This window comes from Elephas maximus, chromosome 24 (genome assembly GCF_024166365.1).
Source record: "Elephas maximus indicus isolate mEleMax1 chromosome 24, mEleMax1 primary haplotype, whole genome shotgun sequence".
Taxonomy (NCBI): Eukaryota; Metazoa; Chordata; class Mammalia; order Proboscidea; family Elephantidae; genus Elephas; species Elephas maximus.
In genome coordinates, this window is record NC_064842.1 from 19,718,860 (window position 1) to 19,863,038 (window position 144,179).

General features: G+C 40.9%; 2 protein-coding genes and 1 long non-coding RNA gene across 3 annotated transcripts; 1 reads left to right on the forward strand and 2 right to left on the reverse strand.

Moving 5' to 3' along the window:
* The first annotated feature begins 2,250 nt into the window (after positions 1 to 2,250).
* On the forward strand, positions 2,251 to 39,990 carry ADSS2 (adenylosuccinate synthase 2). Its single transcript, XM_049868587.1, has 13 exons — positions 2,251 to 2,533; positions 13,361 to 13,463; positions 14,681 to 14,749; positions 16,319 to 16,369; positions 22,510 to 22,576; positions 22,841 to 22,948; positions 23,949 to 24,030; positions 26,384 to 26,510; positions 27,739 to 27,893; positions 29,052 to 29,176; positions 30,393 to 30,490; positions 37,508 to 37,657; positions 39,031 to 39,990. The coding sequence occupies exons 1-13, from the start codon at positions 2,351 to 2,353 to the stop codon at positions 39,081 to 39,083; spliced, it is 1,371 nt and encodes a 456-aa protein (XP_049724544.1). The 5' UTR covers positions 2,251 to 2,350; the 3' UTR covers positions 39,084 to 39,990.
* A 10,525-nt stretch (positions 39,991 to 50,515) lies between these two features.
* Positions 50,516 to 78,054, reverse strand: C24H1orf100 (chromosome 24 C1orf100 homolog). The gene is given in 5 exon segments (XM_049867931.1): positions 50,516 to 50,560; positions 50,562 to 50,638; positions 51,608 to 51,684; positions 54,476 to 54,571; positions 77,999 to 78,054. Coding segments are annotated over 5 exon segments (351 nt in total).
* A 47,812-nt stretch (positions 78,055 to 125,866) lies between these two features.
* LOC126066989 (uncharacterized) lies at positions 125,867 to 135,146 on the reverse strand. The gene is made up of 3 exons (XR_007515302.1): positions 134,657 to 135,146; positions 134,105 to 134,248; positions 125,867 to 128,588 (listed from the first exon to the last, which is right to left on the reverse strand). It is a non-coding gene; the product is annotated as an uncharacterized LOC126066989 (long non-coding RNA).
* Between the last annotated feature and the right edge of the window lie 9,033 nt (positions 135,147 to 144,179).

Consider the following 144,179-nt stretch of genomic DNA (forward strand, 5'->3'; position numbering starts at 1 on the left):
ACTTTGTCTTCTTGGGCTGCCCTTTGAAATCTTCTGTGCAACTCTTTTACTTCATCCTTTCTTCCTTTTGCTTTAGCTATGTTCAAGAGCAAGTTTCAGGGTCTCTTCTGATATCCTTTTTAGTCTTTTCTTTCTTTCCTATCTTTTTAATGACCTCTTGCTTTCTTCATGTGTGATGTCCTTGATGACATTCCACAGAGTGTCTGGTCTTCGGTCATTATTGTTCAATGCATCAAATCTATTCTTGAGATAGTCTCTAAATTCGGATGGGATATACTCAAGGTTGTATTTTGGCTCTTGTGGACTTGCTCTAATTTTTTTTCAGCTTCCACTTCCACAGTCAGTCCCCGGCCTTGTTCTGACTAACGATATTGAGCTTCTCCGTTGTTTCTTTCCACAGATGTAGTTGATTTGATTCCTGTGTATTCCATGTGGCAAGGTCTACATGTATAGTCATTGTTTATGTTATTGAGAAAAGGTATTTGCAATGAAGAAGTCATTTGTCTAGCAAAATTCTATCATGCAGTCTCCGCCATCATTTCTCTCACCAAGGCGGTATTTTCCAACTGCTGATTCTTGTTTCCAGCTTTTGAATTCCAATCACCAGTACTTATCAATGCATCTTTATTGCATGTTTGATCAATTTCAGACTGCAGAAGTTAGTAAAAATCTTCAATTTCTTCATCTTTGCCCTTAGTGGTTGGTGCTTAAATTTGAATAATAGTCCATATTAACCATCTTCCTTTTAGGTGTAAATTAAGGTCAATTCTACTTTGAGGAGGCAGCTCTTCTGCAGTCATAATTTGAGTGCCTTCGAACCTGCGGGGCTCATTTTCTTGCATTATGTCACACAATGTCCCTCTACTATTCATAAGTTTTTCACTAGCCAATTTTTTCAGAGGTAGACCCCCAGGTCCTTCTTCCTAGTGTGTCTTAGTCTGGAAGCTCAGCTGAAACCTATCCACCAAGGGTGATGGTGCTGGAGTTTGAAATACCAGTGGCAAAGCTTGCAGTATCACAGCAACACGCAAGCCACCACAGTACCCACCACACTACGACAAACTGACAAACGAGTGGTAGAAAATGTGCTGTGGGGACTGTTAGTGAACAAACCTGACAGTATATACATGATTTGGGAGACATTACATATAATACGATTATATTCCCTTTTTCTTTTTTCCCTTAAGCAACTTTTATCAGAATTCAATGTCGTAGTTAATTTGTATTGTAGCTGAAAAAGCATCGGATCAAAGTTAAGTATACTCTGGAATCTAGCTGCAACTGAAACACTAAGGGGAGTGGGATGTATACAGCAAGGACATGGGCTCTGGACTGACTGTCTAGGTACCAATTCAGGCCTCATTAGAGCAAGTTACCTCACTTTTTAGACCCCCAGAACCCTGTAAAATAAGGAAAAGATTGTACCATCTACCTCATTCGGTTGTGGGGATTAAAAAAGCTAAGTTCTTTACAGCATCTGGCATATACTATAAGACATCCGTAATTCACTCCTCCTCTCTTGAGTCTCTGCTACTGTGTAAAATGAGAGGACTTAAGACTCTAGTTGATTCCTAGATTTTCAGGTCTAATGTCCTTTACCCTATTGTCCTACTCGAGTTTGCTCTTTTGAATCCCTGTCTCCATCTGCGCTCTCACTTCTAGAACTTAACTTTCCAATCCCAAATCTATACTTTCCAATTTTGCTTTTCCAAATACACTTTGCTATTTGTATTTTGAAATTCCCCCTTTGTGTTTTGTACACGCTATCTCCTTCCTTAACAAAAACAAACTTCTTTTTTTTTCATTAAAAACGCACGCTTTCAGAGACGGAAGCCGCAGATGGCAAACACTATGGCACCAGAAGGCATCCTTCAGCCCAGAGCGTTGCATGCCGGAAGTTGTAGTCCGACATTCCAGTTCGCCCCGCCGCGCCTCTCAGGTTTGAAACGCCGAAGGGCGGGTAGGCGGGGCGTTAGGGAGCGAGAAGCGCGCTCGAGGCCCCGCCCCTGCTCCCTCTAGCTCGCAGGGTTCTGACTAGACTGGCGCGCCAGACCGCGGAAGGGGCGCGGCCTCCGGTGCCGGGTGGCGGCAGTTGCCGCCACCAGGGCCTCTTCCTCCGGGCGGTGCTGCCAGCGCCGGCCTGCGCGGGGCAGTGATGGTCCCCCACTGAGCCGGCTGTGGCGAGGAGCGGGGCGGGGCCTGGCGGGCGGGTGGCGGCCCGGCCGGGGGCGGGGGCGGGGCCGGCCGCTGGCTCCTTCCTCCTCCGCATGTGGCTTGCGGCCGCACAGCGGCTCAGGTCGCGCAGTCTTCCCCGGCGGCTCCTGCGGGCTCTGCTCTGGTGGCTGGAACCATGGCGTTCGCCGAGACCAAGCCGGCGGCATCCTCCCTGCCCAACGGCGACTGCGGCGGCCCCAGGGCGCGGCCCGGGGGGAACCGGGTGACGGTGGTGCTCGGCGCGCAGTGGGGCGACGAAGGCAAAGGGAAGGTGGTGGATCTACTATCGCAGGACGCCGACATCGTTTGCCGCTGCCAGGTGAGGCGACGGGGCTGGGGCGGCAAACCGGGCCCGGAGCTCGGCTGCCTGGCCTCCGGTGCCCGGGAACTCGGGCCCAGAGCCCGAATCTACCGGCCAAAAGGAGGTGTCACCTTGAGGTTGTCTCTTGCTGCAAGCCGCGGCGACTTGAAGAAATGGCGGGAGGTCAGGGACCCCCTGACCTGGGGTCTTGGGCTGAGGGGAGAGGGTGGCTCTGGAGGACAACGCGGGTTGATGGAGAGGCTTTGGGAGGCGCGCGATGCCCGGGAGGTGTTCAGCCCTAGGGACGGGGACGGGGTGGGGCGGTGTGGGGTCCGGGTTTGAGGAGCTACTGCCCGAGGCCTGCCCCTGACTCCGGGCGGAGACCTGGCGCAGCAGCGGCACCCACCCCGGGGCCCAAGTAGGATCGGATGGTTCCGAAACGCCCCGAAATCCGGACTCGCCACTCCCTTACCTGCAGGCCCCGGGCATGCAGAGCTGTGCTTCCTCCGGTCCAGTTTGTTGACATCAGAGCCCTCCTCTGGGCTTTGCGCCTCGTTTTTTTTTTTTTTTTTTTCTTGTTTTCACTCGTTATCCCATGAATTAATATTGAGAGATTACTTTTATTTGTTGGTCCCAGAGGAAGAAATCCTTGCCCTGTTAAAAGAGTGAGGAAAGTAAACACATGGAGGTTACATCTAGTATTTAGAAATATCTACATCGTTAGGGGCACGTAGAAAGTGAACTTGGGGAAATGGAGTGGTAATGTACTTCCTACCGGGAGACACGTGGTTTTCTGTGTACCCTTTCTTCTTATTTGTCCTTTGCTTTGAAAGCAGCCTAAAGGCTAGGCCTTTGTGAAGGTTCTCAGATAATTATCCCCAGTTTCAGCGTTTGAAATATTTGAGCAATACCACTTTCAAAGCAAAAGGTAATATCTGAGAATGTCTGTTGTCTGTTTAGGTTGCAAGAATATTTCTTGTTCTTGAATGTACATGCCATAATGTGATGATGTTTGTGTGTGTTCTAACAAGTTAGTAGACTCACTTGATTGGAAGCCTTGTACTTACAATTGAATACCATGTGAGTGTGCAGAAACAAGGAAATTACAGTTACATGAAAAGCTTGATGGACGTATTCCCTGACTTACCCTGTTTTCTGCATTCAGAAATCCACCTCCCCCTCACACCCATTCCTTGGCCAGGATAGCTGTTGCATCAGTTGCCCATTACCAGTGCTAGGACCTCTCCTTCCCTTACACAACCTCCTATTCCTCCACCCCTTCCCAACAACAACAACAAAAAACACCCAAGCACACCTTAATAAACCTGCAGGCTTCGAGTTCATTCCGGCTGATAGTCTATAGGACAGGCTAGAACTGCCTCATGGGCTTTCTAAGGAGAGTCTGGTGGATTTGAACTGCCGATCTTCTGGTTAGCAGCCATAGCTCTTAACCACTGCACCACCAGAGTTTCCTAAAAAGCACTCCCAAAAGTGTTACCATTGAATTCCTGCCCCACACTACTTTCCTTGCAGTTCCAGAAGCCCAGCCTCCACCTTTGCCCTAAGGTCTGGCCATGCTATGAGGGAGAAGGATGGGACTACCTACTTCTTGCTAGGTAGAAGGGGAGAGAGGCTGAGGCCTGCTTGGCTCCTGTACTCCATGTCACGCCTGGCATCCCCTTTACCACGAAAAAGTAATGCTCAGGCTGAGTCACATTATGGGTTGTAAGTAGGTTCTCGGAATATAACTATTACAGCATTTATTCTAAACAATCCTTAATTTTAATATCCCTTTGAAGTATATTAGAGTTGGTTTGCAGATTGGAGAAGGTATTATTATATCACCATGGAACTTATCCTGAGGTCATGGATCAGTCTGATCTGATGCCCTTGGAAAGCCTAGAGAAGTAATTGAGAAGGAGCCAAGTTTGGCTTTAAAATGTTAGCTGAAGATAAAAAAAAAAAACCAAACCCAGTGCCATCCATAGCTGAAGATAGTGGAGAGATAATTGAGCAGACTTGTTAGGCCCAGTTTCCTCACCTGTAAACTTTTTGACTTATTGCCTTCCCTATTATAAATTCTAAAAACCTTTACATTTTTCTAGTGCTTTTTAAAAGCCGATCATTAGAAGGATTCTAATTAGTCTTGTTAGTGAAAAGTAGATAAGTAATGAATAGATTTAAGCATACCACTTTTATGATTCACCTTTGGTCAGTAGTATGAGTAAGTCGACATCTACTTAATGAAGTTCTCCTGGCATATAAAAACGAAGACAGTGGAGCGTGTTGAAATTCTTAATGTGTACGTATAGAGAGCTGAGAAAAGCCAGTATTAGGAAAGACATTTTAAGCTTGATTGCCTTGTCTGATATTTCAAGTTTTGTGTGTTTTTGGGAATACATACTTTGTTAGAGTTTAATGTTGTTGATTTTTGCCATATTCATACCATGGACTCAAATTTTATCCAGCATTATTTCTCCAAAAGTAGTGTAAACATAATGTATCCATGTTTAACAATGGAAGTGTCAAATGAGTTTCTCACAGTATATAGCTTAAAATATGGTTTTTTTTTTTAAACTAACATTACATTTAACTATATATTTTAATATATAAAATGCCTTTTTGGAAAGAATAGATGCAAAATTAATGACATTTTCATCAATATAGCACTTAAGGCTTATATCTTTCAGATTCTGGATTTATGGGGAGTTATAACTTTCTGGGTACCCTAAATCCATAAATAAGTGTGTAGGACTCACATCAAAGGACAATCACTGCTGATTCCTTAATTTTAAATCAGCACAGTTTTTTAAGAAAAAGAGGAGACTTACCATTCATCAACAGGGGAGCACGTAGCCCTGGAGTTGAAGAGGTAGGGGTTGCGCTACAGGGAGCTCACAGTCTAGTATAGAACTGCTGTGCTAACAGGTAATTACCAGGATGGCTATATATATATGTACATATATGCATATATATGTGTATGTGTGTATGTATGTATGTATGTATGTGTGTGTGTATATATATATATATATATATATATATATATATATACATGGGGGCCCGGTCAGGAGAAAGCAGTTAGTTCTCCCTGAAATATTAGAGAAGGGTACTTGTTAGCTGCTGTGGAGTCAGCCCCAAACTCATAGCAACCCCATGCACAATGGGATCCGACTCTTGTGATCCATAAGGTTTTCACTGGCTAATTTTTTGGAAGTAGATCACCAGGCCTTTCTTCCTAGGCTGTCTTAGTCTGGAAGTGCCACTGAAACCTGTTGAGCATCATAGCAACACGCGCTGACAGATGGGTGGCGGCTACGCTTGGTACTAGTACAAGTTTTTCAAGTGGTTAAAGTATGGGAACTGGAAGACCACTTTCTGGCAGCTCAAAGTCGATTTGAAAGGAAGCCTAAATATCACTGTTTTCCCTCCAGATCCTCTCAAAGTAAAATACTATACTTTGTTTCCTTTATTTTGTTGAGTAGAAACTTGTAGAGACTTTGTTTACACCAGGCCTTAAGCAAAGGCTTTTTTGTTCTTGAAGAAAGAAAACTTGGTGGTCTTGTTACAGTGAGGCATAAGGTTGCCTGTAATCAGGAATGGTTAGAGCAGTGTTCCCTTTGTGGTTTTTGCAGGGTTTTAAAGTTAATGTAAAGAGAAAATATTAACTAAAATTAATTATAAAGGGAAAGTATGCCATCTAATTTGCTATAGATAAAAGCTTACTGTAAAAATAAACACAGTGCAAAAATGTTACTAATTCTTGTCTAGATGCTAGTATCCATGGAAGACTCCAAAACCAGCTTTGTCTAAAAGGGATATTAATAAGTGATAGTGAAGTAAAAGACATACTAGACAACAGACTGCCTCCTTGAAATATAAAGGTTGAAAAACACTTTAAAAGAAATAGCTGCGGTGTTGTTTAATGCCTTGATCTTGTATGCTTAAAATTGTCTCCCAACCCACTTCCCATAATTTTAAAGATGGTAGAGAATTAGCATTTTATTAATGGGAAACCATTCTTCCAGGTTTATAGATAATTGCTATTCCTGTGTTTTCTATCAAGGCTGTGTTTTATATAGTTTATAGTATTTTCCAAGTATGTAAGTGTATACCAATATCTGGTATACTTGGTTAAATCTTGCTGTCTTTGATTACTGTGCTTTCCCAACTAGAATGTAAGTTTTCTCAAAAAGTGGACTCCTTTCTTGTTTTGTTTTCTTTCAGAGTACCTAGTACAATGTAGTGCAGAGAGGAAATAATCAAGAGATGTTTATGGGGTGGCTAGATTACTCCAAGAAATATCTCGGAAATCAGTTAACCTTTCCTGTGAATTATTTTAACATCTCCCTGGACAATTTGACTGTTGATGTGAATTTAAGGTGGAATCTCCAGCATTCCTTGGATTAATAATTGTTATTTAGTATTTTAACTATTATTTTTTATATTGCACCATTATGTTGGAAAGCTTTGTTTCTGTTAAAGTCATATCTCTTGTATCTGTGCAAAAATAGATAGCCGATATTTTTATTGTTTTCATATATCTCCTTAGTATATTTCACTTGAATGTCATGTAATTCTAGAAAATAGTCTTTTTCTGCTGTGGTTGGTAGATCTCAAAAAGTTTGGCCAGTGAAGTTGTCCTGGGTTGTTCACTATTTAAATCTATCATGTTAGTATATATGATATACCATCACCTCTACTTTTGACACATGAATTTTTAAGTTATATGGGATCATCTCGGTGGTGCTTCAGGTGTCTAGGAAAAACTATTGCCTAGAACAAATCTAGAGTGAGCAGTAAATTGGTATGTATTTAATAGCTTTGTACTAAAACTGGATACAAGTCTAGTTATATTATTTTTGGGGACTATGTGAGATAGGATCGCTATGAGTTGGAATCGACTTGATGGCACTGGGTTTTGTTTGTTTTTTTATGTGAGATTTTGACCTCAAATATTATTGTGAATAACCTACATATTGATGAGTGAAGATGGGTGACTATTACAATACTTTTATCAATAGAAAAAGGGAAATTGAGGTATTCAGCATTGCTTGGTTGAAGCAATGAAAATAAGTAGAGGGAGTTCTGGTGGCTACTCTGCTCCAGGACTGTATGAACCAACTTTTAATTATGTTTAATTCATTATAATAAAATTCTACTTAAAAAATAGCAGGTCCATGAAATTTTTAAGGCTAGAACTTTTGTCAGTATCAAGTTGTTTATAATTCTTTTTAAAGTAAGGATTTTATTAATGGTAGAAAGCTTTCTTTTGAAATGAAACTTGCAGTTCAATTTCAGCATGTTTTTAAGAAAATACCTTCATGAATTTAATAACTCGGCGAATTAGTGGTTTATGTGTGTGGGTTTTTTTTGGTTGTATGTCTGATCTTCACGTTTATGACTCTAGTGAGTGTGTATGTTAGAGTTTGGTACCTGGAATCTGAAGCTTCTTAATAAGGGATCTAAGATCCTCCAAGGCAGCGCCCCTTTCCAAGTTGTTCATGACAATTTAAGGTGTAAAATAAGGGTACCTGAGATTTCCATCATTTTTGTGGCATTTATATGTGTTTGAAATTGGAAATTAATCATAGTAATGTAAAGTGGGTGTTAAGCCTTTAAAAGGTAACTGAGCAGGGCACTTGGATGTGTTTACTGAAAAGAAATTCAAATACCCTGTATATGTTTTCTGTTCCTATCATGTATCAGGTTACTGCTGAATAGTTGAATTTGATCAACTTACTGGTAGTAACTTAACCTGCTGTACTTTGGAATCGTGCTAGTTGCAGTTACATGAATATTTTTATAGAAACAGTCATCCTTGTTTATGATTCCATTATTGCTGTGGACTGGTAAGTGCTCTAGTTTTGGTGAATAGTGAAATATTTCATCTGGAAAGGGAGACACAGGTGTTAACAGCCTTTATCAAGAAAACAGCGTAGGTAATGAACATTGACTCAAAAGATTGTTGGATACCTAGGAAGTCTGAAGGCTCTGGGACAAGAAATAGCAGCCTGTTTTAGTTGCTGGGGTAGTTCAGGGGCATGGGGTCTGAAACGTGGCTGCTCTCTGCTGTAATCCATAGTGGCGACTCTGACTTCTCGATTGGTGTGTACTTCAAGCTCTATGATCACAGTACGGTGTTCATATTTTCTGATTAGAAAGGGCAAAGGGAAGACACACAGACTCATAGAGGAGTCCTAACTAGTGGCTGAGAAATGCCTCTGGGGTATGAGCATGAAATTGTCAGCCCTTGATGCTTGGGCCTCTGGTTCTGCTGGGGAAGAGATGCCGTTGTTTCAAGTGTATACCACTATCCCAAACACACTGGGGGCGGAGAGGAGGGCAGTGATTTGGGAAGGGGAAGACCCAATAGCACACTAAGTTAAGCATCAGGAATAATTGTTACAGACCAATGAATGCCATTTCTTGCCTTCCAAATTAGTTGTTCTTTTGTTGTTGTGTGTGTGTGTGTGTGGTTTTTTTTTCATGAGCTTTACCTGGACCGTTGGAGCTTCTTAATCAGAAACACACACCAACATTTCCTGATCCAAACTTTATTCTAGAGTTGGGCTTCGCAGGCTCTGGTTCTGAGGAGCCGTGGAATGAAAATTCAAAACACTTGTCTTCTAACCACCTTGAAATTAAAATTAAAATCCAATTCACTCGTTGCTGTTGATGCATAGCGACCCTATGGGACAAAGTGGAACTGCTCCACAGGGTTTCCAAGGAGTGCCTGGTGTATTCAAACTGCCGACCTTTTGCCTAGCAGCCAAACTTAACCACTATGCCACCAGGGTTTCCAAAAGGCAAATTAGGAAGAACAAATGTAGCAGTTAATCATTTTTATGTTCATTTACCACTGGTACATGATGTGAACTCAGAGAGCAAGATATATCCATATTACATTGCAGTGAGTTTGTTTTGTGAATCATTTGGATTCTTTGCAAGCAATAGAGAAAGACCCTATCTTAGGCAGAGTGGAAACATGTTTGAAGGAAGAGCAGGACTGCCAGGCCTCAGGGTGGCCTGAAATCAAGGCAGCTTCTGGGATCTCTGAGCAGCTGGAACTGGCAGCTTTTCTCTTTGGAATGCTCCATAAGATAGCAGCACCTCTCACTCCTGTCTTTCTCTCTACTCAAAATCAAATTCCCGAGAGAAGGAATCTGATTGGCTCAGGCCAGATCAAGTGTCCTTCTCTGGATCAGTCAGGATGGCCAAAGGAATGCTTACTGTGATTTGCAAAGTAAGGGAGAAGAGGGACCAAACATGCAAAACCTGTCGCTGTCCTGGAATTCATTTCATATAGGAAAATGAAGAATGGAGAAACATTAGTTCTGGGTTGTGCTTATTTGTAAATTGTTTTCCAGCAGTCTAATACATTGTAGACTTCTGATGCTTTTCGGGAAACCCTGGTGGGTAGTAGTTAAGAGCTACAGCTGCTAACCAAAAGGTCGGCAGTGGAATCCACCAGCCGCTCCTTGGAAACCATATGGGGCAGTTCTACTCTGTCTACTCAGTTCTACTCATAGCATATGGGTCGCTGTGAGTCAGAATCAACTTGACAGCAATGGGTTTGGGTTTTTTTTTAATGCTTTTCTGGAAGAAAATACTAGGATTTAAATAGGAGTTTTTGTTTGGCTCATCTTTTGCTGTATTTCAAATTAAAAATGGTTTAAAAAAAAAAGCAATGAATAAGATACCTGAGAATCATTAAAAAATATTTTCCATGTTGGCATAATAGGTTGGAAAGACAACATTGTTCTTCCATAGCTTTTTTATTCCATAACAATTACTAATTAAGCACATTCTGTTTATGTAGTAATATAGAACATACAACTATGATAATTAGAAGTGTGCATTAAAGACTACATGAGTGACTAGGATCGTACTTGTTATGGGGATTTAGCAAAGCAGCAAGAGGTTGTTATACACAGCTATTAATAATGCATATATGATACTGTTTGTTTTTTTCTAGTTTTTAAACATGTTTGGTTTGGGGAAAATTTGGATTGAGAAGGGAATTGTATGCCTCTGTTAAAAGTAGAACAAAATATATATGGATATCTCCCATCATTTATATAACACATTTGACCTCCGCCCTGTTAGCAAGAAGAACCATTAAACATGATTAAACAAATATATCCTTGCTGCTGCTCATCCTGGGACACGCTACATAGAGTTGCCCTTGTAAGAAGCAGTTCTTTCATCAATGTGGAAACCTGCACTTTACACATTAGAAGAGTATCTTCCTCTGTAACTCGCTGGGGACTGTGAGAGTTCAGGTGGTGGCCTGCAATGATGCTCTTCGTATTTGAAACCCCTTTGTTTTGCTATCTGTTTATATATGTGGCCTCTGCGTGTACCAGGATAAGCTGTGTTTAAGGACAATTGCCCAAGCTCCTAAGGTGAATTTTGCACAGTCTACATAATTATAAATATTTTAGGTCACAATCCAAATAGACACTTCAGAACTGAAGCTTCAACTGTCACATTTGATGAAATAGGACAGTATACCAAACCTTATTTCATGTACAGATTATTTCATCATGAAATCCTTTATGCATGGCAGCTCGTTTTACCTCAGGACTCTTCCAAGCAGCATGTTTCGAGATTAGAAGGTACCGTACTTCAAACTCCCTCTAGGGCATGAGTGACTAGATGTACCGGTAAGCACGTACATTTTCCTCCCCTATGTTGTTAATGGTGGCGTAGTGGTTAAGTGCTACGGCTACTAACCAAGAGGTCGGCAGTTCGAATCTGCTGGGTGCTCTTTGGAGACTATCGGGCAGTTCTACTCAGTCCTGTAGGGGTGCTACAAGTCGGAATCGACTCGATGGCAGTGGGTATGTTGTTAATGGAAACCCTGGTGGCATTGCGGTTAAGTGCTACGGCTGCTAACCAAAGGGTCGGCAGTTCGAATCCGCCAGGTGCTCCTATAGGGTCACTATGAGTCGGGATAGACTCGACAGCACTGGGTTTGGTTTTTTTTTTATGTTGTTAATAGGATAGTCCAGGCCATTATGGTTATCTTTTAACAACATTTCCATGCTCAGTCAAACAATTTAAGTAAAACCATTAACGACTCTTAATAAGACATTCGTTATTAAAAAATGTTGGTTAGTGTTTAAGTGAGCAAGCTTTGCACTAAGGAGTGATTTCAAGACTTTTGCAGCTGAACTTTTCCACCTAGAAACTTGGAAAAACTCACTAAGGAATTAAACCACTTAATTCTTGAAGTCACCAATCACAACCACCTGCCTTAAAAAAGAAATCAATCATCATCTCTTTGTCATGGTTCTTGCTGTCATTAATTCCTGAATGTCTGGAGGTAGTTTCCCTAATCACAGAAGTTTGGGATAAAAAAGTTAATATTGTCATGAGAGTTAAAGAAGTAAGGCTTACAATGAAGGAGACAAAAACTATAAAAAGCAAGTAGGAATTGTCTTTAGTAGTATCTGTGAGTTATTTTAAAGAAGACTAATAAGTTAAAGTTAGTTATGTTCTTTTGGTATATAATGTTCTAGGATTCTATCAGAGTTGGCGGTAAATTTGTACAAGTGTAAGATAATAAAGTATGTACAAGAAAGATTATTGGAATGTTGTTTGTAATCGTAAAAAATTGGACACAACCTAAATGCTTCTCATTATGAGGCCAGTTTAATAAATGCTTGAACACCCATACGCAAAGGAATACAATGCAGCTGTTAAAAGAATGAAGATTATAGAATAAGTGATAAGATTTGTTAATTGAAAAAAGCATGCCACCAAAGTATTTATAGTCTGCTACCGTTTATATATATGGAATAAAATAACATAATAAATATGTTTGTATATGCATAAATTACCTCTTAATCCTCAGTATCCTTGTACCTTTTATGATTTCACTTCTCATATTGAGCTCTTTTTTTGACTGTTCAGGTGCTAACTTTTATAAAGTGAAGTTTCATCATGAGTTTATAGTATAACTCTGAGCTTTAGAGGGTCCTTGTCCTCGGAATCAACTCAAGGGCACTGGGTTTGTCCTAAGTGTATTACCTTAGCCAGAGATGGGCAGGCTCCAGGGACCTGACAATAACCAAACTCACAAGATTGATTTATAAACTGATAAATGAGAGATGCGAGATAACCAATATTGGGGTGGAAGAGTACTTGGATTTCTTGGGTGAGCCCATGTAAGAGTACAAACTTTAGGTCACGGAGTTGCTTGACGCTCTTAGGACAATGGGAAGTATATGAATGTGTACATTGGGTTAGGGTAATTGTATATACTGCTGTTCTCGATCTTAGAGATATTTTTGTATAGATAACTGTTATAAATAATTAACTAGGTTGCTACTAAGCCAAAAAAAACTCATTGCCGTCGAATCGATTCTGACTCATAGCGACCCTATAGGACAGAGTAGAACTGTCCCATAGAGTTTCCAGGGAGCGCCTGGTGGATTTGAACTGCTGACCTTTTTGGTTAGCAGCTGTAGCTCTTAACCACTATGCCGCTGGGGTTTCTACCTGCCCTACATAATACTAGAAAACAGAGTAACAAACTGGCTTTTTTTCCTCCCTCTTTTGTCTCTGAAGAAGGGATACGTTTTCGTATCTTCCTGAAACCTGAATTCTCCAATTTCCAGAGTACTTCCTGGATTATCACTCCAGCATGCTATATTGACGTTGGAGGGAGGACAGCCAAGCTATGCTGAAGCCTCTAAAGAAGCAGCGTACGTGACAAATACTTGGGTTTCTTAAGTGATATGACATTTCAGCAGAAAATAAATTATTAATGCACTTTGGAAGGAGATGTACTCTCTGTCATTTATGTCATGCTCAATTTTCCCGTTTCTTATGTTTCAGGGAGGAAATAATGCTGGCCATACAGTTGTCGTAGATTCTGTGGAATATGATTTTCATCTTTTACCAAGTGGAATAATTAACCCCAATGTTACTGCGTTCATTGGTAAGTACCTAGTGTTACCTGGACTGTCTGAGGGTTTTGTTTCCCCTCAGTTGATAATGATGTTCATGTTTCATTATCAAAACTGATTTCGTTTCTTGCCAAATGGTTTATTGATCCTCTATAAAGTATGGCCACGGTGCCTTCTGAAATATACCTAACTTTGGCTCTTTAACTCTTTTGGACCTTTTAGTGGTAATGCTTTTGGAGTAATTACTTTGTATTTGTCTGTACTCGTTGGCAACCTTAATTCTATTAAGAAGTATTAGGTCATCAAATCAGGTTTTCAACCACCTTTGACTGTGACTCACAGTAAAAAATAGGGTAGGTCTGTGTTTCACAGATTGATTCTGAACCCTTACTACAGGTGAAACAATCTGACATTTTCTCGTCTTTTAATTTTTAAAACATGCTAATTGATTTTATGGCCACTAATTTTTTTTTAATAGGATATGATTCTCCAGTTTGAAAGACACTGACCTAGAGCCTCCTGTGATCTGGCTTGATTTGCTGAAAGCCACATAACTGGTTTCTTTGAAAAAATTACTTGTTTCAAAGATATTTGAAATTGTGTTAAGTATAATTTTAGTTTTATAGTCCATGTATAATTACATATTCATAGTATACCACTACTTAAAACTTATAATCATTTCCGTGTTGTCTCCCTAATAAATCAGAATGTCCCATTATTCCAAGTATCTCCTCTACTATTATAGATAAAGGGCTATTATTAATATTTATATCATAAGGAGCACTGGTGGTGTAATGGAAACCCTGGTGGCATAGTGGTTAAGTGCTATTGGCTGCCGACCAAAAGGTTGGCCGTTTAAATCCGCCAGGCGCTCCTTGGAAACCCTGGCGTTCCTTGGAAACCCTGTGGGGCAGTTCTACTCTATTCTGTAGGTTTGCTATGAGTCAGGATTGACTCGACGGCAATGGGTAATGGGTGGTATAATGGTGAAGTGCTAGACTGCTAACTGAAAAGTTGGTAGTTAGAACCTACCTAGCTGCTCTGCAGGAGAAAGACCTAGTGATCTGCTGGTGTAAAGATTACAGCTTAGAAAACCCTGTGGGGCAGTTCTACGCTATCACACGGGGTTGCTGTGAGTCAAAATTGATTCGATGGCACCCATCAACAAATAGATGTCTGTATTATAATATCATTATGTATGTTTATATTTGTAAATGTCTATGATTTAGATTTATTTGTTTTTCTTTAGGAAATGGTGTGGTAATTCATTTGCCTGGATTGTTTGAGGAGGCAGAAAAAAACGTTCAAAAAGGAAAAGGTATGAAAGGATAAGTCTGTTTTCTTGTAACCAGTAATTTTTTGTAGAGTTTTATCAGGAGCTCACGCCAGGCAAATTTACCGTTTTTGTCTTAGTAATACTTTAAAGTTGCCTATTGTTGTAGGACAAACATTTTAAATGTTGGTTATTAAATTTTATTCATTTTAATCAGTGTATTAAACAGAAGACAAATATGAGTCCTAATTTTTAACATGATAACCTGCAAACTTTTGTTTGATTTGCCGTACCCAGGATTGCTGCAAGCATCATCATAAGGTAGCTCTAAGTTGGTGGCAAAACTCTTAAGAAATTAGTAAATTCATTTTGTCACCTGTGCTCAAGTTAGTATCCTTCTCCTTCCCAAATGGAGGACTGGCTTAGGGCAGCCAAGGGAGACCATTGGAGCCCATTTTGCGTGCTGTCAGCCCTGTTGTCAGAGGATCTGGAGCTCTCACTTGGTTTTACAACTCAGGTGAGAGGAGGGTCGTTCAGGCTCTTGCCTCCAAATAAAGGACATGCTCCTCGTATGCAGTATCTCCTTTTAGAAAATGGCCTTGGATTCCTACCTTGCCTAATCTCTTTTGGAGTTCTGGAACCATCTTTATATTCAACTTAGCAACTCCACTAGACTGTGAGGGGGGTTTAGAATATAAATAATATACAGTTGAAGAAAAATGTTAGTACACTTTCCGTTCAGCTTCACTCTAATATTACTATTGTTAAAATTTATCATTCAGGTTTAGTATTAGCAATCTATCCCCTCAAGTGTTCCTAAAAACGAATTCCAAATTTACAAAACCCTGTCTTGCTTCCATCTCCCTTGTCCTCCCTAGGCTGTGTGTCCTAGGCCCTCTTCACATTTGTCAGCTTGGGGCTCCCATACTAAACGCTGCTCTCTGTCATCACTTTTAAGAATTTTGCCCTATCCACTTGTCCTTCTGTCCTTTCTTTGAATTCATGTATCTATTCATTCAGCAATCATTTTTTTTGAACACTTCACTGGGTGATAGGCCCCATGCTATGAAAACTCATCCGTTCTGCCCTAAGGCATTGACAGTTATAGGGAGAGGCAAATTAATAAATAATTACAGTTTGGTGTGATACATGGAATAATAGACTACTTTGGAGGAATTAGTGAGGAAGTTTTCCTTCTTTTGTTTGCTCACACTTTTTATAATTGCCTTTTAAGAAAGGATGCCATTCTCAAAATTAACTCCTTTCTATCGAACTTCTGCCTCTCCTTCTCTCCCGCCCCCAGCAATAGGAAGCATTTTTCTACCGTTTACTTTTTACATTTCTAGAAGTATTTTATGTGGGTGTTGCTGGTTTGCAGCTTGGAGCTTTTTAGAGCAAAACATTTTTAAAAAGATAAGAGTTTTTATGAGACTGTGAATGATGGTTGAGAAAATTCTTAATAAATATAATGTTTCCTCTGCTGAAGAAAAAACCCTAAAGGGGTTTCTTCAGTGAAAAACACTTTTAGACATTGTGTTGGTAAAGAAATTTAGGTTATGAAATTATTGTACAAAACGTTCAGTTAAATGTATCTTTTCTCCCTCTTCCTTCTAGGTCTGGAAGGCTGGGAAAAAAGGCTTATCATATCCGACAGAGCTCATATTGGTAAGGGGCTGGGGCATGTTGCATTTATTTACAGCCATCTTTTTTTTGTCAGAAGTTTATCTCATGAAAGTATTTAATAACTAATTTTGTCTTTTAATTTTAGTTAATACCGAGTAGGATGGATTTTTTTTTTTTTAGGATGGATTATAGCAATTAGGATCCAAATACATGTATATAATACCCTATTGATTTTTTCATTGTTTCTGTTGTTTTGACAAGGGCTAGGAGTGGTTAAGTGCTCAGCTGCATACCCAAGGTTGGCGGTTCAAACGTACCAGCAGCTCTGCAGGAGAAAAGACCTGACAGTCTGCTTATGGGAAGATTTCAGCCTAGGAAACTCTATGGGTAGTTCTGCTCTGTCCTGTAGGATTGCTTGAGTCAAAATTGATTCAACCAGCACACAACAGGCTCTTGCCTATTTCTGAAGAAAGGGTTAGCTAAGCAAATTAATAATATAAGCAGTATTTTATGAGACATAAGCTTATTTAAAAATAAGCCATATGAAAATACAAACAGCATTTATTTCATATAATAATATGCATGTAAAAGTAGGTATGCTATCTGAGGAATCTCAAGAATGTAATAAGATTGCTTTTTAAATGATTTAGACTTTATTCAGACTGGCTTCTCCAATGGAGCAAACTAGATTCTAGAAGAAATTCCAACCACCACCAGTAAATTTGAGGTTTTCTTCCTGAGCTGATAGAACTGAGTAGCAGTGACATGATGAAGAGAATACAATTATGAAAGAAATCAGAACTATAAGCCATGTTGGAAACTTCTATGTGGTTGATCCAGACCCTTAAATTATATTGAAATATGTTTGTCTCCTGAGGCAACAGCTGCTCTGGTTCTGGCGCTGACCTCCATTTAAAAGGCGGCTTCATCAGGGTTCTTATAGTATTACCCAGCCAAGGGCAGAAATCAAGTAACAATCACAAACTTGAACCCTGTGCATAATAGAAACCGAGTAAAATAGTCTTCAAAAACAACTCTTATTTAATCTAAACTGTACTGGATTAAGATCATAAGTTTTGTGTGAAAATGGCTCCATCCTCACTGGATTGCTTGCCAAGTGCTGTTTCATCTATAAAATCTGAAAAGGGCAGTTTCTGATTATCACTGCAGAACATTATTATATTAATAGATATTATCCTGTGTGTTGTCTGTAAGTAGATTAGTTAGCCTTTGTACTGAAGACTTACAGCTGTTTGTTAGAGTAACTAGATAAAACATGTGGGATACTTGCATATTTTACATGAAACTTAAGTAAGCTTATGGGTAGTTTGTATCTCACCTGATTGTATTTAAACTATAAAAAGGTAAATCATTGGTAATAATTGTAATTATGCTGAAGGGTTTCTGTGGAGACCTTATGGTACTTGGTATGTTGTTGTTAAGTGCCATTGCAACTGTTCCAACTCACAGCAACCCTATAGGACAGAGTAGAACTGCCCGGTAGGGTTTCCAAGGAGCGACGGGTAGATTTGAACTGCCGATCTTTTGACTAGCAGCCGAGCTCTTAACCATTATGCCACCAGAGCTTTGGTACTTGGTATAGTTCTTTTTTTTTTTTTTAGCAAAATTACCATCTATTTTCAGAGTAATTAATAGCAGAAAAGAAACAAAGAAGCTTTATAATCCCAAATAATAACATGCAATTTATTAAGGATAAAAGGGTTTTGTTTTATTTCTTCTGGCGAAGGAGGTTGTAAATCTCTGTTGCTTTTGTTTCCCATTTTAAGCATCTGATTTTTAAAAAGCCATTCTCTCAGCCTGACACCTAAATAGCTTAAAATATTTTTTTGGTTACTAGCTTATCCTAGAACTTTGGTATATTGGTACTACAGTGCTGTAATATAGGAAGCAATATAGTGTTATTAATGTTTAATTATTCTTACTGATAGTCCCTAGATAGATCATGAAAAATAGTATAAGTACTTTTCGTAGTATTTTTGTCCACCACTATGCAGTACTCATTAATCTTGTACATATTTTACTCTGTTACCGTGAGCCTTCTTTAACTTCTTTCCCTCTCATGGTTTTTAGGTATCGTCTTGTGGTATTCTTTGTCCCTATCTTGTGGAAAAAGTAAGGCTCTGAATTGTTAGATGAGGAAAGCTACCACTTATCTGCAGAACTTTCTAATGGTCTTCTGCCTGCTATGTGAAATTTGATATTTCAATCAGAGTTTCACAATTTAGGATTGCAAAATAAGGATAATACCTAGTTCCTACCCTTTGAGTAACATGATCTCACTGTAAAATATCAGGTGGTTAGTTTGACTATGTGTTGACATAAACATACGCTGATGATATCAGTCTTTTGGAGAAAGTATAGTGACCTATGACATAATGATATAACTGGGTTCCAGGCTAGGTTCCCTACCCTTCTTCATTATAAACACTTTGAGTCTGTCACTTGACAGCTTGCATCTTTGGGTATAACACAGTGGTGAAGCAAGTTACTTAACAATTTTAGACTACCGACAACAAAGAAGTCATGCAAAGGGGTCATAGGACCAGCTGAATAACAGGAAAGTAATACTGTCTAAACCATAACAATTGTGAACTAATTTTATTATATTGTTAAAGAGTTTTCCTTTTCTATAAATGCATGTCCTTAAAGAAAAGTAATACTTCTGATAGAAGAGAACTTAGTCCAGAGAGGATAAGCTCAGACTAAAATTTAGATGTAAGTAGTGATATGTGTAGTAATATGTATTCTTTAAAATGTTTTATTACTGAAAAGTCACTGCATTATATTTAATACAGTCAATTCTAGGCGTTAGTTCGCTCCGCGAGTAAAAGGAGCAGGAGGGGACTCACACAAGGTTGTGTCCATAAGGGAAAGAAGTTTATCTGTGTTGTTCATATATACACTCAGCACCTAAGTGCCCTACACCACTTGGTCAAGATGTAGTGCTCTTTTTATCCTAAGGGATATTGGTCTGCTGTTTTCTTTAGTTGTAGTACCTTGTCTTGAAGTGTTTTTCTATTTTATGAAAGGCTTGGTACTATTTCTTCCTTAAATGTTTGATAGAATCTTTATAAGAATGTTTTTTAGTTATGAATTCCATTTCTTTAATAGGTATAGGTGTATTTAGGTTTTCCCTTTTTTTTAATAGTTTTTCTTTTTCCAAGTCTGTTTTTATCTTGTGTACTTTGAAGTTCTCTTAGATGTGTGCTTATTTAAAATTATTATGTTTTGGTGAATTAGTCCTTTTATCACTATGAAATGTCCCTCTTTATATTCATGGTAATATTCCTTATCCTGATGTCTACTTTGTTATTAATATAGCTACTAGAGCTTTTCTTAGTATTTGCATGGTGTATCATTTTCCATCCTCTAATCAGCTCTAACCTGTGGTTTTATATAGTGCATTTTCCTGTAGACAGAATAGTTGGGTCTTGCTTTTTTATCTGGTCTGACAATTTGCCATTTAATTGAAGTGTTTAGACTATTTAGTGTGGTTATTATCATTATGGTTGGGTTTATATCTGCTCTTTGTTTTCTGTTTTTTTCCATCTAATCTTTTTTTCCCCCTTCTTTTTTCCAGCTTTCTTTTAGATTAAGTAATTTTTATGTCATCTTATTGGCTTATTAGCTATACCTCTTGCTTTATTTATGTTAGTAGTTGCTCTAGGGTTTATGATATGTATCTTTAACTTATCATGGCCTACCTTCAAATAATGTAACATTTTGTCTGTATATAACACAGGGTTCTTACAACAAAATGCTTCCATTTCCCTTGTCCTGTCCTTTGTGCTATTGCTGTACATTCCACTGCTACATTATGTTATAAACCCCACCATGCATTGTTAGTATTTTTGCTTCAAACAGTTAATTGTCTTTGCAAGAAATTTAAAAATAAGAAAGTAGCTAACCAATTCTTTACATTATAATGCTTAAGCAACTATGGAAAGACCTATGTATAACATTATCCTTGGTTCCTGTCACACAGGATCTCTAACTAAATTTTTAATACAAGAGTTGCTTATTGAGGGAAAGAGGCCTGAGAAATGGTTGAGAAGATTTAAAATATTTTAAACCTTTGAAATCTAGGTTTGGAGTAGTAGCCACTGCTTTTACTTCTGTTGCCATAGATTAGGTTTCTCTGTTTTGAACTTTATATTAAATCATACATTATATACTCTTCTGTACCTGGCTTCCACCCAACATTATATCTATGAGCTGTTACATGAAGCTGTGAAAATTATTATTTTTCATTGTTGTATACTAGTTCATCGTGCGAATATATCATTATTCATTTATCTGTTATACCGTTGATAGAAATTTGAGTTATTTCCAGTATTGAACTATTACGAATAATATTGCTGTGAACATTCTGGTAGATGTTTTTTGGTGCATAATATGCCAGTGCTGTTTTAAGGATGTTACTGCTACCTAGTTCTGTGACACTGAGACAGATAATTGATTCATGGAATCGTGTTAAGTCACCCAAGAAAAATTTAGCTTCTGTAATGTAACCAACTAATGCAAGATGTGTAAAATTCCAGTATTAAAATCACTAGGGAAGCTTGTTGATCAGACAAAGCTATGGTTATTAAACTTGCCTTGACAAAAAATTTTAGTAGTATCTCAAAAGGGGGGAATTAGAGAAGAGTACATTTAAGGTTTTAGGGACTTGAGTTAATCAGGGGGTGGTTTTAGGCTGAGTTTTATTGAACCTTTCTAATTTCACCATCTATAATTATGAGTCAGAATCGACTCGACGGCACTGGGTTGGGTATAATTAAAGTATTAGTCTTCTAACACTTAAAAATAGATCTTGCTAAGATTTTTACAGATGTTACCACTAATTGCAAGAACTTTGTATCCGTCATCTTGTTTATCATTTACACATTTCAACTTATTTGGAAACAATAACATCGTTAACGAAAAGAAGGCATGGTTAAATATACAAAAAACTATTGAGTCGTACACTTCAAATGACTAAATTTTGGTATATAAATTATATCCCAATGAAGCTGTTAAAAAAAAAAAAAAAGCCATGGTTGGACACCAAATTTTCTAGATATACCTGTTCCATAACCAACCAGTTGCCATTGAGTTGATTTCGACTCATGGCGACCACTTGTGTTGCAGAGTATAGACTATTTATTCAGTAGTAAATATCTGAGAACTTGTAATTGCTGTAGGAAATAAGCTAGTGAATTAAATTGACATGGTCCTAGTACTCCTGGAGTCTTGGTAGGAGTGAATAAATGAATGAGAGTGTGTGTGTGTACTAAGGAAGAGGCATATTCCAGGCAGAAGGAACAGCGCCTGCCTTGTAGCCAAGGAATCAAAAGAAAGCCACTATGACTAGAGGAAGAGAGCATGGGGAGTATGATGTAAGATGAAAGGGCAGACTATCCAAGGAGGCCATATTAAGATAGCTTTTTCCTTTCCTTTTGAGCAATGGACAGTCATTTAATTTTAAGGGCAGGGTAGTGGTGACATCATATTTGTGATTTGGAAAAATGGCTTTGGCTACACTAAAGAGTTTGGATTAAAGGGGCCTATGCGTGTAAAGGGAAACCCTAGTGGTGTAGTGGTTAAGTGCTACCACTGCTAACCAACAGGTCGGCAGTTCAAATCTACCAGGTGCTCCTTGGAAACTCTATGGGGGCAGTTCTGCTCTGTCCTATAGGGTCGCTATGAGTTGGAATTGACTCGATGGCAGTGCGTTTCTTTTTTTTTTGATGAGTGTGAAGAGGCTACAGTTTCAGTGAGAGATAACGATAGCTTTGGACTAGTGAAGAAGTATCAAAATGAATAGCAGATTTTCGGAATCCAGAATTTGAAGAAAAGTGGATATCTTTGTAAACCGAGCTTTGTAGAGTTTTAGAGCTAAAAAAAAAAAAAAAAAGGTGTTCTTAATGACTCTTCTTTAAAATAGTATAGGCATATTTTCATATTAGTATATATTACTCGTTAAAATCTTCACCTTGTCTGAATAACTACTCCTCACTTCCCTGAATGTCATTTTTAAAAATTTATCCATTTCATCTATCATAATGAAATGAGACTGAAAGGTTTTATAACTTCAGTTCAGTAATTGAAAAGACAGTATGTTTTGCTTTCCTGTGTTACTTTGTTTCAACAACAAACTTTGATTTTTTTTCTCTCCCCAGTATTTGATTTTCATCAAGCAGCTGATGGTATCCAGGAACAACAAAGACAAGAACAAGCAGGAAAAAAGTAAGTTTGTGTTTTTTTGTATGTTTAAGCATACCCAGACCCTCATGTTAAAATTCTAGGCCATACATTTAGAGAAAGAAATACTAGAATTTCCTTTTTAGGCTTCAGAGAAAATAGGATTATAAAGAGAAAAAAAAAAACAAACAAACAGGAAGTAGCATGAACAGAAACTAGTCATATGTAACTTAATTCTTTGTGATGATCTAACTGTGAGAACTGCTTCTTTCTTGTCTGACTTAAAGCTTGTTTTGATTTGTTTTCAAGTTTGGGTACCACAAAAAAGGGCATTGGCCCAGTGTATTCTTCCAAAGCTGCTCGGAGTGGACTTAGGATGTGTGATCTTGTCTCTGACTTCGATGGCTTCTCTGAGAGGTAACTAACTTGTGTTTCAAAACGGAAAAACGGAATGGATTTTCAGAATTTCAAACAAACCAGTGTGTAGTTGGGAAAATCAGCATTCTAGTTAAATAATGGTGGTTGACTTTTTTCTTTAATTTGGGTTATTAAAGTTATTAATATTACATCTAATTGGTCCTTAATTTCAGATTCATTTCATGAAAAATCACATGATAGTGATATAATAGCAGCTAGCAGCACCCCAAGAAGACAAAGCTGGAATTATATTTAAGGATTAGAGTTTGGATGGTTTGCTGAGAAACAGGGATGTTGTCGGGGGGTGTAGCACAGTAGTTTGGTGGGGTCACCATGTCCTAGGATCTTGACTGTTAGATTTTTGAGTCCAGAGACTCCGTTACATCCTCCCACCCAGAAATAATTAGCTTCCGGTGCTGGTGAATTATCCTGTGCTAAGCTCACCTTGGAAAATAGGAATGCCACATTAACATTGATTCTCTGTGGAAAAATCTCCATGGGAAGCCTGATAATCATCAGAAAGCCATACAGTGATTCCACGATGGGAAGTCAGTTGGTTGCCTTTAATAACAAGTGGTGTCAAAGCTCGAACGATGACCTCATGTGTCCATCTTCAGCCACCTGTTTGCCTGCATTGGCAGGACACCACCACGGAAAAATACTAGAGACGAGGTGATAATGTCAGCCCCTACCTCTTTTACAGATTTCAGTCACTACCCCCCACATGCATATACTCACATATCGCCTTAAATATAGTTACATATTGTTGGTATTTCCAAACTTAAGTGAAAACATTTGGGGTGTATTGTTTATTCAGGTGGCGCGTCTCATTCACTAAGTTTGGATTCTTTCTGATTGCATTTCTCAGAAAGTGACTTCAATTCGAGGATTAACTTGCTATTAAGACCATTGATCATCTACAGAAGTCGTTTGAATCCAATGATATTTTTCAGTCACAATTTTAAGCCAAATTAATGCCTTGATTTTCTGTCTTTCTCAGGTTTAAAGTTCTGGCTAATCAGTACAAATCTATATACCCAACTTTAGAAATAGACATTGAAGGTGAATTACAAAAACTCAAGGTAATGCTTTCTGACATTTTTCAAGTCCTTTTTATCACTTGTTTTCCAAGTCGGCATCTAGAGCTCTCATTCCTTCAGGCTTTGTGTTAGGAACTGAAAGTACAAGAGTGAAAAACACATGGTACCTGCCTTTATGGAAATTACATTGTGGCTGAGGAGATGCACATTAAATAGTTACAATAGTATGATAAAGTGTTGCAACATGTTAAGTACTGTAGGTAAGAACTGGTAAAGGGGATTATTTTCCCTTTTTAAAATCTAAAAGCAGGTAGGCCTGAAAGGATATGTCCTATTTGAGTAACTTCACAAAATGTGGCTTAAACAAAGTACTGGGTGGGGAGCAGGACTAGTTCCTAAAGATAAAAATTAGAGAAGTAGAGACCAGATCATAGGCCTCATATGTAATGCCTGGGAGTTTAGCTTTTATGCTGGAGATAATGAAAAGCCATTGGATAATTCTGAGCAGAAAGAAGACTAGATTTGTATAAAAATGTGGAGGATATGTCAGCAAAGGGACAAGTAAGAGAGAACTTTAACCAGTCTGTTTAGGAATGGTGCCCCATAGGGTCAATCTCTTTCTCACTGTTTTCTTCAGAGACAAATATTAATGGGCCAAAAATTAGGTACACAGTTGGCAACTACTAAGTGTCAGTAGCACCTGAATTAGTTAGTAGTCAAGTCAAGTAGTCAAGCCATTCTCCCCACCCTTTCGTTTCCTTACAATCTTTGGTGAATTTCAAGCTGTTTCCTGCTTATCTAATTATTACTCCTTCTCTTCTGTAAATATCAACAGCCAATTCCAGAACTGAATAGGAGTGTACAAACCTCATATGCAGGGGTTGGATTACCCAATAAGTAAGGTAAGCACGGGCTTACTTGTGCTTACTTACTAATCTATAGTGACAAATTTCACATGGGTTTCGCAATTAGTAAGTAAGCAGAAGTAAGCCCTTGCTTACTTTGCTTACTGGGTAATCCATTCCTGTCAGAGATTGTAAATTTGAAAAGAGGCTTTGATTCTGTAGGAAGGTGCTGTGGTATGGGGAGAGAGACAGTTACTAGCCACACCTAGAAGCAAAATCTTTGATGTGAAAAAATGTGAAATTGTTCACTATAGATGCTCTGGTAAGCAAGGTAAACAGTATGCTTACCTTGAATAATCCATCCCTGCTTATATGCCATTCCAGAATGGTTCCAGACCTCAGGTCTATCCACTCACCAAATTCCTAATAAATGACCTCCAAAGGACATTCTAAATGTTCGGTATTTGGACTTCGGTGTGTTAATTATTGCTTAAAATAAACTCCCCCTCCCTCTGATTCTGTCATGCAGCAATTACTTTAAATTATTACCAGCAACTTGGTAATATTTCTGTGCTAAAGAATGGGTATGACTTTTCATTTCTGTTCCATAAATATTCCATGTGAATGTGAAGTAGATGAATAATGAACAGATGGGTAAGAAGATTCTTACAGGGGATAATACGTTGAGCCACTACTTAAGGAACAGGGACCATGATGCATGGTAGTCATTTCAGGCATAAAAAAGGGAATAAGTAAGAGATTGGAGTCAACAGGGAACCATACATTCATCGATGGGTATAACATACTTAGGTTCATGAGTTAATCCTGGGATTTCCCTATTTACACAAGTTGAAACTAGATTTTTGTTGGAGTTATACTGTAGGCATTGGGAGAAGCTCTTGTTTATATTACATCTTTAAATTATAAAATCAGATGGTATTACTAATGCTTTAAATATTTTTGAGAAATTTTTTAATGCAAATGTTTAAAACAGTATTTGATATCTACTAATAATACCACTGAGATATTTTACTATAATGGAATACAGTGGGAAAAGATTATTAGCAATCAACTATTGAGTATTTGCACGCTCGACAGTGTAGCTTGTGGCTCTCACTACATTTTGAGAATCATTTTGATGCAAGTTTCAAAGTTCATAGCCATGTGGATTATAAATGCAACTTTTAAAATACCCCACAAAATTTTAAGTGGAATATAATATAAATAATCACTTTTTATTTGCCTGAAATCTGGTTTCTGAAGTTTAAGTACTTGGTTACCAAGCATCTGCAATGAGGTTAATATAGAACCTTTGGATTTCATTGTGTCTCTTTTTCTTAACCTAATGTCTATTTCCTGGTCCTGGAGAATCAGCCCTAGAGACCAAAGCTAATCTAACTGTTACAGTAGGGCTAGCACCATCACCAACCCCATTCTGCTTTGCATTTCTCAGTGTTCACTGTCATAAATCAGGTTAATTTATACTTGTATTGGTTATATTGTAAATTTATTGGTACACATTGAAATTGGGTTTTTATCTTTGTGTATAGGGTTATATGGAAAGAATTAGACCAATGGTGAGAGATGGCGTTTATTTCCTATATGAGGCCCTACATGGACCACCAAAGAAAATCTTGGTAGAAGGCGCAAATGCAGCACTGCTTGATATTGATTTTGGTAAGGGCGATGATTTCTGGGGAGCTTGTCTGGAACCTAAAGTACTAGAGATATAAACAACTAGTGTTAGCTTTTAGCTTGTATATTCAGGAATAATGGAAGTTTGTTATCTTATGTCAGTCTGTTTTTAAAGGAATATTGAGGAAAACATACATGTATTAAGTTTTGTAGTTCGTTAGAATAATTTTAAAGTATTATTTAGGTTTAGTGGGTTTGGGGTTCTGCAAATTGTGATTTTCATCGTTTAGTTCCTGGTTCAGTTCTAGACTTTACCCCCCGGGAACTGTAAGATGAATCCTGTGGAAGGATGACACTTTAATTCAACCTTTTTATTTTGATCTCAGGAACTAATATACATTGATATTAAACATTCATGTTCTAAGATCTGTGAAAGTCTGTTTACCTTAATTAACTCCCTGGGTATGAGAGCCTTTCTGGATAGATTCAGAGCGTTTCTTTATCTTTGGAGGGTTAGTGCTTCTTCAAACTGCTACCCCGTTCATTTCTTGACCATTCTGTGTAAATTAAACATGAGCTGTCAAGACAAGTGTGATTGACATTTCATTGGCTTTTGACCCCAGGAAACCAATTAAAATAAGTATATTTAGTAGATATATATTTTTGATAACAATAATGGAAAATAATCGAAGTGTCTAATTAGTAGAGTGAATAGTTAAGTGTGAAGGGGATCTTTCAGGGGAGAGTACGCCATTCTTAACTTACTCATGTAATTTCTGTGATTATTCCCTGGATAGGAATCAAAGGCTGGAGAAGTGTTAAAATATCACAAGGTCCTCAGGATACTGCCCTCACTCCAGGGGACTGCTGCACCTTAAATATTCAAATCAGAAATTAAATGAATTTGTTATAAATTAAAATCTATAGATTATAATTCTCTGTAAAGGAATAACACCAGGGTGTCAACATTAAATTATTTTTTAGTCCATTGGTTGAGAACCTGCCATTCAGAGTGAAATCAGCAATTGTGCAAATACTCTAGGAGCTGCTTCAGTATAAGCACTTCAGTTGTAGCTATAGCATCTGGCTTTTTATCTTATTACAGAAAAAAATGAATTAAACACGGAGGCTTTGAGAAGGTGGTTACAGTTATGCTCAAGTCTGTCAAATACCTAGAATATGCTGAAATGCAGAATTTTAATAGTAATTCTATTTAAAAATAATGTATGTTCTTGTGTATTTATATTTTAATGTTTGTTTCTATTTTTAGGGACTTATCCTTTTGTAACCTCTTCAAATTGTACCGTTGGAGGTGTTTGTACTGGTTTGGGTATGCCCCCTCAGAATGTGGGAGAAGTATATGGAGTTGTGAAAGCTTATACAACTAGAGTTGGTATTGGTGCCTTTCCTACAGAGCAAAAGAATGTAAGCTTATTTCTTATTAACTGTAGTTCAAAACGTAGTAAAATCAATATTCCTTTTTTTTTTTTAATGAATTCTTTTGTACCTTGTAATCTTCATTTGTAAGTTTGATCAGATCAACTTTTTTTTTTTTTTAATAATATAATGATACCAGATTATAAGAGGCAATAAGAATAACAATAAGAAAGGTGCAAGTTAGGAGATAGGTTAAATCATAGATAGGAAAATTACATTATAGGGAGTGACTGTAGCTTATTGGATCTTTGAAAATTATTTTCAACCTTAATTCTGTTCAGAAGGGTATTGTGATATTGAAAAACCAAAACCAAACCTGTTGCTGTTGAGTTATTTCCAGCTCCTGGTGACCCCACGTGTTACAGAATAGAACTGAGCTCCGAAAGGTTTTCTTGGCTGCAATCTCTATTGAAGCAGGTCCCGAGGCCTTCCTTCCATGGTGCCAATGGGTAGATTCAGACTGCCAACCTTTCAGTTAGTAGGCGAGTGCAAACAGTTTGTACCACCCATTAACAACTAGCTATTAGATGTGAATTTGCCTAATGGTTTTCAGTCAGGAAAAACCAGGGTTGTTGTTGGAACAATTTGTTTAATTTGTCTATTTTAATAAATACTTCGTAACTACTTTTTAATATGTAACATTTGGTTGGTCTTTAATATGTCAATCCAAATCCTAGGAAATTACATACATAACATGGTATAATTTTTTGGTAAAAAATAAAGCCCAAAATGGATCTATTCCAATAATGCCTTCCTCACATTAAACCTATTGTCTCTGTGGAATTCTGTCTTCAACTTGCATTTCAGGCATTTGGTTATTTTCTGATCTTTATCTCAAAGAAGCTTTGTTGTTGTACGCGGTCAAGTCGATTCTGGCTTGTAGTGGCCCTATAGGACAGAATAGAACTGCCCCATAGGGTTTCCTAGGCTGTAATCTTTATGGGAGCAGAGTGCCAGGCCTTTTTTCCCTGCAGAGCAGCTAGTGGATTCAAACTGCTGTCCTTTTGGTTAGCAGCTTAGTGCCCAACCATTGGACCACCAGGGCACCTTAAAGAGGCCTTAGACTTTTTTTCTCATCTTTAGTATAATTCTACTAGCTGTATAGCACTGGTATTTTAATCCTAAGTTCTCTTGTCTGTTCCCTAGGAAACTGGAGAACTATTACAAACAAGGGGTAGAGAGTTTGGTGTGACAACTGGAAGGAAAAGACGATGTGGCTGGTTGGACCTTGTTTCACTCAAATATGTTCACATGATTAATGGATTTACTGCGTGAGTATTCTGCAGAAACATTTATTTCAGGAAATAATAGGACAGTTCATGACCACAGTTTTAATTTTGTGGGGTGAAAACTTGAGACAGTACCTACCTGAAAAATATCACTCTTTGGCTTTTGAGCTGAAATTGTAGTTTGAGGTAGAAGTGGACCAGGATATAGAGGGGAGGGTACATAAGGAGAGGGACCCAAATTATTCTCTTAGACATCCAAGGTTGGGAAGAGAATCAGGGCAGACAGCGTACGTAGTGATTTTGAGCACAGGCTTGGTGTCTAACTCCCTGAATTCAAAGCTCAGGTCCGTGCATTATGGCTGTGTTAACTTGGAGCAAGTTAATCTTTCTCTTCTCAGTTCTGTCGTCTTTAAAATCAAGCTAACAGCATTATCCACTACATAGAGGTTTTGATAATTAAGCAAGAAATGTAGTGGAAGCATGTAACACTACCTGGCACATTGAAAGTGCTCAGTAAAAGTTAGCTGTTATTAACATAAAGACATAAATATATCCCTATCTGTACTAATTAGGCTTACTAACTTTTTGCAAGTAATGAAACTAAAGGATAAAAAAGTCGTGGACAAGAATCTCAAACCTAGTATTTTATCTAATTTCTACAGATTTTCCCTTAAAACCCTGTTTTCCAGTCAGTTAATTGGGAGATTTTGAAGTATCATGAAGAGGTCCTTGATGTGGTTTCCTCACTCCCCTTTGACAATTTCTGCCCAGAGGGTGGAAATGTTGGTAATCAGAGTGAAGAAAGGAGGGGTGATTGGCATGTTTGTAAATGTACATAGATCTAGTGAACTCTGGTGATGATCCATGTTGAACAGTGAGTGTTGCTGTGTTTCATGGCCATAGAATGACTGCATCCTTAACTCCAGGTAGCCCTCCTGCAAGTATGTGTTGTTGATCAGTCATAAGAAAGCTAAGCAAGAGTGTGTGGATTAATCAGTGTAACTCTGTTACAGTTACTAGAAAAGTAACTCAATGGTGGGTCAGTTGAGTCTTTTTTAATATTATGAAGAACACACATCAGTGTATTGTCCACTAGTGTTTTATGTGTGGCATGCTTTAAAATATAATCCTAATCTGTTTTTAGAATTGCTTTGGAACTTTTAGCTTTATGTGGATTTTCCTCTAATCCCTCATTGTATTAGATGTTAAGGCCTTAATGAGTTTTCTGTTTTAATGCTGCTCTTTCTTCCAAAATTAGGTTGGCACTTACCAAATTGGATATTTTGGATGTGTTTACAGAAATCAAAGTTGGAGTTGCTTACAAGTTAGATGGTGAAATCATACCTCATTTCCCAGGTATTCTTTCTTTGGCTGTGTATGTAGAATACTATAAAGTGAATATATTAGAGCAATTTCATAATACTCTTCTTTGTAATTTATGGCATATAGCCAAAGACTCTATAAACCCTTGTGAATAGTGCAAGTATGTTGACTTATTCTAAGCATTTGTTTCATAGCTGCTGTGCATTGGTGCTGGGTCACAGCAAGCCTGTGCTCAAAATTCAAAATAGGAAAGAAAAAACATGGCACTTCTGAGCCTTGCTGTGCCGCCTTTATATTCACCCTGAATCTCATCTTCTTTATATTGGCACTTGTGTGTAGGCATTCTTTCCTTCCTTTGGAGAAGTGGGGTAGGAGAAAAGAGCCCTGCTGGTAGTGGTAAGCAGGCTTTCAATACGTTAACCAACCCTCCTTTCCTTCAAGGCACACGCATTATTTTCTCTGACATTTGTCTTGTGTCTAAAGCGGATGGATATAGGGTGACTTCCTACTTGAGGCAGTGTGTGTTTTCAGACCTGGGTATGGATGTATGATTTCTTCAGCTACTCAAATTTCCATAAATATTGCGAGCTTCCAGAATGAGGACTGTTCATTTCTCTTATCACCCTATACTAAAACCAAACCACACCCATTGCCTTTGAGTCAATTCTGACTCATAGCAACCCTATAGGACAGAGTAGAACTACCCCAATAGGGTTTCCAAGGAGTGGCCAGTGGATTTGATCTGCTGACCTTTTGGTTAGCAGCCAGGCTTTTAACCACTATGCTGTACTGGGAATATCACACATGAAGGGAAATTGACTAGTTTAATAAAACTTGGTAGGCTGGTAGGTTTTGTGACTGGCTATGAGGACTAGTCCTTGGGAAATTGAAAAAGGATAGCTACAAATTCAAAAGTATACATATATTATTTTTCCTTTTCAAAAAAAAAAAAAAGGTATCTATTGACATGGTAGAGTACTATTCACTTGAAAAGCTTGTTTCAATATTTTGTTTCCTGATAGTTAATCCTACTTCCAAATCTATTTCAAGAGTTAGTAAACCCAAGGACCAATAAGAATCATCTAATCAAATATAACTGTTAACATACAGCAAGATTTACCGTAGAGAACATTACAGTGGGTTACCTTAATTAAAACACTACAAAGCAGAAATTTTTTGTTTCTTTTTAAATCTGAGTTAGCTATTTTAGGTCAGGTTCCCCTTGAAAAGACTCTTAAGAGGGAAATTTGCATCCAGGAAGTTTATTGGGGAATATTCTCAGCAACATCACTTGAAAGGTAGGAGGAGTAGTTGTAATGAAGTATAGCTGATCCCTTGGGGAGCTGCAGACCTACGATGACCCTATAAAATTACCCTAAATTAAGGCGAGTGGCCAGGACTTTGTATCTCTCATCAGCCTGTCATTGAATGAAGGCTATTCCTGGATGAAGTAGCTCCCTTTGGCCAAGGGCAGTTTCTGGGGAGGGACTGAGCTATGAGTCAACAGCGTGCAGTACTCCCTGCATGTATGCAGCTGGGAAGTGAGTGCCTCTGCTTAAAGGGGGCAATCTGGGCACTGCACCACAGTGTTTTGTACAGTTCCCTCCCGTACTGTTTGGACTTACTTAAATACTGTAAAATAAGTTGCCCCCGATCTGAAGAGTTCCTGCAGAATTCCAGTTAGTCTCTTTCCTAGGGGAAAATTATAAGAGGATGGTTAGTGGTATAAATTACAGCCCCTGCTACAGTTATTAAAGTGGGAATATAGAAACAAGAGTACCATTAAACTTTAAGCTAAGACTCCACCTTGTTGTGTTGGGTTTTATGTGCCACAACCAGCAGGAAAAGAAAGAGCTCACCACCCTGGCCAGGGTAATTAAGGCTGATCGACATGAAGAGGTAGGGCTGTTGTTGACTAGTGTGGGTGGGAAAGAGTAAGACTGGCAACTGGATAGTACACTGAGTACTTTCTGGGGACCTGATATCTTAGACACTGATTTCCGTGTATAAAAACTGGTTCACATCCAGAAATCAGGCAAGTGGTCACTACTGTTAATTGGGTCAACTGTCCTCAGCCCCCTAATAACCCATCCTTGATTTATTTTGCTTTATAGATTAATATCCTTGTTGGCTGCCTTTCGTGGGAGGAAGATGTGGCAGTGGGCTTTTGTAAAGATTTACAGCCTTGGAAACCCTATGGGGCAGTTCTGCTCTGTCCTTTAGGGTTACTCTGAGTCGGAATGGACTCAACAGCAGTGAGTTTGTTTTGGTTTTTGGATTTGGCTGCCCACGGAGTCCTTGCAGCTCAGTGGTTAAGCATTCGGCTGCTAACCAAAAGGTGAGCGGTTCAAACCCACCAGCTGCTCCGTGGGAGAAAGATGTGGCAGTCTACTCCTGTAAAGATTATATCCTTGGAAACCCTATGGGGCAGTTCTGTACTGTCTTATAAGGGTTGCAATGAGTCAGAATAGACTTGATGGCAATGGGTTGTTTTTTTGTTTTGTTTTTTTTGGGGGGGGTGACTGTCATGCTACAAACCATCTCCTTATCTCTCTGGTAATCGAATCGGGTCCTCTTGGCTACTACTCTGACTTTGCCACTCATAATGATAATTCACCTTGCTTCTGAAAGTTAAGGTTGCCACCTGGCATTTATTATTTGGTAATCCTATTGTACCCATTGCTATCAGGTATCTCAGTCCTATAACAACATTTCCTTTCATCAGCCCTGGAGTTTAGAGGATAACATCACTGAGCTTTTCAGCAATATCAATGCCCTTCTCACAGTATAGTTCTTGTCATTTTGGTAAAGAGTTCCTTCTGGATGCCCCCATATTAATTTGTCAGCTAGCAAGTTTTCTGGCCATAAGTAGTTTCTTCTTCTTCTTTTGGAAGTATTAGACTTTCTTATATTGTCCCACAAGTCCTTGAAATTCTGTTCATTTTATTTCATTGTTTCTCTTTGTTCTTCAAACTGATTTTCTTCTCCCCATCTTGAATATATACCTAAACCCATCTGGCGAGTTTTTCATTTCAGTATTGTGCTTTTCAGTTTTAGAATTTCCAATTAGTTTTTTCTTCTATTTCTCTACAGAGATCCCCTGTATGTTCACTCATGACAAAATTTTCTTTTAATTCTTTCAGGATATTTATATTAGCTGCTTTAAAGTCATTATTTGTTAAGTTCAACATCTGGACCATCGCCAGTCTGGTTTCTGTTGACTATGCTATTCCTTAACCGTGGATCACATTTCCTGTTTCTGTGTCTAATGACTTTATATTAAATATTGGACATTGTAAATAATATGTTCTAGAGACATGGATTCTGCTGTTTTCCTCTGAAGAATGTTAGTTTTTATTTTAGGGGACAGTTGAATTGCTGGCTAATCATCTTGAACAATAGAGCTTGGTTTTATGTTTTGTTGATATTAACGTAGTTCTGTGGAAAGCCTGCTCAAGGTGTTTCCCATACCCTTCTCCTTTCTAACCTAGTGTAAGTCAGTCTCTAAATTCGGTCTCCCCTGTGGATCTTGTTAGACCTTAGTTTTAGACTTTGTTATGAAGACGTGTGTGTACGGTAGGGGGAGTGTGTGGAGTAAGTCCTACTCTAGGGTGTGATTTTTACTCCTTAGGAACAGGCGTTCTGTTGTCTTGGCTGGGTGCCAGGGGAGTTAACAAGGTGTTAAGGAGGTCTCTCTAATCTAGCAGCACTGGAGCTCCAGTGTACCCTGTCCCTTCCCTTCCACCAGCACTACTTGACCTCTAGAATCTTTGTTCCATTCTCAACCGTGTGGCAGTTGCTGTCTGGTAACCTGCAGTGGTCCCGCTCTTTCCATGTACAATTTAACCTTTACCCATAGACTCCCTGTGACCCCTGATGCTGCTGATTCTGGCTGCTTCAGCTTCCCTAAACTCTGATAACTGCCACCTCAGGTCAGTGGGACTGCTGCTTTCTGCTCAGATTTCAGCGTCCTGAACTGTGGTTGGGAAATTATCCCCACACCAAGAGAGAGTTGAGTCATTTCAGTACTTCTCATGCGTTTCCTTTTTCTCAAAAACTGCAGTTTTGTGCTTCCTCTTGTCTCCTGTCTGAAGAGAGATGTCATATACTTTGTTCAGTTTTGCAATTGTTTATACCATGAGAGCTAGTCTGGAGCCATGTACTGCATGATGGCTAGAAGTGGAAGCCCCATTGAGTCTCTCGATTCCTTCTTCTCCTGTCTACCACAGCAATTCTGGCATTTCTCATGGTTTTCTCAAAGCTTTCAAGGACATTCCTACAACATGTTTTCATTATCTCTCAGGGTCCTTGCCAGATGTTAAATCCTGTATTATGAATCATGGGAGAGAGCCCCCATATCAGTATGCCCTCTTATTCAACTTTATGTTCCACCACTGCTTCCCCTCCTTGACCAGCACCCTCAGGATCCGATTCCTTACATGTGCTCTTCCTCATTGTGTGTGCTGGCTTGGTCCTGCAGATCATTCAGAGTATAGACCCTTTCCTCCCTTAGCCAAGTGCTTTCTTGGCCAACTTATGTTATGACTTGACCCTTGATATGTTTGCTGGCCAGCAGGGAAGGTGGTATAGATCCTGAGAGGACAACACAACACCTTGTAAGGCAGAGGCCTCTGCATGATCTTTAAGCAAGGAAAGCCTTAGCCTTTGACAAAATAGTGGGCCATTCTGCAAATCTAGTGATTGAGGGTTTTCAAGTGTGTCAACCCAGTCGTACCCCATCCAAAGTCTCAGGGTCCTACTCTTTTCCGAACAGGGCTCTGGCCTCATCACAGCAGGTATGCTAGGCTTGAGAACTCAGTTTACTCTGGGTTCTGCTTTTGTACAATTGAGTCCTCAGATTTTCTTCTGCCCTTTGCTGTAGAAGATGAGATTCAGCCCTCTAACCTTCACACTTTGCCTTAAACTTTTGATTAATCACCCTCAGCCTTTCATTGTCTTTCTCTAATCATAATTGGAATTCATCAAGAGCCATCCAGTTCCATTGTTCACTTGCCGTTGTTTCTCAGTGCCTAAGATACTGCCAGAGTACCTGGGTGGTGCAGACTGTTCTATGCTCAGCTGATAACTGAAAGGTTGGAAGTTTACATCCACCGAGAGGCATATCAGAACAAAGTCCTGGCAGTCTACTTCCAAAAATTCAGCCATTGAGAACCCCACGTGGCACAGTTCTGCTCTGACACACGTAGAGTCCGCCATATATCAGAATCAACCCAGCAGCAACTGATGGTTGAAATACTGCCAGTGCTTTACCTTCTACCAGTATGGCATCCCAGTTCACCACTCGTGACGGTTTAACAGTTGGATAGCGTGCCAAGGCCTGCCTGTCCTCCACCTACTGCCAGCTAGGGCTGGCCAGCGATCCAGCTCCAGAGTCCCCTTTTAAAGAACCTTCTTCCTCAGACTGCTCCTAGCCCAACTGTCTTCGGTTGCATTCCCTGGGAAACTGACTCTGATAGGGAGATTTGCAGACAGGAAGTTTGTTTCTTAGTGCGCTAAGCAACAGCATCTGTTAGGGAGTGAAAGAAGCAGAATTATGAAGAGGAAGAAAGTGAACTATAATATAGTTACAAAAAAAGCCCTCAGCTGATCCCGTGGGGAGCTCTGGAAGCCAAATGGCCTTCAGAGTTGTCCTGAATTTGGGTAGATGTCCAGGTGCTTTGTATCCCCACACCCACATGGGGCGTGGGCTACCCCAGGAGGCAGCTGTCTTCAGTGGCGGGCAGTTCTGGGGTAGGTTCTGAACTGTGAGTGGTCAGCAGGTATACACGCTCCCAGCAACTGAGGGAATGAGTGTCTGAGTCCTGAAGAGGAAAATCTGGGACAGTATACCATAGCACCCACTATGCTGTCTCTAGTCAAAGGAACTGATATTAAGTATTTATAGTTTTTTTTTTATTATTATTTCTGTTTGGGGATGCAGAGGAAATGGTTAGATAGAATAATGAAGAAAATTTCCAGCTATGCTTTTGTATACAGCTACAAAAACAATAGATTTCTTAGATGAAAGCAGGTATATATGCAAGCCTTTCTGTGAGGCTGGTACCATCATAGAGTTCCCTGATCCCTAATCCATAGTATAGAATCTCTTATGGATTGAATTATGTCCCCCCAAAATATGTGTTGTAAATCCTAACCTCTGTGCCCAGGGTTATAATCCCATTTGGGAATGCGTTGTCTTTGTTATATTAATGAGGCAGGATTAGAGTAGGATGTATCTTGAGTCAGTCTCTTTTGAAATATAAAAAGAGATTAAACAGGCAAGCAGAGAGATGGGGTAAGATAGATGCCAAGACATGTGGAGATCTCCAAGAAACCAGGAAGCAGAAGCTTAAGAAACAAGGGCCTTCCTCCAGAGCCAACAGAGAGAAAGCTTTCCCCTAGAGGTGGTGCCCCGAATTTGGACTTCTAGCCTCCTAAACTGTGAGAAAATAAATTGCTGTTTATTAAAGCCATCTACTAGTGGTATTTCTGTTACAGCAGCACTAGATAACTATGACAGAATTTTAGAAACTCCAGATATTGAAATTTTAAGTTTGGCACCAGAACTCATTTGACAGCAAAACCTATCTTGAACTGCTATTAAAAACCAGAGCAAAACCAAACCCACTGCTGTCAAGTCAGTGCCGACTCATGGTGACCCTGTGGGGTTTCCAAGGCTGTAAATCTCTGTGGAAGCAGACTGCCACGCCTTTCTCCCGAGGAGCTGCTGGTAGTTTGGAACTGCTGACCTTTCTGGTTAGCAGTCAATTGCTTTAACCACTGTGCCACCGGGGCTGTTAGAGCTATATAATCTAATTAGTGAATAATCATCGTGTTGCTGCAGAAAATCTGAATGATTTTAGGACACTACTTCAGATGGCATATGTACTGTTTTACCTTTCTAAAATTTGAAAAATTTCTCAATTTTTAACAGTTTGGCTCCAAGAATTCTGATTAGAGATTGTGATCTGTGGAATTTAAAAAAAAAAAAAAAACTTGTTTGACAATAGGTATTGTGCACCATGAACAAGTATACTCTTTAACTTTTAGCAAACCATGAAGTCTTAAATAAAGTCGAAGTTCAATATAAGACTCTCCCAGGATGGAACACCGACATATCAAATGCAAGGGCATTTAAAGAACTACCTGTTAACGCACAAAATTATGTTCGATTTGTTGAAGATGAACTTCAAGTTCCAGGTAAATAGAAACATTTTATGAACATTATTTATTCTTTACTTTTTCTGTGTTTTACTGACTTATCTGCCTTTGCAGTGAAATAAAACACATCGTTACTACATTTGCAGAGTGCTCATGATTTGCATTAATGCCCAGGAAGTTAAAAAAAATAATTTCGTTCCTTAGAATAAATATATTATTCATCTGTAAATAATCTTTCATATGCCTGAAGATGATACCAGGATTACGTCTCACTGGGTGTGAGCCTGTCTTTAATTCTATTGGTCTGTTTCTAGCTCTATGACGCTCACTTTCTTTCCTTTTTCCTCTTAAGAACAAACCCTTTTATGTCTTCACCATCAACAAAATGTTTGTTTTTTCATTTGGGGTTAAGCCACCCTTGAGGATAGGTAGAATTTCTTGATAAGCCATTAGGAAATAATAAAAATAAGAGCTCTCATTTGAAAAGATGTAAGAAAAGAATAAAAAAATTGATAAAACTAATTTGGAAAAAAAAAACATGTTAAGATGGTCAGGCATAACCAAGTTATGGCTATAACTGCATAGTTATATGAAGTCTTTTAACAGATTCCTTTCCTTTTATTTCCACGATGGAGTTTTGAAAGACAAGAAAAATTGGCATTAGTGGGAGCTATCTGCCGTATACAGCCTATTATGTGCTTATTCTAATTTCATACTGTGGTTCATTTCAAACATGTATCTTGTTTTCCAAATTGCTAACTGCCTCTCCCAGCTTGCTGTCAAATTTGGTAAGCATACTTGCTCACTGCTCTTACTCAGCATTTTTTGAAATGTAAACAGCAGTGAGTCTAACAGTGACCTCTGTAAAATTCCACGTAGGTTTATCTTAACAGTACTGTGTGGAATCCAGTAATTCTGCAAATAATCTAAAACCATATGTTGCAGGTGGTTAGAGATTCCCATAGACTGGTATAGTAGCAGTTACTGATGCTAAACAAGGTAAAATATTACTCTCTTCTAGGTATTTCTACTTTTGAGATACGAAAGTTACAGTGACACTTCAATATTCTCTTATTTTTTAAGTTATCTGGAACTTGATCAAAGTTCCTTAAAGCCTCTGTTGATTTCAGCCAATATTTTACTATCCTAGTCATTAGGAATTAAGAAATTGTAAATATCATGCAGTTAAAACCAGTAACTGTAAGGCAGACTCGTAACTACCCTGTACTGCATCTTGACTGTACATTCTATTTAGAAATAAGCAGAGGCTGCTAACAGAAAAGAGGAAAAACGTGTGGAGAGAAAAGCTGAATGGTGACCCTGAGAAAAAAGTGGGCCACTTCCTGTCTTTTAATCTCAGAGATTCATATTATAGATGAATTTACAGTAGTATTTTTTTTCTTTTCTCCCAGTTAAATGGATTGGCGTAGGTAAATCCAGAGAGTCTATGATTCAACTCTTTTAAGGATTTCCAGTGACACAAGAAACACTCCTTGAGAGGGGGAAAAAAGACTTCCGTAAACATTTCATTTATGATCTGCAAATTCAAGAATAAAGACATTGAAGTGAGTTGTAAGCCCTACAGTTGTTTCCAGTCTTTTAAGATGGATGGCTGCCGTGGAAATAAACTTTGGCATATTGTGGTGTCAGCTTCCCTTAGCTGGCATATTGCCAAATCATCTGTTGCTCCTGCTGCTCATGGTGCCACATTTTCTTTTAATGTTTAGTAATGGTATATCTGTGTTGTTTGAAATCTAAAGTAGAATTACCTTCAGTGTAGTTTTTCATTACTGGCATTGTGTGTTCTTAGGTTTTACCCCTATTAGATAGATGGTAAGAACAATTAATGCAGTTTTGCACAAGTATTTTTACATTCTGATCATTCAATTTTGTCAGTATAATCTTTGCTGTTAGAAAAAATGATTAAAGGACAGGGGTTCTGTAAACTTTTGTAATGCTATAAATTCTCTTCCAATTGTGAACTGTTTATTTTCTGCTGAGACCATTGCAAAATTGAGTTTTGAGGGGGAGGGGTAACTACAAGTCCTTTAATTTGTACAGAATACAGAACTTATTTCTCTCTGTAAATTATTTAATACATTGAACAATGAATTAAATGTTCAAAGAGAAAGATGTTCCCCAAAACAAGAATCTTAATGTTAAGAAGTCATTAAAAGATCTGTTGTGGTATTTGGTGGATATTTTTCTTTAATGTCAGACCTTAACTCTGATGAAATGTGTATCTTTCCCTTTTTTTTTTTTTTTTACCATTATTCCTAAATCTAGTGGATTGATTTTTCAACATTGTGCCTGCCAGTATGCCTACAATATTATCTGTAAGTGTCCAAATGAACCCAAATTGTTGGTCATCATTTTGATCATGCCTTTATTTCTCCTTTCTTGGAAAAAAAAAAAAAAAAAAGGCATTATTTTGACAGTTAGACTTAACATATTATGTTGTAGATTATCCTTCAATGAACTATTTTAAATGTTTAAATTAGGTGCCACTTAAATTTATTTTATTATACCATCAATAGCTGATTAAAAAGAACCAAATATTTCTAGTACACTTTGTGTATTGTGTTTTTGTTTTGGTAAGAGAAGTAATATTCCCATGTAGGAAGGAGCTTTATCCTTGCAGTATTGGGGAATAAGATGGAGAGAGATCAAAAACAGAATCTTTGCAAGAGTCTAAATGTCTTTTACTTTTCATTGAATATAGCTTTATTAATACTTGGTTCAAGAAAATTCTAAATTAGCAGCAGTGTTGTTGAACTCAGTAAGTAAAAATTACAGCTCAGATGATCCTACAAACCAACTACTGATCAGTAGTGACGTATAAGCCAAAAAAAAAAAAACAAACCCGCTGCCATTTAGTCGATTTCGACTCATAGTGACCCTACAGGACAGAGTGGAACTGCCCCATAGAGTTTCCAAGGAGCACCTGGGGGATTCGAACTGCCAACCTCTTGGTTAGCAGCCATAGCACTTAACCGTTACACTACCAGGGTTTCCGTGATGACTTACAGGTAAAAATTAAATTTATTCTGGTAGAAATTAAATGGGCTCTTATTTTTACTTACTCTTTCTTCTCCCTACTTGAACTTCAAGTTAGGTTAGCTACCCAAAGATAAAAGCTGTACTAGAAGTAAACATTTTTTAAAGTTCACATCATTCTTATTTTGGCTATAAGCATTGAATTATTGATGCATGTTTTTTAGTAATGGCCATAAAAAATCCATTCTCCAAGTCAGGAAGTTTTGTTTTGTTTTTAACTAAAAAAGCCTGACTGTCCTATTGAATTAATAGACATTTACTCATTTTAAATCAGTTTGAGTGATTCTGTCCTGATTTTTAAAAGAGCTTTTTGCTAATTAGATTGGTTAAGAGGGTCAGTTCTTCAGATACAGCTCAATTTTTCAGCTCCCTTTAAATAATAAATCTTTATTGAACAAGTACATATGCCAGATTCTGCTAGGCACTGGGTACAAAACAAGCTGGCAGTCTTCCTGAAACATATTGTAGTAGGGACAGCATTTTAAAGAGACATATTTATAAATGATGCTGTGTATACAATGGAAAAGTACAAGGTGCTATGAAAGAGAACCTAATAGAAGTTCGAAGAGGGTCAGAGAAAGCCTTTAGAATAACATTTAAACTGAGACCAAACAGATGAGTAGCCAGACAGAGGGACATAATGTACAAAGGCCCAGACGCTGGAAGGAAGGTTGGAATTTGGACAGTTAGAGCAACTTAACAAAATCAACAAGGGGCCTGTGAGGCTGATGAAGTTGGCAGTAACTTGGAGAAATACTAGCTAAACAACCAAAATGTTTTATAAGAAGGAAGAGGATTCTAAGTAAAAATATGTTTATATATACATATGTTGATTTATACATAGAAGACAAAATTTGCTGAAATTAAATAATGCGTACTCCACACTTTGAAATTCACTTGGAGGAAACCAGATGACAGAACAAAATATTTTAACGGGGAGGGGGCCTACTCAGTATTTATTTTTTAATATAGGCCAAATGGGAATGGAATGCCAGGCCTACACAAATTAGTATATGAATTTAATGCTGTTCCAATCAGAATCACCACAGGGTTCTTTGTTACTGGACAGAACTATATTGAAATGTATGTAGAAAAACTAATATGACTGAGTGTAGCAGACGCCTCTGATCTCCTCTAACTTCACAAGGGGGAAGGAGAGCCAAGATCAACAGACCAAGGCTGATTTCCATGAGCCGGAGGTCAGGTATACCTCCTCTCTCCAGGCCTTTTTACCAATTCTGACTTCATTTGTACCTCCCAGGGCACACTCTACTTGTCTGCTGAGTTTGATAATTTGTTGCGATGACCACGCAGAACTAACAGACAATACTCACAAATAAGGGGTCTATTAGGGAAGTAACAGGTTACAATTCTGGCTCAGGAATGCTCAGGATACAGTTCTTCCATCAGGACAGCTTCTTCTCAGCCATGCTTGCAGGCAGGTCTCTCTCTCACCCTTGTCCCCTGCTCAGGTTAAGTGTTACAAAGCTCTTTTAGTTCTGCGGACAAGTGCCCAGTGGCACCTTACTCCACCAGTAAGCCTCAGCTTGAAGGTGCTTAGCTCTAGCTCCCTGGGTCAACAAATCTGGCTCCACCAAGTGCCTGGAGGCACTCTGCTCGCCAGCAAGCCTTCGAATGGAAGGTGCTCAGCTTTCTCGCTCTGTGGGTTGGGAAGCTCACCACACTGACCCCTGCTAGTCTCCTGGTTCTCCTGCCACCGTTTCGCTGCCCCTGCTTCTCACCATCTTTGGTGTTACAGCTCTCCCTCCCTGTCTTCTGTGTTACAGCTCCTACTCTTTCTCAGGATCTCCCTTTAAGCCTAGCGGGATGGCAGAACTGACCAATCCCCTCTTTAGGACTCCATACACCTTGTTTACATAGTCCCATTCAATCATTGTGTGAGTCACAAAGACTGTGGTAAAACAGCCATATTAAGTAACTCATTGCACTGCAGACATTTTTGAAAAAGTGTTGAGAGGTTTTTTTCCCACCTGATACTAAAATGATAATCAAAATATGTGGTTTTGGCATGTGAAAAAACAAGTACATAAAGGAATGGAATAGACATTCCAGAAATAGGTGTTAGCATATATGGAAACTTAATATATGCTAAAAATGGCATTTCATTTCAGTGGGAAAAGGATGCCTTAAAAATATAAACAAACAAATGATGGCACAACTAATTATGGGAGAAAACAATCATAACAAAATATGAATTTCAGATAGAATAAAAATCTAAATTATAAAAATTTTAACTAATGAAATGTGAGAAAATGTTAGGGAAAGCATTTTTGAAAACAACAAAAACAGGAAACTCAAGAAAAATGTACAAATTTGACCAGATTAAAAAATTTTTAATATCACAAAAGTTAAAAAAAAAAACCTGAGAAAACAAAAAACTTGAGGAAAAATGTTTTTAATACATATCCGTAATACACAAAGAGCTGCCACAAATAAGATAACAACCAGTAGAAAAAAATGGGTAAAAAAATCAATATATGTTATAGGCAATTCACAGAAAAACTAAGTGACCAAAAATATGAAAAGATGTCCAACTTATAGATTGGAAAATTGAAATTTAACAGTGAGATATTGCTTTTCATCCAATTTGTAAATAAAGATCAGTGTTACCAAGGATGTGGAGAAGTAGTCACCTCTGTTGGGAGTGTCAATTACTACAATTTCGGGGGAAGTTATCTGGCAAGACTGGTTACAATTTATATTTGCAAATCATTTTACTTACCAGCAATCCCACTAAAAAAAAAAAAAGCCCTATTTTGCATATAGTTGGAAACTGAATGTCCATTAATAGCATACCACGGTCTTCTATGAAACCTTAAAAAAAATTTACGTCTATATATATTGATTATAAAGATAACCGTGACACACTGGCATATGATAACAGCATTTTTTTTTTTTTTTACAGCAATACACAGTTTGGAATAGGGGGATGGAAGAAGAAAATTTAAAACTATCTGTGTGTATATATATATACACACACAGACATATATTTGTTACTGTAAACCTACTACAAAAAAAGTAAGGATATAACAGTTAACTGAGTTCTTCTTTTAGCCATCTTTTGTTTACATTTTTACAAGCATATAATTTCAATTATTTTTAAGAAATGAGTTATAGCAGTTACTCAGTAATCACTCAGGTAAACAGTATACCCGAGAGCTGAGTACATTCAGTGATTAATAATTTCAGGCATCCATGTTATAAACTATGGTCAGTGTAACTGGATAGGTGTGATTGGGGTGTGGGTTTAGACGAGGGTCTTTGAGGGTCTTATCACAGGCATTTGGCATTTTACAGCCTGAATCTTAAGCAACTAATAACCTTAGAGCTATGTGAACATCCACAGTGGCACAAATACAGAGATTGTGAATGAAAGAAAAAGTATGCTTTCACTAGATATGACAGTCACACAGTATATAAGCTAAGAGACCACCTGTGTTCTGTAAATGGGTCCAGAATTTGAAATTGGGTCCAAAGAGATTATTGGCTCTTACTTCCCACAGTCCCCCCGCCCCCAAGGTTAAAGAATAGTTTTGCTTGGAAGCACCAACATATACCATTAGTCTAGATTTTCCTGTAGAACGGCATTTATCTTTATAGAATCTGCTTGAGAAGAAAATTAGATATCACCTTTTATATGTGACAGCAATCCATCTTCCTCACCTTCCTTAGAGACCTCTTGTTCTGATTTTGTGGTTTGATTTTTATTAAAGTGATACACACATATGGTTTTTATTTAAACAACTTTAGAGGTGCAGTTTATATACCATAAAATTCACCCGTTTTTAAGAGTACAGTTCAGTAATTTAGTAAATTTACGCAGTTGTACAACTGTCACCACAATCTAAATTTAGACTGATTTCATCACCCCATAAAGATCCCTTATGTCTACTTGCAGTCACTTCCCTTTCCCACCCCCAACCTCACTCATCTATTTTCTGTCTCAATAGAATGGCCCTTCCTAGTCGTTTTACATAAAGGAGGTTATGTAATATGTGGTCTTTTACAGCTGATTGTTTTTATCTAATGTAATATTTTGAGACTGTACCATGTACTTAGGAGCCCTGGTGGTGCAGTGGTGAAGAGCCTGGCTGCTAACCAAAAGGTCGGCAGTTTGAATCCACCAGGCGCTCCTTAGGAACTAGGGGCCAGTTCTGTTCTGTCCTACACGGCTGCTACGAGTTGGAGTTTACTCAGTGGCAGTGGGTCTGCGTTTTGGTTTAGTGTGGACGTACCACATTTTGTTCATCCATTCATCAGTTATAGACACTTGGGTGGTTTTAGTTTTTGGCTGTTAGGAATTATGCTAATTATGCTGCTATGAACATTTGCGTGTAAAACTTCGTGTGGACATGTTCTCATTAATCTTGGGTAGATTGCTAGGAGTGAAACTGCTGGATCATAAAGTACATTTCTGTTTTAACTTAAGAAACTTCCAAAGTGCATAACTTCTCACTTACAGTAGATAAGGATTCTCATTTCTCCACAGCCTTGTCAACACTTGTTTTTGTCTGACTTTTGATTATAGCCATTCTTGTGGCTGTGGTGTTGTTTAATTGCCATTTTCCTAATGTGACTAATGATGTTTCAGGATCTTTTCATGGCCATTTATATATCTTTGGTGAAATGCCTGTTAAAATATTTGCCCATTTTTGTTCCCTTATTTTTAATTGTGGTAAAAAATATATATAACAAAACATTTGCCGTTTTAACATTTTTTTTACATGTACAGTTCAGTGACATTAATTACATTCACCGTGTTGTGCAACCATCCCCACTAGCCATTTCCAAAGGGAGATTTCATATATGTGGGATCATGTATTTGTTCCATTGGTGCCTGATTTATTCCACTCAGTGTAATGGTTTTTCAGGTTCATTGAAGTTGTGGTGTGTATAAGGACTTCATTTCTCTTTATGACTGAATGATATTCCATTGCATGGAAATACCATTTTATTTATCCATTCATCTGTTGATGGACATTTGGGCTGTTTCCACCTTTTGACTATTGTGAATAGTGCAGCAATGGAATATTGGTATGCATCTATCTGTTTGCATCACTAGTTTCATGTCTTTTGGGTACATACCTAGGAGTGGAATTACTGGACTATATGGTAATTCTGGAAACCCTGGTGGCATAGTGGTTAAGTGCTATCGCTGCTAACCAAAGGGTCGGCAGTTCAAATCTGCCAGGCGCTCCTTCAAAACTCTACGGGGCAGTTCTACTCTGTCCTGTAGGTCGCTATGAGTCGGAATCAACTTGACAGCACTGGGTTTGGTTTGGTTTAGTTTATGGTAATTGTATGCTTAACTTTTTGAGGAGCCATTAAACTGTTTTCACACTAACAATGAACGAAAAATACAGTTTCTCCACATCCTTGCCAATACTTGTTTTCCATTTTTCTGATAAAAGCCATCCTAGTGGGGGTGAAATGGTATCTCACTGTGGCTTTGACTTGCATTTCCCTAATGACTAATGGCCTTTGAGCATCTTTTCATGTGCTTGTGACCCATTTTTAATTGGGTTATTTGTTTTTGAATTACAAGAAGCCATAATATATTCTGGATACAGGCCATCAGATATTAAAAATAAAGTTGCCATCAAGTCATTTCTGATTCATGGTGACTGTGGCACAATGAATTGCTTTTATGTGGCCTTTCTAGCCATGTTCTTGTAACTCCCACAAAATCATTGCCTGGGACTATGCAAACTGAGTGACTTCTGGTCTACTGAAGGCGTTGGTCAGTTCATGGTCCTGGTGGGAAGCCCATACCTTGAAATTGACAAGGAGTAGGCTAATATAAGGACCAATCCCACAGAGGTTCAGGGGGACCTCACAACCATCAAGAAGAATAGAGCAGAGCATGTTCTTTGAACCTGGGATCCCTGCTCTGAGAACTTCCTAGACACAGGAGAGAGATCTATAACACTGAAGACAGTGCAAGACGGCGAGAGACAGTGGTGGTGGGTTTGCAAGCCCACAGCATGAGAGCCGAGTGCCTTCGGGCAGGAGACTTGCTGGAGGGAGCTAAAAGAGGTGTAACACTTGCTGTGCAAGGCAGAGGCCTCCGTGTGCCCCATGTAGGGGTTGCCTCAGAGGATCCTGAGAAGGGATCTTCTTACAGCAGGGAGCAGCTGGATGCCTCTGTACAGGAGGCTTGCCAGCAGAGTTGACAGAGCTGTACATTTCCTTGTGCAGGGCAAGAGAAACCTGAGTGTGCCCCATGCAGGGGTTGCAAACCTCCCCCCAGGCAGCATGGGTGTGGTAGTGTAGTGGCAAGAGAGTCCTGCAGGCCCAGGTAGTATGGTGGTAGCTGGCAGCAGAGGCTTGGGAAATCCTGTGCCGGGGTCTTCCTGCTGATGAGGCGAGGCCCAGTTGCAGAATGGAAGCCCCGGCAGTGTGGCGAGAACCAGAGGCAGCGGTGACGTGAACACAGCATCTTACCTGAACTACGGCACGCTTGCCCAGCGACGTAAGAATGGACATGGGTAATCTAGAGAAGGGTAAGTGTTTCTCCTTTGGGAATCTGTTGTTACTGTTTGCCGTTTGGTTTCTATAAATAATAATGACTTACACTTGACGGACACTGTGTAAATGTCTCCTGTGTGTGAGTCTACCACAGATGAATGTAGCACCCATGGGATGGCTGATGCTAGTGGGTGTACGTGCCTCATTCCTAGCAGTCTTACGGCTGCCTGGAAGTTTGTGGCACAGGCTGTCTGCATGTACAACGCAGATACAGCACATACAGCGACCCTATGTGTTTCAGAGTAGAACTGCACTCACAGGTTTTTAATGGCTGTGATCTTTTGAGGCGCCTCTGGGTGGATTCGAACCACCAACCTTTCAGATAGTAACTGAGTGCTTACTCTTTGGACTGCCTAGGGACTCCTTATCAAATATATAAATTGCAAATATTTTCTCCCAGTCTGTGGCTTGTCATTTCATTTTTTTAGTGGTGACTTTCGAAGTGCAAAACCTTTAAATCTTGATCAAGTCAAATTTATCTTTTTTTTCTTTTATAGATTGTGTTTTTGGTGCTGCATCTGAGAAATTTTTGCCTAACTCAAGATCATGAAGATTTTCTCCTATGTCTTATTCTAAAATTTTTATAGGTTAGCTCTCACATTTAGGCCTGTGATCCATTTTGAGTTGGTTTTTGTGTATGGTGTGAGGTAAGGGTCTAAATGTATCTTTTTGCATGTGGATATTTAATTATCCCAGCACCAACTGTTGAGGAGACTGTCCTTTCCCCACTGAATTGCCTGGCACCTTTGATCTATATATGCATCCTTGGTTAAGCACTCAACTGCTAGCCTAAAGGTTAGCAGTTCGAATCCACCCAAAGGCATCTCAGAAGAAAGGACTGGCAATCTGCTTCTGAAGGTCACAGAGCCTTAAAAAATCCTATAGAGTGTAGTTCTACTCTGCACATATGGGGTTGCCATGAGTCAGAGCCAACTCAATGGCAGCTAACTGCAATGATAACAATGCTAGTAGCACACTTTTTTGAATACTGTAGCTTTACAGTGTATTTTGAAATTGGGGAGTATAAGTCCTCTAACTCTGTTCTTCTTTTTCCAGATTGTTTTGGTTATTTTGAGTCTTTTACAATCCATATCAATTTTAGGAGCAGCTTGTCAATTTCGGGGGGTGGAAAAAAGCCTGCTGAATTTTGATAGGGACCGTGTTGAATCTAGAGATCAATTTGGGAAGAATTGCCGTTTTAATAATTGTGATAGGCAGAATAATAGCCTCCTAAAGTCTCCATGAGTCAGAATCAACTTGACAATAATGGGTTTGTTGTTGTTGTCGTTTTTAAAGATGTTCTTACCCTAAGATGTGACTATGTTACCTTACATGGCACCCTGTGGGAATTGGCCCTAAGTGTTACTCTGGCTGTTGTTATTGCTGTGAGTAATAAAGGTTTAATCTGATTCAATGCAGTGGCATTTCTGTGCAATTAGGGGGACATCTCAAATCCTTTAGTTTCTGACTTAACAATTAGTTGATTTTTAGATGTTAAATCAACCTTATGATTCTTTAATAAATCCTACTTGGTCTTGGTTTATATGTTGTTAGATTCGGTTTGCAAATATTTTTTTTTTAGAATCTTTGCATCTATATTCACAAGGGTTGTTGGCCAGTAGTTTGTCTTTTTTTTTTCTTAAGACCTTTTAGTCTTGCTTTGATATCAGGGTAATACTGGTTTCATAGAATGAGTTAGGAAGTGTACTCTTCTTTATTTTATAAGAATTTGTAAAGGATTGTTATTTCTTCTTTAAATATTTGGCCAAATTCATCAGTGAAGCTATCTGAGCTTAGGCTTTTCTTTGTGGGAGGACTTTTTAAATTGCTAATTCAATTTCTTTGCTTGTTATAGGTCTATTCACATGTCCTATTTCTTCATGATTCAGCTTTGATAATTTGTGTCTTTCTAGGAATTTGTTCATTTTGTCTAAGTTATATAATTTGTTGGCAAATAGTTAATAGTATTCCTTTCCTTTTTTTTTTTCTCTGAACAACCAGTAAATTTTGGTAAAGGTCTTCTCACCTTTTTTCTTGGTCAGTATAGCTAAAGCTGTGTCAATTTTGTTGATTTTAAGAATCAACTTTTCATTTTATTGATTTTTCTCTATTGTTTTTCTGAGTTTTAACTTATTGCTATTACTCTTTCCTCTGCTTCCTTTGAGTTCAGTTTGCTCTTTTTCTAGTTTCTTAAGGTTATTGATTTTGAGATTTTTCTTCTTTTCTAACATAGGCAATTTAAAGCTATGAATTTCCCTTAAGCATTGCTTTAACTGCATTCCATAAATTTTGATACCCTTTTTTTTAATTTAATTCAAAATATTTTATAATTTTCCTGGTGATTTCTTCTTTATTTAGAAGTATGTTGTTTAATTTTCAGGTATTTGTGGATTTCCCTCATTCTCTCCTATTGTTGATTTCTAATTTAATTCCATATGGTCAGAGAACATACTTTGTATGATTTCACTCCTTTCAAATTTATTAAGACATATTTTATAGCCTGTTCTGAAGAATGTCCGCCATGTGCTTGAGAAGGATAAGTACTCTGCTGTTGGGTGGAGTGTACTATGGAGGTCATTTAGATTAGTTTGGCTGCTTGTGTTGTTCAGCTTTTCTATATACTTGCTCATATTCTGTCTAGTTCTATTCATTATTAAATGTGGATATGACATCTCCAATTATTATTTTTGAATTGTCTCTTTCTCCTTCATTTCTGTCAGTTTCCACTTCATGTATTTTGGTGCTCTGTTGTTAGTTGTGTATATGTTTCTAATTTTTTTATCTTCCTGAGGAATTGACCCTTTTATCATAAAGTGTTCCCATTTATTTCTAGTGACATTTTTTGTTTTTTTAGTCTATTCTGCCTAACATTAGTATAGTTACTCCAGTTTCTGTGTCCAGAGCCTCTTCAAGGCCTTTAGGGCCAGTCTTCCTCCTTAGCTATGTCTCTAGCTTTTTTTTTTTTTTTCTAACAGGGATGATAGTTTGAGCAGATACAATTATATTTTTGCCTGGTCCCACATATAACTTATCAACTAACTGAAAGACAATTTTCCAGCACAGGCAGTGAGGCTGGTAGTGGGGCTAAGAACAGACGACAAGTCCTTTTAAAGCTGGATCTTGATTCTCTTAGGTAGGCTGACCAGCTTGATCTGAAAAGAATTTGCAACATGTAAATATTTTAGGATTGTAGCCACCTGGATATACACTTAAAAGCAGCCCTGCTACCATTATCTTAGTCTAAAAGAGTCACCTAAGAATGCAAAATGTTATTTTGTTTGAATGCCACAGTTACTTTAGTTTAAAAGTATCTCTTTCAAAGCCGCCTTTCTCTTCCTTCCCAGCAGTAGAGCTCTGGCAGTGAATTAAGGGGTCTAGGATTTGACGATACCGTGCCTAATTTCTGGTTCCAATCTGAAATTTAAAACAAAGTATGAGTCATTTTAAAAATACTGGCTCCTAAATTTTAATACATTGTCCTTTTAACAACAGTTATGCACAGTAACAAAATAATTTGTGGAATTTAATACAAAGAAATCTATTTAAAAGATGTGAAAAAAAGGTCTTAGTCAAAAGGTTATTTCTTTGATTCAGTCTCCAATTAAGAGGCATATTCTTAAATTATACCAAAATGTAAATAAAATGAAATAAATCACATGAATTTGCATTTTGATCCTGTATTATCCCAACCCTTTGAATCCTGCTGTATTGATGGGTCACTTTGTATCATCTTAGTATCGAATCAAAGTTGTTACCATGTTACCCATTGGAATTCACTAATGTCTTGGCCACAGTCACTGTCAATTCTGCTTACCTTAATGTAAGGCTCAAGGAAGGCGTACATCGAATATAGCAACTGTTGCATTGATGCTCAGTGAACCAAAGACTAGAGTGTTTCAATGATAGCACCACAACAAAAACTTTATTATGTACGGTGCCATACACTGTAGGTGTTTTACTTACATTAACTCTAATATTTTAGTAACTCTCAGAGGTGTGCTAATACTATCACCATCTCAAAGAAATTAACTTGTCCAGTTTCACACAGCTTATAAGAGGTGGGACCCACATTTGACCCAGGATCTTTCTGGATTTTGTTGTTAGACGAGGGACTCAGTGAGGAGTGGTCAGACTTGAGTCTGCTTCCTATGTATAACATTTATGCATTTTCTTCCTTCTATCCTGTATGCGGGAAAGTAGGAAAGTGGAAGTAGGAGCCTGGGAGCAACCCTCTAAATATTTCATCCTGCCTTCAGGCACAAACCCCCTACCCCAATTTGGCTGGTCCCAAGTGGCCCCTTGGAACGGCAAGTACACAGGAGATGTTAACCTGGGAACCAGACAAAGTTTCTCTCAGATTTAGGAGCTGTTGACTTGACTTACCAATCTTGTAAAATGGCAGAGAATAGTCTCTTTGATAAGTAGTTTCTTTATACCATGGTTCAGCAGGCTTTGAATGTCTTCGAAAATGAATATACTGAATGAGAGTTTGTTGGTCCAGTTGAGGCTGATAGTGACTTTTTCCCTTGGATGGAATTGTCAGGTCTATGAGAGGTCTAAATGAAAGTAGAAATAGCTTGTTAAACACCCAGTAGAAGGAAAACCTTCCATTGTCTGATCAGCTGAAATCCATTCCCCGGTAGTGGCCTTGAGGCTAACAAGACAGTATTGGCGAAACTCCATAGTTCCCAGGGGAGCCCTGGCAAAGTTGACAGTAGATGGCTCAGGGCATCCAGTGCCATTTTCCCCTTTAGCATCTCTCCTCCTCCCCAATAGACAAATCACAGAGAGCCACCTGAATTAAACCTTCTGTTGGATTTGCCAAGATCTCTCTGGTTCCCTTTCCTATTGTAATTTTGGTGGTTTGTCTGGTTTTCCCAAGTGAGCAATGCTTTCTTTTAGCCAGACTAACCACTACCATGTGTCTCAGAGTTTGATGAACCTGAAGTCTGTTTTAAATTTCCTGTACCCTCACCCATATTAGTACCCCTGAAAATCAAAGTAAAGAAGAATCAAACTATAATGATGAAGTATCTTCATACACTTGTGGGAGCAGATGTTGGTATAACCTGTTTAAGAAGTCTGGTGAAATGTACTAAGACCTTTGAAAGGTGCATACATTTTGTCCCAGCAATTCCAGCAGTAAGAGAAGTCCATGAAGACATGTGTTCATCCAAGTGTTCTTATGATAATAAAGAGGGTGGACGCAACCCTCATGTAAAGGAAAAAAAAAAGGGAATTATTTAGACGATGACACGCAACATATGTAGGAAGAGCATGCTCTCTCATTAAAAGAATTATAATTTTGGAAATGGAGAATAGTTCACAGTGTGTTACTAAGTTAAAAAAAAAGGGTTCAATTGAATTGTACGTTTTAAATGGGTGAATTGTATGGTATGTGAATTATCTTAATAAAGTTGTTACCAAAAGTAGGTTTCAAAATACTGCCCCATCCTACTTTGATGTAGATCTAGAAGATTCTGCATAATTATCTCTGGGTGGTGAGATTAGGGGTGATTTTCAATTCTTTTTTAATTACCAATGTTTTCTAAATGTTGTAATAATTTTTTTTTTAACTTTAAGATGGATGGAATCAGCTGCTATCGATGTGAAAAATATTAAATCTTGACTGAGATTTAGGAACACCCAATCCCATCAAAGGAACTGGCATAGTTTTACATGATGGTATCACTGCGACCTAATCACACTTAAATGAGGTGACTGAAACTGCTGACTCATGATGAATTATATGTATTTGATTATCTGTAATGTGCCTTTTTAAAAGAAAGTATTAGCAAAAATGGAGTGGCTCTGCCTGAAGTTCAGAAAAAGCAAGGACAAGAATCTGGCAACGTGTGTGCTGGGCTGATGGGCGACAGCTGCTGAACGGGCAGAGGTGCTCTGTGTGGACAGGCATGGGAAGCATTGAAAACACCCACCCCCTCTATTTATTCTTATTTCATGCTCAACAAGTACTAGATTCTGTAGAATGGGTGCCTTAAAGGGTAGGTGGAGTACTCCTTTCACTACAAAAGTACGTCTCCTGCTGTCAATAACATAGTAGCTGCCTGGCGAGCAGTCAGTCTCTTGTGAGTTTGGGTTCTGTGCCACTGACAGCTTATGTGCCACTTAAGTGCCACTGAGAGCTCTGGCTTCTGAACCAGATCCTGGTGGCCACCCCTACCAATAAGCCTACTGAACTGCCAGCCAGCCTCTGCCTTTGCTTTGGGTATTTCTAGAGAACCAGGATGCTCTCTCTTTTCAAATAATGTATCAGTGTTCTTCTGAAGACAAGACTATCACTCAAAAGAGGAACCCTAATACTAAAAACATCAAGTTCGTGGAGCAATATATTGGGGGAAGGTAAACTATTAGAAACCTATCAAATTAAGCCATGACAACAATTCCTAAATTTAGGACCGGTCCCAAGAGCTGCATTATTTCCTGTGTTTTGTTTTGAACTAGAAGCTTAATAAACTTGTAGCCTGACATCTACATTTAGTTTTCCTCTTATGACTCATCTTGGGCAGGCACAAGCCTTGTCAGAGTCAGGTAGAGGTTCTCTGTAATCCAGCCGTCCCCTGGTGTGAGAACTGATACGCGGGGTCCGGGGGGAGGAGTGGGGTGGGGAGGAGGGCTGTCAGTTCACCTGGGCCATGAGCACCTCTGGCAGTGGGTTCTGTCATTTCGTTTCTTGCCTATCCTCTGGCAGAGAATATGACCCTAATAAGAGTTAATATGAGGATGTGTTTGAATTAGAACAAAGAGTCTTGAACTGGGAGTCAGAAAATAGGGTAGATTCAAGTCTCAGCTTGTACACCCACTGTGCGACCTCAGCCAAGGTGCTTCACTTCTCTGGGCTACATTTCATTCATCTAATTGAATCATAATGGCCTCTAAAACTACTTCCAGTTTAATCTATTAAGTTTAGACTGTGTTATGTGGTAAAATTTATATAACGTACATTTTTACATGTACAAGTCAGTGGCATAATTAATGTTCACCATGCTGTGCAACCATCACTGTTACCCGTTTCCAAATTTTTTTCATCACCTCAAACAGGAACTCAGTACCCCTTAAGCAATGCCTCCTCAAATCCCGCTTCTACCTGCCCCTGGTCACCACTAATAAACTTTGGTCTCTATGCATTTGCCTGTTCTCAATGTATTCCCCCCTCCCCCTGCCTTTTTTCTTTTATCATTCTAAATGTGGTAAAATTCGTGGAAATTAAGATTTAAGAATGTGTGTCACCTGGATGATCTCTTTGCACTATAATCAAAATGGAATCTTGCAATCTGTCCCGGGTAATAGCCTCGAAGGTCCTTTCCTTGATGAACAATATATATGCTAGCGGGGAAAGTAAGAAGGGAAGAAAGAAGCAATTATTACAATCAGTTCTTTAGAGAAGAATCCACCACCACCATTATTGGACTCCGACTCATGGCAATCCCGTGAGTGTCAGAGTAGAACTGTGGTCCGCAGAGTTTTCAATAGCTGACTTTTCGGAAGTAGAATACCAGCCACTAAGTTTAGGTGGAATGATGAATTAGAACTTAGTATTTCACAACCCTTAAGCCATTAGGATATTTGATGGGAAACTTTACAATGACAGGATTAATCTTGTGAACTAAACCCAGTGCCGTTGAGTCAAGTCCGACTCATAGCGACCCTATAGGACAGAGTAGAACTGCCCCATAGAGTTCCCAAGGAGCACCTGGCAGATTCGAACTGCTGGCCTCTTGGTTAGCAGCCGTAGCACTTAACCACTATGTCACCAGGGTTTCCAATCTTGTGAAAGAGCACTCTAAAACTGAGGCACTTGGCAGAACTAAAATGGCTGACACGTATCTGGATTGGATTCCATTTTGTTTTAAACCCTGGCTGCTACTTGTAAAGTATGAGCCCTACTTTTGGTTAAACAAGTCTCATTTTGCAAACAAATGTGGTTGTACTTGCTTGGCTATGAATTCAGGAAGTGTGTGCAGACTGTTGGGGGGAGGGGAGGGGAATGCTTGCCCTCAGGAAGAATGCATTTGAAAACAGATTAACCAGTGTGAAGAAAAGTCTGTTTGTAGTTGCAGCCTTCAATAGAATTATCATTTTCTCCATGCAGAGTTGGTGTTTTTCACACTTTTGACAATCTGCAACCACTAATCAGTTCATCTTAGGATAAAAAGTGAGATAACTAAATATTATGTGATAAAATATGAAACACATAGCTCCATCTAGGTAGTATTCTTGCCAAAAGAATTGAATCTAATTAAGGCTTTATTTAGATCTACCTCCCAGATTGTAAGACATCAGGGAACAGCAGATAGAGGAACAATTTAAATGATACCACAAGAAAGCAACAGATGTCCAGAATGTGGGTCATTCCACAACACAGCTGACCGCATTTCTTCAGAATCAAGTCAAGAGAGAAGAAAGGCTGGGATTGCAAGGGGAAGAAGACTGCTCTGGATTAGAAGATACTTAGTGTAAGTATCAGCCCTGGTGGTATAATGGTTAAGTGCTATGCTGCTAACCAAAAGGTCCGCCAGGCACTCCTTGGAAACTCCATGGGGCAGTTCTATTCTGTTCTATAGCGTCACTATGAGTCGGAATCAACTTGATGGGCAACAGGTTTGGTTTTTTTTTTTTTTTGGTTTGGTAGCATAGCTATCAATGGTAGCATGAGGACATTGTTTTGATCCTGATTAGAATAAACCATGAAAGACATTTATGATAGTTGGGGAAATTTTAATATAAACAGGATTTTAGATGAAATTAAGAAAGTTCTGTTAACTTTGTTAGGTGTGATAATGGCCTTATGATTATGTACCAAAGTGTTATTTTTGAGATTCATTGTGAGAAATGGCTTTAATACTCCTGGAATCCAGATTTCTGGCTTTGATGGAGGCTGGGGTCACCCACCTGGGCCATTATCCTTTTGAACCTTGAGACTTGAAGAAAATAAAGTCATTTTGAAGTCAAACAATAAATCCGTTGCTGTCGAGTCAATTCCATCTCATAGTGACCCTGTAGGACAGAGTAGAACTGCCCCAGTTTCCAAGGAGCGCCTGGTGAATTCGAACTGCTGACCTTTTGGTTAGCAGCTGTAGCTCTTAACCACTATGCCAACAATAGTTTAAATACAGTAAAAACCAGTTTGCCTTAGGCATTGGGCTCTTTGGAAGAATCATCTATGTAGTCAGTTTCCAGGAACAGAAGCCCTAAGGTCCGACTAGAAGTTGCATTTTAGGGTAAATTGTTATCATATAAATACTGTTCTGGCCCCTTTTCCAGGGCAATACCGATAAGATGTGTGGTATAAGAATTCTGGAAGTTCTTTTCATCTTCAGGACATTTTTGACTCCCTAGTCAAAACGTTACCCTGATTTTCAAATCGTATATTAAATAAACCAATCAATTTCTATTATTGGATTAATATGATTTTTGTTTTAACAATGGGAAATATTTTGGGGGTAAAATAACATGTCAGGTGTTAGCTTTGAAATATTAGAAAAAAAGAACTAAGAGGATATATAAAACCAGTGGGACGAATTGTGGAAATGGATAAATGGGAGTTCATTATTCTACTTTCTCTATGCTTAAAAACTTGCATAATAAAAAGTTTTTTAAAAATACGGTAATTAAATATATAAGATCGTTGGTAGTGCAAACAGTTTGTGCTCCACTACTAACTGAAAGGAGCTGTGGTGCTGCAGTGGTTAAGAACTCAGCTGCTAACCAAAAGGTCGGCAGTTCAAATCCACCAGCTGCTCCTTGGAAACCCTATGGGGCAGTTCTACTCTGTCCTGTAGGGTCGCTATGAGGCAGAATAGACTACGGCACCTAACAATGACAAGAACACTAACTGAAAGATTGGAGGTTTGAACCCTCCCAACGATACCACAGAAGAAAGGCCTGGCAATCTGCTTCCATAAAGATTACAGTTAAGAAGACCCTGTGGAGCAGTTCTACACTGTAGCACACAGGTTGTCCTGAGTCAGAATTGACTGAACACCAATGGGTTTGGTTTGGTTTTAATTAAATATGTAAAGGCTGAAAATGATGAAGTACTATTACGAAAAAAACACAAGGTGCTTGTAAGCCCAGAAAAGGGACTTCTAGCCTTGCAGGGAGGGCTGAGATGTGAGGAAGTTTTGAAGCATAAATATGAATCGAGGAGGTGGAGAAGGGCATAGATGTGAGATGGGTTTGTACCACTGGAATATAGTGGTGTCAAGGGAGACCAGGCTAGAGGATAATGGTGCTGAGACATTTACATTTTGAAATACATCTTATTTTACAATAAATTACTTTTCCTTTTATGTTATAGCGACAGCATTCTGTTGATAATTTAAAATATTGTGTACAGTCGGGTTGTATTATTTATAGATTTTATTTCAAAAGAATAACAGGGACACTACGAAATATTACAAAAAAGGGGGCATTGTGTCCAAAAGGTTGAGAACCACTAATGTAGGTGATAGGAAAGCTTTGTAAAATTTTAAGATTGGTGACATGATGCAATTTTTATTTTAGAAAAATTTTCTCTGGTGGCAACATGGAAAACAAAGTTGAAGACAATATGACTGGAAGTATAAAGACTGGTTGGGAGGTGATTGTAATAATTTATGTGGAAAATGTTGAAGCCCTGAACTCTACAGTGGGAATATGGATAGAGCATAGGGGACTGATTGAAGACATTTTAGAAGATAGGGTTGATGGCAAAAGAAAGGGAAGGGTCCAAGACAGTATCTAGGCTTCTGGCTTGGGACGAATTCCCCAGGAGAGGAAACATAGGAAGGTGAATATTTTGGATGATGACTTTAGAGGCTGTGATGCTTGGATACTTGGGGTATTTTGGATCTTCCATTCCATTCCATGCAGATTCTGAACACTCAGTAAGGCAATAAGAATTCATAGAAAAGGAGAAAGTAGCACACAGCTTTGCATAAAGAAATCTTGAAAGAAAGGCCTGGCAATCTACTTCCAAAAAATCAGTCATTGAAAACCCTACAGTTCTACTCTGACACACCTGGGGACTTCATGAGTTGGAGTTGACTAGATGGCCAACTGGATTTTGAATAGTTTGTTGCTTAATAAACACATGTTAGTTGGTGAATGGAAACTTGAACTTCACCTTCAGGTCAACCAGTATATATTGATTTCACACAATGTACCCTTTACTCCAGTGGGTTCTGCAGATACAAAGCTGAATAAGAAATAGTCCTTCTCTTCAAAATGCTCTTATGTGCTGAAATAGAGATCTGAATAAAGGATCCATGAGGCACAGAAGAGGAAGGGGTGTTTAGGGGTTGGACAGGCAAAGAGGATGAGAAAGAGATTCCAGGTAAGGGGGATTATAGAATTCAAGGCAGGGACGGCGTTGGGATCAGAGTGGGAGTATTTGGGGGCTAGGAAAAAGGTCTGGATGTCTACCCAGAATGAAAAGCAGGTGCTGACAGGGCAGTCCCATCTCTGTGCGTACAGGATCTCCAGGAGCTCTGACTTTCAGAAAAACCACAGGCTGTCTGGGCCTGCCCAGTGGCTAGGATAATATGACTGAGCCCTGGATAGTCAATAACAGTGGGGGATGAAGTCATAAGAAGGAGAGGAATTTGGCAGAATTATGGGGAACAAATGACAGCTCTGAATGCATGGGAGTGGAAGACGGATTTCTTAGGCATCTACCCAGTTTCTGAAGAATTGCCTTGGAAAGAATACACTAGGACCATGTTACAGTTTGCTAAAAATCCACCTGAAGTTCTAAAATGACACTCTGGTTTCTCACAGTTGCTATGCTCTTTCCAGTTGGCTGTGTTTGACCATGGAGGCTTCATTGCATGCATACAACAAATACCTGCTGAGTACAGGAATGAGTAAGACAAGCAGGGCTCCTTACAAGCAGTCTGTAAAAAATGTTTAAGAATGGAGAACCCCTCACCAGCACCAAGGAACACTCCCTCACCCCAATACCTCTGGGAGTATCTCTTGGCAGATTTTGGCCCCTGAGTGGAGAGAGAGTGGGAAAGTGTAAGAAGGTGGGTTTTGGAGGGAGGTGGGGAGGGACAGATGGAGAAGGGGAGAGGTTTGAAGAACGAAAGAATGGCAAACTTTGCCTCCAACTCTTCGGGCAGTTCTTCCACACTCCCTTAGGTGGGCTTCATCTCAAGCATGAGAAAGCTCTCAAGTAAGAGGTAAAAATTTCAGTTTCATGGAAGATGATTTTACTGCATAAGTGGAACTGAGTAGCCTGGTAAGTCAGCCAGTCTTCCAAGAGGCCGCATGTACTAGCCTCCCCTGTGGGAGGTTGAGTGTGAGGAAAAACCAACTAATGCCTGTGAAGCATGGGCCAGCCCTCCCACATGGCTAAGGAACCCTCCCATGAACTCTGCTCAGACACATTCTATTGACTTGGCTTTCAAGATTCTTGAATAAGTGGTAGAAAGACTTCTTTGCTTGGGTCAGGGCAGGCAGCCCAGCTCTGTCTGATTCCACTGTACATTATTTACCAGGGCCTGATGACAGCTTGGCTCTTTGAGGTGATATATTCAGTCCACACAAGAGCAAACCTGTCCCCTGGCAGGGTGAATGTAACCAGAGCAGAAACCTCAGACAAGATTCAATGTGCACAGGTGAGGTCAGAAGCATTTGTCCACCAAGAGCCTGAGCCCATGGCTTAAGGCATCCTGTATTCCTATTACTATGCTCTACTCTGTTGTGTCTTATGCTTCACAAAGCCTTTTTTACAGAAATTACCTCATTTAATTTTTGCAGTCACTTTGCAAGGTAAATACTGGCACACTTATATAAAAGAGTGGAGTCCCTTCCGGGACAGAGCTAAAGAAACATGTAGAACAGAATTCAAAGTCACAAAAAAAGGCCAGACTTACTGGTCTGACAACACTGGAGAAACCCTAAGAGCATGGCCCCGGAAACCCTTTTAACTCAGTACTGAAGTCACTCCTGAGGTTCACTCTTCAGCCAAAGATTAGACAGGCCCATAAAACAAACAATAATATGCATAGCTCAAACATGTATATGAGACTAAATGGGCACACCAGCCCCAGGCCAAGGACAAAGAGGAAGGAGGGGACAGGGAAGCTGGACAAATGGAAATAAGGAACCCAAGGGCGAGAAGGGGAGAGTGTTGGCGCATTGCAGGGTTGGCAACCAACGTCACAAAACAATATGTGTATTAATTGTTTAATGAGAAACTAATTTTCCCTGTAAACCTTCATTGAAAGCGCGCGCACACGCACACACACACACACACACACATATTAACATAAGTAAAAAAAAAAATGGAGTCATTGGGTGGCTCAGATGATTAAGCGCTTGACTGCTAACCAAAAGGCTGGCAGTTTGAACTCACCTAGAGGCACCTTGGAAGAAGGGCCTGGTGATCTGCTTCTGAAAATCACAGCCATGAAAACCCTCTGGAGCACAGTTCTACTCTGCCCACATGGAGCTGACTCAGTGGCAATTGGTTTTGGTTTTATATAAAATAGTAGGCTGGAGGCTCAGAAAGGATAAGGGGACTTTCCTTTATCCAGCTAGTAAATGTCAGAGCCATGAGTCAAACCTATGTCTCTCAGGGTCATCTATGTGGATTTTAAAAACATTGATGGGAAGATCCAGAGGCAGCTGTAGGGAATAATATCCACTGCCAAAGAGTCAATTCTGACTCATAGCAGAGGTGAACTGCCCCCAAAGGGTTTCCAAGACTGTAATCTTTATGGAAACAGACTGCCACACCTTCCTCCTGTGGAGCAAGATGTATGTAGGATGATTTTTTCAAAAGACTTCAAAGCTCTGTGATTCTTCCATTAACAGGTATATAAGAAGTAGACATTGTATACCAAAGGAGTAGGAAAGGGAATAAAGACACTGCAGAGCTAGCCGGAAGCTGCTTTCAATCCAATAAAATAAACATTTATTGCAGGCTCTGATGTGCAGACACTAAAAATGATACAGTGATGCTAAATACTGTCTTTCCACCAAGAGTTCATAATTTAGTAGGGAAAACTATATTCAGGGGGTTAACTAATCATGCACATTGTGGCAAGTGCTAGACCAATTAGGAAACAGGCTCAGGAGGAATAAGATACTTAGCTAAGGTTATGAGCTAATGAGTGCAGAAGGGATTCAAATGTAGGACCACCAGGCTGTACTGGGTCTACAATACCTTCTCAAGGAAGGGGGGAGCCTCAGTTTCCTCATCAGTGCAATGGAGATGATGATACTATCATTTTGATGACTGAATGAGTGCCACCTATGAATGCACTTGGTAACAAATATCTGGTCTGTGTTAACTGTTGCTACCTTCTAGGAGGAGGAGCCCTGGTTAAGCACTCAGCTGCTAAATGAAACATCAGCGGTTCGAACCCACCAGTGGCTCCGTGGGAGAAAGATGTGGCAGCCTGCTTCCATAAAGATTACAGCCTCGGAAACCCTATGGGGCAGTTCTGCTTGAGTATGAGTCAAAACCGACTCGTCGGCCATGGGTATCATTCTAGGTGTAATGAACGGACTCCCACAGCTGCCTCTGGGTCTTTCCATCCATGTTTTTATAATCTACTTAAGACCCATTGCTGGTGAGTCAACTCCAAATCATGGCGATCCCATGTGTGACAGAGCAGAACTGCTCCGCATGATTTTCTTGACTCTAATCTTAATGCTAAGTGGGTTTAAACCACCAACCTTTAGGTGAGAAGTCGAGTGCAAACTGATAAGGCTGACAAAAAGTCTGTGTTTATCTTCCATATCACACTGAGTCTAACCCACTTAAAGTGGTCTTTTTAGAAGCATTCTGGGCTCCACAAACCAACCAACAAAACAGCCCTGCTCCTGAGTGACAGACCTTTGCTGTGTGTAGCCTGGGGATGGTTACCAGTTACTTGCATTTAACATGAAGCTTTTTAGGAGAATGTTTTGTAGTCATTACTATTTGTGAATCATTTAATATTTAATCTTATTAGGTGTCCTTACTGGTTGGTAATTCAGCTTTGTATAGACACCAAAGGTTAGGCATTTAAAGATTAATTGGACAAATGCTCATTCATTCAGAACAGCAGAAGGCAGGACCAGGTACTGTCAGTCACCAGGCCAAACCACAAATAAGTGACAGCAAAAGTTTTCTCATTCATTTTCCTCTATTCAACAAATATGTATAATGGGCCTGTTGTGTGGCAATCTGCTGAGGTTATGATAGTGAATAGCAGATAAAGGCAAAAAAGCCCCAGCTTTGGGAAGTTAATAACCTTCACTTGGTAGTGCTGAGAAAGAAAGGCCTGGCAACCTGCTTCTGTAAAAATTAATGAAAACTCATTGATGTTGAGTCGATTCCAACTCATAGCAACTCCATAGGGTTTCCAAGGCTGTAAAACTCTACAGAAGGAGGCTGCCACCTCTTTCTCCCACAGAGACACTGGTAGTTTCAAAACATCTACCTTTTGGCTAGCAGTCAAGTGCTTTAACAACTGTACCACCAGGACTCCTTGTAAAGACTACAGACCAAAAAAAAAAAAAAAAACCCTATGGAGCAGTTCTACTCTGTAACACACACTCGGAATCAACTCAGTGGCAATGGGTTTGGTTCTAGTGATTAAGAGCACAGACAGAAAGAAACCAGTGGGTTAGAATCCCATCCCTGCCAATTACTCGTAGTGGGATCTTGATGCAGCCACTTAACCTCCCTGTGCCTTCGTTTCTTTCTTCATCTGTGACTCACAGTTGTTGTAAATATTAAATTAATTAATACTGTTTGGCATACAGTAAGAACTGCATAAGTGTTAACTATTATCATTCCAGTGGTAGAGATGGACAGAAATGAGGAAACAAGTAAAATAAATGGAAATCGTGATAAGTGCTATAGAAACCAAAAAGGTGCTGGATAGTAGAGGTGGAGAGGCAGGAGAGTAGAAAAGGGCCCACTCTAGCCAGGGCAGTCAAGGCCTAGTTCTCTGAATAGTTGATAACACCTGAGACATGCTGGGTGAAAAGGGTTAAGACCACGAGTTGCTGTCAAGTCAACTCCGACTCCTTTTGACCCCATGTATGTCAGAGTAGAACTGTGCTTCACAGAGTTTTCAACAGCTGCTTTTTTGGAAGTAGATCACCAGACCTTTTTTCTGGGACATTTCTGGGTGAACTTGGACCTCCAACCATTTGGTTAGCAGCTGAGTGCGTTAACTGTTTGCACCACCCAGAAACCCGAAAAAGGGGTTAGTTAAGCAAAATATAGGGGGCAAATGAGGTGGCAGGGATAGGGAGAAAGAGAGGTATCCAGGTAAAGGAACAGTATGGGCAAAAGCCCTGCAATTGAGACAAGGTGACCTACTGAAGGAATTGAAAAAACAAAATGGAGAATAAGAGAAGGAGAAACAGGCCAGAGCCAGTTCATGCAGGGTGTCATAGGCTGTAGCAATGAGCTGGGATTTTATGTTAAGTACAGCAGGTTGTTGGGTTTTGTGCAATGAAGAGTCATGATCTAATTTACATTTTATTAGCACACCCTGGAGAATGGGTTGTAGGAAGACAAGAGTGGAGGTTGTTGTAAATGAGTAGGGGAGAGACAATGATAAGCTGACGAAGTGGTGGCAGTGGAGAAGGAGAAACATATTCAGAATGGAAACCTATCATGAAGGTAGAATGGACAGAACTTGCTGATGGACTGGACCCACTCCTGTGGGCAAGGTTAGGGAAAGGCATGGGTAGGCGAAGATCTGCCTCACAGTAAGTGAAGGGTGGGGCAACAAGTCTAGTTCAGGTGTGGGGGTGAAGCTGGAGCTATTACACAGAGCTGGGTCCAGCCCAGCTGTAGGACTTTAGTGGGCCATAGTGCCCACCCTGTTCCACCCAACCCTCAGGCTCCCCACAAGCTGGGTCAGGCTTATTGCTTTGACTTGGTTCCAGTGAGCTCCAGGCAACAGCAGACAAAGGAGGTCTTTCATTTTCCTAAGGAGATCAGAGAAGTTTAATAGGCAAACTGTGGACAAAACAGATCTCAAACACATACAGGAAGACCAAGGGCTTATGGGGAGGGAGGAATCAGGAGATACCAGAACTAATCCTTGATCTTCTCCACCCCACTTCCTTTTCATGTGGATTACAGGAAGGGAAGAAGCTCTGTACTTTCTCTGAAAAGAGGACTCTTGAAGGCATTCAGGAGCACAAGTATCTTTTCATTCACTGTCTATTTCAGTAATTTTTAGGAGCAAAAGGATTTATCTTTGTTTTAAAAAACATTGTTAGCAGATAAGAACTGCTTTAGGTGAAGGGAAGGACAACACTCAATACATGGAAGGTCAGCTCAACTGGACTGGACTGGACCAAAAGCAAAGAAGTTTCCAGGATAAACTGAATACTTCAAAGGTCAGCGGAGCAAGGGCGGGGGTTTGGGAACCATGGTTTAAGGGGACTTCTAAGTCAATTGGCAAAATAATTCTATTATGAAAACACTCTGCATCCCACTTTGAAATGTGGCGTCTGGGGTCTTAAATGCTAACAAGCGGCCATCTAAGATGCATCAATTGGTCTCAACCCACCTGGAGCAAAGGAGAATGAAGAACGCCAAGGTCACATGACAACTAAGAGCCCAAGAGACAGAAAGGGCCACATAAACCAGAGACCTACATTATCCTGAGACCAGAAGAACTAGTTGGTGCCTGGCCACAATCGATGACTGCCCTGACAGGGAACACAACAGAGAACCCCTGAGGGAGCAGGAGATCAGTGGGATGCAGACCCCAAATTCTCATAAAAAGACCATACTTAATGGTCTGGCTGTGACTAGAGGAATCCCGGTGGTCATGGTCCCCAAACCTTCTGTTGGCATAGGACGGGAACCATCCCCGAAGACAATTCATCAGACATGAAAGGGACTGGACAGTGGGTGGGAGAGAGATGCTGATGAAGAGTGAGCTAATTATATCAGGTGGACACTTGAGACTGTGTTGGCATCTCCTATCCGGAGGGGGGATGGGAGGATAGAGAGAGTTGGAGGAGAGACTGGAAGGGTTGACTCATTAGGGGGAGAGCAAGTGGGAGTAAGGAGTAAGATGTATATTAACTTATATGTGACAGACTGACTTGATTTGTAAATGTTCACTTGAAGCTCAATAAAAGTTAATAAAAAAAAAACATTGTTAATATAACAAAATACTAAAATAAACTTGAGGTTTGTTCCCTGCCCTGTAGCATTACCCAGGAGAGTCAAATCTGTGAAGCTAATATACTACAAGATGCTGACCCCAAAGTCACAGTGTGAAGATTGCTGTCACAGGTTCATACTTCCAAATCTCTGCAGCTCTGGAATGGGTGGGGAGTTAGGGTAGGGTTAGGATTTAAAGGCTGTTATCCTTGCTCTCAGATATGACAAAATAAAACATCTAGGGAAGAGAGCGGAACAAGATGATGAAGTGAGTGGACACTCCCATTTACTCCCCCAGCAACTAACCCACTGAACAATGAATAAAAACAAGCACAAACTGAGATCTCAGAACTCTGGACAGCAGCTGAGGTGTTGGAGAGTCAGGGTGAATCCAGAAGCGGGGAAGAGGAGGAGTGGGGACATCACAGAGGGAAGGAAAACCTACCTGCTAACATCTGGAGCACTTGATCATCACAGCCATTTTGGAATGGGGTTGCTCAACACCCCAAAAAGGGAGCACAGAAAAGGAGCTAATCTGAGGAAGTTATAACCCAATTTTTTATGGTGGTGAGACTGCCCATGGGAAGGGGGAAAAAGAGACCATGGTGCTGTGAGAGAGTACTGTTGAATCTTGCCGAGGCCAAAGATGGACAGGCGCTAGGACCAGGAGGAACTGTAAGGGCAGCAGGGTGAGGGGTATACTTCAGATAGATGGGCAATACAGAGAGAAATAACTGGTTCCCTGCCCACAGTGTGACACTGTGGGAAAGCCTATGTAGAGGCACCGGTGAAGAAATACATAGAGAACCCCAACCTTCACCAGAGAAAAGCTAAGCCCATCTGCTTTTGTCTGCATCTGCTACCAGCTAAACCCCTCTCCCCACTGCCCCCCCACCGCCCGCCATGCATGCATATTGAATTCCAGAGATCAGGCATCTAGGACTCCTGAATCAGCACTGAAACCTAAGGATAAGAGTGGCCTTTAGTGGTTCTCAGGAGAAGATACCAAGCCCACTGCCGCTGGGTTGATTCTGACTAAGAGCAACCCTTTGGGGTGGAGCAGAACTGTCCTGTGAGGTTCCCGGGGCTGTGAGTCTTTGAGGGCTGTCACATATCTCTCCTGTGGAATGGCTGGGGAGTGTGGGCCCTGGCCTTTTGGTTGGTATTCGGGTGCTTGGCCGCTGCACCAGCGGGGTGCCCAATCAGAAGCTTTCCCCACAAAAACCAGAATACAAAATTTAAAGTAAAAAAAAAAAAAAAGATAACCAAATGGCCCACCAATTTCATTAAATAAAAAATAGTAAAACATATAAAATCACAAGAGAAGCAGGACCAGTTAAAAGCAAAATATGAAGAAGAGGATATTCCTCTTATGGAGACCAGGCTAATAGAAAAAAATGATAATTTTCAGGCTATGGTGCTAAACATGTTTGAAGAAAGCAAAAAAAATCACATAGAAAACAAACTAGGAGAGATCAGGAAACAAATGAAGGAACTCAACAAGCAAATTGAAAACGTCAAAAAACAAACACACAAAACAAAGAGAACTACTAGAACTGAAGAATAGAGGAACTGAATTAGAAAAAGCAAAAGAAACACTCCAACAACAGAGTAGACTTGCTCTTGGATAGGAAGACTTAACATTGTAAAACTGTTCTACCAAAAGTCATCTATAGATACAAGGCAATTCCAATTCAAATTCCAACAACATTTTTTAATGAGATGGAGAAACAAATTACCAACTTCACATGGAAGGGAAAGAGGCCCCAGATAAGTAAAGCATTACTGAAAAAGAAGAACAAAATGGGAGGCCTCACTCTACCTGATTTTAGAACCCATTATACAGCCACAGTAGTCAAAACAGCCTGGTACTGATACAACAACAGATACATAGACCAATGGAACAGAATTGACAATGCAGACATAAATCCATCCACATATGAGCAGCTGATATTTGATAAAGGCTCAAAGTCAGTTAAATGGGGAAAAGATAGTATGTTTAACAAATGGTGCTGGCATAACTGGATATCCATCTGCAAAAAAATGAAACAAGACCCATACCTCAAACCATGCACAAAAACGAGCACAAAATGGATCAAAGGCCTAAATCTAAAATCTAAAATGATAAAGATCATGGAAAAAAAAAATAGGGACAACATTAGGAGCCTTAATACATGGCATAAACAGTATACAAAACATTACTAACAATGCAGAAGAGAAACTAGATAACTGGGAACTCCTAAAAATCAAATACCTATGCTCATCCAAAGGCTTCACCAAAAGAGTAAAAAGACTACCTACGGACTGGGAAAAAGTTCTTAGCTGTGACGTTTTTGATCAGCATCTGATCTCTAAAATCTACGTGATTCTGCAAAAACTCAACTGCAAAAAGACAAATAACCCAATTAAAAAATGGGCAAAGGATATGAACAGGCTCTTCACTAAAGAAGACATTCAGGTAGCTAACAGATACGTGAGGAAATGCTCACAATCATTAGCCATTAGAGAAATGCAAATCAAAACTACAATGAGATTCCATCTCACTCCAACAAGGCTGGCATTAATTCAAAAACACAAAATAATAAATGTTGGAGAAGTTGTGGAGAGCCTGGAACACTTACACACTGCTAGTGGGAATGTAAAATGGTACAACCACTTTGGAAATCAATTTGGCACTTCCTTAAAAAACTAGAAATAGAACTACGATTTGATCTAGCAATCCCACTCCTTGGAATATATCCTAGAGAAATAAGAACCTTTACATGAACAGATATATGTGCACCCATATTCATTGCGCACTGTTTACAATAGCAAAAAGATGGAAGCAACCAAGGTGTCCATCAATGGATGAATGGATAAATAAATTATGGTATATTCACACAATGGAATACTATGCATCAATAAAGAACAGTGATGAATCTGTGAGACATTTCATAACATGGAGGAACCTGGAAGGCATTACGCTGAGTGAAATTAGTCAGCTGCAAAAGGACAAATATTGTATAAGATCACTATTACAATAACTGGAGAAATAGTTTAAATAGAGAAGAAAATATTCTTTGATGGTTATGAGGGGGGAGGGAGAGGGGTTTTCAGTAATTAGATAATAGATAAGAATTATTTTAGGTGAAGGGAAAGATAACACAATACAGGCAAGGTCAGCACAACTGGACTAAACTAAAAGCAAAGACATTTCCTGAATAAACTGAATGCTTCGAAGGCCAACATAGCAAGGGTGGGGGTTTGGGGACCATGGTTTCAGGGGACATCTAAGTCAATTGGCATAATAAAATCTATTAAGAAAACATTTTGCATCCGACTTTGGAGAGTGGTGTCTGGGGTCTTAAACACTAGAAAGAAGCCATCTAAGATGCATCAATTTGTCTCAACCCACCTGGAGAAAAGGGGAATGAAGAACACCAAAGACACAAGGTAATTATGAGCCCAAGAGACAGAAAGGGCCACATAAATCAGAGACTACATCAGCCTGAGACCAGAAGAACTAGATGGTGCCTGGCTACAACCAACGACTGCCCTGACAGGGAACACAACAGAGAACCACTGAAGGAGCAGGAGAGCAGTGGGATGCAGACCCTAAATTCTCATGAAAAGACCAGACTTAATGGTCTGACTGAGACTAGAAGGAACCCCGAGGTCATGGTCCCCAGACCTGCTGTTAGCCCAAGACAGGAACTATTCCCAAAGCCAACTCTTCAGACAGGGATTGGACTGGACTGTGGGATAGGAAATGATACTGGTGAAGAGTGAGCTTCTTGGCTCAAGTAGACACATGAGACTATGTGGGCAGCTCCTGTCTGGAGGGGAGATGAGAGGGCAGAGGGGGTCAGAAGCTGGCTGAATGGACATGAAAATAGAGAGTGGAGAGAAGGCGTGTGCTGTCTCATTAGGGGACAGCAATTAGGAGTATATAGGAAGGTGTATATAAATTTTTGTATGAGAGACTGACTCAATTTGTGAACTTTCACTTAAAGCACAATAAAAATTGAAAAAAAAGCAATAGAGTAGAGCAGACGGAAGATAGAATAAATGAACTAGAAGACAAAATAGCTGAATTTATCAACTCTCAAGAGAAAGAAAAGAACCAAGAAAAGCGAAAACACCCGATTGGAAATATGGGATTCAATTAAGAAATTTAACATTAGAATGGAAACCCTGGGGGTGCAGTGGTTAAGTGCTACAGCTGCTAACCAACAGGTCGGCAGTTCAAATCCACCAGGTGCTCCTTGGAAACTCTATGGGGCAGTTCTACTCTGTTCTATAGGGTCACTATGAGTCGGAATCAACTCGATGGCAGTGTTTTTTTTATTTTTTTAATATTAGAATTACTGGAATCCCAGAGCACCATGACAACAATAAAGGCATAGAAACAATTTTCCAAGAGATAATCAGAGAGAATTTCCCAGAACTGAACAGAGAAACAAGCCTGCAAATACAGGAAGCTACATGAACCACAATTAGAAGAAACACACTAAAAAAATCCCTTTATCCTAAAAAAATTCTTGAAAACCAAAGAGAGAGAATTCGGAAAGCAGGAAGAGAAAAACACAATATAATATACCAATGATCTTTCATAAGAACCAGTGTGAATTTCTCCCCAGAAACTCTAGAGACCAGAAGACAATGGAACAACCTATATAAAATGTTGAATGAAAACAATTGCCAACCAAGAATTCTTTACCTAGCCAAGTTGTCATTCAAAAATGAGGGGGAAATCAAGCCATTCCCAAACAAACAGAAGCTCTGGGAATTTGCCACTACCACTCCAGCTTTACAGATATTACTCAAGGGAGTACTCCCAATGTAAAGGCAAAACCATTAAACGAATACACGCATCTATACACATAAAAAAAAAAAAGAGAGAGAGAGATATCAAAAAAATGCAACGACACGGGCAATTTCAGGAAATAAATTCAATAATTAAACCCTACAAACAATACAACATCAAGTTTGTAAGAAATAAGTACAAAGTAAACTTACCGAATATAGGTTGTATATTGATGTTAATGGAGACACACCAACCGAAATGGGGGAGAGTGGAGCATATCAGGAGTAGACTTATTATGTTAAGGTTGTATGTTAATTGTTGCTCATATGCTGAACATTATTGCACTTTTAAGTTGTATAATGTAATATATGTGGTAACCACTGAGAAATAACACTCAGAAGAAGGAAGAAAGCAAAAAGGCTCATCACAAGAAAGCAGCCAAATACAAACAAAAATAGAAAAAAATCAGAATAAAAAAATGAAGATATGAAACACTCAAAAAACACATGGCAAATGAGTGAGGTAGATACTTAGTTTTCATTAATAACCTTAAAGGTAAATGGCCTACACACTCCATGCAAAAGGCAGGGGTTAGGAGAATGGATAAAAAACACAATTCATCCTTCTGCTGTGTACAAGAAACAGACCTTAGACATAAGGGCACAAACAGAGAGAAAATAAAAGGATGGAGAAAAATATTCCATGCAACCAGTAAACAAGAAAAAGCAGGGGTGGTCATACTGATATCAGATAAAACGGACTTTAAATCAAAATCTATTATGAGAGATAAAGAAGGACGTTACGTAATAATAAAAGGGTCAATCCAGCAGAAGACAGCAATTATGAGTATACACGCACCTAGGAGCAATGCTCCAAAATACATAAACAAACACTGACTAGTATGAAAGAAGAAATATACCACAACTCCATAATAATATTAGGGGACTTCGACACACCACTTTCACTTACAGACAGAGCATCTAAAAAGAAGATCACTAAGGACATTGAGAACTTAAATAAAACCCTAAGTCAACTGAAGCTAACAGACATATATAGAACATTCCAATCAGCACCAGAACAAAACATTCTTCTCTAGTGTACATGGACTATTTTCCAGAATAGATCATATGCTAGGACACAAAACAAGTCTCAACAAATATAAAGATACTGAAATCATAAAAAGAGTCTTCTCTGGCCATAATGGTTATGAAGCTAGAAATCAACAACAGGAAAAATAAGGGGGGGGGCGGGGAACATGGAAACTAAATAATACACTACAACTACTGGGTCATAGAAAAAATAAAAAGTGAAAAAATTCCTAGAATCAAACAAAAATGAAAACACAACATTTCAAAAGCTTTGGGACACAGCAAAAGAAGTACTCAGAAGGTAATTTACAGCAGTAAGTGCCTACACTAAAAAAGAAGCAAGATCCAAAATCATTAACTTAAAACGACAACTTGAACAAATAGAAAAGCAAGAGCAAAAGAGGCCAAAAGCTACCAGAAAAAAGGAAGTAATGAAGATCAAGGGACAAATAAAACAGGAAAACAATAGACAGCATCAACAAAACCAGAAATTGGTTTGGAACGATCAATAATATAGACAAACCCCTGGTAGACTGACAAAAGAAAAAACCAGAAGAGGCAAATAACCAAATAAAGAAACGAAACTGGTGACATTACATCCAATCTAACAGAGATTATATATTATTACCTATAAACCCAAAACCAAACCCAGTGCCGTCGAGTCGATTCTGACTCTTGGCGACCCTACAGGACAGAGTAGAACTGCCCCCATAGAGTTTCCAAGGAGCGCCTGGCGGATTTGAGCTGCCAACCCTTTGGTTAGCAGCCGTAGCATTTAACCGCTACGCCACCAGGGCTTCCATTATTACCTATAACTATAAAAAATTATACCCCAACAAATTTGAGAAAATCTACTTGAAATGGACAAATTCCTAGAAACACACTACCTACCCAAACTAACACAAACAGAGGTAGAAAATTTAAAGACCCATTACAAAAGAAGAGATTGAAGATGTCATCAAAAAACTGCCAACAAAAAAATGCCCAGGACCAGATGGCTGTTGTTGTTAGGCGCTGTCTGGTGGGTTCTGACTCATAGTGACCCTATGTACAACAGAACGAAACACTGCCCAATCCTGCATCATCCTCAAAATCGTTGCTGTGTTTGAGCACATTGTTGCAGCCGCTGTGTCAATCCATCTCCTTGAAGGTCTTCCTCTTTCCCACTGACCCTCTACTTTACCAGGCATGCTGTTCTCCTCCAGGGACTAGTTCCTTCTGATAACATGTCCAAAGTACTGAGATGAGTCTCCCTATCCTCGCTTCTAAGGACCATTCTGGCTGTACTTCTTCCAAGACAGATTTGTTCATTCTTCTGGCAGTCCATGGTATATTTGATAACCTTTGTCGATACCATAATTTGAAGACATCAATGCTTTGGTCTTCCTTACTCACTGTTCAGCTTTCACACGCACATGAGGCGACTGAACATATCACGGCTTAGGTCATGTGCACCTTAGTCCTCAAAGTGCCATCTATGCTTAGCACTTTGAAGAGGTCTTTTGCAGCAGATTTGCCCAATGAAATACGTCGTTTGATTTCCTGACTGCTGCTTCCATGGGCATTGACTGTGGATCCAAGTAAAGTGAAATCCTTGACATTGATTGTTTCTCCATTTATCATGATGTTACTTATTGATCAGTTGTAAGGATTTTTGTTTTCTTTATGTTGAGGTGTAATCCATACTGAAGGCTATAGTCTTTGATCTTCATCAGTAAGTGCTTCAAGTCCTCTTGGCTTTCAGCAAGCAAGATTGTGTCATCTGCATATCACAGGTTGTTTAATGAGTCTTCCACCAATCCTGATGACACATTCTTCTTCATATAGTCCAGCTTCTTGGATTACCTGCTCAGCATACAGACTGAATAAGTGTAGTGAAAGGATACAATTTTGAAGCACACATTTCCTGACTTCAAACCATGCAGTATCCCCTTGCTCTGTACAAATGACGGCCTCTTGGTCTATGTACAGCTTCCTCATGAGCACAATTAAGTGCTCTGGAATTCCCATTCTTTACAAAATTATCCATAATTTGTTATGATCCACAGAGTCAAATGCCTTTGCATAGTCCATAAAACACAAGTAAACATCTTTCTGGCTTTCTTTGCTTTCAGCCAAGATCCATCTAACATGAGCAATGATATCCTTCATTCCACGTCCTCTTCTGAATCTAGCTTTAATTTCTGGCATTTCTCTGTCAATGTACTGCTGCAAATGCTTTTGAATGATCTTTAGCAAAATTTTATTTGGGTATGATATCAATGATATAGTTTGATAATTTTAGCATACTTTTGGATAACCTTTCTTTGGAGTGGGCACGAATATGTATCTCTTCCAGTCGGCTGGCCAGGTAGCTGTCTTCCAAATTTCTTGGCATAGACAAGTGAACACCTCCAGTGCTGCATCCGTTTGTTGAGACATCTCATTTGGTATTGTGTCAATTCCTGGAGCCTTGTTTTTGCCAATGTTTTCAGTGCAGCTTGGACTTCCTCTTCAATACCATTGGTTCTTGCTCATATGCTACCTCCTGAAATGGCTGAACATCAACCAATTCTTTTTGGTTTGGTATGGTGATTCTGTGTATTACTTCCATCTTCTTTTGATGCTTCTTGCATTATTCAATACTTTGCCCACAGAATCCTTTAAAAACGGAACTTGAGGTTTGAGTTTTTTCTTCAGTTCTTTCAGCTTGAGAAATGTCAAGCATGTTCTTCCCTTTTGGTTTTCTAACTCCAGGTCTTGCACATTTCATTATAATATTTTAATTTGTTTTCTTGAACTGCCCTTTGAAATCAGCTCTTTTAGTTCATCACTTCTTCCGTTTGCTTTAGCTACTCTGTGTTCAAAAGCAAGTCTCTTGATGTGTCTCCTGACATTCATTTTGGTCTTTTCTTTCTTTCCTGTCTCTTTAATGACTTTTTTCTTTCTTCATGTGTGATGTCCTTGATGTCATCCCACAACTTGTCTGGTCTTCAGTGATTAGTGTTCAATGCATCAAATCTATATTCTTGAGATGGTCTCTAAATTCAGGTGGTATATACTCAAGGTTGTATTTTGGTTCTGGTGGACTTATTTTAATTTTCTTCAGCTTCAATTTGAACTTGCTTATGAGCAATTGATGGTCTGTTCTGCAGTTGGCTCCTGGCCTTGTCCTGATGGGTGATACTGAGTTTTCCATCATCTCTTTTCACAGATGTGGTCAGTTTGATTCCTGTGTATTCCATCCAATGAGATCCATATGTATAGTCACCATTTATGTGGTTGAAAAAAGGTATTTGCAAGGAGTAAGTCAATAGACTGGCAAAAATCTACCATGCAATCTCCAGCATCATTTCTATCACCAAGGCCGTATTTTCCAACTATGGATTCTTCTTCATTTCCAACATTCTCGTACCAGTAATTATCATTGCATCTTGATTGCATGTTTCATCAATTTCAAACTGCAGAATTTGGTAAAAGTCTTCAGTTTTCCCATCCTTGGCATTAGTGGTTGGTGTGTAAATTTGAATAATAGTTGTATTAACTGGTCTTCCTTGTAAGCATATGGATATTATCCTACCACTGACAGCGTTGTACTTCAGGATAGATCTTGAAATGTTCCTTTTGACAATGAATGCGATGACACTTCTCTTCAATTTGTCATTCCCGGCATAGTAGACCATATGATTGTCTGGGTCAAAATGAACAATACCAGTCCATTTCAGCTCACTAATGCCTAGAATAACAATCTTTATATGTTCCATTTCATCTGTGATGACTTCCAATTTTCCTAGAATCATACTTCATATGTTCCATGTTCTAATTATTAATTGATGTTTGCAGCTGTTTCTTCTCATTTGAGTTGTGCCAAACCAGCAGGTGAAGGTCCCGAAAGCTTTACTCTATCCACGTCATTAAGGTCGACTCTACTTTGAGGAGGCAGCTCTTCCCCAGTCATATTTTGAGTGCCTTCCAACCTGAGGGGCTCATCTTCCAGCACTATATCAGACAGTGTTCTGCTGCTATTTATAAGGTTTTCACTTGCCAATATTTTCAGAAGTAGACTGCCGGGTCCTTCTTCTTACTCTGTCTTAGTCTAGAATCTCTACTGAAGCCTGTCTAACATGTGTGGCTCCGCTGGTATTTGAAATACCAATGTGATCACTTCCAACATCAGAGCAACACACAAGCCACCACATTACGACAAACTGACAGATGCGTGGTGGAATGGAATACTATTGTCCTCATATGCTTGACTTATTTCGCTTAGCATTGTGCTCTCCAGGTCCGTTCACATTATAAAATGTTTCACAGACTCATCATACTGTTCTTTTTGCCTGTACTCAGTAGTAGCAGTAATGGAATACTACACAACCATAAAGAACAATGACGAGCCTGTGAAACATATAATACGTATAGACCTGGAGGGCATGATGCTAAGTGAAATAAGTCAAGCATATAAGGCAAATATTGTATGATCCCTCTTATAAATGGAGAAGAATAGACATGTTCAGAGAGACCGATGCTCATTGGTGGTTACCCGGGAGTGGGGAGGGAGGGGAAGTACGCTTTAGATTGATGCAACCTGTTATTTTTGGTGGTGGGAAAAGTGGCACCAAATGTGGGTGTAGTAAGCACAGCACAACTAAAGTAAAAATGAGTGTTTGAGCACATATGGATGAGTATGGGCATATTGGTATTTGGGTAGGTGCAGGTGTGTACATAGGTGAGAACAGATAGAAATACCTATAGGTACATGTAAATGCAAATATGTGGGTACAGGCACATAAATTCATTGAAGACACAAATATGGACACTCCTTGGACATAACCAAACACCCTCCAAGATTGGTTTTCTGGATTTGAAAGCTTAGGACCATGATATCACACAGCTCAGTTAATTGGCATGAATCATGATCTGCGCCTTAGTAAAGTGAGTAGCATATGATTTCTTAAAAGCTTGCAACCTATTGTCTAAGACACAGCTATGGGTCTCTACTCAGCAGGAGCAAAACAGTAAGAAGGTAACCAAAAGCTCCGAGAAGAAACAAGTCTACATGAGCCACGATATCATCTATCCTGAGACCAGAAGAAGCATAACTGTGGAGCATAACTCAAATTCTTAAAAAAAGAAAAAAAAAGTTTTTCAGACAAACTGGAACAGCAGGGAACAGAGGAATCCCTGAATCTATTGCCCGGACATACTCACTTTTTAAACTTAGAACAGAGACTATCCCCTGAGATCACCTTTTAGCGAAATAGAGTGGCACACAAATAAAGAAAATTACCTGTTAAAATCGGTGCTTTGCATAAAAACCATTGTATGAGGCCATATGGTCAACAATTACTCAAAAGGAAAGATGAGAAGATAAGGGGACAGGGAGAAGAGAGCACTGGAAATGGAACAAACAGAACGCAATTAAAGAGAATGTTGACACGCTGTGATAAATGTAATTAATGTCAGTGAACAATTTGTACGGAAACTATCAAACGGGAACCGAACGTGCTGTGTAAACTTTCACCAAAAACTCAATAAAATATTAACAAAAACATATCTAGGGCATCTTATGCTTGTGTTATAGGTGAATTTAAATAGTGAAAATTTTCTTAGTTGCTGTCTGTGTGATCACCTCTCATTGCAGAAGTACTGGAGTGTTTTGTTTTGTTTTGTTACCCCAAAACCAGGCAAACCAAACCCTTTGCCACCAAGTTGATTCGGACGCATGTCAATCCCATGTTATAGAGTAGAACTGGCCCATAGGGTTTTCTTGGGTGCAATCTTTATGGAAGCAGATCTCCAGGCTTTTCTCCTGTGGTACTGCTGGCTGGGTTTGAACAGCCAACCTTTTGATTAGTAGACAAGTGCAAACCGCTTGCGCCACTCCAGGACCTTGCTTTACCCCAAGCAGAAAGAAAAAAGATCCCACCTAAAATTTGTGCTTGGGTCCTTCATGCATCTTGCTAAACCCCTCCTCAAACAAAAACCAATATCCTTCCAATCTTTTTGGTAATTTACAGTTGACTGTGTGTAGAGTTTCCAAAACTGAGGTACCTGGCATGCCTAGGGTGGCTGGCTCAGGTATAGAGGCTTAACTCTATTTTGTGACTTCTGCTTCTGTATTCCTGAGAAGGTAACCTTGACTTCCTCATATGCATAGGGCTCTGGGTCCCTGGCTGGTTGAAACCAGCAGACAGACTTCTTCCCATTCATATGCATATGACCTTGGAACTCTGGTTGGGCAGAACCAGCAGGCCCCGGCTATGTATCAATCATCTTGTGACTATCTTGTAAACTCCCCCCTTACTTAAACAAACCAATCCAAATAGCCCATATTTGTGTTTCCAACCAATTACAGTAAAGCCCCTGCTGTGAGTTGTCCTGCCTCCTGCTTACCTAATCTTGCAACTTCCAATCAGAATGTTGTATTTTACCTCATAAAAATGGCTCTATAACTCCTATTTTGGAGTGCTGGTTTTCATTCTGTGAGATCCAATGTGTCCCCAGCTTGAGCTGCCTTTGCTCTCAGTAAATCTCTTTACTTTCATTTTAAACAGAGTACATACACATTGTCACTTGATGACATCTGCTTTGTTTGGCTTCTGCCATGTGTGGAATCTTTTTTTTACAACTTTCCTTAAACCCAAAGAAGCCTCAGTAGAACTCTTCCGGCAGCCGTTGTCTCTCAGTCACGGAGCAGCCGGGAGAGCAACTCTAATTCCCTAGGTGCCTGTCTGCCTTGCTGCCGCTCTAGAATGCAGCAGCTCCTGGAAGAATGTTACCTGGGTGGGATGGTTGGACGGCGATCAATAAATTCTCGTAACTTGATGGCAGCCATGATGGATGGGAATCTAAAAAATATATATATATGTATATATAAAGTGAATATGCTTATAGCAAGTTTATTTTCAGGCGTGAGCTGTCTAGTACTAGAAAACCCTACTTGAAAGAAAACACAGTAAAAAAACCGATAGTAGTACGACTATCCACAGTTTCTGCCAGAAATATATAGGAAAGGAAATGATAGACTAGTAAAAGAGCAAACCACCACCCCATCTTTCAGTTTGTTATATTGTGGTGGTTTGCAAGTTGCTGGCAGCTATGCCACTGGTATTTCAAATACCAGCAGGGTCACCCATGGTGAATGAGTTTCAGCAGAGCTTCCAGACTAAGGATACAAAGAAATGCCTGGTGATGTACTTCTGAATATTAGCCAATGAAAACCCGGTAGGTCTCAACAGAATATTGTCCAATATAGTGGTGAAAGATGAGCCCCCAAGTTGGAATGCACTCAAGATACGGAATGGCTACAACAATGGACTTGAACATACCGAGGATGGTGAAGATGGTTTAGGAACGGCAGCTTTTTGTTCTGTTGTACAAGGGGTTGCTGTGAGTCACAGCGAACTGGACAGCAACTAACAACAAAATTACTTTAGATTGGCACGCAGCCTTCATTCTCACCACTTCTTGCAAAGTAACCACTTCATTTTGCAAACTCCCTCAGAAGCAGAGTTCTGGATATAAATTAGTTTCCTTCAACCAGATGTACTTGTGTGAGATTTGGAAGGTGAAAATAGAACAGAGGTCATTTCCTGCTGCTTTGACTTTTTTCTTTCTGGCAAGCCAGGTTATAAAGATAGCATGTTTTTCTGTAGCAGACATTCTGTGTCCAAACTCCAGCTTTGGGGGCGTCCAGTAGCAACTGCGGTGAAGACAGCGGTTGAAGTCTGTGTTCCAGTGTTCAAACACCGGCTTAGTGAGTGTTGAGAGGGAGCTGGGAGTGGCTTCTTGAATTCAATCCTTCTGGAAGCAGCTTTCTAATTTAGGGCTGGGGTAGTGGCTTCCATGAGGGTCAGTTTTGTGGAGGTGTTCTAGAAATCCTTCTGTGAGGCCCTGCCCAGAGCCTGCTTCTCCAGCCCTTCTAAAGATTTTGTAAACATCTCCTTATCTATGTTAAATCCCTTTGTCTCTGTTTATAATATTGAACCCTGACTGAAACACATAATACATGTTTGTAGTCTAAAATTGCACATTATCTCTGATTATCTGCTGGAGAAGAAGACTTACCACAAGCAAGCTACTACATTTAAATATTCACGTAACAGAGTCAGCTAAGGAGAGGGAAGCTGAGTGGCTGGAAGACAGAGGTGAGAGCTTTTTTGTGTTTGTTTTGTGACTCAGGAGACCCCATGTATTACAGAGTAGAACAGCTCCATAGGGCTTTCTTGGCTGTGGCCTCTAAGGAAGCAGATCGCCAGGCCTTTCCTCCGCAGTGCTGCTGGGTGAGTTTAAACTGCCAACCTTTTGTTACCAGTCAAGTAGAAACTGTTTGCATCACCCAGGGACCCTGGGAGCCTTACTTTTTACAGTATACCTTTTGTGCACCTTATGAATTTTGTGTTATGTGTATGTTTTAGGAGCCTTGGCGATACAGTGGTTAACACGCTCAGTTGCTAACTGAAAGGTCAGTTATTCAAACCCACCAGCCACTCTGTGAGAAAAATATGTGGCAGTCTGTTTCCATAAAGATTTACAGCCTCAGAAAACTATGGGGCAGTTCTACTCTGTCCTATTGTGTCACTGTACTCAGAATCAACTCGAAAGCAGAGGCGTAACTAGGGTATGGTGAGTATTACACCAGCCCTGGGCGATTGACACCACTTAGCAGTTTCTATTAACCTGGTGCAGCCAGCAGCGTTATCTACGGAAAATGGCGCCTATGGCAAGCACTGAAAATGCGCCCCTGTCCAAACACCTGACACCCCTCTTTTAGAGGACTTTACCATAATATCAGCTCAAAAATACAAGTCAAACTCGTTAATCTTTTAATTAAAATATTACTGTGCTTGAGGAAGGGTGTCAGGCCCTACTGGGTTAATAGAAAGTGTCATTGTTGACATGCACGCAGGGTCAGTGCGGTACCCTAGATAAGCCACTGCTTGAAGACAGTGGATTGGTTTGAGTTTGATTTGGTGTATGTGTTATGAGTATATATAAAGACCAGCAAGCCTTTCATTTGCATAAACACGGAGAGTAGTGTAGCAGGAGGACTGCACATGACTTGTATCGGTCATTTCCCTACTCAGTACAAGGATGATTACAATACCTCTCTGGAGGAGTACATGAGGCAATAATGCATATGAGAGTGTCCTGTAACCTAAAGAGTTCTCTTGATCACCATATGAATAAGAGAAAGGATAAATAATGACTTCTAATTATGAGCATGTATTATGTGTGTCTGATAACATATATATATATATTTTTTAATAACATATATAAACTCATTGAAGCCTTCCAAGCAAACTCATGAAGCATTATCGCTATTACTGACAACAAAACTGAGGCTCAGAGAAGTAAAACAACTTGTACAAGGTCACTGAGGAACCAAGATCAGAACCAGAGACATCTCTCTTAACTACAATGCTGTATTGAAGCAACCGCAGAACATCCAAACAAAATGAGGACTACTCCAAAGAAGCAGTACCCGCTCCGTTGACTCTATTCTGACTCATAAGAAGCAGTAACCAGGAGGAAAAAAAGATTGGGGAAAAATGTTCGATGCCCACCTCTCTTCACTTTTATACTTAAAACCCGTTTTACTTGCCAACTTATTGTCTGCAGGCTGACTAGCTGCTTTGTATCATTTCTGGGTGTGTTTTTCAAGTAACTTGAAAAATTTCCATGTAACATTAGAATAGTTTCACTATCCCATGGAGCCCATTCATTATATAACGTGTCTTTACTTTGAGCATTGGTATAATTATTTTAAAAAAGGAAGAAAGAAAATTTTAGAAAAAAACCCAGTGAGCCTTTAATATGATAATCCAAATTAAGAAGTTCTGTGACTACTAAGAAGTCCTGTCACTGCAAGCGGAGTGCTGGAGAGAAGAATGTAAGATATTCAGGAAACTTGTGTTCCTAACAAAGACAGCACCAAGCTTGCCTTTCATAATGGAGTGAATGCTCAGTGCCTAGAAATTCTGATTCAGCACAGTAGGAAATAAGCCAGTCACAACTGTCATGCTTTGGCCATGTCATAAAAATATTTTTAGAGGGACAGTTTAATAGCAGACTTAGTATAATATGTTTTTAAAATCAGGAAGTGTGAGTCCTACTTTTTCTTCTTTTTCAACATTGCTTTAGCTGTTTGGGGCCTCTTGCCATTCCACATAAACTTTAGGATCAGTTTTTCCATTTCTGTAAAGAAAGCTGTTGGAATTTTGATCAGAATTGCTTTGAAAATATACATCACTTGGGTAGCATTGACATCTTAACAATATTAAGCCTTCCAACCCATGAACTTGGAATATTTTTGCATCTACATAAGTTTTCTTTAATCTGTTTCAGCAGTGTTTTACATTTTCATTGTGTAAGTCCATAACATTCCTGGTTAAATTTATTCCTAGTGTATTTTATTCTCTTAGATGCTATTGTAAATGGAATTGTTTCTCTAATTTCCCTTTCAGATCTCTCATTGCTAATGTATAGAAACCCAGCTGATTTTTGTTTGTTGACCTTATACGCTGCAACGTTGCTAAATTCCTCTATTATATCTAGAAATGTTTTTGTGGACTCTTTGGGCAATAGCAGATTTGAAACTAAGCCTAAACATCTCAAGAATAATCAGAGGACCTTGTCTGAGAGTGGTTAACAGATCCACCATTCTGCAACTTTAGGGAATATCCTTCACCATGTATATAACACTTAATTGTGCTCATGAAGAGCCTGTACTTAGATCAAGAGGCAGTTGTTTGAATAGAACAAGGGGATACTGTGTCGTTTAAAGTCAGGAAGGGTGTGGGTCAGGGTTGTATCCTTTCACCATACTTATTTAATCTATATGCTGAGCAAATAACCTGAGAAGCTGGACTATATGAGGAACACGGCATCAGGATTGGAGGAAGACTCATTAACAACCTGCGATATGCAGATGACAAAACCTTGCTTGCTGCAAGTGAAGAGGACTAGAAGCACTTACTGCTGAAGAGTGAAGACTACAGCCTTTGGTATGGATTGCACCTCAACATAAAGAAAACAAAAATTCTCACAACTGGACCAATAAGCAACATTGTGGTAAACAGAGAAAATATTGAAGTTGTAGAAGATTCCGTTTTACTTGGATACGTGATCAATGTCCATGGAGGCAGCAGTCAAGAAATCAAACGACGCATTGCATTGGGTAAATCTGCTGCAAAAGATCTCTTTAAACTGTTAAAAAGCAAAAATGTCACTTTAAAGGACTAAGGTACGCCTAACACAAGCCATGATGTTTTCAATTGCCTCACATGCATGTGAAAGCTGGACAATGAATAAGGAAGACCGAAGAAGAATTGATGCTTTTGAATTATGGTGTTGGCAAAGAATATTGAATATACATACTATGGACTGCCAGAAGAACAAACCAACCTGTCTTGGAAGAAGTGCAGCCAGAATGCTCATTAGAAGCGAGGATGGTGAGATTCCGTCTCACTTACTTTGGACATGTTATCAGGAGGGATTTGCCCCTGGGGAAGGACATCATGCTTGGTAGAGTAGAGGGTCAGTGAAAAAGACGAAGACCCTCAAGGGGATGAACTGACTCAGTGGCTGCAATAGTGGGCTCAAGCATAACAACAATTGTGAGGATGGCACAGGACTGGGCAGTGTTTTGTTCTGTTGCACATACGGTCACTATGAGTCGGAACCGACTTGACAACGCTCAACAACAACAACATATATATATAAGGGAAACCAAATTATGTTTTATGTGATTAGTTATCTCTTGAATACGTAAGAAAACGTAGTTTGCAATAAAATAAGTCTTGTCATTGTTGTTAGTTGCCATAAAGTCAATTCTAACTCATGATGACCCCATGTGTGCAGAGTAGAACTGCATTCCGTAGGGTTTTAGTACATTTTATTTTAGTCAATCCTTCAAAATACAGCCACATCCCAAATCTGAATATGATAGCTCAAGTATGAACACATGTTAAACTTACAATTATGTTTATTGTCTTACTTATCTTTCACAGTGAATGTCTTTAACAAACAAATTTATTCTCTCACAGTTTTGGAAGCTAGAAGTCCGAATTCAGGGTGCCAGCTTCAGGGGAAGGCTTTCTCTCTCTACTGGCTCTGGAGGAAGACCCTTGTCATCAATCTTCCCCTGGTCTAGGAGCTTCTCAGCACAGGGATCCCAGGTCCAAAGGATGCATTCTTTTCCTGGCTCTTCTTTCTTGGTAGTTGGAAGTCCTTCTCCTCTCTAATCAATTCTCTCTTTGATATCTCAAAAGAAATTGACTCAAGATACAACCTAATGCTGTAGATTGTGTCCTGCCTCATTAACTTAATTGCCTCTAATCCTGCCTCATTAACATCATAGAGGTTAGGGTTTACAACACAAAGGATAATTATATAAGGTCAGAAAATTGTGGACAATCACACAATATGGGGAATCATGGCCTATCCAGCTGATACACATTTTTGGGGGACACAATTCAATCCATAACATCTATATTCACAGCCAATACTGTACAACTCTTCTTCTCAGCACCATGAACAACATATCTTCCATCTCCTTTTAAATATACAATTTTTAAGTAGTTGCCTTAATAGAAGGTTCTTCCTCAGATGTGCTCCAGGTCAAATTCTTCCAGAGCAAAGATGAGTTCTATCTGCACCTTTGCCCTACCATTCATTCAATTTCAAATTAACCCCAGGAAATCTTAAAGCATTTTTCATTTTTAAAACTGAAGACCTAACATGCCAAAAGTAAATAATGCTGTAAAAGAATATTAAAATCATCCACAGTTCTTTCTATAAACACTATTTTCATATTCCATGCACACACACACACATATATATGTATATATGCTTAAATATTTGAAACCATAGCATATATTCTACTTTACATTATTTGGTTTTCATTTAATAATTAATATATCATGAAAAGTTTTCCTCATTGTTGCAGAGAATTCTTAATTCTAACATTTAATATTCTTTTGTGTTGTTTGGTGAGGTGCACCCAACACCTTATTTAAAATAGCACCCCACTCCACCCCACCACTGAACTTCTTATCCCTGTTCTATGCTTTATTTTTCTCCAAAATATTTATCACCAATGACAAGGTCATTTTAATTCCCCCAGATTCTAAATTTCTGGGTTCATAGAATTGGGTGACCCACTCAGGGTCACCTTAGGTGTCCTTTTGAACCTTGAACCTTGAAGGAGCTTGTGCCCCGGAGTTACCTTCCTGTCAAACAATAGGCTAGTAAGCAGCTTAGCAGAGACCTTTTGGCCTTAGGTATTCAGTTCAGTGTGCAGCCAAGTAGGAGAAACAGGAACTCTAGAGTCTGACTAGAGGCTGTTTTTAGGACGTATGAGCTGTCCTCAGTGATTCTGTTTCTGGAAACCCTGCACTGTGCTTTGATGCTGTCTCTTGAGAAATTAACATAACAATGACCTATATAACCCACTTTCACTGTCCCCTCTTTGAAGCCCCTTTCCAAATACTTTTGGTTTCGGCACTGCCCAATTCGAGTTGTCTCTACTTATAAAAATATGTTCTGTTACTCTGATTTTTGGTGTTTGTGCATTTAGGTTTTTGACACCATCTGCCACAAAATGTGTATACTTATTTAACTCATGCATTATCTGTCTTCCCTGACTAGAAAGTAATCTCTATGAGGGCAAGAAATTTTGTTTGCTTTGTTCTGATGTATCTGTAGGGCCAAAGATCATAACTGGTAGGTACATGGTATACATTTAATAAACATATGGAATAACTGAGTGTGCCATGATTTACAAAATCCAATCCCCTCATGTTGGATATTTTGGTCATGCTGCATATCTCTATGAATATATTTTGATTCTACTGAATTTGTTTCTTAAAACACTCTCCAAAGTCAATCGTTTGGACATCTTCATGGTTCTTTCTTAAAAAAAACTCATTGCCACCGAGTTGATGCCGAATCATAGCGACCCTATAGGACAAAGTAGAACTGCCCCATAGGGAGCAAGGAGTGGCTGGGGGATCTAAACTGCCGACTTCTTGGTTAACAGCTGTAGCTCTTAATCGCTGTGCCACCAGGGCTGCATTTCTTACTTAGGAGGCTTTTAATTACTTCTGTTAATTAATGTTGGCCCATAAACACATTGAAGTCAGACTAGCACTGCACAGAATTAAAACTTTATAACAGAATTTCTTATTATGCTGGTGTTTAGAAACTGAACAAAAATAGATGAATAAAAGATGCATGTTATAACAAACATCCTCAAAGTTGATTTTCAACATTCAGACTTTAGGAGCAAATAGGTAAGATTTATTTTGTCAACTTTCTCATCAACTTTCTTATTTACATCATGAAGAATCATGCATCAACACTTTTGGTATAATATAATGTATTATAACTGATATTAAGTCAAATTTACCTGAAATAAAATAACAGTCAAAAAACTGGTAAAGTATGGCCATGATAAAAGCTCCTAACCAACTACGAGGGAGCTTTCTCAACCTGATAAAGAACATCTAAAAAACCTATAGCTAACATCATACTTAATGGTGAAAGACTGAATGCTTTCTCCCTGAAGATGGGAATAAGGGAAGGATGTTTATTCTCACCACTTACATTCTTGCCTAACCAGTTCAATAAGGCAAGAAAAGGAAATAAAAGGCATGCAGATGGAAAAGGAAGAAAACTGCTCCCATTTGCAAATGATACAGCTGCCTATGTAGAAAATCTCAAAGAACCTGCTGTTAAAACAAAAATCATGTTAAGCCAATAATAGAAATTGATTGAAGTTTATTTAATATATGATTTGCAAATTGGGATAGAAGTCAAAAATGTTTCAGAGAGCAAAGAACATCCAAAGATTCTTATACCCCATCTTATTGACATTGCTGTGGAAAAGGGGCCAGAATCGTGTTTATATAATACAATTTACCCTAAAACACAGCTTCTAGTCTGCCTTTGAAGTTCCTGTTTCTCAAAACTGACTGCACATAAATAATTCTTCAAAAGAGACTCAACACCTAAGGCAAAACGGTGTTTACTAATTTATCTAGACCACTATTTGACTTAACGGTGACTTGAGGAAACCAGTTTTCTCAAGGCTCACGGTTCAAAAGAACATCTCAGGGCAATGGCTTGGGTGGGCTACCTCCCCTCTATGGACTCCAGAATTCTGGATTCCAGGAGAATTAAAACTGTTTCTCACTACAAAGAAACTCTTAAAACTAATAACTGTGTTATTGTTAATATATAACAATAAAATATTGGAACCAAAATTTAAAATAATACCATTTATAACACTAAAAAAAATTAGATATAAATCTGAAAAGATACGTGCGTGATTTGTATGCTGAAAACTACGAAATGCTGATAAAATAAATCAAAGAAACATACCATGTTCATGGACTGGAAGACTCAGCATAGTAAAGATGGTAATTCCCTCTAATTTGATCTGGTTTAATGTACTTCTTATCAAAACCCCAGTAGAATTTTTTGTAGATATAGAGAAGGTTATTCTAAAATTTATTTGGAAATGCAAAGGGACTAAAATAGCTAAAATGATTTTGAAAAAGAGCAATCACCCTCTGGTATAAGCGGGGTGGGAAAGAATTAGTCCTTAGCTAGCACCCACTATCTATCAGACATTTTATATATATTATTTGATTTAATTCTCACAAGAGTTCTGCAAGTTGATCATCACAATTCTTAATTTGTAGAAGATGCCAAATAATATGTTTAAGGTCATACAACCAGTAAATGAAAAAAGCCAGGTCTGTCTGACTCCAAAGCACATGCTCCTTCCACAGCAGTGCCACTGATTCACTGATGCAATGTGTATTTATTGATAATTACCCTTTGCCAGGCGCTGTACCAGGCACTGGGGGAAATGTGTTTAGCAAAACATATGTGGTTCCACTGTCATGTTGCTTACAATCTGGTAGAGGAGATGAAATCTGACGTTAATCATAGAGTCACACAAGTAAATATAGAATTAAAACACGCCAACTGCTAAAACAGAGTACTTTGACAAGTGATTTTTAGGTGGTTGGGTGGCTGAGATTCTGCTCTTCTTTCTATGAGTTCTAAAGGAAAAGGCCCTAAGAGCATTTGCTTCAGAAAACCTGAACATTTTACCCAATAGGAAGCATCTGAGAAGCTTTCCTCATGGAGGTGGGTTTTCCAAGGACTTTGCTTTAAAAAGCGTTTTTAAAAATTGGTATCTATTTTTATGCTAGGAAAGAGTAAATATTTGTTAAATCAAAGGTTGGGTCCTCACACTACAGTGTCAAGTAGAACCAGTAGCAATTACCTGGTGAGTTTAATCAGCTTGGGGTGTTGTCCAGAGAAGGGGCAGAGGCAGAGGCAGAGGCAGACGCAGAGGCAGAGGCAGGGGCAGGGGCAGGGGCAGGGGCAGGGGCAGGGGCAGGGGCAGAGGCAGAGGCAGAGGAAGAGGCAGGATATTAAAGCTAGGGTCCCAAGACTGATGTTATTTATCTAGTAATTTTTGGAAGACTCTGGTAATAGTCAGGAAGAGGAATTTAAACTGATGTTTAAACTGCAACAGTTGATTTTTTTGGATGCATTTTATAACTTCAGTATTGGGCGGATGGCCTGTCATGGCTCTCACCCCTAAGCCTTGGTCCTGGAGCATTCCCTGATAATGAAAACTGGGAACTGAGTTTTCCCCTCTCCCAGTTTCTTCTCCCTCCTTGTTTCGGGTGCATAGTAAACTTTCTCTCTTTGCTCTGCTCGTGCATTATACGGTAGCTGGCCAACTCCACTTCTACATCTAGTCCCAGCAGGGAGGAATGGGGTCCCTCACCGGCAACGTGGAAGGGGTATGCACAGAACATCAGCTCTACGCTGGCTACAGGGAGTGACCCGCTGACCGTGGGGACCAGCACCACTGTTGAAGCTGACCTTGCCCTATCTATTCTCTTTGTGAGTAAATGTTGTCCCATCCAATGCCTGTGTGTAAGTCAAAATTTTTTAAGCTTTGGTGGTTTTGTATCATGGTGTTGTTGTTAGTTGCTGTTGAGTTGACTCTGACTCATGGTGACCTTACGTACAACAGAATGAAACATTGCCTGGTCCTGCATCATCCTCATAATCACTGGTATGTTTGAGTCCATCGTTATAGCTGCTGTGTTCTATTGTGTTGCCAACTCCAGACCTTGGCTCGACAGTTTGGCTCTGTGAGCAGGATTAACATTCAGGGTGCCACTTACCCCTTTACCTTGTAGCTGTCGTAACTGTGCTTTCAGCAGCGAGTAAGCTTGGCCCCTGGAGAAGGTCATGGCGGAGTGATCTGATGGTGCAGAGCAGGAGAGGGGAGCCCTTTTACAGAACTGGTATGACTCACCCTGGTAAGAGCAGGAATATAACGGCAGCCTTGCTGACCGCAGGACTGCTTTGCAGCTAGGGCTACAGTTCCTGGCTCTGCTCCCAGCTGCCTCAAAGCACATGTACTGTGAGAGGACATTTAAAATAAGGTTTTCACATTCCCGAAGACAACTCATCAGGCACGGAAGGGACTGGACAATGGGTTGGAGAGAGATGCTGATAAAGAGTGAGCTACTTGTATCAGGTGGACACTTGAGACTGTGTTGGCATCTCCTGTCCAGAGAGGAGATGGGAGGGTAGAGAGGGTTAGAAGCCGGCGAAACAGTCATGAAAGGAGAGACTGGAAGGGCTGACTCATTAGGGAGAGAGTAAATGGGAGTATGGAATAAGGTGTATATAAGCTTATACGTGACAGACTGACTTGATTTGTAAACTTTCACTTAAAGCACAATAAAAATTATTAAAAAAAAAAAAAAGGTTTTCAGTGACTCAGTCCCCTTTTGATTATGTTTCCTCAGGAATCCAGTGTTTCCAGACCAGGAAGTTTGTTCTTCGCTGGGCCTCCCAATTCTACTCACCAATTCTATTGCGAATTATGCTGTCTGAATACGTTTCCTTTCCTCTTCTCCAGCCTAAGTTGTATCCATTCTTCAGGGCCTTATGTAAATCCTATAAGGCTCTGTTGTATCTGAGTTCCAAAGGTCCAATTTCCTCCTCTGAATTCCCAGAGGCCTTTATTAATGCTACTATGCATTTGGTTCTGAGTCCTTCCCTCACTGGAATTTCTGAATTTATTCATTCTCTCATTTAAGAAAATACTTAATGAGTTATCACTTTGTGTCGAGCCCTGGAGATTCTTCGAAGAACAAGGTATCTGTTTTATAAAGTGTTTTGCCTCTACAGCTAAAATGTAAACTCTTGATTTAGGGGACAATATTTTTTTGGTTGTCACAACCTTCACTCTTCTTGTCCTTCTGTTACTTCATTGTCTGACAAAGTGTTCCCCATCCAAACAAGTGCTCAATGCATACTTTCAAAAGAATGAATAAACAAAAGAATCTATCAGTCACTCAGTAACCTGGTAAAAGTTTTTTAAGCTTTGGTAGTTTCTTGTCATGTTGTTGTTGTTAGTTGCTATTGAGTCGACTGACTCCTGGCGACCTTATGTAAAACAGAATGAAACACTTCCTGATCCTGTACCACCCTCATACTCACTGGCATGTTTGGTTCCATTGCTGTAGCTACTGTGCCAATCCAGCTCACTAAGAGCCTCAGACTCCCTCACTGGCCCTCTGTGTCATCAAACACGATGTCCTCCTGTGATGATCAATCCCTCCTGATAGTGTGTCCAAAGAGAAAGAGTTGGATAATGTTCTATTGTGATCCATAAGGTTTTCATGGGCTAATATTAGGAATTAGATTGCCAAGCCTTTCTTCCTGGCTTGTCTTAGTCTGGAAGCTCTGCTGAAACCTGTCCACCATGGATGATCCTGCTGGTATTTGAAATACCAATGGCATAGCTTCCAGCATCACAGCATCATACAAGCCACCATAGTACAACAAACTGACAAATGGCAGTGGTCTGGCATCATAGACAGCCAAATATCTTATGAAATATAGGTATTTCTACTCTAACCCATTTCTAACATACATACACATATATATAGTACATATGTACACATATAGACATATACTTTATATATAGTAGATAAAGTGTATATTATATGTGTATATAATTATTCAAATAATTCAAATTTAAAAGGGATAATCATTCATTTTCTAAAATATTTCTCCACTTTATAAGAAGTTTTGCCACAAAGTTTCTTTTTAAACTTTGAGGTTCTGACTCTAAAACATTAAAAAAACAAGTAGCTATTCAGTAATGCAATTTCTAAGTTACTATGGGCAGTAACCACCATATCAGGGTTACCTGCTTGGACTGCAGTGGGTGGAGATCTGTTCTTAAAAGCAGTCCTCTGGGTACAGCGGTTATTTCAGCTGCCTCCTGGTGTTGTTGAACATACTGCAAAAACATACTGCAGAGTTGCAGGACTTGATCTTTACATCAGTCAAAGGGTATTGTGATGCACTGTGGGTTAGAAAGTTTTGCTAGGCAATGCCTTTCAGGTCTTGGGCTTGTAAAATGTAGGAAGCCTTTTGGTCTCTTTAGAGAGCCCAGCTGCATGTGGAAGAAAGGGTAAAGCTCTGCAGACGAATAACCCACACTATCTAATCATAAGAACTTTCTTTTCTACTGAGATTGCTCCAAGGACAACACAAGGGCAGAAATCTGGGTGGCGATGAGAAGTGGCAAGCACTGACCTTTGCAAGCTGGAATTGAGGAAGTAGGGGTTGGCATGAAGAACAAATGAGTCCAACTCTGTACGATCCAAGACTATAGTGGGCTCCATCCTGCTTCTACTGGAGGCATCAAAGGAGGCTTTTAGTTGTTTAAAAATATGGTTCAAATCAATCCGTAGAGCAAAACTGTAGCACAACTATATAGACACAGCAAGTCATAACTCGAGAAGAATAGAATGGCAAAAATGTTTATTCAGAGACAATCTTTATAAAAACAAGAGAAAATAAAATATTATCGATAATATCTACAGTAGACTGGCCTGGATACAGGGAAACCTCTTAGTTTGCAACCAGGGAGTAAAAGATGACTGTAAGGTTCCAGGTGTCATATAGAAGAGACCAGAGATTGGTTTGGTATTCTCATTGGGAGCTTAACTCACATGGTGTCTATCTTTCCTCCATACATGCTTGTTTGCTTCTGTGTGCTTTTTGTAATATCTCAGCAGTGCTAGGTTAAGACACCTCCTATACTGATATCACTTTCATGACCCACAGGACATATAGTGCCCACCTACATTTTTCACCTCTGGAGTTTATTGGAAAGCCACTCTCCCACTGTCAGTATGTGCTGTATAATGGTTTGAGACAGAAGAAATGAGGATGTGCCAGAGATCACTGTTTTTATAGGGCATTGTAGGGGGTGGTGCATCCTGTAGGTGAGATTGTGCAAAACTTGTCTCTTTTAGGTTTTATATAGTGAGATAAGCCTTGTAAGTGTATTTCTGGGTTCCTGTATGTTATTTGGAAGCTGTGTTTCTTGCAATGATTCCATCGCAAAAATGAGGTTCATGTGAATACCTCATTTTCAGGCATGATATATTGTATGCACCTCGCAGAGAATGTAGCACTAAAAAGATGGAGATTCAAACTACAATTATGTGCAGCCATTGCAAGGTGTCTTTATGTTTTAACCCATGTTTTGAAAAGTTTCATTGAATAAAATAAAATTGCTAAGATAACAGGGTTTTTTCTTACCTCATCCCACATAATCCTAACCCCACAGTCCAGAAGAACATGTATCCCACATACTGTGCATCAAAATCCATATTAGCTACCAAAAACTCAATGATTCAGCATGTATTCCACTGATGAAAAAAAGATTATATTAACAAAAAAATTAAAACAAAAAATAATTTGGTCATGAAAGAAATACGGCCTCGTCAACTTAAAAAAATTTCAATTCCATCAGTTCCTGGAGCTTTGTTTTTCGCCGAGCTTTGTTTTTCGCCGAGTTTTTCGCCGATTGCTTCAGTACAGCTTGGACTTCTTCAGTGCAGCTTGGTCTACTTCCTTGATGAAGTAAAAGAGCTGAACAGAAGATTTCAAAGGGCGGCTCGAGAAGACAAAGTAAAGTATTGTGATGACATGTGCAAAGACCTGGCGATAGAAAACCAAGAGTAAAGAACACGCTCAGCATTTCTCAAGCTTAAAGGACTGAAGAAAAAATTCAAGCTTTGAGTTGCAATATTGAAGAATTCTGTGGGGAAAATATTAAATGATGCAGGAAGCGCAGAGTCACTATACCAAAAATAATTGGTCAATGTTCAACCATTTCAGGAGTCACATTTCAAGTGCCTTCCAACCTGAGGGGCTCTTCATCTGGCACTATATCAGACAATGTTCCACTGCTATTCATAAGGTTTCAACTGGATGAGTGAGCTGGAAGTGCTCACTCATCTATGCCATGAAATTTGGAAGACAGCTACCTGGCCAACTGACTGGAAGAGATCCAAATTTATGCCTATAGCCAAGAAAGATGATTCAACTGAGTGTGGAAATCATCAAACAATATCTAATATCACACGCAAGCAAAATTTTGCTGAAGATCATTCAAAAGAGGCTGCAGAAGTATTTCAACAGGGAACTGGCAGAAATTTAAGCTGGATTTAGAAGAGGACGTGCAACCAGGGATATCACTGCTGATGTCAGATGGATCCTGGCTGAAAGCACAGAATACCAGAAAGATGTTTACCTGTGTTTTATTGACTACGCTAAGGCATTCAACTGTGTGGATCATAACAAATTATGGATAACACTGCGAAGAATGGGAATTCCGGGACACTTAATTATGCTCATGAGGAATCCATACATGGATCAAGAGGCAGTTGTTCAGACAGAACAAGGGGATACTGCATGGTTTTGTTACCTCAAATTGCGGGTTCGAGCCACCTGCCGCAAAGCCAATACTGAGACAGGAGGAGGTAAGCAGTAAGAAGGCTTTATTGAATACCGGTATTCAAGAGACAGAGGGGGTTATATTTCTCCCAAAATCTGTCTGCCCTAAAGGGTTGATGGGAGGGTTCTATATGGGAAAGATTAGGGCTACCTAATATTTTGAGCACGTAGTCCACAGATGGTCTTATACATCACAAAACAACTACAAAAACTCTTTATTAAACTAAAGATAAACATGTCAGGCACCTGGACTCTAATCAGTATATTTATAACAGGCTGAAAAACTCTCATAAGAATCTCTCGGCTAGTGGAGCTGTTTTGCCAAGTCTACTGTGGCTGAGATAGGGAGCAAGAAAGAAAGCCTTCCTGTCAGTTTTCAGGCTGGAGGCCATTTCTCAAGAGAAGAAAGAAAGAAGAGAGACCAAGGCCACAGGAGCTGAGATAGTTCCGCACCCCTTTGGAAGAGACTGGTGCAGCTGGTGCAATTAAAACATGTTTAGAAGAGGAATCCCGGCAGCCATGGTCCCCAGACCTTCTGTTGGCACGGGACAGGAACCATTCCCAAAGACAACTCATCAGACATGAAAGGGACTGGACAGTGGGTGGGAGAGAGATGCTGATGAAGAGTGAGCTAATTATATCAGGTGGACACTTGAGATTGTGTTGGCATCTCCTGTCTGGAGGGGGGATGGGAAGATAGAGAGAGTGGGAAGCTGGCAAAATTGTCACGAAAGGAGAGACTGGAAGGGCTGACTCATTAGGGGGAGAGCAAGTGGGAATATGGAGTAAGATGTATGTAAACTTATATGTGACAGACTGACTTAATTTGTAAACGTTCACTTGAAGCTCAATAGAAGTTAATAAAAAAAAAAACATGTTTAGAGATTGCTTACAGCATCATTATGGCATTAGTCACGTCAAGCTCTCAATCACCTATTTTGAATAGGGGAAAACATATTATAAGGTATTAGGGTATTTGTTATGTTTAAGAGTGGAACAGGCTGCTCAGCTATATTTTGAACAGAGCCTGCACCATTTTCCAAGGACAAGAGATTAATCACAGCTTATACAGCTATGTTAAAACAAATGAGAAAATATATTCTCCCTAATATTAAAACACTAAAGAAAATGCGTTTTCGCTACTTCAGTTTGAAGTTGAGAAAGGTGTGCATCAGGGTTGTATTCTTTCATAGTACCTATTCAGTCTGTATGCTGAGCAAATAATTCAAGAAGCTGGACTATATGAAGAACAGGGCATCAGGATTGGAGGAAAACTCATTAACAACTTGTGTTATGGAAATGACACAACCTTGCTTGCTGAAAGAGAAGAGTATTTGAAGCATTAGTAATGAAGATCAAAGACCACAGCTTTCAGTATGGATTATACCCCAACACACACACACACACAAAAATCCTCACAACTGGACCAATAAACAACCTTATCATAAATGGAGAAAAGATTGAGGTTGTCAAGGATTTCATTTTACTTGGATCCACAATCAACAGCCATGGAAGCAGCAGTCAAGAAATCAAAAGATGCATTGCATTGGGCAAATATGCTGGAAAGGACCTCTTTAAAGTGTTGAAAAGCAAAGAGGTCACCTTGAAGACTAAGATGCATCTGACCCAAGCCATGGTATTTTCAATTGCGTCATATGCATGCAGAAGCCTGACAATGAATAAGGAAGACCGAAGAAGAATTGAGGCCTTTGAATTGTGGTGTTGGTGAAGAATATTGAATATATCATGAACTGCCAAAAGAAGGAACAAATCTGTCTTAGAAGAAGTAAAACCAGAATGCTCCTTAGAAGCAAGGATGGCGAGACTGCATCGTACATACTTTGGACATGTTGTCAGGAGGGCTCAGTCCCAGGAGAAGCACACCATGCTTGGCAGAGTACAGGGTCAGCGGAAAAGAGGAAGACCCTCAACAAGGTGGATTGACACAGTGGCTGCAACAATGGGCTCAAGCATAACAACAGGTGTAAGGATGGTGCAAGACCGGACAGCATTTTGTTCTGTTGTGCATGGGGTTGCTGTGAGTCGGCACCTAACAACAACAACAATAGTAAAAGCCTAGATTGCCTTGAGGAGACTATTGGTAGAATTATGGACATCAAAGGCAATTCTGGAGAGGGCTCAGAAGGAAGTGAGAGCTATAAAGTCTCTATTGTCTTAGAGAATTCATATGGATCCAGCAACAGAAAGTTTCTAGAAATGTGGATGTCAAACGTGCTTCTGGTGAGGCTTTAAAAGGAAATGATGAACATGTGATCGGACATGGAGGAAGGGTGACACAGTTTATGCAGAGGTAAAGAACTTGTTTGAATTATGCTCAAATGTTTGGTGAAATGTACAACTTGTAAGTGATGAACTTGGACATCCGGCTGGTGAGATTTCTAAGCAAGATCTTAAAATGGCTACATGGTTTCTCCTTGCCTCTTATGGTCAAATGTGAGAGGAAAGAGATGGACTTAAAAATGAACTGTGCAAAATGAAAACAGTACTTAAAGATTGAGAATTTCTGGTCTACAAACTAAGGACACATGTACTAGAATGCTCACCAATGATGTTATATTAAAGAGATTAAGCCTCTGACTGATGGATTTCACCAACTAACACAGCAGAACACCCATCAGCTTAGACCAAAAAGGATAGAAAAAGAACAAAAGGAAAGAACGCTGTCTACGCTTAGATTTCTACAGGCAGGAAACAGGCCAAAGGAGCTACACCTGTTGTCCTCCAAGAAAAGAAAGGACCATTTCTGAAGCACCTCAGAGATCAGCAGAACTGTTGGAAGGAGCATGGGGAGCAGGGCCTTCTCAGTTTCAAAGCTTAGGGCCACAGTCTCTCAGGTTTCAAATAGTCAGAACTTCTCAACTCAGTTCTGGAGTGTGGAGCTGCCGTTAAGGTGTCAGAAGGATGGGGCCACCACTCAAAGTGGAGGGGGTGAGGCTTCCACGCCCAAGAAGCAGAAGAACAGGGTCTGCCAAGGCAAAGGGGATGGGGTCACCACTCAGATGGACTAGGAGAATGGGGGTGCCTAAAACCAAGGAAGCAGAGTTGCCAACCCAGAGGGCCTGGAGGGTGGAGTTAAAGCCCAGGTCCGAGGGACCTGCAGAGAGAATCGGAAGGCGTGGCCAACACCCAGAGTTTGGAGGGTGGAGCCGTTGCCCAAATGGTCTCAGAAAACAGGATTATTTTCAGGCTTTGAGAGCTAATGTAATTTGTTCTGCTGGGTTTTGGACTTACTTGGTTCCTGTTATCCCTCTTTCCCTCCAATTTCTCCCATTTTTAGTGGAAATGTCTATCTTGTGCCTGTTCCACCACAGTATTTTGGAAACAGATAACTTGTATTCTATATTTCACAGTTTCACAGATGAAGAGGAATTTTTCCACAGGGTCAAATATGCTTAAAGTCTCACCCATATTTGATTTAGATGATTCAAAAGATGGGATATTGGAGTTGGAGCTGATTTAAGACTTTTGGAATGAGGTAATGGGGTAAGTGTGTTTTGCATGTGGCAAGGACATGAATTTTGGGGGGTCAAAAGCGGAACATTATGGATTGAATTATGTTCCCCCAAAATAAGTGTTATAAATTATAACCTTTAGGTTTGTGATTCTAATTTCCTTTGGGAATTGGTTGTCTTTGTTATGTTAATGAGGTAGGATTAGTGTAGAGTATCTTGAGGAAATATCTTTTGAGATATAAAAGAGATTAAACAAGTGAGCAGAGCAGAGTTGGGTTAAGATAGATGCCAAGACACATGGAGATCTCCAAGGAACCAGGAAGCAGAAGCTAAAGAGACAAGGACCTTTCTCTGGAGCTGATAGAGAGAGAAAGCCTTCCCTAGAGCCAGTAGAGCCAGTGCTCTGAATTTAGACTTCTAGGGTCCTGAACTGTGAGAAACTAAATTTCTGTTTGTTAAAGCCATCCACTTGTCGTATTTCTGTTATAGCAGCATTAGATAACTAAGATTCCAACAGATAGTCCGGGGGGACAAAATTCAATCCATAACATACATGTAGGGTGTATAGTGTAACCCCAGGTTTCTAAAATTATTTCTGTCTGTAAAACTACATCATTCTTAACTTCAATCTATTTATATATTTACAGAGATGTCTAAATTGATATTCACAGATTGTGGACAACGATAATTTCTGACCAGTTGAAATGAGTTCCTTTTTCTAAGCCTTGTTCTTTGCTTGTTATTGCCATATATAACAATGTATTTTTGCTACAAAGAACATGTGTGTTGTTTGTTTCTTTTTTCCTCTGTGAAGAACATGGATTAATATTCATAAAATTAAAGGTACCAGCAAACACCAGGGCTAGAGATGGATTTTCTGTTACAGTAGCACTAGCTAACTAAGACAACATATAAAATATAAAGATATATTTTAAGTTAATTTTTAAAAGTTTAATGAAAATGCCCAACCAAAGATAATGGTGACTAATATATACAATGTTATAGGTCCTGTGGATTCATCATCCTAAACTCCTCTGAACAATAGGCTGATTTTGCATAAAGATGTTCATTGATAACATTTCTGCAAGCTTGTGCCAAGTTTATTGACTTCCAGTACATACTTTTTGACTCTCTTGGGCTTTAAAATAGCCTCCAAATTTCTCCCCTGGGTTTTGTAAATAGCAAATTAATGAATGCTTCCTTATAACAGTGTTAATGGGATAGTCCTGTAAAATTTGGCCATAGAACGAAAAATCTATATTTCCACGGTGACATAATTCCAATCCTCCCAGAATCCAGATTTTTGGGTTCATGGAATTGGGGCGACCCACCCAGGCCATTCAGTCTTAGGTGTCGTTTTGAACCTTGAAGCAACCATTTCCCTGGAGTCACCTTCAGGTCCAACAATAGCTTAGTAAGCAGTTTAGCGGAGGCTGGCCCAAGGCCTGGGCTCTTCTGGAAAATCATCTATGTGCAGCCAGGAAGGAGAAGCAGGAACTCCAGGGTCTGACTAAAGGCTACTTTAGGCTGTATAGTGTGTCCTGGGTAACTGTTTCTGTAACCTACCCTGAGTTTTGATGCCATCTTGTGAGAAATTAACATAACAGTGACCTACATAACCCGCTTTCACTGTCCCCTCTTTGAGCCCCTTCCTGGTGTGTTCAGCTAATGCTGCCTGATTTGAATTGTATCTACTGTTATTTTTACGCACGCATACCCTCAGCATTTGTTTGCTGCCTGTGCCTTTTCCCCACAAGGCATTCTCACAAGTGCCACCATGTCAATCTTCTTCCTCATGTTGCTGGGAAAAAAAGAAAAAAAATAACATAGCGAGCTTACAAAAACACTGAGGGGAGCGGGGAGGCGGCTGGCATACAAACGCAGAAGGTGCGCATTATTGAAATAAAAATATGGTACTCACAATAAATATACCCTTTTACCCTAATTCCTGGTGTTTCTCTAAACAATTTCGGTTTTTGACAATGGTTTCAATGCTCATGTCATACAGCCGGTGTGAGGAACTTTTAAATATTGAGGTGCTGGTAGGTCTAATTGGGGAGATTTCAGAGCTAAAACTGAGCACTCCATTCAGAAATTAAACTGAGAATTTTACCTTTACACTACTCATAACCATTAGGCTTCTGTTAAAGTTGCTGTTTGAAAAACAAAGCTCAGTCGTGTTATGTTAAGAGTGTTCCCACAACTGGCCTTAGAAAAAGCTTCGTTGTTTTTACTGCCTTAAAGAAGTTCCCCAGCAAGCGCCTAGGCATTATCTCTTTTTTCTCAACTAAATAAGCAGAGTTTATTTACACTTTTTTAATGGTCAGTTCTGTATCCAAAGTTTCCAATTAAGTTGATCCAGTGGCAAATTATATCATTAACTTCCATATTGCTAAACTTTCATGTCGAAATTGTTTATACTTTTTATTTAAGAAATACTGCCTTAGTTAAAATGCAGCAAGTGTGAGGGATTTGTGTTAGACTGGAAACTGATGTAAAGAAAGTTTCATACTTAACGGACATCCTTGTAAATCTCACTTGCTTTCCTGCCATTGCTTTGATGTGAGGTTGTTATCTGCACTCACTCTGCTTGCTAAATATCTCTTTGTTTTGCCTGAAGGCAGAACATACTGCTACCGCCAAACCGAGGGCATGCTCTCCCTCGGGTCATTCCTTCAGTAAATTTAATTTGTTTAAATACCAAATTAGAGTGTTGGCCCAGTGACTTCACATGGACAAGTCACTTGATTCTCTTGAGAGGCAAAATATTGCTAAGTCACCCTGACCTCTATCCAGGGAAGCAACCTCCACCTTCTCTGATAATATCCAGATCTTACCTTCAAGGTTCCCCAGTAGCCACTGTTAGCTCATGGTTTGGGGGTGGATCATTGTCTCTCCACTTAATCTCACGCTTCTTCCCTGATGGCATTAGAGAACTGAGAGACCTTCCTCATCTGCATGGGGTCTCTAAATATATTTAAGTAACACATGTTCATATAATTCAGAAAATACAGAAATACATAGTTAGAAACACTGAAAAAATCTGAAATCCTTCCAGAGATGCTACTACTACTGTTTGAGCTCCTTAAATGTGTCACAGTTACAGCCGGGGTGGGGTTCAACGGTGTGCTTAGACGCCCACTAGGGCCGGGGTCCAGCGGTGTGCTTAGACGCCCACTAGGGCCGGGGTCCAGCGGTGTGCTTAGACGCCCACTAGGGCCGGCCCAAGAGAAGCCTTGGCCACATGTGATCAGTTACACAGAATCTATTCTAGGACAGAGCAGCTGTGCTGACTATTCCTCACCTAAATAGTGGTATCTGCCTAAAATACCACCTTTACTTGCCACCTTTGAACCTGGGAAAACAACAACAAGGAAGCAGCTGCTGTCAGCTACCGCTCGCGGTGACTCCCTGCATCAGGGCAGAACTGTGCTCCGCAGGATTTTCAGTGGCTGATTTTTCAGAAGTTGATCAATCACCAGGCCTTTCTTCTGAGGCACCCCTGGATAGACTTGAACTGCCAGCCTTTCTGTTAAAAAGCAGCTGATTGCATTAAACATTGAGAACCAGCCCTAAATGGTAGATTCCCCCACCATTCCTCTGGTTCCATTGCTGGGTCCTCCCTATCTAGGACTAAATCAACCAAAAACCAAACCCGTTGCGGGTGAGTTGACTCCGACTCATAGCGACCCCAGAGGACAGAGTAGGACTGCCTCATAGGGTTTCTAAGGAGTGCCTGGTGGATTTGAACTGCCAACCTGTTGGTTAGCAGCCGTAGCTCTTAGCCAATATGCCACCAGGGTTTCCCTAGGTCTCAAAGTGTCTTTCAAATAGATGAGCCCTCTAGCCAAGAAGAAAGAAAGGATCCTTGTGTAGGGTGAGGTAGTACCCTACTCAGATTCTCCCTTTCAGGGCTGAGAGGCGTTTCCACAGCTGCTCAGAGTAGGTTGCTTCTTGATAACTCCCACTGAATCTGTCCATGAATTGCCCTTGGCCAAATGAAGATGTCTTCCAAAGTTTATGCTTCTAACCTGCAGGCAGCCCACATCTAATCACTTGCTAATGTGAGGACACCCAGGCCCAGCACCCTCTCCTCAATTCAGGACAACTGTAAATTTAAGGCCGTTCAGTTTCAAAGCTCCCTGTGCAATCAGTTGGCTGAGGCAAGGTCTCTGCTGCCTCTGAGTTTAGTTTCTCCCTCTACTCAATTCTGCTCCCTTCTCTCCATTACAGAGAGAATTCCTAAGACTATTCCCCCAATAAACCATCTCCATGTGAATCTCTGTCTCAGAATCTCTTCCCCAGTGAACCTGATTTAAAAGAGTTGGTTCTGGGAGAGGTCTGAGGAAGCCGCCTCCACACTGAATTTTGCAATTCCGTCACCCACTGGCAGGCTAGCAGTGAGGACTCAGCACAGTGGTAGGGGGAGTGTGGACAGGTCCTCGTGTTCTGTTGTGGTGCAATTGTTAAAACTGTCACTCATGGCACAAAAGGATGGGATAGGAGTAGAAAGGACACATTGGCAGGTGCAATATCTCAGGCATCTGGGCGGCTGCCGGGAGAAGTAATTATGACAGTAATGACAATGGATAGCCCTTGAGGAGTGCCATCTATGCTTTGGAGTAAGAGTGTCGGTGATTAAATAATGTACGTGGAGGGTGAAGGCAGAGGGCCTCCTTGGCAGCCTTGAGCCAGACTCTCGTTTGCCGCAGCAGAGAGTAGAAAAAGATGAGACTCAGGCTCAGGACTTAAATATAAGGGGATCAGAGCCGCAGAGAAGATTCAATTATGAACTTCAGCAAATTTGCTATGCTAGTGTCAGGGCCGTGGTTGGAAAGGAGTGGCGACCTAAGATTTGAGATGAGGAAAAAGGGGCCAGTGCACTCGAGAACCTCGAAAACCCCGATTTTGAATTCTCGGGGCCTGCAGAAGGGCCCTGCTCCTCCCTGTTGGCAGTTACTGCTCCTGTCTTGCTTGGACTCAACACAGAGGCCTCTGCCTTGAAAAACAACCTGCCCTTCACCCTTAAGCACCTATCTTCCACCTCCACTTCTGGCCGCCAGACCAGTAATTAGGCTAAGTAACAACATGGCCTGCTGGGGAAGTGCTGGGCCTGCTCAGAGGGGGGAAACTATGAGTCAAAGGAAGATAACCTGAATTCTAATCATAAGAAAAGACTAGACAAACTCAAACTGAGAGATAATCGAACAAATTAACTGGCCTGAACTCTTTAAAAATGACAAAGTCAAGAAAGACAAAGAAAGGCTGAGTAATTCTTCTACACTAAAAGAAACTAAAGAGGTATGACAAAATAAAAGCGATACTTCGTCTTGGACTGGATTCTGAACCCAGAAGTATAGCTTTAAAAGACATTACTGGGACCATAAATAAAATTTGATTATAGACTGTGGGTTAGACAATGTATTAATGTTAAATTTCCTAATTTTGATAATTGTACTGTGATTATATAAAAGAATGTCTTTTTCATAGGAAAGAAACACACACACACAAAAAAGCACTTATTAATAAAGGAGAACAATGTCACCAACTGTTATGGATTGAATTATGTCTTCCAAAAAGATCTAAATCTTAAACCCTGGTATCTATGAACATGAACTTGTCTTTGAAGATGTTGTCAGTTAAGTTAACATGAGATTAGACACGAGAGCAGACTGCAGTAGGGTATACTTGAATCCAATATGAGTGGTGTTCTCATAAAAAAGGAGAAAAGACAAAGAGACACACAGGAGATGGCCATGAGACAATGGAGACAGAGATTGTAAAAGGCAGAACTATGAACCGAGGAATGCCAAGGATTGCCAGGAGTCACCAGAAGCTGGGAGAGAAGCATTGGACAGATTCTTCCTCAGAGCCCTCAGAAGAAAATCAACATTGCTGATACCCTGATTCTAGACTTCTAGTTTCCAGAACTGAGACATGAATTTCTGTTCTTAGAAGCCAGCCAATATGTGGTAATTCGCTGTGGCAGCCCTAGAAAACTAATCCATAAACTTACTCTCAAATGTTCTCAATTTCTTAAGGGGGGGGGAATTATTTGTGTGTATATGTGTGTGTGGTACAGAGAGAGAGAAAGCAAATGGGTCGAAGGTTAGGCAATGGGTAAATTTGGGTAAAGGGTTTGGGAGAGATACCTGTACTGTTTTTGCAACTGTTTTATAAATTTGAAATTCTATCAAAATAAAAAGTTACCCTCCCCCCATAAAAATAAAAAAACTCAAGGATAGGTGACCAGGAGATGGAGAACAATGTTCCAACCAAAAGTCATGATTTCTTGCACAGCCCTGGACCTAAGCTAGTTTTCAGACCCATAATCCATTGCTTAAAGGAGAGAGTGGAGCTCCATGAGGAAGGATTGCGTCATTCCATGGCGAAGGTATACAGTAATGATTCTTCAGTCATTTTCCACAGAGACTTACAGCATTTACTTAGCCAACAATAAACTGGGGGAAGGGGAATACGCTGACATTTTATGTTGGACCTAGGATCCAAATGACGCTTATGTCAGAGAAATTGAAACATCATGATGCATCCTCCTACCTCTGTTAGACTGGGGGCATATGGGGGACAGGTAATCAATGGAGTTCAGGTCCAGGTCTGGCTTAAAATGGAACTATGGACCTATCTTATGATCATTCCTCAGGTTCCTAAATGTATAATTAGAAGAGACGTATTTGATATATGGCAGAATGCTAATGTTGGTTTCTTGGCTTATATGGTAAGACCTATCAGGGGGAAAGACTGCGTGGAATCCTCTAAAATTGCTCTCATTCCCACAACAAGAGAGTATATCACAATATCCTATCCCAGGGGCAACAGCAGGATAGTGGCACCCTTAAAGACTTACAGGATATAGGAGTGGGGCTCCTCACCATATCCGCATTTAATCTACCAGTCTGGCCTCTATATAAACTGGTCTGGAGTATGACAGTGAACTACTGTGAATCAATCAAGCAATAGTCTAATTGTATCTGCTGTGCCAGAAGTGGCAGGACCCTGTGGAGAAATAACTGAGACGTGAACCTGGGTGGACCATAGTCAAAACTAAATTTATGGAAAATAATTGCAGAAAAATTTTTTTCGTTAATGTCGGCTTTTGGACCAAGATTCATACTTGCAAGGTATCTTCCATTTGTTGAGCACTTACCATAAGCCTGGCATGTTGCTAAAGTACTTTAGAAAGTACTTGTCTTAATTCTCAGAACAGTGTTATGAGGTGGGTACTACAAAATTCCTTTTACAACTGAAGCAAATGAGCCCTGGGAACATTAAGTAACTCGTCCATGGTTGTACCAGCAGTAAAAGTAAAGTTAAGATCTGAACCCAGGTCTGTGTGATCCCAAAGTTCTTCCTTCAAACCTCCATTGTCCACTTCCTATAGGTTAAGCTTTGAGACTGGGTGTAGTGTGGTGGGAAAAGCGTTAGGCTGTAGGTCAGAAGATCTGAACTGGAGTCTGGTTTAGCCCTCAGTTGCTTTCTGGCTTTGGGTGTGTCTCATCTCTCGGGCTTCTATTTCCTCCTTTTACAGCATCACGTCCTCCTGTGCCCATGAGCAGCAGGAAACCATTGCTCCACAACACAGTCATCCTTCTTTTGTGGTTTCCTTCTTGCTCTTGTGCACTCATGCTATGATTCTGTGCTGCTGTCTTCTGTGGTCTTGTAGGCTCATGCTATGGCTGATTTAAGTAGGAGAAACCCCCTGGGAGGATTTGACTGGGCAATGGAATAAGCAATGTTGGGGTAGATTCTGCAGAGAGGGAGGAGGCTAAAGGGGAATCATAACCCCCTAGAAACAGTTCTCCTCCCAGCTCAGTTGGACCACGGCCCTTTGTCCCAGAATTGGGTGACTCAGCACTTGCAAGGAGAAAGCAGATCGAGGCAGAAATTGCCAGAGGAAACCAAACAATTCTTATTTACTAAACTGTCAAAATCCTACCACTGCAATTAAGGAGATAGGCAATTAACTGTGTCTTAATTACAGCAGCCACCACTTCCTCTGAATGCTGTAATTTACAGAGAGAATGGGGGGAAACTTTAAATTAATGTGTGTCTTTAAACAATGAAAAACACTGATGGAGCTGAAGAAAATTTTCAGCAGTGTTTGCTGAGGTACCTCCTGAAAAGAGGCATTGTTACCAAGACAGGACGCCATGATTTTCTTCTGCCTTGTTAGCAGGTTTTTTTGTTGCCCAATGGCTCCATTCTTAATAAATGCAGCATGATATTATTATATCATATTTTGTGTACAATGCAACTTACTGATTGCAATAGCGATATCATCTGTGAGACCCTCTGCAACTGTCATCTCGGTTTTAAAAAAAAAAAAATCAGCTTTAAAACAAATGAAAAAAAAAGTTTTAAACAATGAGTCCAGACTCCTGGGCAGAAAAACCAGCTCTTAAAATTCAAGATTTTAAAAGTTAGTCAGATCTGTATCTGTGCAACCACTCTGTGTGGTAGGTTTTATGGTTGTACTTTACGTATGAGGAAGCCAAGGCTCAGATAGGTTATGAAACTTGCTCAGGGTCACAGAGCAGGCTATTTAGTGGCCAAGCTGATTTCAAACCCCAGTGTGACTTCAGAGTCTGCTCTTTTCCAGAAGACTAGTCGGCAATGTGGGGTCCAAGACACCACAGTGAGTGGCCCCAAATAGGAAAGGACAGAGCTGTGGCAAATTCAGGGTGAGTGGCACTTAGATGTCACAGGGCAGAAGGGAAGTGGGCCAGCAAACAGTTGGGCCTAGACCCAGCTGAAGTGGACAGCTATGCTTCAAGTCCTGGGTAGCCCCAGAGCATACTGCTAATAACATCAGGATTTCAAGCCAGGCTGACTAGTCTTCCAACACTTGTTCCTTCACTTCCTGGCCAGGTGACCTTGGGAAATGTCCTTATTCTCTCTGAGCTTCATTTTTTTTTCATCCGTATATTGGGGATATAGAAACTTGCACAATTGCTGTAAGGATATAAAGGGGTTGTTGTTGTTGTTAGGTGCCGTCGAGTCAGTTCCGACTCATAGCAAACCTATGCACATCAAAATGAAACACTGCCCGGTCCTGAGCCATCCTTACAATTGTTGCTATCTTGAGCTTATTGTTGCAGCCACTGTGTCAATCCACCTCGTTGAGGGTCTTCCTCTTTTCCACTGACCCTGTACTCTGCCAAGCATGATGCCCTTCTCTAGGGACTCATCCCTCCTGACAACACGTCCAAAGTATGTAAGACGCAGTCTCGCCATCCTTGCCTCTAAAGAGCATTCTGGCTGTACTTCTCCCAAGACAGATATGTTCATTCTTTTGGCAGTCCATGGTATATTCAATATTCTTCACCCACACCACAATTCAGAGGCATCAATTCTTCTTCGGTCTTCCTTATTCATTGTCCAGCTTTCACATGCATATGATGCGACTGAAAATACCATGGCTTGGGTCAGGCGCACCTTAGTCTTCAAGGTGACATCTTTGCTCTTCAACACTTTGAAGAGGTCCTTTGCAGCAGATTTACCCAATGCAATGCGTCTTTTGATTTCTTGACTGCTGCTTCCATGGCTGTTGATTGTGGATCCAAGTAAAATGAAATCCCTGACAACTTCAATCTTTTCTCCCATTATCGTGATGTTGTTCATTGGTCCAGTTGTGAGGATTTTTGTTTTCTTTATGTTGAGGTCCAATCCATACTGAAGGCTGTGGTCTTTAATCTTCATTAGTAAGTACTTCAAGACCTCTTCACTTTCAGCAAGCAAGGTTGTGTCATCTGCATAACACACGTTGTTAACGAGTCTTCCTCCAATCCCGACGCCCTGTTCATATAGTCCAGCTTCTCATATTATTTGCTCAGAATACAGATTGAATAGGTATGGTGAAAGGATACAACCTTGATGCACACCTTTCCTGACTTTAAACCAACCAGTATCCCCTTGTTCTGTCCGAACAACTGCCTCCTGATCTATGTAAAGGTTCCTCATAAGCATGATTAAGTGTTCTAGAATTCCCATTCTTCTTAACGTTATCCATAGTTTGTTATGATCCACACAGTCAAATGCCTTTACATAGTCATTGTGCCTGGGACAGCACCTGGCACATTGAAAGGATCCAGCAAATGTTGGCACGTCTCTCCTCTTCCTCAAAAGGGGACTGGTCAGGGTCTCAGAGGCAGGAGGGCATGGGGGTTGCTGAGGAGATGAACAGAAAAAAGAAAAAATCCAGGGGCCTGTTATGAGGACTGAAGTTCCTGGAAGTTGCAAATGGTTAACATGCTTGGCTGCTCACCAAAAAGTTGGCAGTTTGAGTCCCGCCAGAGCCAGCTTGGAACAAAGGCCTGGCTGGCAATGTACTTCCTAAAAATCAGCCATTGAAAGCCTTATGGAGCACAGTTCTATTCTGACAAGACTTGGGGCTCTGCTGTGGCAGCCTGCAGAGATTATAAACGCAGCTGATGGGAGTACTACGTGAGGGGTGTGGCTCTGAGCCTGCAAGACAGTTGTCTCAGTTATTTAGTGCTGCTATAACAGAAATACCAAAGGTGTGTGGCTTTAATAAACAGAAATTAATTTTCTCACTATTTTGGAGGCTACACATCCGAATTCAGGGCAAATTCGGCTCTAGGGGAAGGTTTTCTCTGTCTCTATTGGCTCTGGGGGAAGGTCCTTGTATCTTTAGCTTCTATCCCTTGGCTTCTTGGTGATCTTCTTTTAATTTTATTGTGTTTTGGATGAAAATCTACAGTGCAAATTAGGTTTTCATTCAAAAATTTTATACACAAATTGTTTTGTGAAATTGGTTGCATTCCCTGCAAAGTGTCAGCACTCTCCCCCTTTCCCTTTCCACCGTGGGTTCTCAGTGTCCATTCATCCAGTTTTCCTGTCCCTTTCTGCCTTCTCATCTTTGCTTTTGGGCAGGTGTTGCCCATTTGGTCTCGAATGTTTGATTGAACTAAGAAACACATTCCCCATGTGTGTTACTGTTTGTCTTATAGACATGTCTAATCAGGAGTGGCTTCAGTTCTGAGTTAGCAGGGCGTCCAGGGGCCTTGGTGATCTTCATGAGGCGTAGCATCTGTTTTCCCATCTCTGCTTTCTTGCTTGCGTTTTTAATCTCTTTTATATCTCAAAAGAGATTAACATAAGACACACTCAAGCTAATACTGCCTCATTAACAAAACAAAGATAACCCATCCCCAAATGGCATTACAACCACAGGTATAGAGGTTTGGATTTACAACACATATTTTGGGGGGACATAATTAAATCCATAACAACACCCCAACTTAAGTTCCTTTATTTGGGCAATCTCTTCTCTAGTCTGATTAAACTTTGAACTCTCTTTTTGAAAGATGTTAGAGTTTTTGATACAATACAAAAATTTAGAGATAAATATATGTATAAGTGAACTTGATGCCTGTAAATACCTTCATGAGAGTTGAATGTAAACTGAGAGTTCCCTGGTAACCTGTGTGATAGACAGGACCAGCCCAGGGAAGTGAAGCCTCCCTTCCATTTTGATCTCTAGCACGGTACTGCCTTTCTTGCTCTCCTCTTCCCTCCTCCAGTCAGTCAGCATCCAGGAAAGAAGAAGATGTTAGTTGTCTTAGGCTGGGTTCTCTAGAGAAGCAAAACCAGTAAAGCATATAAATATATACACGTTGTTGTTGTTGAGTGCTGTCAAGTCGGTTCCAACTCATAGTGACCCTATGTACCACAGAACAAAACACTGCCTAGTCCTGCGCCATCCTCGCTATCGTTGTTATGTTTGAGCCCATTGTCGCAGCCACATGTCAATTCATCTCGTTGAGAGAAAGTCTTCCAGCCACTGTGTCAATCCATCTCTCTGAGAGTCTTCCTCTTTTTTGCTGACCCTGTATTTATTAAGCATGATTTACCCAATGCAATGCGTCTTTTGATTTCTTGACTGCTGCTTCCATGGCTGTTGATTGTGGATCCAAGTAAAATGAAATCCTTGACAACTTCAATCTTTTCTCCGTTTATCATGAGGTTGCTCATTGGTCCAGTTGTGAGGATTTTTGTTTTCTTTATGTGGAGGTGTAATCCATACTGAAGGCTGTGGTCTTTGATCTTCATTGGTAAGTGTTTCAAGTCCTCTTCACTTTCAGCAAGCAAGGTTGTGTCATCTGCATCACGCAGGTTGTTAATGAGTCTTCCTCCAATCCTCATGCCCCGTTCTTCTTCATGTAGTCCAGCTTCTTGGATTATTTGCTCAGCATACAGATTAAACAGGTATGGTGAAAGAATACAACCCTGATGCACACCTTTCCTGACTTTAAACCAATAAGTATCCCCTTGTTCTGTCTGAACAGCTGCCTCTTGATCTACGTAAAGGTTCCTCATGAGTACAATTAAGTGTTCTAGAATTCCCATTCTTCGCAGTGTTATCCATAGTTTGTTATGATCCACACAGTCAGTCGAATGCCTTTGCATAGTCAATAAAACACAGGTAAACATCCTGGTATTCTCTGCTTTCAGCCAGGATCCATCTGACATCAGCAATGATATCCCTGGTTCCACATCCTCTTCTGAAACCGGCCTGAATTTCTGGCAGTTCCCTGTCGATATACTGCTGCAGCCGTTTTTGAATGATCTTCAGCAAAATTTTGCTTGCGTGTGATATTAAGGATATTGTTCTATAATTTCCACATTCGGTTGGACCACCTTTCTTGGGAATAGGCATAAATATGGATCTCTTCCAGTCAGTTGGCCAGGAAGCTGTACTCCATATTTCTTGGCATAGACGAGTGAGCACCTCCAGTACTGCATGTGTTTGTTGAAACATCTCAATTGATATTCCATCAATTCCTGGAGCCTTTTTTTTGTTTTGTTTTTCACCAATGCCTTCAGAGCAGCTTGGACTTCTTCCTTCAGTACCATCGGTTCCTGATCATATGCCACCTCTTGAAATGGTTGAATATCGACTAATTCTTTTCGGTATAATGACTCTGCGTATTCATTCCATCTTCTTTTGATACTTCCTGCTTCGTTTAACATTTTCCCCATGGAATCCTTCACTATTGCAACTGGAGGTTTGAATTTTTCTTCAGTTCTTTCAGCTTGAGAAATGCCGAGCGTGTTCTTCTTTGTGAATTTAAAAGTTAGAAAATGATTTACAGGCATTAAAGAAAAACAAAAGTGTTAAGTCTTCTCTTCTTTAATCCCATTATGTCTCTCCTGCAGTGCTCTATAATCTTCTTTTTAAAAGCCTCTAAATTAATTAACAGTGATATAATTGAAACTCTTATTTTAGTGGTAGAACTCCATTAGCAGAATCCATTCCAGATGGTGCAACAGGGAGGCCTTCAGCAACTGAAGACATGGACCTCAAATGGCGAAGAAAGCTCACCTGGCTGAGACAGGTGTTCAAAGAGCCAGCCTTGTCTTTTCCTGCTGTTTCTCCTAAGGCTCCCATGCTGGCCATTTGATAATGAGAAAGCATCCACCAGAATCCTACCCTTTTCGTAGACAAGGAAACTTCAGCTGACTGACAGTCTTCTAACCTCCAGAGCCTGAGATCCACAGCTAATCACCAGGGCTCCCAGGACTGGGGTGTGGCAGAAGGTGTGTAGGTGCCCTGGGAGAGGTAAAGCTAGGGAACAGGCGTGGCTCTCATCAGTCAGGCAGAAGAGTGGTGCTTGCCCAGGACTCCATGGCTTTACATATTTTCAGAGAGTCATAGTCTCACCTACAAGGAGCAGACGGTGCTTAGAAATGGCTGTTTTTGCTAACTGGCTTGCCTCTCTCCTTTCAGCACCATTTTTGGGTTAATCTCTGACTGCTGATTAAAGACCAAACTCCTCAGTCCAACGTCCGTGGTCCTCCACCTCCTGTCCCAGCTCTCCACAGACACGATGTTCCAAGCACACCCTGACTATTCGTAGTTCCCTGAACACATCGTAAACTGTGCTTCATTGCCTTTATTGCCCTAATCTAAGATGCCCTTTCTTTCATTTTCCAGTTGTTAAATTTCACTCATTCACTTAGTTAAAAAATTATTAAAAACTGGGAATGCAAACAAGAATAAAATGTGGACCTTACCCTGAAGGAGTTCAGAATCTAAAAAGGGAGACACACATAGATAAGTACGTTCTCACTGTCTGGCTAACTCTTCACTTTCCTCAAATCCCCTATTCTCCTGTCCTCTGGAAAGCGTTCAATGACCAGCAAAGGCTGGGTCATGTGCCATAGTTATCATGGTAACTGCCTGCTTTTCTCGTTTTTCTCCCTCATTGAGCTGTAAGCATTTTGAGGGAAGAGACATTCTTATTCACAGGATTCCCTCGGTGCTCGGGAAAGTGGTCCTTCAATACATGTTTGTTGAATAAATGGAGGAATGAATATGCTAGACTGGAGGAGAAGGGTGCTAGGAGAGCAAACAGAGGGCACGCTTATCCCAGGTGCGTGAACTGCACATGCGCAGGACCAGGACCCTAGCTAGCAGTACCCGCTCCACGGATGCTACATCTATCTTATCTGATAGAGTTGAGACATTTTGGCAAGAGTGAAAACTGTTTTAATTATTAAAGTAGATACCAAAACAAACAAAACAAAACAACAACACCAAAACAAACCCGTTGCTGTCGAGTCGATTCCAATTCATAGTGACACTGTAGGACAGAGTAGAACTGCCCCATAGGGTTTTCAAGAAGGCTGGTGGATTTGAGCTGCCGAAATTTTGGTTAGCAGCAGAGCCACCAGGGCTCTGTTAAAGTAGACAAAAAAAAAAAAAAGTAGATAGCTAGCAGTAAATAAACAGTTTCATGAAGGAGCAAACAGTAAATAACAATCAATAAATAGAAATCAGTGTTCACTCTTACATCACTGGGCAGAAGTGGCTTAGGTTTCAGCAGGTGCACTGAGGTTTAGGTGCTGGGTTCTCTTCCTCTTTGTGAGCAGAGCCCTGCACAGGGTTTCCCAAGCCTCTGCGGGCAGACAACCCCTCCTTGGGAGGTAACCCCCCTCCCTGAAGGTAATCCCCCTGGGAGGTAAGCCTCCTTTCCTGTGCTTTGGACAGACACCCTGCACTTCAGGTGGAGTTTGTGCCCTGCTGGGCCTACTCATGGGTGCCCAGGCCCCCTCGTTGTCTCTGCTGCTTCCGGTGCTGTCACAGCCCTGAGTGTGTTACAGTTCTGCTCAGCCCACTTCGCAGACCACTCTTCTGCCACTTCTCTATCAGCAGATGCCGGCTTCTGCTTTCTCCTGGCCTCTGCTGCTGTTTCTCCCAGCTGTGTCTCCTGCTGGGTTCAGGGTTTCTGCCGTTATGGGTGCCGGTCTCTTCTAAAGCAATTCCAATCTTTTATTACATGGGCTGACATCTCCATTCTGGGATAAGAATAGGGGGAGGTGGTGGGGAGTTCTTCAGCATAGAGCTTCCATGTGCCCAGGGTGTGTACTCACCCCTTTTCTGAGTAGAACTTCATACTCTCCCTCCTGGGAGGCTCCAATAAGCCACTGTCTTCCTAGGCTTTTATTGACCTTATCCCAGGCCTCCTGAGGCTTAGTCAGTATCGGGACCCCAAGTGAACCCTCTTAGACAGGCTGGCCCTCACTCACTGGCCTCAGGTTTGGTCCTGCTCTCAGAAGCAGGACCAAAAGGCCAATTGTCCACTGCAAAGGGGTTCTATACCTCACATCAGGCCTGAAAGTAGGAAGAGATTTCCTAGGGAATGTCTAAGCTGAGTTTTGAAGTATAACCAAAAGTAGGAATAATTAGAGCAAGTATGACAAATCTTCTGCCAACACCAATGCTTTCTACATAAGATCAGAAACAAGGCCAGAATGTCATTTCTTACCACTTCTATTAAACATTGTAGGGAATGTCTTAGCCAGTATAGAGGAAGAAATAAAAGGTATACACACTGTGTCTTAGGCTGGGTTCTCTAGAGAAGTAAAACATGTATATATATATATAGAGAGAGAGATTTATATCAAGGAAATGGCTTACATGGTTTTTAGAGACTGTATGTCCCAAGCCTGTAGGGCAGGACAGAAGATTCTCCTGATTCACACAGCCACAGAGGCTGGCAAACCCAAGATCAACAGGCTGGAAAGCAGGGCTGTTACAGACTTCTGCTGAGTCACGTAGCTGCGGGGGCTGGCAAATCCAAGATTGGTAGGCTGGACAGCAGGACTGCAGCAGGCTGTGAAGGCTGATGAATCTCAAGATTGGCAGGCAAGCTGCTAGCTCAAGTCCCAAGAACTGGAGGTCAGATGAACAGGAGCCAGCTGCAGAATCCAGAACAAGCAAAAACCCCAGCAAGGCAAGCAGGAAGGAACTAGGTGGAGGAGGCCTGAGAGATGAAGGATGAGGGGGTGGTAAGCCATCACAAGCCCCACCCCCACTGGTACCACTCAGCAGATTATAATGGGGGTGATCACATATCAGATTTCAACAAGGAACTGATCACAACATTGTATAACTGCCAAAACACTGAGAATCATTGCCCAGCCAAGTTGACACACAGGCTTAACCATCACACACTGCAAAGGAAGTAAAACTCTGATGGGAATGCCAAATGATACAGCCACTTTGGTAAATGGTATGGCAGTCCCCGGCTGGTGCAACCGATTAAGTGCTCAACTATTAGCCAAAGGTTGGCAGTTTGAACCCACACAGGAACATCTTGGGAGACAGGCCTGGTTATTTGTTTCCAAAAGGTCCCAGTCTTGAAAAACCTACGGAGCAGTTCTACTCTGCACACATGGGGTTACTATGAGTCAGAATCAACCTGATGGCAACTAAGAACAGTCTTAGGCAATCTTAGGGAGTCTCTGGGTGGCACAAACGGCTAAGCATGTGGCAACTACTAACTGAAAGGTTGTCATTTGAACCTATTCAGGAGCACTTCAGAAGACAGGCCTGGCAATTCACTTCTGAAAGTTCTCAGCCTTGAAAACCCCCTGGATCACAGTTCTACTCTGCAAACACAGGGTCACCATGAGTCAAAACTGACTTGACAGTAACTACAACAGTACCAACATGGCGGTCTTAAACATAAACTTATGACCTTGCAGTTCCATTCTTAGGTATTTACTCAAGAGAAATGAAAACATATGTGCACACCCAGAAGCGTGTAAGGCCATTCATAGCAGCACTATTCTTAGTAGCCAAACACCAAAAGCAACTCATGAATATCTATCAACTGGTGAATGGATTAATAATAAAGTGTGCTATATCCATACTATGGAATATCACTCAGCAATAGAAAGGAGCGAAAAATTAACACACACGACAAAATGGATGTATTTTAAGGACATTAGGGTAAGTGAAAGAAGTCAAACACAAAAGACTACATGCTGCATGATTTTTCTACAGGGACAGAAAGGAGAGCAGCGGCCACCTGAGGGTGGGGTGACGGCATCTGCTAAGTGACCCAGGGAAGTATTTTAAAGTGAGGAAATAGTGGTGTATTTTAATAATGGTGGCTCTTTGTTACATGGTATATGCAATTGTTAAAGTTAAACCTGTACATTTAAATGGGTGATTTTTTAAATATATAAAGCCTTATTCTTTTTTTACATAGGTGTTTTTTGTTTTTGTTTTTTAAGTGATTGAATAAGACGTTGGCTGCAACAGACCTGGTTTGACTTAGAAACTGTGGACAGGGGGAAATTTTCTTAAGCTCTCAAGGCTTGGTTTCCACTCTATAAAACGGAGTTAATAGTATCTGTTTTACAGAATGATTATGACAACTAAGTGGGCTAATTAATGTGCCTGCTACCAAATAAATGCTCATTGCAGATAAGGCATGATGCGAACTGCAGTGGGGAGGGGAGGCGTGGGAGGTAGGGAGCGTATTCCCGGCAGAGCAGGCAGCGTGTGCTGACGCAGAGGGGCAAGCAAGCACAGCCTGTCTGGGCAACAGCAAGTTGTTCAGCCCAGCAGGAACAGAGAGGAGGAAAATTAGGGAAATGAGGACAAACAGCAGCCAGTGGGCAGATCTTTGAAGGCTTCTGTCGAACACATTAGTAAGTTTAGATCTGATCTTAAAGGCCCTGGAGAGTTATTAAAGTGCTAGTACTAGGTCCCTGGGTGGTGCACGCAGTTTGCACATGACTACTAACCTAAAGGTTGGCAGTTCAAACCCAGCCAGTGGTTCCACGGAAGAAAGACCTGGTGATCTGCTTTCATAAAGATTACAGACAAGAAGACCCTACGGAGCAGTTCTACTCTGCGACACGCGGGGCTGCCATGAGTTCAAATCAACTTGATGGCAAAAAAAAAAAAAGTTGCCGTTGAGTCCATTCCAACTCATAGCAACCGTATAGGATGGAGTAGAACTGCCCCGTAAAGTTTCCAAGGAGTGCCTGGTGGCTTCGAACTGCCGACCTAATGTTTAGCAGCTATAGCACTTAACCACTATGCACCAGGGTACTGTGTAGTGCTTAACTGTGTTCTGAGTCAGGCTGTATGGATTTGTATCCTGGTTTTGTCACTTACTAGCTGTGAGACCTTGGAAAGTTCCTTCAATACTCAGTGGCTTCCTCACCTGTAAAAAGGAATTAACTTCACAGGCTTGTTATGAGCATTAATTGAGCAATGTGGTTTCCACTGTCCCTGGGACATAGTAAGCACTCAATTAATGTAATTACGCTTGTATGTTAGGGTGTGGAAAGTGGTTTGTAGGGAGCTGGAATCAGGGAGATCTGTGAAAAAACGGTTTCGTTATGTAAGGGAGGATTGAAGGCACCCTGAGCTAGAGCACTGCTAATGAAGACAGAAAGGAGGCAGACTGGAAAAATATTCGGGAGGTGGAAACCACACAACTTGGGGGCTGATTGATGGGCATGAGGGAGAGAAAGGAATCCAGGATAAAGACTCCCCTACTCACCCAGTTTGCTGGTTTGAGGGGTGGTGCCATTTGTCTAGAGACCTCCAGTTCCCATATCAACGCCTCCTGGAAGGAGATTATTATACTTGCTTGTGAAGAAAACACATTTCCCCACTCCACCCCAAAGCACCCCATCAAGTCCACGTTACATCGGATTGTTCATCTTCAGAGGTAGTAGGGGAATCAGGGAGTCTGGAATAAGCAGTGGTGATGTTGGGCACTGAGAAAAGGAAAAGTGATGACCTTTAAGATGCAAATAAAGGATTGCCTTCACCATGAAAGGAAGCTTACTTCATCTTACTGTATCTCCTGTTTCCCTTTGGGACTCTGAGAAATACTGATACACAATTGCAGTGCAATGAAGTACTTAATGGGGCCCTTCTAGCTATAGTCTTTGTAACTCTTACAAAGACTGGGAGGGACTATGCAAATGAGGTGCTTGCAGCCCACCAAGGGGATTGGATAGCGTGCTAATAATGTAAATAAGAAGCATGGCACCCTTGTGAGGATGGGATCATACAAATAAGGCGTATGGAATCCTAACAAGTGGATTAGTCAGTTTTGCTGTCCTTCTAAGCTTGAAGGGAGACACGGAGAGAGAGAGAGAGAGGGGAGTTATAACACAGAAGGGAGCGAGAGATGGCCGTGCAGCAGTAGCAAGAGCAATAGCGGTACTAGATGGCTGCTGTGGGCCTTGCTGACCCACGGAGCTAAGACCATAGTACTTATCCAAGAAGGTCCCCAGTAAGGCCCCAGGAGGGTCCAGTGGCAGAGGCCGAGAAGAAACTGTCGTGATCGAGCTATTCCTGTTACTTCCTGATCCTGAGTTGTACCCCATCACTTCCCTAACGAACCACTTAACTGTAAGTACAGTTAGTGAGTTCTGTGAGACGTTGCCGAGAACTACTGAACCCAAAGACAGGAGGGAGATTGCTGAGGGGCGGGGGAGTAGTTGATGTTAGAGATGATGGAGCAGTACAGCGGTTTGGAAAAGTTGGACATTTGGGACATCTTTAACCTGTGCCTCATAGGAGCCAGTTTTCTGCTGATCCTTCTAAAAGAAATTATTCATTTAACAATCTAGATGAAAAATGCCCCTGGAAAAGTGCAAGCGGATGTTACTATAACACAAAATGAAAGTTAAAAGTCTGCCGCTTATCTTTGTTGTTAGCTGCAATCGAGATGGCCACTCGTTCTGCGTCATCCTCATGATTGGTAGGGAACTAGACCATTGTGACCCATGGGGTTTTCATTGGCTGATTTTTAGAAGTGGATCACCAGGTTCTTCTTCCTAGTGCATCTTAGTCTGGAAACCCCACTGAAACCTGTTCAGCATCACAGCAACACACCAGCCACCACCGACAGATGGACAGTGGCTGTGCGTGACATGCATTGGTCTGGAATTGGACCCAAGTCTCCTGCATGGGGGATGAAAATTCTGCCACTGAACCCCCACTGCCCCCTTATCTTAGATGAGAAGAAAAGAATAGAGAAGATGCTAGCTCTTTGTGGCCACGTGTGCCTCCACAAGGCATCACAGCAAAGATTTGACGTTCAAGTGCACTGTGGCTTTCTGTGAAGGAATTGACTCATGTATGTTACATAAACAAGTTATATATAATATTCTATCATATTTGGATTACATTATATTTTGTTGTTTGCTTGGCCTAAGTTTAGTGAAATATTTACTTTTCCTTAATGTATCGATTAGCTTATAAATAATTGGAATGTCATTCTTTAGTAAATTTGTCTTGTTGTATGTCAGTTTTAATGATAAAAAATACGTATAGTTGTGTGTGTGTGTGTGTGTTTAAGTATGTCATTGAAAATTAGAATGTGATTTATAATCTATACAGTTTATATAGCAAAAAATACAATATACTCTAGTGAGGTAGACAGACATAGTCACAACAAGCTAATAATCTGTGTGGATTGAGATAAGAGCTATGCATGGCCAATACAACTATCTGTCTTGCAATGGAAACTGAGTTAATTCTGATCTCAGGGGTCTGAGCAGACCAAATATGACGTTTGAAATATGAATTGACTTTCCACAGGCAGAGGTGAGGGAGCTTTTCCAAGCAAAGTTTACAACATTGGTAGAGGGGATGGAGGGAGACAATTCCAACCATTTACCCGTATGTGGGGCATATAGCATAGCGGGTGTGTCGGGCATGTAGAATGTAGAGCAGAGAGATATGAGACCAGAAAGAGGCTGGCACAATATTTTCAATAATAGTAATGGTGAACATCGGTCTAGCAGTTGTGTTATTCTAGGCACTACTCTCAACCAAAACCAAAAAACCAAACCCATTGCCATCGAGTCGATTCTGACTCATAGCAACCCTATAGGACAGAGTAGAACTGCCCCGTAGAGTTTCCAAGAAGCGCCTGGTGGATTCAAACTGTTGACCTTTTAGTTAGCAGCTGTAGCACTTAACCACTGCACCACCAGGGTTTCCACTACTCTCAACATTTTACATATATTTGAGGTGGCGGTGGTTCAGTGGTAGAATCCTTACCTTCCATGAAGGAGACTTGGGTTCGATTCCTAGCCAGTGCACCGCTTGCAAAGCTATCATCCTTCTGCCAGTGGAGGCTTACATGCTGCTATGACGCAGAACAGGTTTCATTGCAGCTTCCAGACTAAGACTAGGAGGTAAGGCCTGGTGATCTACTTCTGAAAATTAGCCAATGAAAAAATCCTATGGATCACAATAGTCTAATCCCCAACAGATGATAGGATAGCACAGGACCTGGCAGTTTTTCCACTGTGCATGGGGTTGCCCTGAGTCCTTAGGCTGGGCCCACAGGATGGCAGCTAACAACAAGGACAACAATTCTCACCATCTTTATAGATATGGAAATTGAGGCACAGGGGGCATATTTTGCACAGTTTTGAAGCTTTCCCAAAATTTCTCCAGAATTGATGTATTTTTAAAGAAAGAAAAAAGAAAATAAGGAAAACGAATCAGATTTTTTGTGGTGTAGGGAAGCTGCTTGAATCATAGTTCTAGAAGCCAGCTCAGTGTGACCCCTCATTAACCAGTCTGAATTGTCTTTTTTCTCCTGAAAGCCGGGCAGGTCAGGGAGCTTTGAGTCAGGACTGACTCATAGCTCTGGCATGTTCTCAGGCCAGAAAACAAACTTTGTTTTTTAAGCCACGAAGGGAATGTTTGAATAAAGTAAACGTACTTGCCCTAGTTATACACCATCATCTCTGATTCATGAGTTTTTTAAATGGCTCACTCGCAAATGATTATTCTGTCTCAAATGAGTTCCTGCACTGTGTCTTCTCTGCATTTAAAAGTGGTCTTGCTCTGTCTCTCCATAGTCTGTTCTGGCACCACTTGGAATGTCTTCTCAAAAGCCAATCAAAAATTTACTAATAATTTTAAAGCTGGGCAAACCAGCTCAACGGGCCTCAGTGCCACAGGAAAAAGGAAGAGGATCGTGCGGGAGATTATTCTTTTCTGATCACTGATATAAGAGCTATGGCTTTATACAAATACAGTCTCTGGTCTTTTTGATGTGCTCCAAAAATTTAAAAAGTCTAACCAGGTCTGGGGACAGAGAAATCCAGAGAAGAGGGAGGTAGGCTTCATAGCCATTTGCGTCAAGGTTATTTTTGGTTTTGGTTTTCCCAGACTCAGGAACATTACCTATAGATGTTAATGACAATGATACTGTTTTGAAAAAAAGAGGTGGCGCAGCCTGCCCCACGTGTAGTCTGGGCCATCAAACAAGACACTTCCATAGGTCATAGAATCATAGAGTCACTTTCCAGAAGCAACCTCAGAGATCACCTTGTACATCAGCCATGTGTTAGAGACAGAAGCCAAGGAAGCTGCAGTGACTTGTCTAAGGTCACATAGCTTGTGTCTTCTGAATTCAGACCCCATGCTTTTATGTATGTCGTGAAAGGTGATTAATGTGGTGGGATTTACAAACAGGAAAAGCTGAGATGTAAGAGAGCATTTATTTGTTAAAATAACACTTTTATACTAATTTTCTTATTAGAAATTTGTCAGGTCATGGATTGAATTATGTCTCCCAAAATTGTGTCACCTTGGCTAGACCATGATTCCCAGTATTGCATGATCATCCAAGATTTTGTCATCTGATGTGACTTTCCTATGTCTTGTAAATCTTCCCTCTATGGCGTTAATGAAGCAAGATTAGAGGCCGTTATATTAATGAGGCAAGACTCAACCCACAAGATTAGGTTGTGTCTTGAGTCAACCTCTTTTGAGATTTAAAAGGGAGAAGTGAAGGGGGGGGCAATGTGAACCTCGTACCACTAAGAAAGTAGTGCCGGGAGCAAAGCATGTCCTTTGGCCCTGGGGTCTCTGTGCAGGGAAGCTCCTAGATCAAGGGAAGATTGATGACAAGGACCTTCCTCCAGAGCTGACAGAGAAAGAAAGCCTTCCCCTGGAGCCAATGCCCTGAATTCAGACTTCTAGCCTACTAGACTGTGAGAGAATAAAATTCTGTTCATTAAAGCTGTCCTCTTGTGGTATTTCTGTTATAGCAACACTAGATAACTAAGACAGGTTATGTATAGAGCTGGGGATACCGTTGAACATTTTCAGGGACGTAGAAATCAGGAAAATCCTTGATATGTTTGAATACACTGGCCTATCTGGCATAGGAAGGCAAGTTCAAGTTTTCAGCAGTTTTGTGTGTGTGCGTAAATTATTAAATTTGTTGGTCTTTCTGGGGGGGGGGGTGGGAATTGAGTCATCAGCCTTGTAGCCTCATCGACATTAACTGGTTTGTTTTCAAGACTCTGCTAAGGAATCAGTTGTTTCTGCAGAAGTTCAAGGGAATGACATTTTGAGAAGTGTGCAAGTTGTTGTATGTATCTACCAAAGCTTTATTTACTCTGTTAACTTCTGTGGTAACTGTTTTTAGGTTTAGAGTGCTTTGGCTAGCTATGTGAAATACATTCCTGGACTTTGCCATTGTCTTCCATACTCGTGTGCAGCTGCTCAAGCCCCGGGTGATGCCATCTCTTTCAGCAGTTTTGTAGGTTGAATTTTATTGTCGCTTTCTTCAGGGCTGTCATATCTTGATGTTCATTTTGTATTTTCCTCCTCGTCTACCCATTTCACTGAGTCAGGTTCCTGTTCATAAAGCATCAAGCTATATCAAGTCAAGAAGGAATGTTAGGGGATAGTAAAAAAAAAAAAACCAAGCCAGTTGCTGTCGAGTTGATTCTGACTCATGGCGACCCCATGTGTTTCAGAGCAGAACTTCACTCCATGGGGTTTTCAATGCCTGTGACCTTTTGGAAGCAAATTGCTAGGCCTTTCTTCTGAGGTGCCCTTGGTTGCGTTTGAAACATCACCTTTCGGTTAGCAGCCAAGCACTTAACCATTTGCACCATCCCCTAAAAATCTCTTCAGGACACAAACGTCAGCTTGAAGCTCACTTTTTTTTAGAAGATTCACTGTTCTAATAGTTTAGATGACTGAGCGAAAAGATAGTAAATCCTCCTCAAAGGAAGGGCCTAATGACTTCAATTATTTTTCTCCAAATGGTGAGCCAATTGCCCCGCTATAATTTATTAAACACTTTATTTTTATCATACTATTAGATCACAGTTTCCTGGCCAACTGACTGGAAGAGATCCATATTTATGCCTATTCCCAAGAAAGGTGATCCAACCAAATGCAGAAATTATCAAACAATATCATTAATATCCCATGCAAGCAAAATTTTGCTGAAGATCATTCAAAAGCAGCTGCAGCAGCACATCGACAGGGAACTGCCAGAAATTCAGGCCAATTCAGAAGGGGAGGTGGAACCAGGGACATCATTGCTGATGTCGGATGGATCCTGGCTGAAAGCAGAGAATGCCAGAAAGAGGTTTACCTGTGTTCTGTTGACTATGCAAAGGCATTCGACTGTGTGGATCATGACAAATTATGGATGACATTGTGGAGAATGGGAATTCCGGAACACTTAATTGTGCTCATGAGGAATCTGTACATAGACCAAGAGGAAGTCGTTCGAACAGAACAAGGGGGTACTGCATGGTTTAAAGTCAGGAAAGGTGTACATCAGGGTTGTATCCTATTCAATCTGTATGCTGAGCAAATAACCTGAGAAGCTGGACTATATGAAGAAGAATGGGGCATCAGGATTGGAGGAAGACTCATTAACAATCTGCGTTATGCAGATGACACAACCTTGCTTGCTGAAAGCCAAGAGGACTTGACGCACTTACTGATGAAGATCAAAGACCACCGTATGGATTACACCTCAGCATAAAGAAAACAAAAATTCTCACAACTGGACCAATAAGCAACATCATGATAAACGGAGAAAAGATTGAAGTTGTCAAGGATTTCATTTTACTTGGATCCACAATCAACAGCCATGGAAGCCAAGAAATCGAAAGGTGCATTGCATTGGGCAAATCTGTTGCAAAGGACCTCTTTTTAAAGTGTTGAAAAGCAAAGATGTCACCTTGAAGACTAAGGTGTGCCTGACCCAAGCCATGGTATTTTCAATCACATCATATGCATTTGAAAGCTGGACAGTGAATAAGGAAGACCGAAGAACTGACACTTTTGAACTGTGGTGTTGGCGAAGAATATTGAATATACCAGGAACTGCCAAAAGAATAAACAAATCTGTCTTGGAAGAAGCAGAGACAGAATGCTCCTTAGAAGCAAGGATGGCAAGACTGCGTCTTACATACTTTGGAGATGTCATCAGGAGGAATCAGTCCCTGGAGAAGAATATCATGCTTGGTAAAGTACAGGGTCAGCAGAAAAGAGGAAAACCCTCAACGAGATGGATGGGCTCAAGCATAGCAACAGTTGTGAGCAGGGCGTAGGACTGGGCAGTGTTTCGTTCTGTGGTACATAGGGTTGCTATGAGTCAGAACCAACTTGACAGCACCTAACAACAAAAACAACAACATTAGATCACTGAGAGAAGGACTTTTAATACTATTTCTTTGATCTGACAATCCTGACACTGTTACATATTGTTTTAATTAGTGTAGCTTTATAGGAAAAGCCCTGCTCAACACCTGGAGAGGCATGTTGAGACATAATTTATTGCCTTGAGAGACCTGTGGGAACTTGACTCTTGGTGCTGACTCGTGGCGCACAAGGACGCATAGTGGGTCATTGGTGATGTGTTGTTGCTCTGGTTTAACCACAGCCAATGGGTCTTCCTGCCAGACCTCCCCGAGGCAAGTAAGTTCGTCACAATGGAGGCTTGCCCAATCTTTTTTAAATTCTAAAACCACAGGTCAACGTTAGCATTATACATTTCTCAGTGAAAATAAACACGGCACAGCCATCGTGCTTACCCCCTACTTCTTTGACTGCAAACCAGGGTTTGCTTATTATAGCAGTCATTTGCCCTTGTCTCAGTTGTCTGCTAAGCCAATTCTATGGGTCTGTTTTGGCATTTAGACTCCATCTTAAAGTTCTTATTATTTACTAGGGCAGTGTCACCTGGCTGTCTAACCCAGTTTTTGCTTCCTCTTTGTTACTTCTCCTTTCATAGTTCTTCTGGTTATTTGTTGTTTTTAGTTGCTGTTGACTCACGGCTCTGGTTTATGACTACCTTATTTATAACAGAACAAAACGTTACCTGGTCCCAGGTCATCTCCTCTCCATGATTGTAGGCATTGTGAGTCCATTGCTGTGGCCACTGTGTCAATTCATTTCATCGAGGGCCTCCCTCATTCTCACTGGCCCTCCACTTTACAAACACCATGTCCTCCTCCAACAACTGGTCTTTCCTGGTGACATGTCTAAAGCAAGCCAGTCAGGCAATATTCTGTTGTGATCCATAAGGTTTTCATTAGCTAATTTTCAGACATAGTTCACCAGGCCTTTCTTCCTAGTCTATCCTGGAAGCTCCATGGAGACCTGCCCACCATAGTTGATCCTGCTGGTATTTTAAATACTGGTTGCATATCCTCCAGAATCACAGCAATATGTGAGCCACCACAGTATGGCAAAGTGACAGATGGGTGGTGGCTGGATTCATTACCCCTTTTCTTATTTTCTCAGGCAGCCCCACTGCTGGTTTCCCTCTGCTTGCAAGTACCTTAGTATCACTAAGCAGTTTCACTTGACAATACAGTAGGGTTGCCAGATAAAAAGCAGGATGCCGTGCAATATCTGGGGTACACTTACACTAGGAATTTATGCATCGTTTATCTGACATTCAAATTTAACTGGGTGTCTGCATTTTTATTTGCTAAATCTTACCACCGTAAAATACAACTGTCTCTGTGCCTCAGAGGCATAACAAGGTGCAAATGCGGCCCGTGTCAACTCAAGACCTGAACCTCTCTTCTCTATTTCCAAAGAACCAAAGTCACATTACTATTAAAAACATTAGGGGGAAAAAAGAACACGACAAACTCAAGCACATTTTCTTATTACAATTTCTACACTTAAAATGAAATTTAATCAAAAATTGATTTTATTTTTTGCCTTAAAAGCAAAAGGACTAAAAAAAAAAAAAAACCCACAAACTCAGGCATCTTTTTCAGGTTCCTCTACCAACTCATCAGCTGCTTTGAGGGAGAAAAAACCTGGCAATCAGCTTCCATAAAGATTACAGCCTAGGAGACCCTATGAGGCAGTTCTACTCTGTCATATAGGGTTGCTGTGAGTTGGAATTGACTGGATGGCACACAACAACAACAACCTACAGGAACCACCACGCACCCTCAGAGCATTAACCTAACTTCATGCACTTGGATTCTTACAGACCATGAGCTGACCATGATTACTATCCAGATGCCTTGGAGTCTATTTCAACTCATGGCACCCCATGAGTGTCAGTATAGAACTGTGCTCCATATAGTTTTCAGTGGTTGCTTTTTTGGAACTTGATCACCAAGCCTTTCTTCCAAAGCACCTCTGGGTGCTTTTGGTTAGCAGCTGGGCGTGTTAGCCAACCAAGGTCTCATGGTTACTATATACAAATCATTTCAGTCCTGGGAGCCAAAATAACCCCCAGCTAGCCTCACAGCTCCTGTGTTTAGGCTGACTTTGAGACAGTTCCTTTTTAATTCATACCTGAGACAGTCTAGTTCGAGAGAAACCAAGCAAACTTGCCACTTGATCAGTGGCCATGAAAACATAGGTCAAATTCCTTTGAGACAAAGACTTCCTGTGCAGAAAAAAAAATCTTCAAGGCCTAGCCAATGATCCTCTCGTGCTGAGCAATGCTCTCTAATAAATGCCTTCTATGAAAACAGGTCTTCTGTGTCGAGAAGGAACTAACCCTCTCCTCAAAATTGTTTTTTAAAATGAACCATAATGGTGGAAATACGGTTCCATCCACTTTTTACCTACTTTCAAAACCTCAGATGACTAACTTATCAAGTGATTAGCATATCTACAAAGGCAAAATGTTAATCTTAATATAATGTAGTTACCAGAATAAAGTTCTTGCCTCACTGGTCAAGAATGAGCAGGTAAGGCACATAGTTTTCCACAGGAGCAAAGCTTTACTGAAGAAGCTTGCAAGTGGAGACGAGGAGGGCCTAGGGCAATGCTTACCCTAATCTCACAGAACAAAGGACAGACCCGGCTCTGTCTTTTTAAAAGTTCTTAGGGGGGAAAAGATTCATGTTTATTCATAAACACAGGTGGGGATACATTAACTAAGGTGCAGGCGCAGCAGCTTTCCAAGATGGCTCCTGTCCCGGAGGCCTCTGGGATTCGTAGCAGGACTTATTACGGCGTGTTGCACCTGCACTGTCTCCTGCTCCCCAGGTTCAATTCCCCATCTGGGGCTGTAGCCCCTCACTGCTCCTGGTGGAAGGTCACATGGTGGTCATATGTGGATGTTCTGTGCATGTCCCTGGGCCTGGTCTTCTTCAACTCCTTCTGAGAGGCAACTTTAAAGAAGTTTGTGGGTTATTTTTAGATACCTTGCCCCATTGTTCTGGGGAATGGCTTTATTTCTGCGCCCTGGCCCATTCCTTGTTACTTTGTTTGCAGATTTGGGGGCGCCTCGGTTACTTGTCTAAGTCTCTAGGTTCCACACTCGACCCCCTACTACCTCCCTGATAGTATAGACTATTTCTCTTTTACTTGTTTCTCCTCTAACCACAGCAGTCTCTGTGCTATTTCTCAAACAGGCACCCTCCAATCTCAGGGCCTTTGCTCCCTGTCTTAATGTCATGCTGTTCTTCTCCCAGTTGGCACCAGAATTCTGGTGGAGAGTGTTGTCCAACAACCCCTCTTAAGTACTTCTAAACAAAATGATCAGTTTTCTGTATCCTGAACTTCCAGATCCAGTTCTTAAATAAATGTGAGACATAGTCCATTTAATTTAGTACATCTGTTTCTAGAAAAATAACCTGTAGGAAAATAATGTCCCATTCCTCTTCTCTGCCTTTTGGACCCACCTCAAACCCTGGTATTTAAAATCCTAAAGTTAAATAATGAGGCATTGGTGGATCACTGGTAGAATTCTTGCCTTCCATGTAGGAAATGTGGGTTCGATTCCAGGCCAATGCATCTCATGTTGCAGCCACCACTGGTCTGTCAGTGGAGGCTTGCGTGTTGCTATGATGCTAAACAGGTTTCAGTCGAGCTCCCAGACTAAGACAAACTAGGAAGAAAGGCCTGGTGATCTACTTGCAAAAATCAGCCAGTGAAAACCCTATGAATCACAAGGGCTCAATTTGGAACTAATCACGGGGACAGCACAAGACCAGGCAGTATTTCCTTCTGTTGCGCATGCAGTCACCATGAGTCAGGGGCTGATTCAATGGCATCTAACAACAACAACGAAGTTCAATAATTTTGCCATGGAGTATGCATGTAAATACAAGTTAATCATAAAAGAGACACCATATGTCCAAGCAGACAGCATGCACCTTGTTGGCAAAATGAGCATGTTAAGATAAATCACGTCCAGATTGCAAGGTCTGGGTTGGTATGGTGCTCCATCCCGATGCCTCTGCACATCTGAAGGACTCTGGAAGTGCTGCTGGCTGAGAGCCTGCAGCTGTCAGCCCTCTCCCGAAGTTGCCCTTGTTGCAGAGACCGGCCTTGCCAAAGTCATGTCCTCTTCCCGGAGGCAGCCTTTATCCAGTGACTTCCATGCAGGAGTATAAAAGCTCAGACCGCTTGCCCCAAATCATGACAACTCTGAAGGGCCATGCCAGTATCAGAGCTCCTCATGGGGTCACCTGAGGCCTTTGTTGAGACTGCAGCACAGCCTAACTTCTCCCTCTGATCATTTCCTTCCTTTTCTCCAGGTCTTAATCCTGAGAGCACCCTCTAATACTCTTCTGCCTGCTTATCTCCATCGTGGAGTCTGTCTCTCAGGGAATCAACCTGTAACTATTGACACCAGGAACAGTCCAATAAAATAGATGCCAAGATGGGATTCTGGGGCTGGACCACCCGCTGCCCGGCTAAGAATGGGTACCTCATCACTGTTAGCAGGTGGGGCTCGGCTTAGCCTTGGGAGACGGCAGCAGTGCAACTGTTAAACCCTTTACCAGAGCCCTAAAATGGAATGAAGTTCTGATACACGATACAACATGGGTGAACCTCAAAAACATTATACTGAGAGAAGTCAGACATATGATTCCATTTATATGAAATGTCCAGAATAGGTAAATCCACAGAGACAGAAATCAGGTTAGTTGTTTCCAGGGGCTGGAGGGTAAGGGGATGAGGGGATGAGGAATGACTGCATGTATAATGGGTATGGGGTTTCCTTTTAGGGTGGTGAAAACATTTTAGAACTAGACAGAGGTGGTGGTTGCACGCCATTGTGAAAGTACTAAATGCCACCGAATTGTTTGCTTTAAATGGTTGATTTTATGTTATGTGAATTTCGCCTCAATAAAACAAAGTAAGAAAAGGAAAAAATTTTTACTGTTAGTGAACTTGGATGGATTACCAGTGGAAGGAAAGGTACTAGTAGGTGAAATGTATCAGGGATTTGAGAAATACGGGGGCAATAAGAATTATAAGGGTAATGGAATTGGATGACTGTGGCAAGTGGCTATTGATGCTTTGAAAAATGAAAGGCTGACAGTGATTACAGAAATTACAAGCTAGGTATGAAAGCCAGAGGCCTACTTGGCAGTGAATAGAGGGCTTCCCAACTCCTGTAGCCAGAGGGCAGAAAAAGCTGCGGATCAGGCCCAGGATTTAATCATAAGGGCAGCGGAACTCTAGAGAAGGTTGAAATCTTGACCTAGGTAGGTCTGCTATGCCCAGGTAAGGGCTCCATTAGTAAGGGATGGAATCCGGACATAAGAGGTGAGGCCATCTGGGTTGATGTACTTGAAAATCTTGAACTCCCAGATTCCTCTGAACCCTCTGAGCCCGCAAAATTGGCTCCCTCTCCATATTAAGGCCTAGTACTACCCTCTCGACACACACGCGTGCGTGCACACACACACACACACACACACTCGCACATCTTGCCCCTTGCTTGAAGACACTGCAGACACCATTTCACTAATAACAGCACACACCTTCCTCAGGATTTCCTTTCACCTGCCCTCTTGGCCAATAATTAGCATTAGATAGACAAGTAGATAGCTGCCATCAAGTCGACTCAGACTCTTGGCAACCTTACGTACAGGAGAATGAATGTTGCCTGGTCCTGTGTCATCCTCACAATTGCTGACATGTTTGAGTCCATTGCTGTGGCTCTTGTGCCAATCCACCTCAGAGAGGATCTCTCTCACTCTCACTGGCACTCCACTTCACCAAACGTCCTCCAGCGATTGATGCCTCCTGATGACATGTCCAAAGCAAGCGAGTCAGCAGTGCTCCATGGTGGGCCACAAGGTTTTCATTGGCTAATTTTCAGAAGTAGATCACCAGACCTTTCTTCCTAGTTTGTCTTAGTCCAGAAGCTCCACTGAAACCTGTTCACCATGGGCAACTCTGATGGTATTTGAAATACTGCTCTCATAGCTTCCAGCATCATAGCAACATCCTGGGGGAACTGGCAGAGGTGAGTGACACTGTGGCTTTGGGGGCCTGTACAGGAAACGGCAGAGGGAGAGTTAAGGATGGGAGAGAGAGGTTTAGAGATAGGAAATGAAAAAAGATCCATGGTCTCTTCAGGGGCCTCTCATTCTTCTTTGGTTATGCTCTTCCAAGCATGTCTGGGATGTATGGAAAGAATCCTGACCATGGAAATTCATCCTGCAGAGAACCAAGTATTATTATTATTTATAAATCAATCAATCAATAATTTCCAAATTGGCCAGTTTTCCCAGAACTATCCTAAGGAGAGAGGGAGCCTGGGAAAGACCCAGTCAGCCTGGAAGGGAGGTGGCTGAACTTGGAAATAAGCAATGTACCTTATGCAGGAAAATACGTCTTACCAAGGGCAAGAGTGCTGATCCAAGGCTGCTCAGTGCCCAGAGGGTCACCTCAGGCCAGCAGGACTGCTGCGGTCTCCTAGGCCTCCTGGTCTGGCTCATGACACAGGATGTGGCACTGGCAGGGTTTGCATATACAATTCAGCTAGACGCTGAAGACCACTGATTTTAAAATGCAAGTTTCCTCATAGAAGGATTGCATTACGGGAGATATAAACAACGTTTCAGAGAGAATCATAGTCCCAGGATGGATGAACTCTCTGACCCCAAGGCAAGGGTTCTGTGAGGGGCGTCCTTAAACAGGCTGCAGAGCTACTGTGGGAGCCAGACAGACAGCAGGGCAAAGGCTCCTCGGTGTCATCAGCTTTGAACTCTAAAGACCCCTGAGGCCACAATTCTGTACACTCATTGTAAAAGCCACTCGTTTTATGAGAAGAGAAAGAAAAGGAGAAGAAAGAAATTAGAGTACATTAGTCACCCTATGAAATAAAAGTCACCCTATGGGAGTTTGAGGGATTAAAAGTAAAAATGAGATAAAAGGAAAATAAAATAATAAAAATAAAATAAAAATGGAGTAAGATGTATAAAGTAAACAACCCACTGAACAGGAAAAGGCAACGAAAAAGATAAAAAAGAAAAGTGAGTTTAAAACACAAGAAATGAAATGTGAGGCTCTTTTATTAGTTGGATTAAAAGATCAAAACACAGGGAGACAGATTTTAAGTTGAGATTAGGAATATTTGCCATAGACAAAAAGAAACTGCATAGGAATTAAAAAAAAAAAAAAAAGGGAAGACAAAATAGGAGTGAGAAGGCAAAACATAAGTCTTAAGTCACATTTAAAAACAAAAATTGAAGGCCCCCAGCACATATGGCAATGGGCAGGGTCTAGGACTGTGCCTGGATGCCGATTTACCCAGAACTGAGAGCTCAGCCCTGGGAGCACAGCAGAGAGTTCTGGGCTCTGTGGGAGGGGCAGCCCCCTCTACTTTTGTATTTGTTTGAACAAAGCTTCTCATGGTCATGATCAAATTCTAAACAGGTTTCCTCTTAAACTGTATCTCCTTCGCCCAAAAAGAACATTTAAATCGCCTAAAGAAAACCGACGAGGCAGTGGTGGATCAATGGTAGAATTCTTGCCTTCCAAGTGGGAGACCCAGGTTCAAGTTCTGGCCAATTCACTTTATGCACAGCCACCATCCATTGGTCAGTGGAGGCTTGCGTGTTGCTATGACGCTGAACAGGTTTCAGTGGAGCTTCTAGACTAAGACAGACGAGGAAGAAAGGCCTGGTGACCTACTTACAAATCAGCCAATGAAAACCCCATGGATCACAATGGTCTGATCCTCAATCATGGGGATGGCACAGGACTGGGCAGCATTTTGTTCCATTGTGCATGGGGTCGCCATGAGCTGGAGGCAAAGTGGACTACAGCTAACAACATTACAACAATAATGATGGCTGTCACATGGTGGCTTTCTATTTCTACCATTCCGTCTATTTATTTCGTAGTTGGCATTCTACTTTCATAATGAACTTCTGCTTTCCCCCCATTTATTTATTTATTAGTATGGATTCCTATTTTATTTAATAGGTTGAAGTCTGTTACTATCATTATTTTGATGCTTGAACTGTCCCAGATTTGGCCAGTGGGAACCTTTTCAAGCTGGCTCTTGAGTCCTTTGACATGTCCACATCATTCTTTAAGCATTTCCTTACCTGCTGGTAGAAGAAGGTATTCCAGGTTCATCTTGTACTTTTCCTGTTCCATCCCTAGAATCAACTGTTTCCTGGTTCCTTTTAGTGGAGAATGGTATTTAGAGACCAAGAGTAGATGTTCCATGTGCTCACTGCTACAAGGATGTCATCACTTCTGGATCTTCTCAGCTGATTGAGCTAGGACTTTACATACATATGTTGTAGAGTAACTATCTGTACTCTGATTAATGTAAAATTGAGAGATTTGTTGAATAAAGAGACAGCTCAAGCTAGGGTAGACTGAACTCCATGTGGCAGAATCCAACATGGCAACTCAGCGAAGATGTTTTATAAGGGGGAAACAAAGGACATGAAGTACAGTACTTGATTGGTATTTACAAACTTAGATCATTGAAAGACATAATCTGGTAACAGATCGTTTTAAGGCAGGACTTCCTGTGGCAGGAACTCATAAGACAGGATTTCCTGCGGAGGGAACTGGTGAGGCAGGACTTCAATAGTGGAAGCTCTTAAGACAATTGGTTTAAAAGAATATTGTCTTAGATTGGTTTCAATGTGGTAATCATAAGGGCATGTGGGGTGGGGAGTTGTGTCAAAGGGTAGTTACATTTTCATTACCAGACATTCCTGTATCAGGGGAGCTGCAGTGTAGTACATCATCATTGCCAGACATTTCTTAGTTTCATGATTATGTCTGCACAGAAAATAGCTGTTGCTAGGGTGGAAACAAAACTAGCTGCAGAGGACTCGAACTTAAACCTCAAGTCTGCCACTTTGGATTTTCTCAGGTACCTCAAATTTTAAAATTCCCTTACACGTATATAAACACACACATACATATACAAACACACACATAAATATGTATATTATATATATTTACACAAACACACACATAAACATACATATATATACATAACTGGCTATAACTATATCTGTATGTTTATACGCATGTAAATATATATCTGTTTTTTAAACTATGAGTTCATACTATACCTCAAGGTTCTCTCCATTCTTCACTTCTAGTCACTTTTCCAACAGTGAGAAACCTGGCTCCCATTATCCTTCCTACAGTTACTTGTTCAATGACTTATTTCCTCAGTGTAACCAACCTCCGACCACACAGGTTGCCTCCTCTATGCACTCCCTCCCCAACGGTCCCTCCTCGGTACATCACTGCCTCCTCAAGGTCCCCCTCTATCACCAAGGCTGCCTCCTCGGTGTGCCTGGCACATCACTGCCTCTACAGGGTCACCCTCCACCACCACCATGGCTGCCTCCTTGGTGTGACCGGCACATCACTGCCTCCACAGGGTCACCCTCCACCACCACCATGGCTGCCTCCTCGGTGTGGTCGGCACATCACTGCCTCCACAGGGTCACCCTCTACCACCATGGCTGCCTCCTCGGTGTGGTCGGCACATCACTGCCTCCACAGGGTCACCCTCTACCACCATGGCTGCCTCCTCGGTGTGCCTGGCACATCACTGCCTCCACAGGGTCACCCTCTACCACCATGGCTGCCTCCTTGGTGTGCCTGGCACATCACTGCCTCTACAGGGTCACCCTCTACCACTATGGCTGCCTCCTTGGTGTGCCTGGTACATCACTGCCTCCACAGGGTCACGCTCCACCACCACCATGGCTGCCTCCTCGGTGTGCCCGGCACATCACTGCCTCTACAGGGTCACCCTCCACCACCACCATGGCTGCCTCCTTGGTGTGCCCGGCACATCACTGCCTCCACAGGGTCACCCTCCACCACCACCATGGCTGCCTCCTCGGTGTACCCTGAGGTCTCCGCACGGCTCAGCCCCAAACACACTCTGGGGAGGGAAGAGAAGGGAAGAGAAAGCTCAAAAGCAGTTTAATGGAAAACAGAAAAGATAATGTAAAGTTGGCTCGACTCTCCTTGGAGTCAATTATAGACTGTGAACTTTGATTTTATAGCAAATATTTTGCCCTTAATGGAAGGAGGAAGTGAAAGGCATTCCATGATATTCAGTCAGAAGAGAGGCCTGAATTTCCCCTGGTTCCACTATGGTATCCATAATTAAATAAAGCCAACAGAGAAAGAATGCTGGCTGCTGTGGGAAGACACATGGAGAAAAATGGAAGGAAGGAGGAGGCTGTTGGGGAAGGAAGGAACCGTAGTGGCAGAGATGAGGCCAGATACTGGATCTTAATAAAGCCCCCTATGGCAAGATACATCTCTATTGTGTTAAATTCTGATGTCTTCTCCTAAAGATTTAACATGGGGCAAGTTTTTCCCCACTCTAACTCTTAGCTTTACTGTCCATAAAAATGGGGATGATAATGCTCACCCCTGAACCAGGGTTGTTGGTAAGAATGAAGTGAGGTAGCCTCTGTCAAGTGCTGCTCCTGCCATTACTTCATCACTGGAGTTTTCCTGGGCCCAGGTTTCCTTTTCGCAGTGTCTCTCCTCCTGCCCCCTGCCTAGCCACAACCTGGCCCTGCCCTGCAGGCTCAGGAACCCAACCTATTTTCGTTTTATCCTCAGGGCTCCCACTGTCTACTTTAATCTTTTGGGGTTTCTTCTTGTTGTTGTGTGCCCTCAAGTTGATTTCTACTCATTACAACCCTACACTCTTTAAAAAAAAAAAATATTCACACACACACACACACATATATATATATATATAGTGGTAAATATATGTGTAAGGAGCCCTAATGGTGCAATGGTTAAGTACTCGGCTGCTAACCAAAAGGTCTGGGTTTTAACCCACCAACTGCTCCGCTTAAGAAAAGACCTGGCGATCTGCTCCCATGAAGATTTCAGCCTAGGAAACTCTATGAAGCAGTTCGACTGTCCTATGGGTTGCTCGGAGTTGGAATTGGCTCAACAGCACACAACGACAACAACAAGAAAAACCAAATATGTGTGTATCAGATCAGTTGCTTTTCAACATTCTTCACGTGTACAATTCAGTTACTTCAGTTGTGTTTATCATATTATTCAACCATCGTCCCTATCCGTTTCCAAATTTCTCCACCGCCCTTAATAGAAGCTCAGCTAACCTAAGCAGAGAGTCACCCCCTTTCCCTGTTCTCCCACCTGCCCCTGGTAACCACTGATGAACTTTGGTCTGTCTGCAGATGCCTATTTTAGATGTTTCTTATAAGTCGGATCATACAAGATCTGTCCCTTTAAACCAAAACCAAAACCCAAACCCAAACCCAGTGCCCAGTTAATTCCGACACATAGTGACCCTAGAGGACAGAGTAGAACTGCCCCATAGAGTTTCCAAGGAGCGCCTGGTGGATTTGAACTGCCGACCTTTTAGTTAGCAGCCGTAGCACTTAACCACTATGCCACCAGGGATCATATAAGATCTGTCCCTTTATGTCTGGTTTATTTCACTCAGCACGATGTTCTCAAGGCTCATCCACGTCCTAGCATGTACTTCATTTCTCTTTATGGCCAAGTAGCCCCTACCCTGTTCTGAAGTGTAATTCTTCAAGATGCTGGAGAAAGCTACTGGGTCTGGAGTCTGGCAACCCTAGGATGCTAAATCCAAGTGTTTCCACTGTGTGTCCTTGGACAAAGCATTGTCTGAGCATCTAGTTCATCTCCTTTAAAATGCACATAACAATACTAACCTCCCAGGGTTGCAGTGAGAATTGATTATACTGGCTCTTCCTTTCTGCTTATGCAAACCAGGACGGCTGGTCGGGCCATTTGACCAGAAGCAGAAGTCTTGGCAAAGACTCAGAGACAGGACCCTGTTTGCCTACAGTGAAAAACTTTTTAAAGAAAACATTAGGCGTTAGGAAGGAGGCAGAGCTAATGGCAAGGAAAAGCTTAGCCATAATAAACTTCCCATGACTCAGTGACCCAGAAAATTGATAAAGAACAGTTGACTCCTGATTTGAAGGAGGAAGAAACAAATGACACAATATTACAAGAATTATGTATCTACATATGGAATTAAGTGGATTCTGGTGGAAAGAATGTGGGATTTAGAGACTCAAGACCAGCCCTAATTGTTAAAACAGCTTCTTTCCAACGCCTAGTTTTTTTTTCTCTTGTGTTTATTTACTTTCTGGGTTGGGTTGTAAATCGTTGGGCCAAAAAGGGCGGGGGGGGGGGGCAGGGGGAAGACTGAAAGAACCTGAGCAGGCCTGAGGGTGGGATCTGACGGCCATTCTCACCTTGGCTATGATTCTCTGCTGTCTTTCCCCACGAGGTGGCTTCACTTGCTCTCCCCAGCGTGGGTGGTGTGCCCGTTGGAGCTAGAACTCACCCTCGTCCTTCCTCTGAGCCTTGACAGCCTTTGTTTTGCAGAGCTGCTGTAGGACGGATTTCCCTGGGAGGAGTGGTCTCTCCAGTCCATCCTGGGGTGTTTATTACCAACATGACACAAAACCAAAACCAAACCCATTGCCCTCCAGTCGAGTACAATTCATAACTACCCCATAGGGCAGAGTAGAACTGCCACCTTGGGTTTCCAAGACTGTAATATTTACGGAAGCAGACTGCCACATCTTTCTTCCTAGAGCGGCTGGTGGGTTGGAATCACCGACCTTTCAGTTAGCAGCCGAGCGCTTTAACCACTGTGCCACCACAGCTCCATGAAGTAACTCAAGAACCTCTTTATTATAAATCATTTCCCCTAGAGGAAGGGCATGGAGGTGAGGCCAGTCCTTGAGTCTCTAGCATAGCCACCTCCCTGAAGCTTGTTCTTTTTGGCTCAGTCCAAATAAACAGGCACATTTCCGGTAGCGCTCAAAAGGAATCTTTCTGTGACTTTGTTTTGCAGATTTGGTTTCGGACCGGAATCGGGTTCTGTAGTTGAGGCTGGCTGCCTGAAGGTGGCGCCAGTGCACCATTGTAACAAACTGCCCTGTGCGAGAAGAAAGGACAATTTCTGTCTCATCCATTTGAGGAACTCCTGCCAGGATCAATCTTCTTACCAATGAGGTTTCTTCTCTGCCCAAAGCCCTTCAGTGGCTTCCTACTGTCTGCTGGATAAAGCCGAACTAGCAGTGGTCTCAGAGCCCCTGGGTGGTGCAAAGGGTTAATGTGCTCAGCTACTAAGAGAAAGGTTGGCGATTTGAGTCGACCCAGAGATGCCTTGGAAGAAAGGCCTGGCAATTTACTTCTGAAAGATCAACCATTGAAAACCCTGTGGTGCACAGTTCTACTCTGACACCCATGGGGTCACCCTGAGTTGGAATCGACTCCATGGGATTTGAGGTTTTTTTTAGCTGTGGCTTCGGCTTGAGATGAAGTCGAGATTCAGTCTCGTCTAGACAAACAGGATGATGGGAAAGCGTGAGGCTTCTTGACTGGAGTAGAGGGGAGGAGGCGAGTTCTGGGAGAAAGAACGCAAACAAAAACAGTGAGGATGAGGAGGGACCCCGTGGTCCGTCTCAGACATGGGGTCCTCCCAGCACAGCGCCTTCATGGAGTTGTGTCCTTGGAGAGAGGTGCTGCAGGCAGAAATGGAAGGGCTTGCTTTCACACAGGACATGGGGACACAGAGCGAGGGAGGCAGAGGGCTTTCTCCTTCATCTGCACAGAAACACGGCATGACTCCAGGCAGGCCACAAGCAGCTGTGATGGTGGCAAGTAGTAGCCCTCAGGTGGCTTCATGGGCAATGAGCAAGGAAGGGGAACAGGGCAAAAGAACATGAGAAGACTCTGTGAAGGGAGAAGACAAACCCTGCGGACCCCCACAGATGCTTGAAGAGGATTTTGCAAATTCCACCAACACCACTAGCAGTTGCCCTCGAGTTGACCCTGACTCAGGGTGACCCCATTGTGTCAGAGTAGAACTGTGCTCCATAGGGTTTTCGATGGATGATTTTTCAGAAGGAGATCACCAGGCCTTTCTTCTGAGGTGCCTCGGGGTAGACCCGAACCTCCAACTTTTCAGTTAACAGCCAGACACTCAATATTAAGGAGGATGGGTTAGTATTGTTGTTGGGATCTCATTAACACCTACACGCTGGGAAGACATGGTAGCCATGTAATTTATTGCCTAAATGGGAACACTATATTTTTATGATTAGTAAACGTCATTTTTTTTTTTCTATCACTGCTTTCAAATATATTCTTGCTCCACTCATCGACAATCACTTAGGGCCTATGTGTATATATATATATATTTTTAAATAAATTTTATTATGTTTTAGGTGAAATCTTACACAGCAAATTAGGTTCCCCTTTAAAAATTTTTATACAAATTATTCTGTGCCATTGGTTACCATTTTTACAGTGTGTCAGCATTCCCATTATTTCCATTCTGTTTATTCTGTTTCCATTGATCTAGCTTCCTTTCCCCTCTTTGCCTTTTTTTTTTTTTTCCCCCTCTTTGCCTTTTTATCTTTGCTTTTGAGTAAATGTTGACTTTGGTCTCATATAGCTAATTGTTTAAAGGAGGACATTACTCATTGATGATATTGTTTCTTTTATAAGCCAATCTATTACTTGGCTGAAAGGTGACCTGCAGAAATAGCTTCAATTCCAAGTTAGAGAGTATCTTAGGGCAATAGTCTCGGGGGAGAGACTATAACTTTTCAAGTCACTTTTCAGTTCTCATTCTAAATATAAAGCCAGAGCTTCAGTCTTTTGGCCAAGTCAAAGCAGCAGCAGGGAAGGTCTGATCTGTCTCCTTGCTCCTCTTCCTCCGCTCACTCTACTAATTCTATCTTCTTCGCTGTTGGGTAGCAGAGGGATGAGAGCAAATGGTGACACTTTGGATAGTGAAAAGGGGCACTAATAATAATTACACTGGGGCAACTGGAGTAAACTGGAACACTCTCCACAAAGTGACCATCCTTCAAGACCTCAGTGACAGGCAGGCCCTAGCCTGCATTTGCAGCCTTATTTACCATCACTTTGGATCTAGTGTTTGGGCCAAGATGAACTATTTACTTCCCCCACCCCCAAATGGAGCCTTGGCGGCCTAGTGGTTAAGAGCTCGGCTGTTAACCAAAAGGTTGGCAGTTCAAATCCACCAGCTGCTTCTTGGAAGCCCTATGGGGTGGTTCTAGTCTGTCCTATGGGGTGGCTATGAGTCGTAACTGACTCCATGGCACCCGACCACAACAACTCCTCCCAAAGCTTGTTTTGCTGGAAGACTCTGTGGTAAAATGTGAAGATACAAGATTAGAACTTTGGAGATTTGGGGAATTTAATCCCAGCTCTATGTCTTACCTGCTGTGTGGTCTTGGGCAAATCACACATCTTCCCTGCGTCTTGATTTCCTTATCTGTGTTGTTGTTCGTTGCCATCAGGTTGGCTCTGACTCCTGGCAACCTTATGTATAACAGAATGGAACGCCTCTCAATCCTGCATCACCTTCATGATCGCTGGTACGTTTGAGTCCATTGTCGTGGCTATCATATAGTGCCTTCCAGCCTGGGAGCTCATCTTCCAGCACTGTATCAGACAATATTCTGTTGTGATCCATAAGGCTTTTATTGACTAATTTTTGGAAGCAGATTGCCAGGCCTTTCTTACTAGTCTGTCTTAGTCTGGAAGCTCTGCCGAAACCTGTCCACGTGGGTGACCCTGCTGGTATTTGAATACCTGGTGGCCTAGCTTCCAGCATCGTAGCAACACACAAGCCATCACAGTACAACAAACTGACAAATGGGTGATGGTCATCACCTATAGAAGTGGAGTCATACCTTCTCTTCCACAGGGTTGTGAGATTAAATGACACAAACCGTGTGAGCATGTGATACAAACTTCATTGGGCCTTTGAATATTAGGATTTTTTCCTTTCCATTTTTTCCAATCTCTTCTATGACCAGAGGAAAAGGGAGCCACAAAAGCAGTGTTGGAGTATAGGGGAAATGGGCCAAGTGTCTGTATTTTTGGAAACCCTGGTGGCGTAGAGGTTAAGTGCTACGACTGCTAACCAAAGGGTCGGCAGTTCGAATCCACCAGGCGCTCCTTGGAAACTCGGTGGGGCAGTTCTGCTCTGTCCTATAGGGCCGCTATGAGTTGGAATCAATAGCACTGGGCTTGGTTTGGTTTGGGTCTGTATTTTTATCTATCCGACTTTCCCCAGGATTCATTTGGATTCTTCATATCCCCATCAACCAGCCTGCAGAGGTTTGCTCTCTGTAAAATGTAAGCATCTCGAGTGCAGAGATTTTTGTCAGTTTTGTTCACTGATTATTCTTTGCACTTAGAGCAGTGCCTGGCATGTAGTAGGTGTTCAGTAAATAGTTGTTGAGTGAATGTAGCTTGTAATGCAACAATAACAAATATATTGATTATGCTGTTTCAGACTCCATTCCCCGCTGCATCCTGTCCATTTAAGAATCACTACTCCTAGCTTTGTTCCAAACACATTTGCTGAGCCTTGGTTCTGTGCTGGGTTCCAATGAGATAACTGGGGAAGGGGCGGATACAAAGATGGATAAGAAAACCCTTGACCTTTAGAAGTTTGAGGTCTAAAAGGGAGAATGGATACAAACGTAAATAAATCTGTCTTTGTTAGCTGCTGCTCAGCCCGCCCCCAACTCATGGCAGCTCCACGTGCAAGGGAACGAAGTACTGCCCTGTCCTGTGCCATCCCCACGACCGGTTGTGGATTGGACTGTTGTGACCCATAGGGTTTTCACTGGCTGATTTGCAAGTAGATCACCAAGCCTTTCTTCCTAGTCTTAGTATGGAAGCTCCACTGAAACATGTTCAGCATCATAGCAATGCATAAGCCTCCACTGACAAACGGGTGACGACTACCCACGAGGTGTATTAGCTAGGAATTGAACCCGCGTCTCCTGTGTGGAAGGTGAGGATTCTACCACTGAACCACCACTGCCCCCAAGTAAATATAGCCCCTCTCTTTAATTCTTCCAGGTGAGACGCTATTACGTGTCCTATTGCTTAAAAAAACCCAGTGCTGTGGAGTCCATTCTGACTCATAGCGACCCTACAGGACAGACTAGAACTGCCCCATAGGGCTTCCAGGGAGCGGCTGGTGGATTTGAACTGCCAACCTTTTGGTCAGCAGCTCTTAAACTTCATGTGCTTCTCTGACCAAACGATGTACATTTTTAACCTTCTTTTCGAAAACGCTCAATTTTATCTTTCTGTTTTTCTTGTTAAACTGTCTGATAAGGGCCTGCCTACAACATATTTCTAGTTTCCTAGCAGTGATCATCCCTAACAATGACATTCGATGCAAACTTCTTTATACCCTAACCTTGGGTATTTACCTGTAGTCAAGACCCCTTAATATTTAAGGAGCCGTCTAACCTCAAACTCGAAATGGGAATCATGAACAGCAAATTACACTGGCTTCCCGAAAGGGCCCAGGACTCCTGTGATGAACAGCTTCTCCGCTCTGACTGTAAAGATTTAATGGATAGAACTTTCAGCTGAAGACAGAAACTATTTTGTGTGTTGAATCTAAATGTGGGCACTTAAACATGCAGACTCATAATGGGTAAGAAATTGACTGCAAGGAAATAGGACGACTAACCAAGAGTTGACAAGCTGGCCTTGTGGGATGTGAAGTGTGAACAAAAGAAATGGCTCGAAAACAGCTGAAGTGCTGAGGACAGGGCGATGAGTTTAGAATAGGAATACTGACAAGTGAGGTAGTTCGGATACTTGGGAAAGTCAGTGATTCAAGAGACATTGTGGGGATCAGGGAGGCCAGAGAGCGCCTAGCTTGAGTGTCAAAGGGGCCACTGGGAAAGATCTAGATTCAGAAGCTTGGATTCTGGTCCTGATTCTGCTAGCTGACCATAAGAGAGTCACTGCAATTTGCTTGATCCAGTGTCCTCTTCAGCTGCCTAATAGAAGATTAGACTCAACCAGTGGTTTGCCGCCTTAGCTGCAAATTAAAATCACCTACAATACCTGAGCTTCACGCCCAAGATAATTCCGACTTAACTGGTGCGAGGTGAGGCATAGGCATGGGTGTATTTTAATAGCCTTATTGAGATATAATTCACATACCATAAAATCCACCCACTTAAAATGTACAGTTCAACTGGTTTTAGTATATAGACGGAGTTGTGCAGTCGTTGCCACAATTGTAGAGCATTTTTATCACTCCAAAAATAAACCTGTGTGCCCATTAGCAGTTATACCCCATTTCCCCCTCCCACAACCCCTAGGCAACCACTAATCTCCTTTCTCTTTCGAGGGATTTGCCTATTCTGGTCATGTCTTATAAAAGGAAACATATAATACGTGATTTTCGTGATGGCTTCTTTCACTTAGCATAATATTTGCAAGGTTCATTCATGTTGTAGCATGTATTAGTATTTCATTTCTTTTTTATTACTGAATAATCTTCTACTTATATGGAGCCCTGGTGGCACAATGGTTACAGAGCTCAGCTACTACCCAAAAAGTTGGCAGTTTGTATCTATCTACCAGCAGCTCCTTGGAAGCCCTATGGGGCAGTTCTCCTCTGTCCTATAGGGTTGTTATAAGTCAGAATTGACTTGACTGCAAGAGGTTTGTTTTGTTTTTGTATGCTATACCACATTTTAGGCTTGAGTATTTTTTTAAAGCTCCAGGAAGTTCTAATATGTAGCCAGGATAAGAACCATTGTTGTTGGTTGTTGTCTTAGTATCTAGCGCTGCTATAACAGAAATGCAACATGTGGGTGGCTTTTCCAGACAGAAATTTATTTTCTCACAGTTTAAAAACCAAAAAACAAACAAAAAACCCACTGCCATCAAGTCAATTCCAACTCATGGCAACCATATAGGACAGAGTAGAATTGCTCCATAGAGTTTCCAAGGAACACCAAGGTAGGTTCGAACTGCTGACCTTTTGGTTAGGAGCCAACTCTTAACCACTAGGCTACCAATGTTTTCTCACAGTTTAACAACACACAGTTTAGGAGTCTAGAAATTCAAATTCAGGGTGCTGGCTCTACAGGAAGGCTTTGTTTCTCTGTTGGCTCTGGAGGAAGGTCCTTGTCTCTTCTGATCTTCTCCTGCACAATCTTCATGTGGCTTGGAATCTCCCTTTATTATAACCACAGACATAGGTGTTAGAATTTACAACACATATCTTTGGGGGACATAATTCAATCCATAACAGTTGCCATCAAGTCAATTCCAACTTATGGGGACCCCAAGTGCACACTGTAGAACTGGTTTTCAAGACTGTGACCTTTTGGAAGCAGATTGCCAGGCTTTACTTTTGGGATACCTCTGGGTGGGTTTGAACTGCCAACTTTTTGGTTAGTAGTTCAGCACTTAACCATTTATGCCACACAGACACCATTAGATGGCCATTTGGACTCTGCTGGGCTCTGTAGTTCATCTGGGTAGATAGAACAGGATTAAGTCATCCAGAGCCCGTCTCTAACAATGCTGTGTATGTGTCATAATTTACTGGCAAGGGAACAGTTTGTACCTCTAGTTTGTACTACCTTGTTGTTATGGATTGAATTATGTCCTCCAAAAATACTGTGTTGTAAATCCTGCTCTATGCCTGTGATTATAATCCCATTTGGGTGTGGGTTGTCTTTGTTATATTAATGACACAGGATTACTGTAGGGTGTGTCTGGAGTCAATCTCTCGAGATATAAAAGTGATTAAACAAGGAAGCAAGTGAGCAGAGATGGGGTAGGATAGATGCCAAGACACACAGAGATTTCTAAGGAACCGGGTTGCAGAAGCTGAAGACACTAGGACCTTCCTCCAGAGCTGACACAGAGAGAAAGTGTTCCTCTAGAGGTGGCACCCTGAATTTGGACTTCTAGCCTCCTAAATTGTGATAAAATAAATTTCTGTTTGTGAAAGCCACCCACTTAGGATTATTTCTGTTCTAGCAGCACTGAGTGACTAAGATACTTGCTGTGTAGTACAGTTGACCGTCGCACTCTAAGAAGCTGGGGGTGTGTGAGGCAGTGGATGACTCACATTCTGTTCTTCATGTGCTTTAGGTGAAAGTTCACAGTTCAAATTAATTTCTCATACAAAAATTTATACAAATATTGTTATGCGACCCTAGTTGCAATCCCTATAACGTGACGGCACATTCCCCCTTTCCACTCCAGGTTTCCTGTGTCCATTCAATCAGCCTCTATCCCTTTCTGCCTTCTCATCCCGCCTCCCGACAGGATCTGCCCATTTAGTCTCCTGTGTCTGCTTGACTTGAACTAAGAAGCACACTCTTAACAAGTACTGTTTGATGTTATAGTTCAGTCTAATCTTTGTCTGGAGTTGGCTTCAGGAATGAGTTTAGTTCTGGGTTAACAGAAAGTCTTGGGGCCATTTCTTCTGGGGTTCCTGTGGTCTCAGTCAGATCATTAAGTCTGGTCTTTTTTATGTGAATTTGAGTTCTGCACCCCACTTTTCTCCTGCTCCATCAGGGATTCTCTGTTGTGTTACCTGTCAGGGCAATCATTCGTGGTAGCTGGGCACCATCTCTAGTTCTTCTTTCGGGCTGATGGAGTCTTTAGTTCATGTGGCCATTTTGGCTCTTAGGCTAATATCTTCCTTGTGTCTTTGGTGTTCTTCATTCTCTTTTGCTCCAGGTGGATTGGGACCATCTTAGATGGCCACTCACAAGCTTTTAAGACCCCAGATGCCACTCATTAAAGTGGGGCAGAACATTTTCTTAATAAACTTTGTTATGCCAATTGACCTAGATGTCCCCAGAGACCATGGTCCCCAGACCCCCACACCTGCTACTCTGTCCCTCAAAGTGGTTGTGTTCAGGAAACTTCTTAGGTTTTGGTTTAGTTCAATTGTGCTGACTTCCCCTGTATTGTGTGTTGTCCTTCCCTTCACCTAAGATAACTCTTATCTACTATCTAGTTAGTGAATTCCCCTCACCCTCCCACCCTACCCTCGAAACCATGAAAGAATGTTTTCTTCTGAGTTTAAACCTTTTCTTGAGTTCTCATAATACTGGTTTCATACAGTATTTGTCCTTTTGCCACTGACTAATTTCACTCAGCATAATGGCTTCCAGATTCATCCATGTTGTGACATGTTTCTCAGATTCATCATTGTTCTTTATTATTGCGTAGTACTCCATTTGTATGAATATACCGTAATTTGTTTATCCATTCATCTGTTGGTGGGCACCTAGGTTGTTTCCATCTTTTTGCTATTGTGAACAGTGCTGCAATGAACACAGGTGTGCATATGTCTATTTGTGTGAGGGCTCTTATTTCTCTAGGACATAGTCCAAAGAGTGGGATTGCTAGATCATATGGAACTTCTAGTTCTAGCTTTTTAAGGAAGTGTCAAAATGATTTTCAAAGTGGTTGTACCATTTTACATTCCCACCAGCTGTGTGTAAGTGTTCTAGTCTCTCTACAACCTCTCCAACATTTCTTATTTTGTGTTTTTTGGATTAATGCTACCCTTGTTGGGGTGAGATGGTATCCATTGTAGTTTTGATTTGTATTTCTCTAGTGGCTAATGATAGAGAGCATTTCCTCATGTATTTGTTAGCCACATGAATGTCTTCTTTGGTGAAGCACCCGTTCATATCCTTTGCCCATTTTTCAGTTGGGTTATTTGTCTTTTTGTTATTAAGCTTTTGCAGTATCTTATAGATTTTAGAGATTAGATGCTGATTGGATATGTCATAGCCCAAATTTTTTTCCCAGTCTGTAGGTTGTCTTTTTACTTTTTTGGTGAAGTCTTTTGATGAGCGTAAGTGTTTGGTTTTTAGGAGCTCCCAGTTATCTAGTTCTTCTTTGGGTGTTTGTGCATTGTTAGTT

Excerpts from the sequence above, each read along its gene's own strand:
- ADSS2 (XM_049868587.1), top strand. The coding sequence starts at position 2,351 with ATGGCGTTCGCCGAGACCAAGCCGGCGGCATCCTCCCTGCCCAACGGC. Across the intron at positions 30,491-37,507 it reads AATCATACCTCATTTCCCAG|CAAACCATGAAGTCTTAAAT; the intron begins GTATTCTTTCTT and ends TTTAACTTTTAG. Across the intron at positions 37,658-39,030 it reads AGATGAACTTCAAGTTCCAG|TTAAATGGATTGGCGTAGGT; the intron begins GTAAATAGAAAC and ends CTTTTCTCCCAG.